This window comes from Equus przewalskii, chromosome 26 (assembly GCF_037783145.1).
Source record: "Equus przewalskii isolate Varuska chromosome 26, EquPr2, whole genome shotgun sequence".
NCBI classification, from domain to species: Eukaryota; Metazoa; Chordata; class Mammalia; order Perissodactyla; family Equidae; genus Equus; species Equus przewalskii.
The window spans coordinates 37450368-37572134 of NC_091856.1; the positions used below are offsets into that span (position 1 = coordinate 37450368).

Sequence of the window (121767 nt, forward strand, 5' to 3'; positions counted from 1 at the left end):
CCTGTGGTGGACCCGCGCTCAGATGATTACTTTTATGTGTCAATTTGGCTGAGCCATGTGGCCAAACCTGCGGGTGTTTCTGGATAAGGTTAACATTTGAATGAGTGGCCTGAGGGAGGCAGATTCTCTCTCCCCGATGTCGCTGGGCCTCATCCAAACAGTCGAAGGCCTGAACAGGACAGAAAGGCTGAGAAGAAGGGACGTCCTCCTGCCTGACCCCTTGGGCTGGAACATCAGTTTTTTCCTGCCTTTGGGCTTCTGAAACGTCAGCTCTTCCTGGGTCTCAAGCCTGCTGACTTTCAGACGAGAGCTTGCAGCATCGGCTCTCCTGCGTCTCAGCCGTTCAGACTCAGACTGGAGCTGGACCATCGGCCCTCCTGGGTCTGCAGCTTGCTCACCACAAGGGATTTGGGGCTTCTCAGCCTCCGTAATCATGTCAGCCAATTCCTTACAGTAAGTCTCTTTATATCTATATCTATATCTATATCTGTATCTGTATCTCTATATATCTCCTATTGGTTCTGTTTCTCTGGAGAACCCAGCCTAGTACACATATAATGGACTATTATCAGCCATAGAAAAAGAAGGAAGCCCTGATACGCACTAGAGCACAGACGAACCTTGAAAACATCATGCTGAGTGGCCGGCCGGTGACCCAGTGGTTGAGTTCGCGCGCTCCGCTTCAGCGGCCCGAGGTTTTGCCGGTTTGCATCCTGGGCACGGACATGGCACGACTCATCAGGCCATGCTGAGGCGGCGTCCCACATAGCAGAACCAGAGCACAACCAGAGGCACTCACAACTAGGACATACATATGTACTGGGGGCTTTGGGGAGAAGAAAAAAAAAAAAGACTGGCAACAGATGTTAGCTCAGGGCCAATCTTTAAAAAAGAAAGAAAGAAAGAAAGAAAGAAAGAAAACATCACGCTGAGTGAAAGAAGGCAGACTCAAAAGGCCACATAATGCATGACGGCATTCGTATGAAACATCCAGAATAGGTAAAATATCCAAATAGGTAAAAATAGAGACAGAAAGCAGATTCGTGGTTCCCTGGGCTGGGGTGGGGGAATGGGAAGGGACTGCTTACTGGGCCCGGGGTTATACTTTGGAATGAGGAAATGTTTCAGAACTCGATAGAGGTGGTGGTTGCACAGCGTTTTGAATGTACTAAATGCCACTGAATTGTTCGCTTCAAAATGGTTAATTTTATGTCCTGTGAATTTTACCTCAATAAATTATTTTTTAAAAAGAAAGAACTGCTAGCAGTGTTTGAACTTCCAAGAAGGTCATTTGGGTTGTGGGATTCCTGCAGACACAGCAGGATGGGCGTCGGGGGACCCTTGGGGCTTAAGGAGAACCTCTCTGCTTCCCAAAGACTTTGGAGCCCCCGGCAGCCAGGAGGAAGCCGGCAGAGGAGAATCACGCCGTCTCTGAGCCTCAGCCTTCTCGAGTTTGGACTGGGCATGCAGGGAACCCGGTCCTGCACATGTCCTGGCAGGTGGGGACCTGGGGGAAGGCCAGCCCAGTGCCACAGAGGGCTGGCCAGTGCCACACGGTGTGGGGAGCCCCTGGGCAGACAGGCTCTGCCCTCCCTCCCAGTCCCTTCCTCAGGTGCTCAATCCTGGCATGGCCCCCGGGCTCTGAAGCACTGGCAGAGATTCCCTGGGCCCCAGAGGCGCCTGCCACAGGCTGAAAAGACACCTGAGACCCTCCCATTCTTCCCACTGGGGCCCAAACCTGCTCCCGCCACCCCAGCTCTGGAGCCGCGACTGCTGACCAGCCTCTCCCTCTAACTCCTGGACGCACAAGCTGTTGGCCTGTTCCGCCAGCCGCCACCCTCAGAAGGACCCCCCCACCCGGCCACCAGTGACCTCCCAGGGAGGACACAGGCTCTGCCCAGGGCTAAGCTCAGCCAAGACACCCCTGACTTGGGGGTCTGTTATGGGCTGAGTATGTCCCCCTCCGCCCCCAATTCTTATGTTGAAACCCTAGCTCCCAGGACCTCAGAACGTGGCTGTAATTGGAGACGGGGTCTTTAAAAAGGTGACTAAGGTAAAATGAGGTCGTTAGGGGCCCTGATCCCATCCAACTGGTGAGCTTATGAGAAGAGGAGATGAGGACACAGACACGCACAGGACGATCGTGTGACGACACAGGGAGAAGGCGGCGTCTGCAAGCCCAGGAGAGAGGCCTCAGGAGGAAGGAGCCCTGGGATGCCTGGATCTCCAGCCTCCAGGAGGTGAGCACACTAATCTCTGTTAAGCCGCCTGTCTGTGGTACCTCGTTAAGGCAGCCCCGGTAGACTAACGCAAGGTCCCAGGTCGTCCCTCTCGGGTGCCAAATGCATGTTCCAGGGGCCACATCCCCAGCAGCACCAGCCGGCTGACCCAGGCATCTGCCCTGGTTTCCTCTCCCTCCTCCGGGTGTCGCACCCCAGGGGGCTGATGGTTTGCAAACACACGCAGCCTGGACCAGAGCTGCCCGCCCGCCCTGCTCAGGCGTGCTTCCTTCACGCCACTCAGGGCGGGGGTGGAGCGGCTTTTCTCGATTCCTCGAGGAGGATTTAGAGCTGCGTCATCCAACAGAAATATAATGCAATTTTGAATATTTCAGTAGTCATATTACAAAAGTAAAAAGAAACAGGCGATGTTTATTTTAATAATGCACCTTAGTTGATCCAATGTGTCCAAAATGTGACCGTCTGCACATGTAATTGACATACACAGTTAACGAGACGTGTTACATTCCTCTTTTGTATGATGTCTTTGAAACCCAGCGCGTGTTTCAGGCTTACAGCGTGCCTCAGTTTGGACCCGCCGCAGTTCTGGCGCTCAGCTGCCACACGGAGCTCGTGCCTAGCACACTGGACGGTGCAAATTTAATCCATTGAAGTGGCCTCCGGGTGCCTCTCAGCACCACAGGAAAACACGAGGCACGTCCTCGGTGTGGTGTCTTACTCCACATTGTTCCAGAGTGAGCCCCAAATGCGGCTCTGCACCCTCTAGTCGGAGCAGAGAGGGGACTCAGAAGCCAGGAGGGCAGCATCTGCGCTCACAGGTTAAACAGACTGGCAGAGCTTGTGACGCCCACAGAGAGACCAGCAGAGCCTCGGGGCCTCAGCGCTCCCCCGCCGGCCGCCAGCAGCTTGCTGCTCCCTTCCCCGAGAACGGCTCACATCCAAACGATGTCAGCCATCCGAGACTGCTTAGTGGTAGAGCCGATCTTCATTCCCTGTGGCTCTCCATCTCATCGTGGATCGATGACAAATCGTTTGTGGGCCAGCCCAATCCAGAAACCACAGCCAGGAGCCCTGATGGAGAGGACAGCGCTGTCAGCACAGACAGACCATGGGGAGCTTCGTAGGGTCACTTCTTATGGTGAATGCCCCACCACAGGGGTCCCTGGTATAACGCCAGGGGATTATTCTGTAAAAGTATTTCAACGGGAAACCTAAACACTGTGGTTCAGCTCGATCTCAGCACAAACGGAGACTAGAAGCACGGCGTCCTGAGGGGTGTTTGGTGGGAAGTTGGCGGGCTTGGGAAGCCCTGGGGCAGAGGCTCCTTTACTGTGGGATTCTCAGGCCTTTGAGATGATCGTGTCCACCCTGGGTCTCTAAGAGGGGATGTGGGCAGCGGTTCCCAAACGGGCTCACCTTCATTGCAGATTAAGGCACACGTCAGTTGAACACAGGTTGGGAGACGCTGCTCCATGCATCTCCAACTTGAAGATGGTTCACAGGCGTGCCACCTGTCTGCCCCGCTGTGCTTCCCGATTTGTATTGTCCCGGGTTCTCACCTTCCCTGTGGCAGCCGTTGGACCATAGGCAGGGACTTGGCGTCTCTGAGCCTCAATGTTCTCAAGGGTAAAGTGGGAACCGCTCCGAGCCAACCTCCTGGGTTTGTGGTGGGGCCCCGAAAAGTCGCCAACGCAGAGCTCCTCGTGCACAGTAAGGGCTCAGAGACGCCACAGCCGCTGTCACCATTACAAAATCTAGACCTGCGTTCTCTGCACTCCGCCTGCGTCCCCATGTGGGCTCACTCAAGCCACGCAGCAGCCACATTCAGTGGGTGCTGTCACCATCCCCGTTCAGGTCAGAGAAACCCCGGGCTCAGAGAGGCGACAGTCTGTGCTACAAAAGCGTTATTCATGCATAATACAACCGGTGCTGTGCGTGAAGGGCCTCTGAATTAGAGTTTCAACATTTTTCACACAATCTTGGACGGATTTGTGGCCTGTTCCTGGACCACACAGCTTGGAACTGGTTACCAATATTTATTATCAATCTATCATTTTTTATAGATGCGCGCTATTTACTACTGCTCTCCGTGTATTTTCAGGGGGGTTGCATTGCATTTTGTGGAAAGTGTCCCCAGCCATGGGTAAACATTGCCCAACACTGTAGCTCTTGCTGACTATTTAGCATGTCTTCATTTAAAAAAAACGAGCCTTAGAAAAGCATGTGGCCTTAAGTAAGTTACTTATTCTCTACCAACCATTTCCTTATCTGTAAAATGAAACGAACAAAAGCACGCTGACCTGGAGCGACCTGCTCCCTGCCACACCCAGCTGAGGACCTCACCACTTCCCAGTGCCCCAGTGGGTGCAGGATGATGCCGAATGTAGATCCTCTTTCTTTTTTTTTCTTTTGAGGAAGTTTAGCCCTGAGCTAACCGCTGCCAATCCTCCTCTTTTTGCTGAGGAAGACTGGCCCTGAGCTCACATCCGTGCCCATCTCCCTCTACTTTATATGTGAGACGCCTACGACAGCATGGCTTGCCAAGCAGTGCCATGTCTGCACCTGGGATCCCAACCAGCGGACCCTGGGCCACTGAAGCGGAACGTGCGCACTTAACCGCTGCGCCACCGGGCCGGCCCCTAGATCCTCTTTCTTACAAAGCAACACTTACCAGCCCCCATAGCTGTGAGGATCAAATCGCTGAGCACAGAGTTTGAAAAATGCATGTTCTCTGTTGTTGCACTTACGGAGGAGTACCTGCTGGGTCCAGTAAACCCCACCCCCCGGGAGTCCAGAGAGGAAGAATCCTCTGGAGAGGGCGGCAGTCTGGGGGTGATGCGGAGAGCCAGAAACTTTCCTCTGGCTGCACTGGGGCTAGATCCTGAGTGAACTTGGGGTGTCCCTGATGCCAGCGCCCTGGAGCCCAGAGCTCCCGTGGTCCTGGGAGGAGCTGCCAGCAGGGCCTTGGCCTGTGGACTTGGAGGTGGCTCTCTGCCTCCCCCTGCTGGCAGCACCCCCTTTGGCAAGCCAGTGGTCCCCATAAGGACTTCCACCAGGCCAGGTGAGGCTCCATGGTTTATACCTGCACCTCACCTAATGCTCACGGTCACCCACTGTGACAGTGTTATCATCCCATTCCACAGATAGGGAAGCTGAGGCTCAAAGAGGTAAGTGACTTCCTCAAGTTCACCCAATCGAGCCAGGGCCGTGTGATGCCTGGGTCCACGTTCTCATAACCATTTGAGGGGTCACTTCCCCTCGGGGGACAGGGATGGCCTGTAGAGCCTACGTTGCTCAGCCCTGTCACTTCTTAGACAAGGACCCTGATGCTCAGGGAGGGACTTGCCGAGGTCGCTTTCCCAGGAGTGAATGCTATAGCCAGCCTGGCACTTGGCAAACTGCAGATGCCAGAGTTCTTCCCGGCTCCACCCAAGGCCCTTTCTTCTCCCCAATCCACAGTCCCCTAGGCCTCCAAGCCCACAGCTGTAACTTAAGTCACCACTGATGCTCAGGACCCTCGCCCCGCTGTCCTCTTTGTTCCTTGGCTGATGCGTGGAGCACCCGTGCTGTGCCAGGGCTGTGACGCAGCCGGCAGGAAGGGAGCTGGGTTCTGCCCTCAGGGTCATCGGGGGATCAGCTCTCCCCCGTCTGGGCTCAGCCCTGCCACTCCCCTAGGGGCCCAAGGCCACCTCTTGGGCTCCTGTCTCTCGCTGGTACCTTGCCAGAGAGCCTGAGGGAGGCTAAACTCCCAGCCGAAAGCCCCTGAAAGCTTACCTCGCTTCCAGAAGTCGGGTGCAAATCCCCTGGCAGGGCCTCAGAGCCCCACGCACGGCACGCTCTCCAGCCCCCACACCACTGCCCGCCTTCTGGGCTCCTGCCCCTTGCCACAGCAGAAGCTTCTGTTTGCTTCAGCCACAAATGCTCCTTCTCCTCCATGCCTGCCTCTGCCCCCTCCCCAGCAGGTGGGATCTAGGCCTTGCCAGGTGCTCTCATGGTGCCCCCCACCGGCACTGGGCACATGAGCAGCTGTGAGGTGTGCATGCTCCCCAAGCGTAGAGGCAGGCCAATCTGTCCCATGGCCACAGCCTCAGCTCCCAGAAATGCCTGGCACAGAGCGGGGCTCAGCAAATGTCTGTGTACAGGGCTGTTTATCCCGCACCCCGCTACAGCTCAGGGGGCACAACACAGTTTTTCCTGTGGCTCCCATTCTCTGTGGCCCCGGGCTGGCGTGGAATCAGCGTCTTCCTCGGCTTTCTACTTAGTCCCCATCGCTTACTCGTTGCCTTATATGCTTAGCACTTGGCTCAAAGATTAAAAAAAGAAGTTCTCGGAAACCTGCAGGTGTCGGACGTGTTTCGAGACGCTGCAGATGAGACACAGTGTCATGCTCATGCTAATGATGACACTGATGGTGGTGACATTATCAAGTCTGGCTGGTCAGGGCTTGGCCTGCATGTGGATTTCCTCCTGCAAGACCCCCAGGGGTCCAGGATGGCCCTGACAGTACTGGTGTCACACCCCTGGTCTGCACCTTCATGGAGGCGCCTCCTTCTCCTCCCACTTGGCCTGGCCACAGACCGCCCGCCAACCTGGAAGCATGCCCACAGCTGCCCCCATGTCACAGAGGCCTGATGCACAGATGCCGCAGGACAAGCTCTGACCCACAGCTGTCTCCACCTCCGGATCTGCTTTCTCCTGAAGGAACTGACTCCCGCCCCTTCCTCTCCAACCATTCAGTCCTCCTCAGCCTTCATTGCCTCCTCCTCCAAAAGCCCTCCCTGCCAGCTCTTTCTCCCTCTGAGGCCCTATCACACTTTTCGCCTGGACCAGCCTACAAGCCCTATCTCAAGGAGGCCACCCCTTCCTCTCTCCAGGCCAAGCTGGGCAGGTCCCCCTCCTGTGCTCCCGGCCTCAGCGCCCAGGACTGAGAGTGGGTGTCTGGGGCTGAGCAGAGCACCTGGGATGGCACAGGCCTGTCCCACCAATGTCCACAAACTACCCCTAATGTGGCTCCTTTATGCCAGGGGGTGGGGGGAGATGAGGGGCAGAGGCTCATGGCCTTGGGCCATCTGAACTTCACCTTCGCTGAGACTGCGGCCCCACCTGCAAGGGCTCCTTTGAGGACTGCCTGGCTGGTCGGTGGTCAGGAGAGAGCCACTCCACAGTCTAGGAGGCTCTAAGCCCCAGGCTGGGGATGCTGAGTGGGGGGTCCCTGACCTCCTCCCACAATGTGCTCGCTGTCTAGAGGAGCACTCTCCAAAGGAAATATAATGGCAACCACATATGGAACTTTAAACTTCCTAGCAACATTAAAAAAAAAAACAGCTGAAATAAATTTTAATAGAATATTTTATTTAACCCAGTATATCCAAAGGATTATCATTTCAGCATGCAATAAGTTATCAACGAGCTATTTTATATTCTCGCACTCTGGCACACACCCCGCCCTCAGAGCCCACTTCGGCTCGGACCAGCCGCCTGTCACGTGCTCAGGGGCAGCCTCCTTGGGCGGCACAGGCTAGCGGGAGAGGCCGACTGTCAAGCTATTGAAAACAATATGACAAATGCAGTAATGATGAAAAGGACAGCCAGGTTGTCTGACACAGCCGCTGCCCATTGTCCCAACAAGTGCGCAGCCCTGTGTCCTGCGTGCTCTGGATAACGTGACCACAGCTCCGGTTATGGAGCTTTGTGTGAGGAGCTACAACTTTGCGCCCAGGAAAGAGTGGCTGATTCTAACCCACCCAGGGGGGCTTCAGGGAGGCGGTGACGTTTGTCTCCAGCCCCCAAATATGAGTTGGAGGAGGGATCAGGAGAGAGGGGAGAGGAGTGGACATTGCGGGAGAAGGGAAGGAAGCCTAATTAAGAACGATGATGACTGTGGAGGCAGTGCACCTCCTAGGCAGAAGCCCCTGCATATTCTGCAGCCACAGTCACCCTATATCCCAGTTTGCCCCAGACAGTCCCAGTTCATGCCTGTTGTCCTGGCATATGTATCAGCAGCACCCCCTTTCAGTGCCCAAATTGTCCAAATGCTCACCCTGCTTGAAGCCCAGGTTGACGAGGACCTGAGGCTCAGGTAAGCGAAGGAGACTGACAAAGGGCACACATCTAGGTGGTGGGCTGGGCCTTAAAGCAGAGCATCTGCGACTCAGCCCTGGCCTCCACCACCCAGAGGCTTGAAGGCTCGGCTGTGGGCCCAGGAACACTCTCCTCCACACCAGGCTACAAACAGTCGAGGACCTGAGAGGGTCTCCACTCAGAGACCTAGCAGGAGGGAGCAAGAGAGAGGAAGAAAGACCCAAGGCCCTCGTAGGTCAGCTTTGGTGATCACAGTTTTCCTTAAAGTCACCCTGTAGGAGTCAACACTCTGCCGCCTCTCTAACATCCCTGTCCCCCGGGCCCAGAGGCCTTGCATTTGCCCAGGGCAGGTTGCTTTCTGCAGTTTATGGTGTGTACAGGTTAGAGCCAGCCAGGGCTGGCCACAGGGCTCCTCAGGACACCAGAGGGACAAGCCCAGGCTCCAGCTCTTGGAACTCAACATAAAATGCAGGGGAGGAAGCCCTAAACCTGGGAGAGTCCGCGCTTTCGCCTCTGCTTTTCCTCTCTTGGGAGGGTTAACAACATCTCTCCTGTGCAGTGGTTTGTTGGGACAAAGCGAGCGTGGAGCACTGTTACCACCAGGAAGAAGTGGATCAAGGGCAGTGGGGCCCAGGGCTGACTTCTACCACGTGTTGCCTAACTCTATGTTGAAACAGATTGGGAGCTCAATGTCTGCAGCGCAAATGTTAGCTTAGCAGACTTGCCACGTCAGATGGGCTGAAACTCTCCCCACCCCCACCCGGGGCTCTGACAGCGTGGCTGCTCCCTCGCCAGCGTCACAGCAAACAAATAGCTGGACCACACTCCTTCCTTCTTTCCGGGTCTCTGGGTCCCACCAGTGACCAGGTGCCCTTCCACCCCTGGCAGGCCTCAACTGCTACAGCAGTAACTCAGCTGCTGCTGGGGGCTTCGTTGCCGGGTGGTGCAATTGGACAGCACACTTGCCACCCTTCCTGCCCTCTGGAAGGAGCTGGGATAAGTGGGGCAGTCTGCTCTTCCGCATCCTTGCCAGGCAGGTGTGCAGGTGAGTGGGCAGGGCCTGGTTGGCTGCATCCTCACCTGCTGAGCCTCCCTCTTCTCACTGGGATAATGAGGATACAAATGGCAGCACCCTTTTTCCCTAAGATCCTCCATGGGAGGCCTCAGATGGTGCAGACGGTGCCTGCTGGGCAGGCGCTGGGCGGAGGCAGCAGCCGCGGGGAGGAGCAAGAGGCTGAGGTCCAGCAGCCCAGCCTTTCACTCGGTACCTCGCGGGTCGCGCTCACTCAACACGAACAGCCGCCACTCACAACGGCTGGGGAGCACTGAATAGAGCCACTGGCCTCGGTCCACGGGGCTCAGCGGTTTAGGGGACACGACCGGGCACAGAGGGGCTGCTCTCACTGGGAGAAGAGTCTGGGGCCTCCAGGGGGATCAGGGCCGACAAGAGAGGCCGGGGACGGAGTGTGTGCATGGGCAGGCGCGGAGGGGCCGGCACGGCCCGGAGGAGAGGGGCTGGGCGGGCAAGGCTGGGGGCCGGGGCCGGAGGCGTCCGTCGCTCCAGGGCTCTGCGGAACGGACGGGCACTGCTTCCCGACCGCCAGGTGCGGACGGAAACGACGTTACGGGGCAGAGCCGGAGCCGGGAGCCGCTGGCAGCCGTAACCAGGAGATCGGAGGGCCGCCGCGAGGCGCGCACGCGCACTCCGTGGCGGCGGGCGCATGCGCGGTCGCCTCCCGCCCGTCTCCCAGCCTCCTCGTGAACCCAACGGCAGAATGGGAGGAGCGCGCCTGCGCCGGGGCGTCGCTCAGGTTCTCGGCCCAGCCGAGTGGCCATTCTCGATGTGTGCACCTGCTGGTTCTTCTCTTGGGGTCTGATTGAGGAATTCTGGCTCTTCTCACGTCCTGGAACAAGAAAAGACTGGGAGAAAGAGCCCGCGTAAGCGAGGCGACGTCTCAGGGCGGCCCCCGCGCGCCTGGCCTGGCAGGTGGGCGAGGGGCGGGGCCAAGGGATGGGCGGTGAAGGATGGACGCAGGCCAGGGGCTGGACCAAGATGGGCGGGACGAAGGGATGGGGCGGTGAGGGACTGGACGTCGGCTGGGGGCCCGGCCAAGGGGCGGGGACATGGGGGCGGGACGAAGGGATGGACGATGCAGGACAGGACGCCGGGGGCGGGGCTAATGCACGGGGCGGGGCGAAGGGATGCGGCGCGGAACTACTGGACGCGGGCCGGGGGCGGGGGCGGGGGGCGGAGCCAAGGATGAGGCGGCGAATGACTGGACGCGGGAGGGGGCGGGGGCGGGGGGCGGAGCCAAGGATGAGGCGGCGAATGACTGGACGCGGGAGGGGGCGGGGCCAAAGGCGGATGAGGGGATGGGTCGGGAAGGACCGGACGCGGGCCAGGGGCGGGGCGTACGATAACAGCTGTGGGGGTGGGGCTTGTGGGCGGGGCCAACGGGCGTGGCGCGCGCTGACGTCGCGACCGGACACGTCGGCGGCGTGGCGGCTGCGGCGACCGGAGCCGGATGTGCCAAGATGGCTGCTGCGGCTGCCGGGTGTGCTCTCGTCGCGGCCGCCGGGCCGGCTTCTACCCGCGGCGCCTGAGGGGTCGGCGCCGGGGGTCGCGGAGCAGCCGCGCGGGGGCCTTGGCCGCCCCGCGGCGCGCCGGTGAGGGCCGGGGTCGGGCGAAGGGAGGCGACCGGGCCAGGCCCAGCCCCGAGCGACCAGCGCGTCTCCGGGGTGCCGTCGGGGGTCGGGCGGGGGCGCCGGGGCCGGACGTGGGCCTGCGGGGCCGGGGCGCCAGGGAGCGTCCCGCCTGCTGCCCTCCGCCCGTTTGCTGCCCCGCCGTCAGGCTGACGTGGACCCACCTGTGTGGTCGGCTCCGCGGCGTTGACACTTACCTTGGCCGAGGCTGCCCCGGTGCGGGGTTGTGCGGGCATGGCTGGAGGATAGGCCGGACCTGCTGCTTTTCAAAGAGTAGAAACATGAGATTTCTTTGGCAGTTTAGCACGTCCTTTGCGTCGAAGGGTCTGAGGCTGTTTAGTCCTCGTTGGTTGCAAGGTTCCTGCTGAGCCGGGCTGGCGATGAGACGGATTGACGTTTGAACCGAGGAGCAGCCCTGTTGCTGTCTGTCGGTGATTTCGCGGCAAGGTGACCAAGATGTTGCCGCGGAGGTCGAGCGCTTGTGTTTCATATCAAGGGTTAGAGGAATGTGTGAACCAGCTTGCCCTTTTTGTGGTCAAAGTATAACAAATCGAGCGTCTGGGCACATCGTAGCCATTTGAAATCAGTTTTTGCTGCTTCTCCTAAAAACACTTAAATGGCTTGGAAATTGGGCGTGTGTTGCTTCTTAAGATTTTGTTCAAATGCAGGTGTTAACCAGAGAGGTATTTCCCATCCCCAGATATGGCAAGAAGCTAAGTCACAGACAGTTGTTTCTAGAGTGATGCTTTTGCAGGTTTTGGCACAGCCAGCCTCCCTGCAGTTTGTTTTCTCTGCCTTTTCTTAGGGTTCTGGGTGCTGTTATCTTACAAAGATAAGGCCAGAGGCAAAATAGAGCTTCCTTCTTGTTCCTTGTGACTCATTCACCCTTTATACCAGTTACTGCAGTAAGTCTCAGAGTTGTACTGAAAGTTTTCTTTAGGGTAGTAAGGTTTAGTGTGATTCTTTCTTGCTTCTGTAAACATCTTTCCTGAGTGTCCTTTTGGATCTTTGTCATTTTTAGCAGTGTTTAGACCCCCCTTCTTTTTCAAAAACATCTAAATGTTTTCGATTCTGTACTTAGAAAAGTTGGAGTTTCTTGTGTCTTGTGTCAGATGTCCCGAAGTCTGACAGGGATGTCGCTCTAGCAGTCGCCGTGAGGGAGACTGTAGGCAGAGGGTAGACTCACGGGTGCTTCTTGGCACTCCTGTTGGTTTACACACTCACAGCTTGAGGCAGTGGCTCTGGGAGGAGAGGAGTGTGCTTTAAGTGTCTTAGTTCAATAGCCCGGACTTTACGTGGAAAATAGGTTGTGCTTAAGTATTTCACATCGACACAGGGCAGTTTAGTTGAAGAGCTAGGTTTATGAATAACGCATCTATAAGAGGATCAGCTGGTCTCTGTGAAACACTCTACCTTTTTTAAAGTTAGATGACTTGAGGCTACAGAGTGACTTCCTGGATAGAATAAAATTTGCTGTAGGAGATAAATGATACATGGTTGCATTGTTTTTCTACTGGTGAATAGAGAAAAAAGATCAAAAGAATAATGTTCATGTCACAAGATTGTTCCAAATGAAATTGGTGTATTGCTGAAAAGCTCTCATTTGTGAGGAGTGGGGAGTAGGGGATGTTGCTTTGTAGGAAAGTGATAGTGTTTGCTTATAAAATGGCTCTTAGTCTAGTCGTTGGGAAAATAATTTTAAGAAAGCTTCTTCAGGGAAAACATCCAAGTATAAACATGAAATTTAGATTGTGATAAGATTTCCTTAAACAGTGGTAGGGATTAGGGCATCCCATAATCCACTGTGAGTAGAATTGCATAAGATTAAACCCAGGGGCTGGCCCAGTAGCCCCGGGTTCACCGGTTTGGATCCCAGGTGCGGACATGGCACCGCTTGGCAATCCATGCTGTGGTAGGCATCCCACATAAAGTAGAGGAAGATGGGCACAGATGTTAGCTCAGGGCCAGGCTTCCTCAGCAAAAAGAGGAGGATTGGCAGCAGATGTTAGCTCAGGGCTAATCTTCCTCAAAAAAAAAAATAAATAAAAGATTAAACCGAGAAAGACCTTAGAAATCATCATATTGATTCTCTTATTTTGTAGATGAAGAAACTGGGTCACAGAAAGAGAAGTGGTGTGCCCGAGCCACTCAGCTGGGATCCCAGTCTTGCTCTCACAGTAGCACCTGATGGATAGATCCTCTAGGCCTGTGCTCTCTATTTTTTCTTTTGAAGCTGCTTAGAATGGTTGAGGGTCTTCTGCTTAAGCCTTACAAGGAGGAAGTCATGTGCTGGAAGGTGTCACAGGTGCCTGTTTCACAAAGAGGAGGGCTCTGCTTGTTCTTGCCCTTAGTCCATATAAAGCAGAACTGTAAATGTGCTTTGTTTTAAAACGCTAGTTTAGAACCAAGTGAAGTCTCTGATGCTGTTCCTAATATAATCCATTAAATTTGAGTGTGTTTCCAAGTGCTTGTCAGAAAGGGTTCCCTGTTGGCCTAGGACAGAGCATGTGTGGGCAGTAATGGTAGCAGATTAATAGATCATAGGACTAGTTTTCAGGTAGGGACAGGAACTTTCATTTGGAAATAGCTTTACTTAAAAGAACATTCATAAGTATTTTCTTTCGTCAATATCAGAAAGACTTTCAAGGACGGAAACGTTGTACAGCTGCGGAAATGTGGAGTAAACTCCGGAGTCCTCCTACCATGGCTCCCTTTGCTGTTTACTCTCCTCTGGGATTGGTTGACTTCACCTGTTTTTTTGTGAGGGTGGTGCTGGGGAGAAGGGCTGTACATAGAAAGGACTTGGGAAAGAGGTAGGACTTGGATTTTTGTCTTAAAAGTACGGGTTAACTGTTCAAGGTTACACTTAATGTATTTTACAGAAAAAAGCAAATATCAACAAAAACGCTATAAAGAGGATTTTTGCTGCTTTGTTTTTTATGAAAGGTTTGTTGGCACTCTACCTATTGTTGAAAATTTTTGAATCAAATCAGTTGGTCAGTTTTAAAGCTGCTTTAATTTTCCACCGGCTTTTCATTCCAGGCGTAGTTGTTACAGCTCCACCAGTCGGAGGCAACTTGTTTTGCTAGTGGTGTTAACCAGTCATAGTGCAAAAAATGAGACATTTTAGATTACTATATTTCAGATATTTATTCTGCAGCTTGTGTTACTCTGTACTTTATAATGCTCTTTCATTAAAGAAAGCGGAAGAGCAAATTTTAAACTCGTTTTCCTTTTGAGCTTTAGAATTAGCCTGTGTGAGAAGCAGGATACACAGTCTTCTCATAGAGGAGTTGGCTCCTTCTGGATCTGGTGATCATTTCCAGAAAAATGTCAAGGAACTACGTAGCTCGTAGTAAATCAGACAGGTACTTAGGTTCTGCTTCATTCCTGCCAGGCTGGTGAGGCAGCGGGCATTCTGGGTGGGTCCTTAGCTGCGTCACATAACTGAATCTCAGAGAAGGGTAGTGACTTGTCTGAAGTCACACAGCCGGCTCAGGGCACAGCCAGCTTCTGCGCTCCCGTCCACTGTTCTGGCTGCGTGCGCTCCCTCCCAGAGCTCCCTGGGACAGGAGCCCCTCCAGGACGGCAGCTCTCCAGGGGCGCGGGGTGGGGGAGGGTGAATCAGCCCTTGGGACTTGAAATGTTTTCAGTGACATGAAGTTGTTTTCAGTCTTTTTCTTTTTTCTTAGTTTTCATGATTGTAGCCAGGACTTTGAATATATGGATTTTATGCTAATTTTTTCTTTTTCTTTTTCAGTTCAAATTAAAGAAAACCTATATCCTGCTTCTTTCTGTAAGCAGCATCTAATTGTGCAAGAGATCAGACATGCAGCCGCCACCCCAAGCAGTCCCGGCAGGTGTGGTTGGGCCACCTCCAGCTGGGAGTCCTCAGAGCATGTTCTGGTCTAACAGCCCATATAGGAGACAGACAAACAGTAATGCACCAGTGGCTCCGATAACTTGCCCGTTGCAGCCGGTAACAGATCCGTTTGCTTTTAGTAGACAGGCACTCCAGAACACGCCGCTGGGCAGTTCGTCCAAAGGCAGCCCGCCTGTTTTGCAAGGCCTCACCCCGCCGGTGTTTCTTCAGCGCCCCGGTCTGCCTGTGCCTCACACACATGCTGGGGATAGCTCTCAAGGACCCTGTGAGCCTCTGCCACGACCTCTGTCACAGCCCATGGCAGATGCCAGTCCGTTTTCCAGTGTGTTGACCCCTTCACCACTGCCTGGGCCTGAGATGAACAGGAGTGCTGAGGTCGCTCCCAGCTCAGAACCTGAAGTTCAGGCTCCGCCATATCCTCCTCAGTACATTCCAGGAGCGGGTCCTGACAATTCTCATGGGGGCCATCTGCATGGGAATGTGCCTGGGCCCGACAGACCCCTGAGTAGGCAGAACCTGCACGACAGTGCTGTGGCACCAGCAGCGTCCCCTTTCTTCCCTCAGCCTCGTCAGCAAATGCCAGGGCACTGGGGGCCAGTGCAGGGAGGCCCACAACCCTCAGGTCGACATTATTGGCCCTGCCCAGAAGGACCTGTTCCGAACACAGTGTCCCGTTCCTCCAATGTCTCCCACCTCTCTGCTCCGTCCAACACTCATCAGGGTCCTGGCCACGAACAACACAACCCACCGGTGTCTTTCCCAGGACCCATGGCCACTGATGGAAGAAATGAGGCGGCTCACCTGCAAGGTGGAAACCACTCAGCCAATAACTTTGATCCTGAAGATGCATTCAGGCAGAATTCCAGAGTTGGGAATACTCAGGCAAGCCAAGAGTTCAAGCTGAATGCAGGAGTGAATAAAGAGCAATTGCCAGATCCTGCTCTTGTTAATCCACTTGCTCAGGGAAACAGCCCAGAAAGCCATTCGCACTACGTGCCGGGGGCCAGGACCAGCTGGGCCCTGCCAGAAGGAGATTCGGGAGCGCTCTCCATGTTTTTCCAAGGGAGAGAGACAGAAAATGAAGAGAACCTCTCATCTGAAGAAGCAGGCGCTGCCGGTCAGTCTAACTTTGATGGTTTCTCCCCCGGCCCTGGACTTGGCCATCCTCCTGCGCACGTGGGAGCAGGTGGCATTTATCAGGCCTTTCTTAAAGGTTCCAGCAGTGAGACTGCGCAGCAGGGAGGAGACATGCAGCCCTGTTTTTCTCAATCTATAAGCGTCCAACAGGATAAACAGACCACTAAAAACGCTGCCCCGGATGCGTGGGCTGACACAGCAGCTGCGGGGGCTCCTGATGCCAGCAGCTCACAGTGCGAGAATGTTGAGAACTTAGAATTCATTCAGAATCAAGAAGTTCTGCCCAGTGAGCCCCTAAGTTTAGACCCTTCCTTCTCGAGTGATCAGCTCAGATATGGGCCCCTTCCCGGGCCAGCTGTCCCCAGGCTCAGTGTTGTGGGCCATGCTGGAGGCGGGGGCACAAATCTTGAGGCCCCAGATGCGACACTGCACCCCATGCGATCTGATAGCGTGTCATCCAGTTACAGCAGCAAGAGCCACAGGAGTCTTTCAAGCGCAGCCAGGCCCCAAGACTTGGTGGGCACCTTCATTCAGCAAGAAGTTGGAAAACCTGAAGATGAGGCTTCAGGGAGTTTTTTTAAGCAAATTGATTCTTCTCCTGTAGGAGGTGAGACAGAAGAGACCACCGTGAGCCAGAATTACCATAGCAGCCTGTCCCAGCCCTTGACCCCAAGCCCCCCAAAACCTACGGGAATGTTTCAGACAAGTGCAAATAGTTCTTTTGAACCAGTGAAATCCCACTTAGTTGGAGTAAAACCAGTTGAGGCAGATCGTGCCAATGTGGTGGGTGAAGTGAGGGGGACCCATGCCCACCAGAAGAAGCGCAGACCGGCCACTGCGCCACCTGATGCCTCCCCTGGCAACCTGGAGCAGCCGCCGGACAACATGGAGACCCTCTTCACGCCCCAGGTCTGCCCTCTGCCTCTTACCACACCTATGGAAGCCTGTCCTGGGCTTTCACATGCTGGGGGGCCGCTGTTGGAAACTGTGCTGCCAACACCTGAGAAAAGACCCCCGACCAGGGCTCAGGGAGCCATGAAGTGTGAGAGCCCAGCAACGACTTTGTGGGCACAGAACGAGCTGCCAGATTTTGGAGGCAACGTCCTTCTAGCCCCAGCTGCCCCTGCACTTCACATGCCTGGGAAACCTCAGACGTCCGAAGTTATTCAGCCTCCAGATGAGGGGGTATCCGGTCAGCAGTCTCTGCAGTGCAGGGACAGCATTGGTGCTTTGGAGAATCTCGAGAATCCTCCCAAAATGGGAGAAGAGGAGGCCCTTCCGTCACAGGCAGGTTCTGGTTATGCCAGTCTGTTGTCCTCGCCGCCCACAGAACCGTTGCAGAGTCAACCAGTCTTGATCGCCCAGCCTGATCAAAGCTATAATTTGGCTCAGCCCATTGATTTCTCTGTGTCCTTATCGAATCCTAATGAGAAGACTCAGTCCTGGAGAGATGCTTTGGTGGGGGATAAATCCACGATAAGCAGCTGGGCTGTCGGGGGTGATTCTGGAGAAAATGCTCCTTTGTCTGGACCTCCAAGCGGCTCTCTCATCTGCTCACCTCTGCCTAACAATCTTGCCCAAAGTAATTTTCCACAAGTTTCTGGTACTTCTGAAATGGTTTCTAATCAGCCTGCTAATTTGCTGGTTCAACCACCATCTCATCCAGCTCCGAAGAACTTGCTTCCAGAAAGTCCAAAGATTCATTCTGCAGAGAAGGTCTTTCCTGAGTTGGTGAATAGCCCGGCTGGCAGCACAGGTGTGATGTTAGTGCCACCTGCAAACAGCACCTTGGTGCCTAACAGTACTAGGGTACAGCACTCTACTCATCAGGAAGAAACTTCGGGAGCCTTGGACTTTACATTAAATAGGACTTTGGAAAATCCTGCAAGAATGTACAGCCCATCCCATTCTGATGGCCCAGCCTCTTGTCAGCAAACCATCACCAATCATCCCAGACCCCCTGGGCCTGAGGTGCATAGCCCAGACCATTTCTACCAACAGGTGACGAAAGATGCTCAGGACCCGCATGGCCTAGATAGAGCCCAGCAGGAGCCAGTGCCTCCTCCCCTGCAAGGGCCCAAAGCAACATTTCCAGAACCTTCAAACCCAGAAAGTCCACCAGTGCAAGGACAGCCCCACAATTCAGCCCAGCCACCTGCAAGTCCAGCTCCAGCTGACACGGGTCAGCAGCTGCTACCTCGGCCCCCTCGGTCCTCCAGCGCATCAGTTGTGTCCACTAACTCAAGCCAGGCAGCCGTACGGTCAGACCAGCAGTGGCTGCAGCCGCTGCCTCCAGACTTAGCGTCCTACTACTATTACAGACCCCTGTATGACGGCTACCAGTCCCAGTACCCCTCGCTGTACCTACCGGATCCTGGCTCAGCCCCCCTCTATTACCAGGTAGGCTCGAGCTCTCAGACTGTTGAGCCCTTTGACCCCTGCTTTCTTTCCTGTTGTGCTCCTTGGCAGGGTTTTGTTGGTCAGTTCAGAAGTAACCTGTGGTCTGCCTCCGTGCAGAACATCAGTTGCATGCACGGTTTCGTGAGCAAAGTGCTCCTGGTCGCAGAGCTTGCTTTGCCAAGCCCAGCCCGTCTCACACTACGCAATAGTGCGTTGATTTGCATACAATGTCTGCTTAATTTTTGTTTAACACAGCATCCCGCAACTTATGTGACGGAAGAGCCCTTCGTATCCGCGCCCCCGTTGGCTCTCTGCAGAACCATAGTTCTGAGTTGCACACTTTGGGAAACTGGGATAGCTTCTTGAAGCTTCTGTTTGGTTTTGACATCAAAAACCTAGCTAAGAAGCAACAGGAAAACTGTAGTCTTTTAAATCCCTCTTTGGGAATAAAAATATTTAAGGAAAAAAGTTAGGTTTGGAATGTAATCCAAATGAAATAGCTCAGAGGGTGAACTCCGTGAGCTCCTGTCAGGTGCGTGGTGCTACAGCAGCAGAGGGGCCCTGCTGTGCAACACAGAAGATGCTTTCCTGCCTCTTCACAGGGATGCAAGCTCATGAGTGGGGTTTAATTAGGTCTGTTTAATCCTGCATTAGTTTCAAAAAGTGTGATCCAAGTGGACACACTTGATTATTACCTGCTTTTCATCACCTCTACCCAGGGTCGCCTGAGGTTGCCCGAGGTAGAAGGATTGTGGGCTGGGGAGTTTGGACACTGCTGTCTTAGAGCAGGCAGCGACTGGTGGCCGCACTCTTGTCAGAAGAGGCTGGAGGAGTGGGCGTGTGAGGGGCTGGGCTGGGCAGCTGCCGCTGACGATGAGAGGCCTGTGCCCTGTGTGGGCTTTGAGCATCTTTGTATTTGTGCACAGTTATACATCTAACCATTGAGTCTGCGAATTCTAGATTCCACAAGGAGCTCGTGGACTTTTATTTCCACAGAAGGAAGTTAAGCTCTGCCGAGAGCCCAGGGAGGGCTGGCAGAGCACGTGGGGGCCCATGTGCCTGCTTGGGGTACTTTGTGCAGCGCTACTTCTGTGTCCCCAGAGTTCCAGCCGGGACCCTGACATCACTTCTTTGGGTTCCCACGTCCTCCTCCCTTTTCTTTCTATCGCCACAGTCTCCAGTAGCAGTCAACAATAAGGCCATTCTACATGAGTTCTTGCCTTCTGCCAGGTGACGGCAGAGAGTCAGGCTCTTAGACCCAAAGGACTGATTCTGGCTTGTGCCTGAATCACCTCATCACTGCTTCAGGTCTTCACGTGGCCATTCCTTAGAGACAGGGCTGTGGCGCTTCCTTGGTTTGTAACGAGGCTAAAAGCCCCATGAGGATAAAGTGTGATCCTCTTTTGGAGGCTGCCTGTAGTTTCAGGACCCATTCAAATGGAACCTGGTCCTTTGGCTCACATGAGCTGGGTCTGAAACAGGACACAAGCTTGGTGAGTCATGGCATTTGATACCTCGGGAAGCAGAAGCCTAATGGAGCCCTTGGGGAGTCACCACGGCCCTTTGGGGGTTGCCTGCTGACATGCTGGCTGTCTCATGAGCAGGGCCAGGGCAGTCCGCCTTAGGAAGCTCCTGCAGCCTGCTGTGGCTGTGGGTTTCATCTTAGAGGTTTTCTGTTGTTTTGCATGGAGGAAGCCCCGTGTCCAGTGCTCCGTGGAGAGCCATCAATCTGTCCTGTTTCGAGCTGTGCTAGTTGCTTGAGGACTTGGCTCTTTATTGGTTTCTAATATTGCACAAACCCTTCCTCCAACAGGACATCTACAGCCTCTGTGAGCCCAGATACAGGCCCTATGACAGTACAGCATCTGCCTACACCGAAAACTACCGCTACCCTGAGCCTGAGCGGCCCAGCTCCCGGGCAAGCCACTGCTCGGACCGGCCGTCTGCCAGGTGAGTGGTGTTTGTGCTGGCTGTGGAAGTAACTTAGTGATTTGAAAAAGGCTGTATTTGTAGAGTTATACAAACCTATTTCATACGTGTTTATGTTTGGGCAGTGTGGACAGATTGCAGGGTGCATCTTTAAGTTGAACTAATAAGCACACTGCCATGCAGTCAGGGTCACACTGTCAGCTAGCATTTGGTCAGGCCAGACCCTGTGCAGGGTCACCAGGAAGCTAGCACTGCCCTCATGCGGGGTTCCTCCCCGGACCAGGCGATTGTCCCATTGCCGAGGCATGCATGCAGCTCCGGTGGTTTGCTTACAGAATGTTCGGGGTCCTTAGACTGCGGCAGCTTTTAACCTGTGCAGACTCTTCCCTACTACTGGTCACAGAGATCTCTTGATTCCTAGGCCACAATGCAGAGCCAGCCCATTTGCCTGAAACCCATGTTCTTTCCCCAACACTGTCTCCTGTGCTGGAAGGCCCACAGACGTCTCTGACCTTCTTCTCTCTTACACTGACCAAGCATGTCTCAGTTGTGCGATTACAGATGAGTAATTTTGAAAGAGCCCTGGCGCCCTGCCTTCAGCCGAGTAAGAGTTTAAGCAGGTCAGAGTCCTCCCTCTCAGAGGCGTTCGTAGAGTTGGAACACAGCGGAGTTGGGTGGGGGGGGGGCGGTACTCATAGAGCCTATTAGCTTGTTCTGCTTTGCCTCCTTCTGAAGCCTTTACCTGCAGCTGCTCGTGTCAAATTGGAGGAGTACCTGTCTCAGGTGTAGGTTTTGCTACAAGGGTGTATAGCTTCTTATCCTCATGATGGAGAAAGTCTGATCCCTGGTGAAGACTCGTACGCGCACTGCCTTTCAAAATTGTGAGCTCCTTATGCTGGTTCTTGGAGTCTTTGATAGCTTGTCTGGAGACAGGCTCCGTCTCTGAGCTTTTGCTCGTTCAGCCGGCTTCTGTACATTGCTCCAGGGACGCACTGACTTGCGCGTGGCCCAACATTCTAGATGCTTTATGTGAGAAAGTTCCCAGGGTTTTAGCTTCTGTGTATCATTGTATCACCTGGGAAGTGAGGTTTAAAGTTAAAATAAGCATTCTGATTCAGTGAAAGCAGCGGGCAGCTGTTTTCTGGAACCCTGAGAGGCAAGGGAGAGCAAGGAGGGTGGGGCCAGGGCACACTGTGCTGTTCCGGTTTCTCTCTGCTGGCCCACCTGCAGAGTAGCATGGCAGGAGCCCACAGGTGGCTCCGTGTTGTTGAGGAGGCGCCCAGCCAGAGGCTAGGACGGCTTACAGAGCAGTGGTTCTCTCGCCCTGTCTGCAGGGTTTCCATCCTCTCAGTGTCTCACCACTTGTTTGTGACAGCGCTAGAGAGTAACCTGTCCTCTTTCTTGCCTTGCTTTGGCTGGGGGCTGTATGTGCATCTGTCCATGCGTGTGTGTGTGTGTGTGTGTGTGTGTGTGTCAGTCGTGTTTCACACAGGTGTTTAGCATTAGCTTGTCTCTTGGGCACGATGTGATCACATCCCTGTGGGAAGTGTGCGAGGTAAGAACACATCTTTTGTTTTTGTGGCTGTATCTTTCCTGATGGGTGAATGAGGTTGGCGAGGAGGTGGCATGTTCTCGGTTTTGCACTGTGTCGGACTGTTCTCTCCAGCCCACCGATGGTGCATGCAGGCGCTGTCGCTCTGTGCGGATGGTGCTGTCCAAGTTGCTTCCGTCCAAGGCCCTCGGGCCCAGCAGGTGTTGTTCCTGAGCAGTGGGGGTCGGTGCTGACCCTGAGGGCCAGGTGCTCCTCGCAGGCAGCAGCCGCCCGGCAATCGCAGGAGCTGCGCCAGCCAAGCCCCCAGGCTTGGCGGGGGGAGACACTCCTGAAGGGGCATGAGAAAAGTCACATTTTAAAAATCAAATACTGTCTAAAACTTGCAATTAGAAAACAAAAATGCCATTGAGCCCTTCCAAGAATCTTACTGCCCCTGAAGTTCTGATACCTAATCGTCTCGTGAAGTTCCGCTTTGCTGTGGTGAGGGTCGGAGGCATGGCTTGCTCTGTGAAGCCAGCCTTGATCAGGCTCAAGTTTCGAGTCCCACACTGGTCAGCGCTAAGGCACACAAGGGGCTGAGCCAGCCCAGGTGAACACATTTATCCTCTCAGAGGACACACGGGGTGTCTGTGTGGAGGGTGTTGAAGTCAGCCTTAGGTTGGTTTTGCTGATTTGGTGCTTTTCGGTTCTGCTAATCATGACATCAAAAACTTGGGAGCCTACCTTGGCATTGGCTTTTATAGGATATAGCACTGACACAGGAAAGGGTCAGTTCTTCTATGCTGAACAGCACTTAAATCATTATTTTAAGAGAGAAGTTTTCATTAGCTGTGAGGTAGGCAATCCTATAATTTCATCATTACTGTTTCCGATCTTCTTTTAAAGATTTTATTTTGTTTATTGTTTTTTCCTTCTTTTCCCCAAAGCTCCCCAGTACATAGTTGTATATTTTAGTTGTGTGTCCTTCTAGTTGTGGCAAATGGGACGCTGCCTCAGCATGGCCTAACAAGTGGTGCTAGGTCTGCGCCCAGGATCTGAACCAGCAAAACCCTGGTCGCCCAAGCGGAGCACACGAACTTAACCACTCAGCCATGGGGCGGGTCCCTGGATCTTCTGATTAGAATTTTTTTACAACCAAAGTACTCTGGCAAATGCCTGTCGCTCTGGGTACAGTGGGTGTTCACCAATACCTCGTCACTCTTAAAGAAATAGGCGATTTGTTTTGTAACGGCATTATATTTTTTTCAGGCAAGTGTATCCTCAAGGCTACTATAATTCCAGAAGTGGATGGAGCAGTCAGAGTGATTGCTATGCAGATTATTACTCCAGCCAGTACGATTATGGAGGTATGGTCAGGAGGTTTCAGCGGTCAGTCAGTAGCAGAAACGTGTCCGTCCACATTGCTATGTAGCCAGGTGCAAAGCAGCGCTCGGTGGGAACTCCTTAGGGAACTTTCTCTTTTGTTGGTCTCTTTATGCTTTTATCCAAGAGCCGAAGTCATTGAAAATAATCTGCATCTGGAAGTAATTGTATTGCTATTTTTCAGTAAGACATCATAGCTTAATTAGAGGATTAATGTCTGTATCAAACTAGCAGTTTTCTTTGATTTTTCTAGCAAAGCATAATTATCAGTAGTTGTACGGCAGCCTTATCCATGTGTGAGTCTTTAAATTGATTAAAATAAATAAAATGAAAACCAGCTCCTCAGTTGCACTTCCCACATCTGAGGCGCACAGAGGCCACCTGTGGCTGGCGGCTCCCCTAGGGGACAGCACAGACATGGGACAGTTCTCATCGCTCCTCCAGGCGCTGCCACGTCCATTTTGACGCTGCCTCTCAGGCAGTGTGTGAGTTTCAGTGGCGTGTCCCCTAGCGGCCCTGCCAGTCACTCCTGCCTGGCCGCGTTCTGTGCGCTCCTGCAGTGGAGGCTCCCGGCCCACAGCCCCTTGGCTATCCGACGCAGCTGCCCCACCTTCCGCTTCCTAAAGGCGTCTTTCCCGCCTTTTGTATTTGTGCTGCTTTAAACATAAGTTCTGCACACACTTGCCAAAACCAGTACAGCCGATTTACGTATAATGTTACTGTGCTTTTTAAAGTAATCTTTTAGTTTTGAGAGTATCTCTTAACACTTTCACATTAGAGAAAAGACAGATAAGTGAAATGTGTAGTCATGGGATTAACTATTAAAAAGTAGTAACTATGAGCAAGAATTTAATGAAGATGTCTTCCAGCAGTTTTTTTTTTCTTCTTAATCACGTGTATTGAGAGACAAACAGCCATTGGCCAGTAGGTATTAGACATATAGGCAAGACGCAGCCAGGGGTCCCCGTTATTGCCCAGTTAACACTCCCGGGGCTCCTGCTGTCTTTTGGGAGGACAGTGTGGTTCCTCCAGGAGCCTTGAAGCATTCTTCGGTCCCGGGGTGGCATGACTTCTCCAGTGAAGGCCAGAGGAGCGTCTCCTTTTGCATTTCATAAAAACCCATTCATCCCTCGCTTGCAGATCCAGGTCGCTGGGATCGGTACCATGGTTCTAGATTCAGGGATCCCCGCTCCTACGACCGGAGATATTGGTATGATGCCGAATACGATCCATATAGGAAAGAAAGTTATGCTTACGGCGACAGGTTGGTACAGTACACTGTGATAGGGAGGGTTGGTCGTAAATCCGAGCTGTACTCTTGCATTTCTGCCTTCATGTCCTGTAATTTACCCAAGAGCTACGGTTGTGTTTGGGTTCCTGACGAGCAGTGACGTTACGGTCACTGTCTGAAAGAGGCCCATGGCATTTCTCGCTTTGGGCCATTGGAGGAGAACCAGCCTCGGAAGGAGCTCCTGGGGTTAGTTCATTCTTGTCCTGTGGTGTCCGTGAGAGGCTTGACCGCGCTTGGGATGAACTTGCAGCGGGTTTCTCTAAACCCTCAGGCAGGAATCTGAACCTGGGCTTGGAATATGGCAGCTCCGCTCAAGGCTGGACTTGGACTACTGTTTTTTGGATTGAGACTCGGGAGGCATGATGGGAGGGTGACAGGGGATGGGAGGTGATGCCATGGTGGGGGCTTGATCAGGTAGAGCAAGTGAATGTCTGCCCTCCCAGATGCCCCTTTCTTTGCCTCTGCCCCATTGCTTCCTCCAGGCCTGAGAAATACGATGACCGCTGGAGGTACGACCCTCGCTTCACTGGGAGTTTTGACGATGACCCTGAGCCCCCCAGGGACCCTTACGGGGAAGAAGTGGACAGGCGCAGTGTTCACAGCGAGCACTCGGCACAGAGCCTGCGCAGCGCAGCCAGCGTGCAGAGCCGCCGCAGCAGCTTCAGCTCCCACTCGCATCAGGTGAGCTAGCGGGCGGGCCGGCGAGAATCTGCCAGCAGTGCAGTTCTGTTTGGAACCCAGTTATCCTCCCCTTGGAGCTCTGGCAGCGTGCCTGAAGTCTTCCCTGTCTGCTTTGTGTTTTCTAAGAGTCAGGTATACAGAAGTCACAATCTGACGGCCGGTTCCTATGAGGCGCCGCCTCCACCAGGCTCCTTCCATGGCGATTATGCCTACGGCACCTATGGCAGCAATTTCAACAGTGCCCAGGGCTTCCCAGAGTACGGCTACCCCACTGACGCTGGCTGGCCCACCGTGGAACAAGGTGCGTGTAGTCAAGGCCCTGTGCGCTCATAGGTGCAGAGGCACGCCAAGTCACACCACGGGGGTGGCTTCAGAAGCCTGTGATAAGAAAGGGAGTGAGTTATGACTATGATAGGAATTGGTGGTAGCCTAGCATGGTCTTCCCTGCAGAATAAGGACTGCTGTGTCACGTCATGTCCATCCTTTGAATGACAGAGCTTGTCACCATGGGCTCATGGTGTCCTTTGGGCTGCAGTTCGACTCACAGGCCTGAGAGCTGCCCTGCTGCTCTGTTATGTCCATTTCGGTGTGACTCTGAGTACAGGCTCACTGCCAAGGTCTTGGGTGGGGCCTCATTATATCCCCAGTGCCGACCACACGGGTAAGCAGTTTTTGGAGGAAACTTCTAATTCCCCTCGAAAAACTTCTGTCCATAGGCTTGTCATATGTTCCACATTCTCAATTCTCTTCTAAAACATTTGATCAAATACTGTTTCTTGGAAAACGGTGAAGATATGTGTCAAGTTCTTATAACTGGACTTTCTTAAAGTATTATTGCAACTAAAAATCTGACTTTGTTTTTGACTTGAGGTGTTTTACTCCTCGTCACTTTCCTTGGTGCTCTGTGGTACTCACAGTCAGAAGCTGGGTTTGTAAAGGAAAGCAAGGAGCACAAGCCTCTGAAACAGGGCGCTGAGCACCCAGGAGGCGCGCACGCTGCTTCCGTGTAAAGAGGGCTTCGTGGTGGTGTCTTACAGTAGATTTTCATTTTAGAAGAGGTGGTTCTCATTTTTAATGATTTAAACATTTTTCTGACATATGCTTAAGCTCTGCTTTTTAATAGGATATTTAACAATTATTAACTTGGAGTCGGAAGTCAGTTTATCATGATAAATCTAATCTGTGATTCTAGCCACATGGGCTGGAAATCTAAGCTGTGGATCTAGTTCAGAAGTAGGAAGAAATGACACTGATTCCTTCTTTTTCTCTTTATTTAAATGTAGCTCCATCAAGACCAACTTCTCCTGAGAAATTCTCAGTGCCTCATGTCTGTGCCAGGTTTGGACCTGGGGGTCAGCTCCTTAAAGTGATTCCAAATCTGCCTTCGGAGGGACAGCCCGCATTGGTTGAAATTCACAGTATGGAGGTAATTCGGCAGGTGGAAATCCCGTGTCGCAGTTCAGGTTACCCCAGACGCTGTGCTTCACAGCTGGTGCTCTTCAAATTGTGCATTGTTGTCTCTGAAAACAATGGCCTTGGGAAAGGTTTATTCCCGTGAATCTTCAATTTATAGGCTTTTTTGTTCTGTTTGGTTGTCTCTCTTTCCTCCCAAAAGTCAGCATTTAAGCATCTGCTTTGGCTGTTGTGTTAGACTTGGTTTTGTTGTATATTCATTTTCTATCCTTATGTGCATTTCTGATTTTGGGAGGAGGACCCTGTTCATGTTCATTTTACTGGTGATTTTGGATAATGGGTAGAGGTGCTTCCTGATCCTGTGGCAGGTGCTGCTGATATGCTGGATGCTGGTGGGGACACCCCATTCTACAGCCCCGGCAGGCCTCTCTGGTCACAGATTTTAGGGCCCTGCTTCAGAGTTTGGGAGGAGAAATGGATCCCACTGCTTAAAATAAAGTTTGACAATCACTGTTGTAAACCACACATGCCCAGGCCTGGTGATGGAGCCTTGGCCTCCCTGCATGGAGGGCAGGCATCCTCAGCAACAGCGTCTATAACTCAGTCTGAGTGTAGCCAGAGACGTGGGTCAGGCAATGGTCTGTGCCTGCCCCGTGAGCTGCTCTCTCGTCCCCTCCTGTTCTCACGCAGACCCTGCTGCAGCACTCGCCGGAGCAGGAGGAGCTGCGGTCCTTCCCCGGGCCCCTCGCCAGGTACGTCCCCCCGAGCGTCTGCAGCGCCTGTCTGCTGGCAGTTGCTGAGCTTGGCCTCGTAGATGCAGTTGTTGCTGTTCACTGAGTGTGTGTTCTTTTTTCAGAGATGACACCCATAAAGTGGATGTTATTAATTTTGCACAGAACAAAGCCACAAAATGTTTGCAGAACGAAAGTTTAATTGACAAAGAGTCTGCAAGTCTTCTTTGGAATTTTATTGTTCTGTTATGCAGACAGAATGGGGTACGTTTCTTTTTTACTTTTAGAATTACTTTTCTGTTTGGCCTTTAGTCTTGGGAATCTTCGGGCCCCCAAAGGAGCTGGGCAGGATTCCTGTCCCAGGCTGTTCGTGGGGAGTGGTGCTGCCATCTGGGGGCTCACTCAGGAAGAGCACCTGAGCAGTGATTTGGGGAAGTGGGAGACTGAAGGATGTGTGGTTAGGGCTGAGGGGAGGTTGGAGCCCACCGTTGTTGGCCTGTCCTGTTGTCTGTGGTCTGTCCGTCTTGCTGCTGGTCTCGTTGGGAGTGGTGGTTTGTGCCCGTGGTGGTTTAATGTGCTCATCTGGGGAGGCCTGTTTGGATCCTCACCTGAGCAGGACCAGGACCATCTTATTACTCCTCTGGGAAATTCTATTCCTGGTAAAGTCTTTCATTCTCCTTCCTCTCCTTGCCGACCCTCACAGACCGTGGTGGGAACAGACATTGCGGAACTTTTGTTGCGAGACCACAGAACAGTGTGGCTTCCTGGGAAGTCACCCAATGAGGCCAACCTGATTGATTTTACTAACGAGGTCCTGGAGCAGGAAGAGGAGTCTGGGGAGGCTCAGCTCTCCTTTCTCACTGACAGTCAGGCAGCCACCACCAACACTCTTGAAAAAGAGACTGAGAGGTTCAGAGAGCTGCTGCTCTATGGCCGTAAGAAGGTAAGCAGGCCTGGAATCCATGCGATCCACAGGCGTGTCCTGGTGTCCCCCGCTGGTGGCTTAGGTGCCAGGACATGGCCATGGCAGAGGGACAGAGTCCTGCTCCCAGGAGCGTCAGCATCTTGACTGTAATGTGGTGCTGTGGGTCTTGTTCCGTGAAGAATGTCTGCCACCTTGTATGTCATCTCTCTGAAGGTGTTAATACTGATTTTCTTCTAAATATTGCTAGTGTCAAAGACTCGCATGTTCCACCTTTCAGTCATTCGACTGATAACTCATTTATTGAGCTCAGGCTATGCCCCTGCTGTGTGTAAGTTGTCTCAGGGATGAACATGTGCACACGACAGAAGTTAAACCTGTTCTCACACAGTTAGGCATAAGCTTACAGTCTGTTAAATGAGGTGGGTGCTGGGTGGGAGCTGTGCCGAGCATGAGCTGGTCAGAGACAGCTGCAGGTCAGAGGCGGGGCTGGGTGTTGGCAGGATGGGTGGAGAGAGCACCTCTGAAGCCACACACAGGTATCGGCACCGACAGTTCCAAAGAGTGGAAGTTCGCTCTAGCTGTGCAGATGGAGGGGGAGGTCAGAGTGACTGGGCTGAGACGGTGCACGCACGGGAGGGGTGCGCCACATGCCTTGAGCACGTCCCACGCGTGTGTGGCTCTGATGGCAGAGTTCTGAGAGGCCCAGAGTTCTTGGTACTTCTTTGTCGTGAACTAAGAAAGCTCATATTTGATAAATAAATGATCTTAATGTGGATATTTTAGAACTGATTGAAATTATATGATCTCTTAGATTTGATGAACATATTTACCCCATTGTAGCATTTTTGCTTCCATTCAGAAGTTTTCTCGATTATACCCCAGGTTATTTTGGATAAAGGGGAGGCTGCATTAATAAAGGCTCTCTCCATGTTGAGAAGATGCATATGGAGGCCTCATGTACCGTCTGAAACTGGGGAGTTAACGTTGGTGTGGCATTTCTCCCAGTGGAAAAGATGGTTTGGGGATGGCAGTGGTGCTCCATTGCCCTGTTTCTCATTGGTGTGCTTGTTCTTTCTGCTGCAAATACGTAACAAAAGCAGTGTACATATGCACAGACCTACTACCACAGGGACTTTGCAACTAGGAAAAATAAATGAAAAATGGACTTTTCTTTCATTTCTGAATGGTGAACAGTGTGCTTGGAGGCCTTCGATTCCTTTGCTTTTTATCTGCAGTTGAGTCCTTTTTTCTTCCTGACAGTGTGTAGCGACACACAGTCCCTTGCTTTTGTTTGCTTCCGTCACGGAGCTCCTCTGGTAATTCAGGCACCCACTAAAATGCTTTGCAGGATGCTTTAGAGTCTGCGATGAAAAATGGCTTATGGGGTCATGCTCTCTTACTTGCAAGTAAGATGGACGGCCGGACGCACGCGAGAGTCATGACCAGGTAAGGAATCTTACTGTGTGGACTGTTTCTGGGCGTGTCCTGCTGGTCTAATTGGGGAGGCTTCTTGGCTCTGGAAGCGCACAGTTGTCTGTAGTTCTTTCCAGAGAGAGCTGGGCCGTCTGTGCTGTGCTGCTGTCAGGCACGGGTGCGGGCTTACTCAGCCCTCTTCCTTGGGGTGTATTGCTGAGGGATTTTAAAAGATTTTTATTAACTGCTTGGCTTTTAATTCTATAAAATCTTAGTACATTCCTCAGTCATCCTTTACAGCTTTTCTTTAAGATTGAGATGGTGTGCTTGGCCTAGGTTGAGCATCGCCAGTCATTGAAGGGGTTGACGTGAGACCAGGCTTGTATTTGAACCTGCCAGTTAGACCTCTCTCTTTTCACATCTGCCTAGGTTCGCCAACAGCCTTCCCATCAATGACCCACTGCAGACGGTCTACCAGCTGATGTCGGGCCGCATGCCTGCCGCGTCCACGGTCAGTGTGGGGGCTCTCAGCCCGCGCTCCTGTGGCGCGACCTTGTGCAGAGCTTGCTCCCGTGAAGGATTTCATCACAGCAGAGAGACCTGAGTGTCTTTCTTGCTCTTGCTTTTTCATGATGCTCATTGAGCTCAACCATTACAAAATTAAAATGACAGTCTTCCAAGGATAAAGGTTTGTTTTGTTTTGCTTTTTTCTGATTTTAGTGTTGTGGAGATGAGAAGTGGGGAGATTGGAGGCCACATCTTGCTATGGTTTTGTCCAACTTGAACAACAATATGGATGTGGAATCCAGGACGATGGCCACGATGGGTGACACTTTAGGTAGGTCAGGTGCAGACATGGAAGTTGTACTGTTGTGCAGCGGAGCACAGAGGCCTTGATTGCGCAAGCAATCTTCAGGGGGGATTAAGGGCCAGAAGATTTTCCATTCGTCGGGCATGTCTCTGGTGTCTCTGTCGGCATTCTTTGATTTCTGGAAGGACTCCCGTGAACTAAGACTTGGCCTACTTTGTGTCTCTTCAGCTTCAAAAGGCCTCTTAGATGCTGCACACTTTTGCTACCTCATGGCCCAAGTTGGATTTGGGGTTTATACAAAGAAAACCACAAAACTTGTCTTAATTGGATCAAACCACAGGTGAGGAATCGAGTAAATGTGGTGGTAGCTGTTTTCCTTTAGAAAGGACACGTCCCCTCCTTTAGCCAACCCCGAAATGGCACATGCGGAGCCAGAAGCAGTGGCCTCGTGTCTTCATCACATGGCCTGACACACTTCTGGGTCACTCGCATGATGATTAAAATAGCTCATTTCCTCAACAGCTTGCCGTTTTCAAAGTTTGCGACCAATGAGGCTATTCAGAGGACAGAAGCCTATGAGTATGCTCAGTCCCTCGGGGCACAGACCTGCCCCCTGCCCAGTTTCCAGGTCAGTGGGGGCCGTGCTCATGTTACCGTGTGGGTAACCAGTCTTTGGTGGTCGAGGGTTTGCATTCTTACACAGAAGGTGATGCAGCGTCTTTGGAAGTGTCGGTGAGGCTCCAGAGCCAAGCCCTGCTGGACTGGGGACTCGTGTTTGGGTTCTTACTGTTTTACAAATTGAAAGCTTTGAGTATTTGGTTTCCAGTACTTCTTTATCAGCTGTTTGAGTGTTATGGGAGCATTTGTCTGACCCAGGAGTGCGTGTGTGTGAAGCATCTGTGGAAGGGAGTGCTAGCAGGGTGGTCACTGGACAGTCTGCGGCTCCCTGGGAGCGGCTGTCCCGAGTGCTGCTGAGTTGGGCGCTCTAGTACCGAGCCTGCTGGCTCTTCTGAGGGTGTTGAGGAGAAAAGGTGAGTTTCTTAGAAGCTTGGTGGGTTACTTTGATTTGAAACATCTCCGGGAATGAGGACTAGTACTCTTGTGGGCACGCCTGGGGGAGACACAAGGAGATACATGAAACATCCAGAATAGTCCTCAGCTTGTAGGGTGATGTTAGAAAGTTGGGGAATACCCACAGGATGGCTAAGCTTTGTTTGTTCATTTTAGGTGTTTAAGTTCATCTATTCTTGCCGCCTGGCTGAAATGGGGCTTGCTACCCAAGCCTTTCATTACTGTGAAGTGATTGCTAAGAGCATCCTGATGCAACCCCACAAATACTCCCCGGTGCTGATTAGCCAGCTGGTCCAGGTAACGTCTTCTCGCACGTCTTTCCTGCACACTGGGCTGTGGGGAAGATGTGGCAGTCAGGATTGCTCGACCTGGCAGTGAGCTGTGGTCGTTGGGTGCTCATGTCTGTAGGACTGACTTTTGGAGCGAATTAAGATCATTGAATGTTCTCAGACAGGTGTTTGGTGTTCTGCATCTTAGCATAGGGATCCTTCAGGTTCCTCGTGCCAGTCCGCAAACTTAGCAGTAAGCCTCAAAGTCGGAAGGACCCCCGTCTCCAGGAAGTTCGTGTCTCAAGGCAGCGAGTCTAGCAGTTAACAGCGTAAGCCAGCCGCCTGGGTTTGGGTCCTGGCTGCACCACTGCAAGCCTCAGTTTCTTGCTTAATAAAACGGAGACAGTGTGACTGGCCTCTCAGAGCTTTGTGAAGTGTAGACAAGACAGGGATGGACAGTGCCCAGCACATGGTGACCCCCAGCACCAAAGTGGCTGCATCAGTATGTGCCCCACCCGCCGGGGGCTTCGTTTTTGAAAATGTGCCTTTGTGATACCTAAAAAAGTTTTTTATTCTGGGAATTTTTAGACATCTACAAAAATAGAATAATTAATGAATCCTTGTCCTCATTCCACAGCTTCAGCAGTTATTAATACAAGGCCAAACTTGTTTCCTCTATTCCCACCCACTGTCCCCCTCCATCCCCCCACCCCACCCCCACCCCCGATCAGAGTATGTCTATTTCTAGGTCAGTTCAGCATTTTGGTCAGTAAAGTCAAGTCTCTGTAATGAGATGGTAGTAGCAGGCAGGCTCAGTTCCAGGTCAGCTAGGGACTGTTGGCCTCTGTGCAGACGGGTCTGCTGTAGTGAACTCCAGTGTCCCATGTCCTTTTTCTGATCATCAGCAGCACATATATATGTTTATTTAAGGGCGTGTCACATAGGCACACTTCAGAAAAACTTTTGTAGTTAATTAAAACTGTATCTCCAGTTTAATACTGAAGATACATTTGTTCCAGATTAGAATAGATTTTGAAAAGACTGTTTTGCTTGCCATCCCCAGTAGTAAGAGCCCTTTATTTTTCATGTGTTTCTAGGTTGCTTCCCGGTTACGACTCTTCGATCCCCAGCTGAAGGAGAAGCCGGAGGAGGAGTCCTTTATGGAGCCCGCCTGGCTGGTCCAGCTGCAGTGTGCAGAGAAGCAGCTCAAGGTGCGGCGTTTGCTTTCAGTCGAGGGACTTGGCGGAGCCATCCGATGAGGTGGCTTGTGCCCTGTTGTTTCCACTCTGAAGGAGTTAGGTGTCAGCAGTACAGTTTTAGAGGTGCGAATGTTTGTCAGAACGCCCTTGTTTCCTGGGAAAGGCAAGGCTCTCCTGAAGCACAGAGAGAGGGAGCGGGCGGTGGGGTGAGTGCCAGAACGCGCTCCATGGTGTCCGACTGTCGGAAGCACCTGAGGTATTTCTCCCCTAGGAGGGTACTGCGGTGTGGACTCAGGACGGAGCCTTCCCCCAGCGCTGTCCCAGCACACCGAGCTCCGAGGCGGGGCAGTATGACGGCCCAGGACTCGCTCAGCCGGCCGGCCTGGGCACTGACAACCCACTGCTGGTGCCGCCTGTGCCCAGTGCTGACCACTTGGGCCAGGGTGTGCGGCTGCTGCCATCAGGTGAGCCCTCCGCCACTGGAGAAGCAGTGGCCCACGTACCTCTTTCCCCCGAACGTGGAACATTCCTGTTCTGCCAGGAGAATCAAGGGGATGTTTTACACCATCACCTCGGTCTTCTTCTTTCTCTCTGTGCTTAGTTCCTTGATAAGCCCATCGGGTCTCATGGCTTTAAACATCCATAGGAGTAGGTGGGTGGCCTTTGACCCCCAGACATGGAGGAAGGTGGAGGAGAGGACTCAGTGAACCCAGGGCTCTGTGCCAGGCGGCTGCTGCCGGGCTGTGTTGGAGTCATGCTATGGGTTTGAGCCCATGCTCCATGTTACATTTAACGACGCTTCCCCTCGGTCCTAAGAAGTGGATTTTCTGCTTCTCCTCAAACCAGTGATGTCCCAGCATCCTCAGCACTTGCTCTTTGATGCTTGGCTCTCCTGCCCCTCAATAAAAGAAATGAGGCTCTGCAAAATAACGTGTGCTAAATCGTTCAGCAACACCAGTCAGCTTCTTCGTGTGACTAGAGGTAGCCTCAGTAACCTTAGATTCTCTTCGCTGTCTCCATGCAGCTCCACCGACGCTCCCCGATGGCCAGCTGGCCATCCCTGCCAGGGTGCCAATGTTCCCGGTGCCGCCGCCCCCAGGCCCTGTTGAGCGGGGGTCTGGCTCTAGTCCCCCAGGATCTGCACTTGGCTTTCCAGAGCCTTCTGGGCCTGATCCTGCAGCTCTGTACCCAGGGCCTGGCCTGCCACCTGGTGTACCATCTCTCCAGGAGAGTGAGCCCCTGCTGAAGGAGGCCAGGAGCCAGGACCCAGGTGGGTCTGCTGAGATGCTGTCCTGAGAGCAGGGCTAAATTGGGTTTGGTGTGGAAGGAGGTCATTGGTGAAAGCGACTTAAGTTGTTTGAACTTGAAACAAGTTACATAATGGATACCAAAGATTCTAGAAGTTCTAGGCTGAATGGGTTAATTGAATATCAGTACTAGTTTCTTTTGAGACTTGGCTTTTTGTTAGGATGTGAAGTGTAAGTGGATGTCCAGGGCTATAGGCCTCTGTGTGAAAGTCCGATTTGGTGGTCCTTGTCCCTAATCTCTGCCTGACTGTCTTTATCTCCTTGGACAAGGCAGAATGTAGGCGTGGCTTTAGAGAAGAAACTATCTCCACGTATTCGGGAACGTTTTCGACCTTGGTTACTGCAGACGGCCCCGGGGAGGGTGTGCGCGGTGAGGAGCTGCGCGTCCCGCGTCCCCTTGTGGGGGCATCGCGCCAGTGTCTCTCTTCCTTTGGTCGTGTGCTCAGTGGCACTGTGGTCATGGTAGTCTTGTTTCCTTCGGCAGGAGTGACGCCACAAGAGGCACCCCCTAGAAACTCACTTTCGGAGCTAAGAGAAGAGGATTTTGGTGGAAAATTTGCTAATCCGGTACTCTGACACTTTTTTTTAAGCCTTTTATTTTCCATAAGCTTCATTGGATAGGTACCCAAACTCGATGTCCTTCAGTTGTAAGTAGAAAGATAATAGTGAAAGTTATGAGATTATCTTGTAAATTGTTTCTTAAAGAGAAAGCACTTCCAGAATAGCTTGAATCCTTAAAATATGGAGTTGGTAAAAAGCATTAATATGGAAAAAGATAACTTAATAGTGTAAAATAGTTACTTTAAGGAGAAGAAATGCCCACCTATAACGAAACTGCCTTGTTAATTTTAGCTTTTCTAAAATGGAGAACTTCCTGATTTCTGCATCTCTTTTTGTATAGTAGAATCCCTAAAATTGTCACTGGTTTTCTTGAAATCAAGATTCCTTTCATCAGACATGTTTGGTATAAAGACCACCTCTGTTTGCTCTGATCAACCGTGAGGGACAAACGTCTTTATACAAGCTGCATTCGGGAACCTTCTTTACAGATACCCAGCTTTTTATGGATGTCCCACTAGTAGGCAATTGCTATAGTTTCAACTTTCATTATGTGTTCTAACGTTAAAATATTCTGTCCCTGGAAAACTGAAAATGAGAGTTTGTATTGAAAACAGTGTCTTAACCCAGGGATAAATATTTCTTTTCTTTTCTTTTCTTTTTTGAGGAAGATCAGCCCTGAGCTAGCATATGCTACCAATCCTCCTTTTTTTGCTGAGGAAAACTGGCCCTGAGCTAACATCCGTGCCCATCTTCCTCTACTTTATATGTGGGACGCCTACCACAGCATGGCTTGCTAAGTGGTGCCATGTCTGCATATCCAGGATCTGAACCGGCGAACCCTGGGCCGCTGAAGTGGAATGTGTGCACTTAACCACTGCGCCACCGGGCCGGCCCAGGGATAAATATTTCTAAAGACAATTCTGTCTTTTAAAATTCCCACCCCCTTCTCTAACCAGTCTTATCCTCAGAGCATTTATGTATTCCGTTTCTTCCAGCCCAGTCATTCCCGTTGAACCCCAGAATCTGCATTTTGAACACTATCTGGTCCCTTGATAAAGCTGCTGATTAACTTCAGGCTGGCTTTCCTTCAGTCGGGCCAGGGGAGCCAGGGCTAATTGCCCCAAGCCCTCCTCCCTTCTCTCTCATCGTTGTAGTAATTTGTCCTCAGTGCTGTTTGAAGGGCTCCTGGGGAGCTGCCCCAGGTGAGCCTGCTCCTGTGTTGCCTTGGGACAGGGCTCATCCAGGATGTCGCAGGACTCTGAGATCCCCCCAGTGTGGGAGTGTGCCAGCTCGGGTGCTCTGCAGCCTCCTCCGCCTCTGACGTCCACTCCTGAAATGAAGAGACCTGTACAAACAGCTAGAAAAGAGGCCAAGGAGCCTAAGAAGGTACCACACAGCCCATGTCTGGCTGGGTGCGGGGTGGGGCGCTCAGCTCCCACAGAAAACTTTCCTCACACACTGGCAGCAAGAAAAGGCATTCGTTTCTTTCTTAATTAAGCAAAACATTTTTTGACATATAAAGAGCATGCAGTAAAGCGTGTAATGTGTAGACCAGCTTGAGGGTCGTTTCTGTGTCTATGTCCACGTGTCACCACCACCCAGAGCAGAATTAGAACAGTTCCAGGCTCCCAGAGGGACCTGTGCATCCATGACCCGGCAGCACCCAGCCCCAGAAGAAGACCTGTCTTCTGATTTCTGTCACCTTCGATTAGTCTTGGCTGCTCTTGAACTTTACGTAAAGGAAGCTCACTCTTGCTTACCACGTGTAGTAACATCTGTGGATGCGCGTGCCACGGTTCTTCATCCTTCCCCCAGTAGTGGACATGTGGGCTTGTTTCCGTTTGGGGTTATTATGAGTACAGCCACGTGAGCGGCCTTGTGTCTTTGTGACAGAGGCCCCTCTTCCTCTTGTTCCTCTTGGGTGGATGCTTAGGACACAGGACGGATGGCTGACGTCCAGCTTTAGGATGTACTGCCAGACAGTTTTCTTGAGTGGTTGTACCCAGTGGCCCTTCCAGCAGCTGAGCCAGTGAGGTCCAGTTGTTCCACATCGCCTGCGGTCCAGTCCTTGTCCCATGTGCATTGGATTGCCGGTCCTGTTCATTTTGGCCCTTATGCTGGGGTCCACAATACTTTGCTGTGGTTATTTGCCTTTCCCTGATGGGTGATGATGCGGGGCACCTTTTCACACCCAAGTGCACCTCTCTGTCGTCTTCTGTGTCGTGCTGGCTCAGGTCTCCTCCCGTGTTGAATTGGGTTGTTAGTAATTTGCAGGCCACCTTTTTGTATTGTGGAGACCAGTATCTATGAGATGGACGTATTGCAAATATCTTCTCCCAATCTGTGGATTGCCCTTTTACTCTCTTAATGGTATCTTATGAAGAAAATGGTTCTTAATTTTAAGAGTTCAGCTTATCAAATTTTTCTTTAATGGCTAGGATTTTAAGTAAACATAAATTTAATGCAAAATGTGTGCTAATCATGAGATAAGCTGTGGCCCTTCCAGCAAGTCGTGAGCACACAAGTTCCTGCAGCCTGCCACTGCAGCTTCGTCTCCTCCGCTGTGGGAGTCAGAGACGGGGTGCAGACGGTGTATGTGTATGGAGCTGCTGCTGCTGCTTTTTTTTTCTGTTTTTTTTAGTAGACGTGAAGTACGGCATATGTGAAGAGTAAAGTAAATTTCCCTAATGCCTAGATTCTCCCGCGTGGGGACACAGAGGGACTTGTTTTGAGAGGGTCCCACGCTGACTTATCCAGCCTGCCTGCCATGCCTCAGATGGAGAGAATGTCAGAGACTGTTCATTTGTTGGTATTTAGACATGAAAAGCTCCAAAAGGCACTTTATTGTTCTGATTTTTTTAAATTGTGGTAAAATATACGTAACAATTTACTATTTTAACCATTTTTTGAGTGTACAGTTCTGTGGCGTTAGGTACATTCATGATGCTGTGCAGCCATCACCTCCATTTGTGTCCAGGACTTTCATCTTCCCAAACTGAAGCTCTGTCCCCATTAAACACCGCCCCCCCCCAGCCCCAGCACCACCGTCCCACCTCCTGTCTCTGGGGGTTGACTCCTCTCGGCCCTCATGGAAACGGAGTTCTACAGGATTGTCCTGTGTCGGGCCCGTCCCACCTCCTGTCTCTGGGGTTGACTCCTCTCGGCCCTCATGGAAACGGAGTTCTACAGGATTGTCCTGTGTCGGGCTCATTTCACTCAGCCTGATGTCTTCAAGGTGGTTCTGATGGTTTTTCTATTCAGAGTAGTGAATCCTGGTTCTCTCGTTGGCTACCTGGAAAAAAAAGGACAGAAGCTTATTTGCCAGACGACAAGAACAAGTCGGTGAGTGTCGTAAAATGTGGCGCTTGAGTAATCAGTAGGTATTTTTGTGATGTACCATTGGTGTTGTTTGCGGAGTGTATTTCAGCTTCAGAATAAACCCGAGTAGATGTCTTCTGAAGTTGTAAAGTATCATAAGTCATCAGACTCTAATTCTGTTCAGCTTTATCCACTGCCTTTTTTCTTTCCTTTTCACAATTGTGGCAGATTGTCTGGGATGAAAAGAAGAACCGATGGGTGGATATAAATGAGCCCGAAGAAGAGGTAAGTTGGACTTTTAGGTATTTGTATGACTAGAAGGAAGGTTCCTACAATAGAAGCCCCAGTCTGTGGAGCGCCCCTGGGGGCCTTGGGCCCTGAGCAGACTTCCAATGGCCTTTCCCCTGCAGAAGAAGCCTCCGCCCCCGCCTCCAGCCGCGCTTCCCAGGGCTCCGCAAGCTGCCCCTCCTGGTCCTGGAGGGCCCCCCAGAGCCTCGGTGAACATGTTCTCTAGAAAAGCAGGTAACAGAGTCCAGCCAGAGATTAAAGTTTGTTCGGGTAATGTATTTGTCCTACAGATCCACCAGAGTTTAGTGGCCATAGTGTGTATATGAGACGGTAGTTTGTCACCTTCAGAAGGGAATGCTGGTTTAATGCAGATAAATCCATGGGGGAAGACGCCAGCTCTTTAGAGCATTGAAACATTCCTCAGCAGACCGTTCTTACTGAGCAGAGCAGAGTCTGCTGAATCAGAAATGCAGCACTGTAGCATCATGGTGTGAAATGAGAACCCTCACACCAGGGCAGAGACCAAGCAAATGTGGTCTGTGGAGAGGCTCCCTCTTCACACCTGTTCCGACACAAGGAAGGTGGAGCTCGCTGGGAGCCGGGTCATGCGGTATGCCAACCTGAGTTTGCTTCCTCTCCCCATCCCAGCTGGCAGCAGAGCGCGCTACGTGGACGTGTTAAACCCAGGGGGGCCCCAGCGGAGTGAACCGGCTCTTGCTCCTGCAGATTTTTTTGCTCCACTCGCCCCGCTGCCGATTCCAGCTCACTTGTTCAGCCCAAACTCAGGTAGGCGATGCAGGAGCAGCACAGCTGTTAGCCCTTGGCCTCTTAACCTTTGGCCCTCTTTCTGAGAGCCTCTGGCCTTCATCTCCCTTTGAGAAGAATGGCCCAGCCAGTGTGCAGAGAGCCTGAGGCTCGTCATGCTTGTTGATGGGCTCATCCCCTTTTCCCCGGGAGCGCACAGTGTGAAGCTCTTCCTCTTGGACCTCTGTCACTGACCCCCCGGAGATGTTTTGGACAGAACCATGGCTCCCACACTGTCTCCTTCACAGATGCAGAGGAAGCACCGCCTACAGAGGGGGCCGGCAGGGAAGGGTGGGTCCCAGCAGTGGGGCCGGCCGATCCAGAGCCTGCCTCGGAACCCAAGGTGAGCAGGGGCAGTGGGACATGGCGCTCGGGGAGGATTTGCCTCCCGCCCAAGAAAGTCGGCCCTGACCTTCTGCGATTCGGTATCCATTGTGTACACAGAACCCTCCGTTTCGGTCGGAAAGCTCTTTCCTATAAAATATCCTCCAGGGAGGGGCTGGCCCTGTGGCCAAGTGGTTAAGTTTGCGCACTCCGCTGCAGGCGGCCCAGTGTTTCGTTGGTTTGAATCCCGGGTGCGGACATGGCACTGCTCATCAAGCCACACTGAGGCAGCGTCCCACATGGCACAGCTAGAAGGACCCACAACAAAGAATATACAACTATGTACTGGGGGGCTTTGGGGAGGAAAAAAAAAGGAAAAAAAAATAAAAGCAAAAAGTTTAAAAAAAAAAAATATCCTCCAGGGAGTTGCAAACTAAACCACATAGATGTTATATAATAATCTTGTTTTACTGAAATCGTAGTAGTAAGGAAACTTTTTTTTTAACGTTTAAAACATACATGTGCAATATAATCATCTAGAGGCTGGTCTCTCACGTTGGGTAGACCTGGATTTCAGCGCCAGCTCCCCGTTAGTTAGCTGTTTAAGGAAGTCACTTAGCTTTCATATGCCCCGGTTTCTTGCACTGTGAAATGGGATAACAGTTACACTAGGCCCCAAGGCCATTGAGGGGCACACAGTAGGTGTTCAGCAAAGAGGAGCTGTTCTTGCTGGGACCTGTCAGACGCACGACTGTGCCCTGCAGGCGCACGCAGAGTGTTTTCCTCCTGTGACTTCTCAGAAGGGGCACCTAGGCGTGGAGCAGAATGGTCTGCCCGCTGGCCAGCCCCACTCCCTGGTGCCCTGTCCTGTGTGGATGGTTCCCAGGCGCCGGAGCTTGGCAGCTGCTGCATTTCTTCTTTTCCTGGCAGGCACTGAGTTCTGCGGCCTCGCTCCCTGGCACTGAACCCCCGCGCTCGCACCTGGACGGCTCCCAGGGCGGAGAGGTAAGGGCGCCCAGATAAGCGCGTCTGCCTGAAATCTAGGCTGAGGAAGTGAGTTTTTATTGTCCAGGTGGCCTTTTCCTTTAAAAATGAATGTTAATGAGTAGGAAAAGGCAGTATAGAAACTTTTTAGAACTTGAAAAGTGTTGTATACCTTAAAAAAAAAAATCACACGTGTTTCAGCAAAATTGTCTGGAGCTCCAAGCAGAGCACGCAGTTAGGGTTCTTGTTCCTGTCACGCTCCCTTGGCATGGCCATCCCAGTGTGGGCTTCTCAGGCGTCAGGAGGGCAGGCTGGCCTAGGCCAAGGGCTGCACAGACCGCCCCCCCCCCCCAAATCATGGTTGTTTCTTAATAAAAACAGTTCATTAAAATAGGAATTTTAAGCTAACTCTGGCTCCTTTCCCATTTGAATTGTATTGATTCTGATGGCCTCATAAAGCTCTTTGGAATTAAACCGACAGCTTGGAGCAGCGACGCGCATGTCGATTTTTTACTTGTCTGTATCTTGTGTGTGTTCTTGCTGTTTTGTAGCTTTCGCGCTGTAGCTCAATGAGCTCATTATCGCGTGAAGTCAGCCAGCATTTTAATCAGGTACCTGTGGCTGGCAGTTCTCACTGAGCCTAGAGTTGAACTGGGTCACCTTTGTTTTTCCTTTAAGCTCGCTGCACTGGTTGTCATTGTGCATGTGTCACTAACATCACCCACTGTCTCACCCAGCCATCCTACGACGAAGGATGCAGTGTTCCTTTCTTTACACATCCCTACAGGGTGTTGTTAGATAGCTGGGTACACGGACAACTGAAGTGACCCCAAAATGCTCGTAGTGAACGGGTGAGCTTTGTAACTGTGCTCTTTCTGAATGGGGTTTTTCAAACGCCTGGCCTTGGGCGGAGCCTCACCATGTCTGTGAGTGTGTTTCAGGAGCTCAGGCTCAGGATGCTCTCATTTGGAAGGGAGAATCGCTTTTTTCTGAGCAACCATGAGAAAGTTTATTCTGGGCCAGGCCAAGCGTACCAGTGGCCACTGTCTTGTGGCCAGTCCGGATGGGGAATAAAGGAATACTTCATCCTGTGTGTGTGTCGTGGAACGAGCTTCTCCCGCCAGCTCAGCACAAGGGCTCCGTCCGCCTATATGTGCCTGTTGAACACTGGATTTGTGCTGGACACTTGGGTCTGAAGTAGTCAGAAATGCCTACTAACCACCACGCCTGGTGCAGTGCCGCGTCCTGGCACTGGGCACGCCTCGTTTTTGCATGTTCTGGTTTCTAAAGTGTTTCACTCTGCATGTTGCTTGGATTTCTGTCGTTTTTCTGTGACCCATTAAATAATTAAATCCAGTGTTGCAAGAAGTATCTTCGACCTGCTTCTGTGGCTTATTTAAAAGTATTATAAAACCTTACCCAGCATTAGTGTCTCTATCTGCAAATGAAACAAACCGCTGTGTGATGTTGTGTTGTTAAGATGGACTCTCTGTGCTTCTCAGGCTCCCGGTGATGCCCCCCCTGTTGGGGGTCCCTCCGGAGGAGCAGTGCCCTTCTACAACCCTGCTCAGTTTGCACAAGTAAGTGTCCTCGCTGTCTCCTTGGAGGGCGGGAAGCGGAAGAAGGCCTTTCCCCCAGCCCGTGACCCTCACACGCCTGCTGACCCCTTCTCCCGTCTCCGCCACTGCCCTTAGTGGAGATGCTCGCCGCAGGGTCCTGCGGCTTCCTGCTGACACGCCTTGGTGTGGGTCTAACTCCCTCCACCGTGTGGCCTTGGCTGCCCTTCACCTGGGAGCTCGTGTCCTTCAGTCTTCAGTCAGGGAATGTTGTGGAATGTCTCCTTTTATTTCTTTCCCTCTGCCTTCTCTCTTCTCCCTCCCAGGCTCTTGCCTGTTGGGCAGAGACTGGCTGCCCGTGGTGGGGGAGCCAAGTGGGGTAGAGGTCTATGGGGTCGGCACTCAGGATGTGATGCCTCCCCTGCGCCCGGGCCGTCCTGACGCAGCCTCGCCCTCGCTGCCTGCTGCGCCCACCTCCTCTGCCGCGCCCTGCCCTCGTCCCCCTGCTGCCCTCTGCTTCCTGGCTGCTGCAGCTGAGGCTGTTTCTCAGCGCCCCCCCCAAGGACTGGTGCGCCCCAAGTTAGCACCTGGCCAGCCACCTGCCTTCCTGCCTCGAGATTGGTTGCTGTCTTCTTGCCCCCGTTCCTGTACCTGTAGTTCCGGCCCTGACAGCAGCCCCCCGACTTCCATGTCAGTTGGGATTTGCGGGGGAACGAGAGTGAGGGCCAGCGTTCTGTCCACTGCCTCCCTGGGCGCTGCTTCCCTGTGTCCTCCCTGGAGTCCTGAGACACTCCACCGTGGGTTGGCCTCACATCTCACCACCGCGACAACACTGCAGACGCCTTTCCAGGGAGCGCCAAGATGTGATCCTGACTTGGCCACTTGTCATGGGCTTGCACAAACACAACAAGCAAACCCTGCCTGGTTGCTGAGATCAGCGGTCTGTTCTGGCCTATTCCCTAGACCCCCCGTTACGTCTTGCCCACCTGGGGGCGGGCGTGCGAAAGTCAGTGCTGTCTCCTCATGTCGTTCCAGGCCCCCGCCACCTTGGGAAGCTCCAGGACAGGGAGGATTGGCCAGAGGAAACACCCAGCACTGAGCTAGAATAGTCCCTGTTCTGGAGTAGCATTTGAACCCTGAAATTATCCTCCACCAAGAACTCGGGCTGACTGCCTGCGACCTCCGCCTGTTCCCGGACAGACACTGCAGTGACTCAAAGCGGCTCTCCTTGGCGTCGCCCTCCTCATCTCCTGTCTTTAGAAAGTACCGCCATAGTTAGTTCCACAGGTCCTGTAAGATGCTGACGAAGAGAGGCAGTCCTTTACCTGACAGCCTCACTGCCGACCCAGCGCTCTTAGTCATCTGAGAATGTCACACTGGGTGAAATGGGAAGCGTCTCTGCCGCAGGAGGAACCTTGCTCTTCAGTACCCAGGGTGTCTCTCAGAACCTCGCAGTGAATCACTGGTCCCCTGGTTCCTTAGGATGCTGGAAGGCAAGAGTGACCTTTGACTCAGGAGAGGGAGGCATGAGCACCTGCCATCCAGCCAAAGGCAGTCAGCCCCCTGCTCCCGCCGTGTCTGAACCAGGAGAACGGCTGGCGGGTCGTAGGTTCTTCAGCATCTTAGAGGACACATGGAGTTAATTTAGCACCAATCCCTTAGGTTCCGCGAGAGGCCCTGGGTGCTGAAGTGCATTTCTCTCCTGTAGCAATGACGTTTCCAGCTTCACTGAATTGTCTGTGGCCTGATTAGGACCATGAGGAGTTTCATGCCACCAAAGGGACTGGCTTTGCACATCCGTGAGGGACGGCTCCACTGCTGGGAAAGGGCTGCGACAGAGCTCGTGTTCTGAGTGTGACTGATCCAGAGTCCTCGCCAGTGTTCACCTGGGGCTGTGACTCATTTGATTCAGATGCTTTTACTGTGCACACGGCCTGGTTGGCCGCGTTGTCCAGGACACTGTATGGGTTGCCACGCTCTTTGTAAAGTGGCCAATACTGTACTTTGCCATGAGAGGTTTTCCTAGGGCAATCCGGTTGACTTGCTTTCTCTCACCTGGTTGACATCATTTAAGGAGCTGGTAACATCTTGAAGAAAGTGGCTTAAAATAATTCCTTGACAGAAGCTCTGGACTGTGATATCTCTGCCCGTGAGTTGTTTCCGCAGTGGGATCGTCAGTAGCTCATTCGTTGACTCAGCCGTACGAAACCGCGGAGGGAGACCTCCCCTTCCGGACTCCAAGCTTTAAGGCTTCCTCGACTGTTCTTAAAACCGTTCACATTCTTGTTAAGTCTAAAGAGACCGAAGAAAAGATTTCAATGTTTATTAAAATCATTAGGAAACATTTCTGTAGGTTCTGCTGGGGGTGCATAGTCTGCCTGGCCCTTTAAATCTAAGTGTAGGGATCGTGTAAATGTGGGGTTAGCCCAGGTCCTTCCCATTTTCCTGGTTCACCTGAGCACCTAAGAAAGACCCACAGACGTTTTCCAAAATGTTTCACAGACTTGGTGACCGGATCCATTTGTTCCTGTCACTTTGAGAAAGGCCAGCCTTGCTGACGGGCAGTCTCCTGTGCCCCGTGGTCAGCTCCGTGTGCTTCCTTGGACCCGAAACCCTCCCACCGCCCTCGGCTTCCTCTGGTTCAGCCCTGCCCTTTGTTCTCTGTCAACTGCCAGCCACTTTTGATCCAAGAAGCTTCCTCTGAGGCGGGAGCTGCTATTTTTTCCTAAATGCAAATTGTTACACTGCAAATTGTTAAATAAAATATTTTGCGCTCTCAAGCACTTTCTCCTGTTGTCCCTTTTGTTTCCTGGAAGCGAGTGTGGCCCCCGGCCAGGCACCCTCAGGAGCCCCACCTCACCTGCACTTTGTTCTTCAGCGTTCAGTATTTTACTTGCCCGATGCTCCTGTAGCTAACCCGTCTCCAGCCAGCGTGCTGCCTCCTGATGCTGCCGTCTCTCCAGCCTCTCACCTGCGGGGAAGAAAGGGTACGGGGTGGTCATGCATTCTTTTTTCTTTTAATTATTGAGGTCACAGTGGCCTGTGACGCTGATTTCAGGTGCACATCATTAGCTGTCAGTCTGTGTAGAGTGCGTCTCGCTCACCACCAGCAGTCTGCTTTCCGTGTCACCCCACCCGTGCCCTTTCCCCCTTTTGCCACCCCCCCACCTGTGGGCTCATCCTCCACACAGGAGTGGGACCTTCTGGCGTTTGTCTCTGGCCTACCTGGCCTAGCTTGTGTGACCTGACACCTGACGCCCCCTGGCCACTTGTGTAGCTTCCCCAGGGTCTGCCAGACTGGCTGTGGGCTCTCGGGGAGGAGCGGCTCCTCCCGTGCCGGCGGCGCGTGGGGTCCCGGTGAAAACCCACCCTGACAGCGATAAGCAATGCGGTCACAGGATACGTGCTCCCTGGGGAACTCGGCAGCAAATAATATGCGGGAGTGGGGAGGGGGACGGACTGGTGTCTGAGGATGCCATTGACCGGAAGGGGCCAGAGGCGAATCGACCGGGCGGGCCGCTCACCTGGGGCTGCAGGGGCGGGGCGGGGCGGGGCGGCCCTGGGTCCTTCCACAGGGAAGGACGCTGCAGGCGGGTCAGCGGCACGAGGGCCACCTGGCGCCCCCGGACGGCGCCCTCCGTGCCCGCGTTGCCCGGCCGGGTCCTCCGGCCGCCAGGGGCCGCTGCGGGCGCCGCGTCCGGGCCGCCCTGCCCGCCGGTTGCCGGGGAGCCGCCGCCGAGGCCCGCGGGCCGGGAGCGGGCGGCGCCGAGAGGTGCGGGCGCGGGGGTTCTGGGCGCGGGGGACCCCTGGGCGGGGGCGCGTGGGGCGGCGCGGAGTGACCCCGGGGTGCGGGGCCAGGCGAGTTCAGAGCGCGGGGACCCCGGCGCGGGTTCGGGGATCCTGGGCGGGGTCCGGCGCGGGGTGACACCGGAGCGCGGAGAGCGGTGGCTTCGGGGCGCGAGGGTCGTGGGCGGGTCCGGCGCGGGGTGACCCGAGGGCGCGGGTGTCCTTGGCGAGTCCGGCGCGGGGTGACCCCGGGGCGCAGGTCTCGCTCCCCCCGCACCCCCCGCGGCTGCGCGACGGTCGTTGCCCTCGGGAGCCCGCGGCCGGCCGTGCTGGACCCCCAGGTCTTGAGTGGGGGCCTTGGCAGCCGGGGCCGCAGAGCTGCTCAGGGTCGCCCGCTCGCGGGGCGGGGTCTGCGGGTGGCGATGGCGGTGGGCCCGCCGGTGAGCCAAGGGCTGCCCGTCGGCGGAGGGAGAGGCAGGCAGGACCCCATCTATGGTCCACCTGTGAACTGGCCTCCACTGGCCTTCGCCCTGGGGGTGAAATTCTCACTTGGTCATGCTCTGAGCACCCCACGTGAGGGGCAGGCCCCCATCAGCATGGTGGCTTCCCATCTTAAGACGTTCTACCTTTCACCCACCTCCCAGGAGGAAGCAGCAGGCCAAAATGTCTAAACGCTTGTTTTTGCTGGACTGCTCCTGGCCTGTCCACTCTGCCGCCCTGCACCATAGCTGTCCACTAGGAACATTAAATTGGCAACAGGGCCACGATCACGGAAGGCTAATAGCACGGTTTTCCTTTAGGTACCTGTGGGGGACCGCAGGACTTCACAGCCTCCAGCCATGCAGCAACTGGCCCTCCCCCTACTGGACCACCCCAGGCCTGAAGGGGAGCTGCTGCTGGTTCTCTCCCCCGTGCCCTGCCCTGCGACCTCTGACCACACATCCCTGATACTGGGCGTTGCCGCCAGCCCAGAGAGGAGCCGTCCGCTGGGTTGGCGAGGCTGCCATCGTCCATGAGGGCTGGGCCCTGGATTATGCCATCCAAGCCAGCGTGCCTGGGGCACTCAGAGGCAGCACCCGAGCAGCCCACCGCCCATGGGCATCTGCACCCTGAAGGCAAAATGCTCAAGGGGCAGCTTCCAGGCACAGACAAAGACCTCACCCCCTGCCCAGAGTCCCTGCCCACCGACAGCTGTCAGGGCCCAGAGAAGAGTCCAGTGCTCCCTCTGAACATTCCAGCAAAAGTCAGCAATGAGGACCCGCAAGCTAAGGCAAATCCCTTTACCCCAAAGCCGCCGACGAGGCCCAGGCTGGAGCGAGCGCTGTCCCTGGATGAGAAGGGCTGGAGGAGACGGCGTTTCCGAACCAGCCAAGAGGACCTAGCCTCCCGGAATGGGGCCAGCCCCTCCAGGGGCTCCTCGCAGGACGAGGCCCCTGGTCCCCCCGCCCCCAGTGGCCCCCCGCCCTGCCTGAGCACCTCCTTGCAGGAAATCCCCACGTCCCGCAGGCCCCCAGGCAGCCCCCTCCCTGTGGGGTAACTGTCTTTCTGGAATGATCAGCACTTCCCTGGACCTCCTGCACCGGGACGGCGCCGCAGCCGGGAGCACCCCCAGGCTGGCCGGCGTGCTTCCCCCACGGCCAGTGCCCGCCATGGAGCAGACCGTGGTCTCCCACTCCCTGCGGACAGCGAACAAGGTGGACGAGGACCACGCCGACTACAAGCTCCGCCTGCAGACCAGGCTGTTCCGGGCCCACAGCAGCCTGGGCCCCGGCCGGCCCCCGAGCCCCCTGGCCTGCGACAACTGTTCCCTTCGCTCGGCCAAATCCTCCTTCAGCCTCCTGGCGCCCATCCGCACCAAGGACGTCCGGAGCAGGTAGGGCACCCGGGGTGGGTGCCACCCGGGCCTCTGTTTCAGCGTCGTAAAGCAAGCTGCGCACGAGGCACGTGAAGGTGTTCTCCTAAAGCCCTGTGAGGTGCATGAGCGTGGAGACTAGAGCAGGTCTTCCCTCACTAGCCCCATCCCCCAGCTCCTTCCGGAACTTTCCTTCACATCTCAGCACTGTGCCTGGCCCGGTGCCTGTGATGTAGGTGGTTCTGATCCCTGATACCTACACACTGTGCTGGGGCACGCTCTTCCTTGCTCTTTCTTGCTGCATCTTGGACAGCCTTCTTTGTCGGTGTCTGCCCTGTGGTCTGTCGGGCTGCAGGATTCTAAGATGCGCTATTGAGCCAGGCTGTTACTCAACCTCTTTGCGAAGGACGAGTATCAGGGGGACCTCAGTGGGCGGCGGCTGGAGTGCAGCAGCGAGCAGCCGTGCCGTGCTCCGTGCATGTGCACGCCGGGCACCTTTCCAGGACGGATAGCTAGAAGTGAAATTGCTCGACTGAGGGCGCAGGCTCTCGGTGACTACGGTGAGCCACACTGAGGGGAGGGTCCCTGGGGTCCACTCACTGGTGGGAGGGGGACACCGGGCAGGGCCTGATCTGCTGCACTTTGCTTCCAGGAGTGTCCCGTGACTTCTCGTGCCTTCTGGGACTCAGTTTGCTGAGCGCCCCATCGATCGGCCTTGCTCTTGGCCCCCACAACCCCCTGGACAAGGGGGGCTCGCATTGCGCCAATGCCTGGTTTCCGGGCTTTATGAGGCTTTAATAATTAATCCACATTGATTTTTTTATGGCTTGAAAAGAAGCTGAGTGCTGCCCCTGATGTCAGTCCTCTGCTCACGACTCCCGAACACATGCCCCTCCCTCCCCAGGCCAGAGCCGTGAATCTGCCAGACTGGGGTCCCAGCGCATTCAAAGCCGTGACCTCTTCTCCAGGCCTGGCCTTCTCCCCAGAGCTCGGTCCCAGGCCCCTGTGTGTGCCCAGGCTGTAAGTCAGAAAGTGTTCCTCCACCCTCCTCTCCTTCCCTCCCACAGTCCCGTCCATCCGGCCCGGCTGAGATGACAGCTCCCGTGCCTCCTGCTTCTCCCCACCCTGCCCCTACCGTGCTGGCCAGACCTCCACTCCCCACCAGGGCTGGGTCTGTTTTTCGACACATAGGGCCGAGGCCCTGAGTTGGGCCCACACCGCCCACTTCCCGATGTGGCATCCAAGGCCCTGGCTGGAGCCCTGGCCCCCCTTCTGTCACCAGCCTCTACTCTCGTTGCTGCCCCTGTCTGCCACCCCTCCGATCAGGCCGAGGCCAGCTCCAACCCCGCAGACGTGGCGCTGGGGGAGGGCAAGTGTGAGATGGTCACTGTGTCAGTGTCCTGGGGCTGCTGTGACCACTTACCACGCACTGGGCAGCTTAAAAGGACAGAAATTTACTCTCTTACTGTTCTGGAGGTCAGAGTCTCAAATCCAGCTGCAGGCAGAGTGGGGCCCCCGTCGGAGGCTGAGGGTGAGATCCTTCCTGCCTCTCCCAGCTTCTGGTGGCTCCAGGCTCCTCAGCCTGTGGCACCTCCCTCCAGTCTCTCCTCCGTCTCCATACTCCTTCTCCTGTGTGTGTGTGTCCTTTCTTCTTCTTAGAAGGACACGAGTCACTGGACGTGGGGCCCACCCAGCAGGATCTCATCTCGAGATCCTTAACTATTCCATCTGCAAAGACCCCCTTTCCAAATAAGGTCACATTCGCAGGTTCTGGGGTGAGGAGGCGGACGGAAGGTGGCCCTTCCCTCCCTCGGCCCAGGTGAGCCCAGCAGTGGAAGCCGGGCAGGTGGTCCCCCCAACACTGCAGGGAGGGCCCCGCCCCCCACACTCCCTCCTGCTCCCTCCATCAGAGGCAGGGGGCAGGGGGGTTGTTTATAGGACAGAACGGTTCCTTTGTTAAAATAATTCATTGTGAGTTTCTTGGGAAGGGCGGGATCTCTGAATGCATTTGAAGTATTATTACACTGTTTAAATTAAGCACAGTTTCTGTGGACTTGCCTACTATATAGAGTGAGAAGCACATCTCCGAATCAGATCCCCCGTTCATTATTTTCAGACGAGAAGCCAGCGCTGGGCTGGTGGGCTTCCCACCCCCAGTTCTGCCTGAAGTCTCCATTCCAGACCCTCCTAGTGTTTGAGAACAGGGGGTGGGCACACTTACTCTGTAAAGGACTGGGTAGTAAATATTTCCATTTCGTGAGCCATATGGTCTCAAAAAGAAAAAAAAAGCAGCCACAGACCACACATACACCAGCAGCCGTGGCTGTGTGTCAATAACACTTTATTTAGGGACACTGAAATTTGAAGTCTGTATTTTCCTGTTTCATGAAATACTGTTTTTTCCCAGCCATTTAAAAGTGTAAAAACGACTCCTTGCTCGTGGGCTGTATGCAGACGAGCCGGGCCGGATGTGGCTCCGTCAAGGCCGCGGGCCCTGGCCTGGGAGGGGCGGGTGCTTTGGGAGATGCGAGGGGCACATGGGCTTTGCTTCCCAGACACTGGGAGGCAGGAACTCGGCCCGAGCTGCCTGCGGGTGTTTGTTGAGCACGCTGGGCCTGTTAGGATTCTCAGCAGGGCGGGGCGAGCTCCGGGAGGTTCCTCCCTCCCGCCCTGATTTAGTTCACGTCCTACGAAGCTTGGCGAGCGTTTAAGAATTTCTCATGCAGGTTGCTAAGAACTGGATTCTGGCTTTCTGTCCGTCACCTGTGGAGCCATGCTCCTAAGTTGACCCTCGAATATTGGTTCCTCTTTGCAAGACTAAGGAATAAGATTTCCTTAGCAAATTGGAATGAAAAGCATAAGAAGTTTGAAAAATACTCCGGGTTTCTGTTACCTGATGTCACGTTGACTCCCAGCGTTCCCCCCGAGAACTCCAGCCAGCAGTCCTGGAGTGAAATCAGCGTAAGCCCACAGTGACGGAGCGAGAACCCTGGCATCTGCAGGTGACAAGTTCCCCTTTCTCCGGAAGGCGAAGGCAGGAGGTAACTGATGTGCCAGACAGCTTGGAGGGGTGCGTTCGTGGAGAGATGCCCCCCGACAACGGTGGGAGTGACCCTGGGGCAGAGGCCCGAATTGCTCGGTCACACCAGGTTGTTCAGCCCCAGGGGAGAGCCCTCCACCTGCGCTGCCCCAAGCCCACCCTCTCAGCAGCCAGCTGACCCCATCGTCCCACACCACAGCCCCCGTCGCCGGGCCTCGTCACATCCCAGAACCCGCTTGGCCTCCGTGGAAGCAGCGAGGGGCCTTGGAAGAACCTGCTGCGTCCGTGAAACCAGAAAGCGCATCCTGTGAAGAGCAGCTGTTTACGATTCCTCGTGGCAGCTGCATTCCCACGCGGCTGCTCGGGTGACGGCTGAGAGGAGGGCCGTGCTAGGGGACTGATCAGGCTGATGCCGTCTGAGCCCACCAGCCCATCTTGATGTCACTGGGGAGGAACACGACACACGGAGCTTGTCGGGGCAGATCTGCCTGGAAATGGCAGCAGAATCTAATCAGCCTCCGGACATTGTGACCACCCAGGAGACGGTGGAGTCCGCACTGTGGGACCTGACAGGACTGATGGCCAGTGTCCCCAGCAGACGGATGGCACGGGAGAAACAGGCCCGTCATAGGACTAAGACCTAAGAGACAAAGCAGCCAAACACAGGGTGTGGCCGCCGTCTGGGTCCTGACCTCGAGCTGGGTTGGAAGAAGGGTCTGGAAGGAGGGCTCCCGGATGCAGGAGGACTGCGGACAGTGCAGCTGGAGACAGTGGAGCCGAGCACAGTGCAAGCAGCAGAGGGACAGTCACGGGGAGCACACACAGTGCCACCTCCCCAGCTGGCGCCCTGAGCACCAGCGGAGGCAGGCGCCATCGAGGGAGGCTGAGGGGGGTGGGGCTTTGGGGAGGGGGGCTGCCACCGCGACAGCAGCGCACGGGCCACCTGCCGAGACACAGCTCACAGATGTCTTCTTGAGGGAGGGTCTGGTGGGACGGGGTGCGTCAGCTAAGAACAGGTTTTTTTGGTTTAAAACAGCTGAAGAAAATCAATTCAGGGGCAGCCCCGTGGCCAAGGGGTTAAGTTCGCGTGCTCCACTTTGGCGGCCCAGGGTTTGGCTGGTTTGGATCCTGGGCGTGGACATGGCACCGCTCATCAAGCCACGCTGAGGCGGCATCCCACATAACACAACTAGAAGGACCCACAACTAAAAAGTATACAACTATATACTGGGGGGATTTGGGGAGAAAAAAAAAGATTGGCAACAGTTGTTAGCTCAGGTGCCAATCTTTAAAAAAAAATCAAAGCAGTGCTAACGTCTCATCGTATGTGAAAACTGCGCGAGACTCCGATTCCGATTCCGGCGTCTGTAGAGAAAGTTTGGTCGGCGCGCAGCCGAGCCCTGTCCTTCCCAATCGGCAGCAGCTGCTCTCAGCGGAGTTGAGTGGCTGAGACAGAGCGATGGCCCAAAAAGCTGAAATACTATCTGGCTCCTTACAGAAGAGTTTGCTGACCCCTGTGGCAGAGGAAACCAGTGTTGAGGGGGACCCTCTGGGCGGGCAGAGGCTCTATTGTCTTCTGTTAGGGCCTTTGCAACACTGTTTGACATTTTTAACTATTTGCATGCGTTACTCTATTAAAATCATAAAATGGACGGAAACCGTGGGGTGCCATGGAGATGGGTGTATGCTGTGCTGCTCTTACGACCTCCCAATCCTGGACTGCGAGAGGAAGGCCAAGGCCCCGCCTGAGAAGGACCACGTGTCCTCCCCCAAGTCGACTAGTAGTCAGGAAGCCCACCTTGACCTCCACAGCCCTGCCAGGGGCTTGCCCCTAAGAGGTTCCACCAAGCCCAAAATGTCACCTTCGCGTCCCTTCTCAGGAGGCGATTGAGGAAAGTCGAATGTGTCCTGTCATTTCTAGAACTGTGATCTTGGTGGGTTTTCTGGGAGAGCAGGTGGCCCACAGTGCTGTGCTCCATGAGGACCGACAGGGTCTTTAAGAGACTTGTTGCTGGGGGGGGGCTGAGGCCGGCAGCTGTGCCCGCGGAGGTGTGTCCCTGCCGCGGTCCCCTCCCTGGACCCATCCGCTCCACCCCCCGAGTTCAGCCCGCCCCTCTCTCTGCAGGAGCTACCTGGAGGGGAGCCTCCTGGCAAGCGGGGCCCTGATGGGGGCCGACGAGCTGGCCCGCTACTTCCCGGATCGGAACATGGCCCTCTACGTGGCCACCTGGAACATGCAGGGCCAGAAGGTAAGCAGGCCACCCCACTCCCACTCAGGATGAGGCTAGGGTTCTTTCTAGACTCTCTCCCAGGGCCTCTGAACCGTGTGGTCTGCCCGCCCCCTCGCCAACTCCCCTGTCACCCGGAGAGAAGCCTCACCCGTGACACCCCTGCCTCACCCACCTCTCCACTGCCCAATGGCTATAATGTGTTCTTTTCACGTACACGCTTTATTTATTTATTTTTAAATTTTTCTTGAGTTAATGATAGGTTACAATCTTGTGAAATTTCAATTGTACATTATTGTTTGTCAGTCGTGTTATAGGTGCACCACTTCACCCTTTATGCCCACCCCCACCCTCCCTTTCCCCTGGTAGCCACTAATCTGCTCTCTTTGTCTACATGTTCAAATTCCTCATATGAGTGGAGTCATACAGAGATTGTCCTTTTCTGTCTGGCTTATTTCACTTAACATAATTCCCTCAAGGTCCATCCATGTTGTTGCAAATGGGAAGGTTTTGTTCTTTTTTATGGCTGAGTAGTATTCCATTGTATATATGTACCACATCTTCTTTATCTAATCATCTGTTGATGGGCACTTAGGTTGCTTCCATGTCTTGCCTATTGTAAATAATGCTGCAATAAACATTGGGGTGCATGGGACGTTTGGAATTACTCACTTCAAGCTCTTTGGATAGATACCCAGTAGTGGGATGGCTGGGTCATAAGGTATTTCTGTTTTTAATTTTTTGAGGAATCTCCATACTGTTTTCCATAGTGGCTGCACCAGTTTGCATTCCCACCAGCACTGTATGAGTGTTCCTTTTTCTCCACAACCTCTCCAACATTTGTTGCTATTAGTTTTAGATATTTTTGTCATTCTAACGGGTGTAAGGTGATATCTTAGTGTAGTTTTGATTTGCATTTCCCTGATGATCAGCGATGATGAGCATCTTTTCATGTGCCTATTGGCCATCAGTATATCTTCTTTGGAGAAATGTCTGTTCATGTCTCCAGCCCATTTTTTGATCGGGTTGTTTGATTTTTTGTTGTTGAGTTGTGTGAGTTCTTTATATATTATGGATATACACGCTTTATTTTTTAGAGCACTTTTAGGTTCACAGCAAATTTGAGAGGAAGATAGAGATTTCCCATCAACCCCTCCCCCAGCCCGCGGCAGCCTCCCCACGGCAGCGCCCACCTCAGGGCCCGGTTGCCACAGCCAATGCCCCTGCACTGACTCGTCCTCACCCAGAGCCTGTAGTTGACCTTGGGGTCACTCTTGGTGTACATTCTGTGGGTCCTGACAATCGCGTGTCAACCTTAAAAATAAAACAGCCAGTTATCTTACCAACAAAAGGCATTTCTTCGGGAATTACTGAAGAATTGCAATTTGGGACCTGCAATTCTATGCTGCCATGCTATGGCGGACCACAGGGAAGTCCAGCCGTCGAAGGAGAGGAACGTTACTTTGTAGAGAAACAGGAGGAAGTTGGGAGGGGCTGTTTTGCACAAAGTCCACTGGAGAAAAGCAAGAGTTCAGGGTGGTGATGGCTTCTCACGGGCTGAGCTGCTGGGGTCCTAGATTTCTGTCTGGGACGCGATGGACATTGCCTCCTGTGTTGACGGCTCCTGGAACTGGCCTGGACGGGCTGCACGGGAGCGCCCCCTTCGGGCCTCCTGACTCCATTTGAAATGAGGTTTCCCTTTATTAGTTGTCACACGTGTGAGGACACATCCACCGTTGTGCACCAGAGTAGCGTTCGGTCCGCTGTGGCGTCATCAGACAGGCACAGAGTGGCATTATCCATGTCTGTTTCACACTGTGCGTCTCCCGCAACACACGGGGGCCCCCACCCTCGCGTTCCCCTGAACCCGCCTGGAGCCCACCTGAGAGCTGGGCGCTCAGGAAAGCTTTGCTGATGAGATGAGAGTGGAAGCCTCCGGCCCTCTGACCGCCGGTCAACCCACAGCTGGACAGATGGGGGGTTGCATGCTGACTTCTGGGCGTTTGCTTCTGGGGATGTCCCCATCAGCTTTCTCTCCAGCTCACCCCCGTGTCTCCCTGGGACTCCCCTCACACAGTGGGGTCTGTGCTCAGGTTAGCGGGCTCTGGTCCCCCTGCATGTGGGGTGCTCTGATTTCTGGGCGCCAGACGTGGACTTTTCTAGACTGTGGGGGACCCTAATGCCTGGTGGAGTGAGGGAGATGACTGCTGCCACAAGTGGGGTCTCGGGCCGTATCCCAGGTGCCACCTGTTGCATGCATGTGCCAGGGTGGTGGTTTGTTTTTTTTTTTTTTTTTTGAGGAAGATTAGCCCTGAGCTAACTGCTGCCAGTCCTCCTCTTTTTGCTGAGGAAGACTGGCCCTGAGCTGACATCCGTGCCCATCTTCCTCTCCTTTACATGTGGGATGCCTACCACAGCATGGCTTGCCAAGCGGCGCCATGTCTACACCTGGGGTCTGAACCGGTGAGCTCTGGGCCGCCAAGAAGCGCAATGTGCGCACTCAACTGCTGCACCACGGGGCCGGCCCCCTAGGGTGTTTAATGATGAGAGGATGGAAGGACCCCCGCTTCATGGGGCTGAGTCCCAGGCTGCTGTTCAGGGGGACGGGTGCTGGGGAGAAAATAAGGCAGGGCTGCCATTGGGATGAGGTTTGGCCGATGTGACTGGCAGCCTGAGGAAACAGCGCCCAGAACGAGAGGGGAGTGACTTTCTCTGAGTTGAAGGAGAAGGCAGGTGCCCAGGCTGGTGGCTCCGCCATCTTCAGGGAGCCACCCTGCCCGTCCACAGGGCGTGGCCCTCGTCCAGGGCCCAGAGGGCCAGAGCCGGGCAGCAGGCGGCGTCACGGGCAGCAGGGTGGGGGCGTGAAGACGGGTGAGGGGCTCACCTCCAGGACCCCGCCGCGCCCCAGCCGGGCCGGGGGCTGCAGCGAGGGCGGGAGTGCAGGGGGAGGGGGTGTCTCTGCCCCTATTTGCATGTGGGGGATGCACACTTAGGGCTGCGGTGGCTGCAACTGAGCCAACAGCAGCGTGCACAGGGGTCACATGGCGAGGGAAGGGGTGCGGACGTGGCCTCGGTGCTGACAGGCTGGGGGTGGAGAGGTGGCCTGCCCAGACCTGGGGCTCCCTCAGACACGTCCCGTCTGCAGCCTCGGTTCCCCTCCTTCAGGAGAGGCCAAGGGGTCCCCAGGCCGGGGGAGCCACGCGTGCTGGGCCCTTGCGGTCCTTGCTATGCGCTGCTTTTCCGCAGGAGCTGCCCCCAAACCTGGACGAGCTCCTGCTGCCCGTTGAGGCCGACTACGCCCAGGACCTGTACGTCGTCGGGGTCCAGGAGGGCTGCTCCGACAGGTAGGGCCCCCTCGCCGCCCCACGCCTCCCCGGCCTGCCATCCCTCCTGGGTCCTTGGAGCAGCGGCACCGAGGTGGCCTCTGGGGCTGACGCTGCTGTGGCCCGAGACCCCGTTGTAACACGGCCGAGACAAGGGCCTGGGCAAGCCTGGGCTGAGCACGGGAGTCACTTTTTCTCAAGTGGTGACTCAGAGGATTTAAAATAAACAAGATTCACCTTCTTGTAACGAAATCACTGACCTAAGAGCATACAAAGGCAGCGAAGAGCAGCTCACCACTCAGTCCTCTCCAGGCTCCAAGCCCGACCCCCAAGCGGTGTCACTGACCCACCCTGGGGTCCATGGGGGCTGCTGCTTACCTGCCCTAGGTCTGGCAGCACGCCCTGCATGGTTGTTGTGAGTTCACCTGGTGAGGGGGGCTCCAGGTGGCACACGCGTGTCCCCCCTCCCCTCGCTGCAGCAGGAGACCTGGCTGGAGCGGAGGTGCCTGGACCCTTGGGGACACCAGGGGACAGGGCTCTGCTCCCCGCAGGCCCTGGCCTCCGGGTGAGGTGGCCTCATTCCTGCCTGGCCTGGGATTTCCCCCTGGCCTCTGCCCAGGTGGGCCAGGGCCTCTTGCTCAGGGTCGGGGCCCGGCTCTGTGTCACTGGAGTGTTTTCAAGGCGGTGGGTGACCCAGGCCCGTGCCCATCTCTGGGTCTGTTCCAGGAGGCCAGGCCTCGCAGGCCCAACAGGCCCAGTGACTCCTGGTGTTGCCCCTCCACCCTTCTTCCTGCAAGACGAGGGGGCCGGATCAGGGGGTTCCCTCCCGGTGGCTCCTCGAGGGGCTCTCTGGGCTGCGGGTTCTGGGCGGCAGAGGTGGGAGGCGCTGGCCCCCTTCCCAGGCGACGTCCGCTTGCTCCCTCAGGCGGGAGTGGGAGACTCGCCTGCAGGAGACGCTGGGCCCGCACTACGTCATGCTGTACTCAGCGGCCCATGGCGCACTCTACATGTCCGTGCTCATCCGCCGGGACCTCATCTGGTTCTGCTCAGGTAGCACCCGCTGCCCCTGCCCTCCAGGCACCAAGCCCCTGTCACCACAGCCCTGGGGATGTGGACACATGTGCAGTGGACGCTGGCGGCGCGCCGCTCTGGCAGCCTTGGGGCCTGGGGCGTGGTGGGCCCCACAGTGTCCTGGCCACAGTGTCTTGGCCAGTCAGCCCTGCTTCGTTCCCACAGAGGTGGAGAGCTCCACGGTGACCACGCGCATCGTGTCCCAGATCAAAACTAAGGGGGCCCTGGGCGTCAGCTTCACCTTTTTCGGCACCTCCTTCCTCTTCATCACGTCCCACTTCACCTGTAAGTCACGCGCCCCGAGTCCCAAGCGCTGCCTGGGGATGCACTTCCCCCGCGTCTGTCAAGAGGTAACGGCCTTAAGAGGCAGTCCCAACAGCAGAGAGGGCCGGGTCCCTCAGTGGCCCCGGGCCTGTGAGGAGCCCCTGACACTGGTGACGGTGGCTTCCGTCCTGCCGGGCTCCATTCTGAGTGCCAAAAGCAGATCTGTCAAGGAAGGCATCAGCGCCTACGCAGCAGATAACCCGGTGGGGCGGGTCATTGCGTAGATGCTGAGTGATTCCAGCCTGCTGCAGGGGTGGCCGGGGGTGTCCTTACCGGGGACTGACCACGCAGACGTCCAGCCTGTGTTCGGAAACCTGCCTCTCGAGGGGCCCCACCCGCTCTGTTCTTGCAGCTGGAGACGGGAAGGTCAGCGAGAGGCTGGTGGACTACACCAAAACCATCCAGGGCCTCGCGCTGCCCAAGAACGTGCCGGACACCAGCCCCTACCGCTCCGACTCAGGTGAGCCCACAGAGGGCACCGAGCAAGGCTCCCTGCCGCTAGGGTGGCAGCTTCTGCCTTGGTCTTCGGTTGTTTACTGGAGACAAACTCTTTAGAGCTTTTGAGAGCCAAGGTCAGAAAAGTCTGGGAGGTCACTGGCCGACCAAAATAAGTCCTCTCTGGAAAGAGGCTCGGCGCCTGCTTCTCACAAGGCATGCCTGCATTGGCCCACTTAGCGGCTGGGCAGACCCTGTCTGCGAAGCTGAGTAGCTTCCACGCGGAGCGTGGTGTCTAGGGCCTGGGGTCTGTCCTCGCCCCCAAGCCTCCTTCCTCCTGTGTGGCCTCCTGCCCCCTGGCTGTGCTGGGAGGAGCCAGGGAAAGTCAGAGGTGCATGCGTGCGAAGCGTGTCCGCTCGCAGTGAGCATGAGGGCGCCTGTTGGCGGCTGAGACCATCCATGAAGCTCCGGGATTGTCTGTCACTGTTTAAATGAAAAAGAAAACCATGAACTCGAATGTCAACCCAGAAAGCTTTGCAGCACGTGCCCCCCACAGCCCTGAGCCCCCAGGTGGCCAGCTGGGGCTGCGACCCGCCTCCCTGGGGAGTCCTTGCCCGCCGTGGCTCTGGGGGTGGGGGTGCAGACCAAGTCCTGTCCCTAAGGCAAGGCGAGCATGGGGAGGGCTGGGCTCACCGTGCTTCCTGGCTTCTGGCCCAGCGGACGTCACCACCCGGTTTGATGGGGTCTTCTGGTTTGGAGACTTCAACTTCCGCCTGAGCGGGGGGCGCATGGCCGTGGAGACCATCCTGAAGCAGGACCTGGGGGTGAACGTGCCAGCCCTGCTGCAGCACGACCAACTTACTCGGGAGATGAAGAAAGGTGAGGCCTGGGAAGAGGCATGGGCCATGGGGAGGACGCGTGGACCACCGAGGAGGAGTGTGGACCACCTGAGGAGGAGGCATGGACCACCGGGGGGGAGCAAGGACCACAGGGAGGAGGGGTGGACCATGGGGAGGAGGCATGGACCACAGGGAGGAGGGGTAGACCTCGGGGAGAGGGCGTGGCCCATGGCTCCATGCCAGCTAGTCTGAGGCCATGCCTGTGCCTGCCCCAGGGTCCATCTTCAAGGGCTTCCAGGAGCCAGACATCCACTTTCTCCCATCGTACAAGTTTGACATCGGGAAGGACTCCTACGACACCAGCTCCAAGCAGAGGACGCCCTCCTACACGGTGCGTGTGCTCCTGTGGTGGGGCCGGCTCTGCAGCTGGCTGTGGGCAAGCCACTGGAGACGGGGTGCAGGGTTGGCATCTGGTGTCCCCATCTGCTCCCGCAGGGCTGGGCATCCCCCAGCACGCCTAGCCCCGTCCAGTGCCCAGACGCCTCCAATACAGTGGGCTCCCGCAGGTGTGGCATTGGCAGGCGGCCTCTGCCTCAGAGCAGCCGGGCTGGGAGGCAGGCGGGCCGAGCTGTGCAGCAGCACCGCACCATCGGTCCCCAGCCTGTGGGTCACTTCCTGCAGGACCGGGTCATGTACAGGAGCCGCCACAAGGACGACATCTGTCCGGTCAAGTATTCCTGCTGTCCTGGGATCAGGACGTCTGACCACCGCCCCGTGTACGGCCTGTTCCGGGTGAAAGTGAGGCCAGGGAGGGACAAGTCAGTATCCTCGTCGCACGTCCTCCCTCTCGGGCTCTGGGCTGGGGCAGCAAGCACTCCGGGCAGGGTTGGGTGACAACTTTGGACCTGAGTGCATGCCGTCGTCTCGTTACGTCCTGACACCCCCAGATAGGGTCAGGGTTCCGGCAACCCCACACGGGCAGCGCTGGCATTGGTTGATCTGGAGTAGTTGTTATGAGAGCAATGTGCCCAAGGGTGGGGACCTTGCCTGGCCCCTGTGCCTGTGAGGCTGCCTGGACCCCTCTGGAACAGCAAGGCGGCGGCGTGGGCTACCGTACAGCCAACCCAGGCACAGGAGCAGGAGCAGGCCCGCTCAAGGCTGGTTCCTGTCCCTTCCTGTCATGACGCAGGGCCTGGCACGGGCTTGAGAGGGGGTTTCGGCGCCTCACAGTGTCTCCCCTCACTCAGGGCCACGCCTGTGGTGTGGGGGGTGCAGCCTGAGGGACTGAGGCCCAGCACTTCTTGGGGGCCATGTGCTTACAGGAAACAGCCGACTCCAGGTGTCTAGTGGTCAGGGGCGCCCTCCTGATGGTTCTTTCCCCCACAGCATCCCGCTGGCTGCTGGCAAGTTTGACCGAGAACTGTACTTAATAGGAATTAAAAGACGGATTTCCAAAGAGATTCAGAGGCAGCAAGTGCTGAAGAACCAGCACTCCAGCACCGTCTGTACCGTTTCTTGAGGAAGCTTGCCGAGGGAGGGCTTGTCACCCACGGTGTGGGAGGTCTGACCCCAAACCCTGGAAGACAGAAGAGGTTGCAGTTCGGGCATCTGGCCCTCCTTGGGGTGCAGGTGAGCCGCTGCGGGCTGGCCTTCCTCCTTACCAGGACCCCAGCAGGAGGCTGCAGGCTGGAGAGAGCACCGGCCCTGAGGGCCTGGTGTCCGTCCCTGCTTGCTCACCGCAGCCCGACTCACGCCCCTCAGGGCAGGCCAGCACCCGCCACACCTCCGGGCACTCTCGGTGGCACACGTCAAGTCAGGGCTGCCCGGAGCCAGTGTTTGCTGCCAGTCCCGTGTGTCAATCTGCATCCTCCCAGCAGCCCTCCTCATCTGAGCTCTGGTGGCCCAGCACTGGGGGAGGCTGCTCGGGGGCGGGTGACCCTGGGCCTCAGGTCCCAGGGACGCACACTAGGACCAGGCTGAGGCTGAGTCAGTCAAAGCCGACAGGAGGCCAAAGCCAGCCGACCTCCCACGAGGGAGCGTGGTGCCCGATGCTGGGCTGGGACCAGGAGGGCCCCGGCCAGCGTTCCAGGGCCGCATCCTGGTCTCAGGTCTGGGCTCCCAACTCCGGCCACCACCTCTCTCCTGTCCTGTTTTGGTAACTTCAGACCATTTGCTCCGTAACATCAGCCACGAGTGGCGTTGATGTAAGTGGTGCGTTTCCTGGCCTGAGAAGCTGTTAGAATGTCAGCACCTTGCCAACCTAGGCCGGTGCCCACTAACCACATCCTGGATCTTTTCTTAAACGGTTTAGGGCCCATTATTGCTCTGAGTCTTATCCCATCTCTTGAAAAAGACAAAGGCTTTGAATGTGGGGAAATCCAGGGGCATTCAACCTAGCATTTTAAATTATTTATTTTTCCATATTTATATTTTTAAATAAATGTATATATTGAATCTTAAACTCTTCCTGGCCAAAGATTGAGTCCTAGAAAGAAACAGCCTGCATGCACACCCTGTTCATACAACGCTCTTACAAGAAAAGGCAGGAAGTTTGCTCCTGCGTCCATCCACCGCCCCTGGGGACCTGTGAGCCACAAAGGGGCCTCCGGGAGAAGTGAAACTTCAGACCTGAGTGAATCGTGATGAAATGATAAGTCAAGTCAAAGAATGGTGTGTCAGACTTTTATTAGCAGCTGCTTCCAAAATATGGAATTTAAGTTTTAAAGCAATACACACCCAACCTTTTGATTCAAGTGGCAGAAATTCCAGAATGAGAAGGCACAGCCAATCCCATCTAATTTCAGGAAACTATTCAGATTGTCTGTATGTATGAAATTTTGCTCAAATGAACATGCCGTCGAGTTGCAAGTCAATTAACTGAAAATCTCTGTTAGAAAGATTTTTGTGATGAGGCTTGAAATGAGTAAGATTTTTCCTTCCAGGCATTTTCTCTGACCCAAACCATGGAAAAGAGATTTCAGTGAGACCCCGGGGTCTGTTAGTTTGGCCCGAGACCAAGCTCCCCGTCTCTGGGGAATCACATCCGTCCAAGAGGATCGTGGGTCTGAAGTTCAGCGAATGCCTTCAAACCAGCCTTCAGGGTTAGGTGAATGGACCGTCACTTGGGAAGTCAGTTTAAAATGCAAGTTAACGCAGATGAAATTGGCCAGTCTGGACAAGCAGCTTCATAAAGATTTGTGAACGTGACCCGGCGTGAGGGTGGTTTTTAAATTTGGCTCTCGTCATTCTCAGACACGCATCCCTCCTGTCACTCCTCCAGCAAGTGCCTGCCGGGGCCTCCAGAGACCAGCTCTGCACAGCCCAGGGGCATGGGGGCTGTGGCCCAGCCAGCCCGTCCAGGGAGATGTCGACAAAGATGACAAAGCAGATGGGGGAAGATGGGTTGGGGGCTGAAAGGGTGCCAGGGAAGGCCCCGAGAGCGACCTCTGGGTAAAGGGGCAGGAGGGAGGGAGAGGTCTGGGGGCGGGTATCGAGAGAGGGATGGAGGAGGGGGCAAGGGAGGCGGAAATAAAGAAAATAAAGGGAAATAAAGAAATAATAAAGAAAACTTATGTTAATGCCAGCTTCCAAAACAGACACCTGTCTGGTTAGTAGCAGTTTCTAGAATGTTCCTAAAGCTGCTGGGTGGTCAGAAGTTCAACTCCAGGTCTGCATGAGCTTTGAAGGCCAAGGTGAGGTTCACCCCCTCATCTCATGAGCTACGTCCCCACCTTAATGCACATTTGCTGTGCAGCCAAACTTCTGACCTGTCTACCGCCAGGTCCCTTTCCCAGTGTGGTCACCACAGGAAACATGACACCTGGCAATGCACTGCTGGACCACCTGCCATTTGCCTCCGGCCCACCTCCCTTGCTCCGCCCCCAGTGGACTGGGCTGTAAGGGGTGTGCGGAGAGCGGTGCAGGGCCCGGGACAAATGCAGTCGCTGAGGCTGGAACACATGTTGCAGAGGCAGATGACAAGAGGCCCTGGCAAAATAAAGGCATTAAATAGCAGGAGTAATTTCAATATTTACTTGACTCCTTAACCATCCCTCCCTCTTCCATCTGTACTGCAGAGGCTGGGCTCTTAAAAGAGGACCGGGGGCCACTCTCTGCTCTGACAGAACCGTGCAGCCCAATTTTGTGCAAGCCACTGACTGCTGTGTGGCAGGTAGCTACCCTCTGAACTGGGGCAGCATGGGAACTACTCGACGCAGCACTGCAGGTTCTCAGGCCCCAGGCCCTCCCACAGGGAACCCCAGGGTTCTATGGGTGTCTAACTTCGAGAACCATGAAGCTAAGCTATGTTTCCAGTCATCTGACCTTGTGGTTCTCCTGAAACATCTACACACGCCTGAGGACTCCACAGCTCTTTATTCTTCTCATCTCTTAAGATGTTTCCAGGCTTTGCTGTTAGCACCCACCATCAGCTCTAAGAAACCAGCCCCGCCCCCACGCATTCTGATACCTCAGAAATCAGAATGTGTCTCCATTCCAGGGCAAGAGGCCTCACAACACTGGGTCAAACTGGACGACTCTCAGGGAGAAGGGGCCTGCTCGCCTGCCTGGAGCCATCTCTGTGTAGGAGGGCTGTGGTGGAGACAGCCCTCAACAAGGCTCCCGCAGGCGAGCGGGAGGGACACACTGCTGTGTGACCGCCACAGTGATGCAGAAGGCCCGGGTGCTGGCTGCGCTCCTGAAACCGACACGAGCTCTCGCCTCCCCCGGGACCCACCAAGGGGTTTGGTGACCATCTTGGGAAGCAGGTGAGCCTGGGTGGCACAAGCCTTCCAGGAAGCTGGGCAGGGCTGACCGGCCCACCGGCCTCTGTGATGAGACCACTAGCCTCAGGGGACCCGCGGTGACCCCACCTGCTGAAACTCACGAGAGTGTGACTGCCGCCCTGGTGTTACTACAGCCAGCTGCTCTGAGCTGTCTGCACTCCACCTGGGTCCTGGCTGGGCTGAAAGTAAATCTTTATCCCACTAACTGGCAAATCCAGCCCTGAAGGAACAGGAACTGAGCCGTGCTCTGATGACATGGCATTTGTTCACGTGTAAGAGAAGAGTCCCATAGTTTGCACCCTTTATGAATTTATGTGACTAAATTCACATCCAAAAAAACAGTATAAAATGTGCTCTGGGTACGGCTCTCAGCCGCGTCAGCCCTGGAGGGCCTCTAGCGGAAGAGCCGGTACGTCCGGGGCAGCCGCCCGTCTTTGCTCGACAGCGCCGCCTGGACGTGCTCGTACGTCGGCAGGTCCGTCAAATCGCCCAGCGCAGCCACGGCAGGCTTCCTGCGGAGCATCTGAGAAGCAACTCTCTTGATGTCTTCTGGCTTCACGTTGCCTGGCACGGAGAACAAACAGACTTCAGGGGACCGCCTGACGCCCACACTGATTCCGTCTGTCTCCATGTGACGGCTGTGGTCGCTAAACGGACCAAGTGCGGGGTCACCAATCTGGCATCACCCCCCACCTGTGGGGGAGGGGTGCTGAGGACTCCAGAGCGTCCACCTGCAGCCGTGTGTGGACTGCACAGCGAGTCAGGGTGACAGGGCAGAAGTGAGTTTTTCTCAGTAAACAAGGACTGCCAATGGTTTAAAAGTACTTTCAAATGCAGAAGGATGCACCACCCCAGAAGAGTTAATATGGTTAACAAAGAAAGAGCTTCCATCTCGTGAGTTAACCAGACGCTGGGTCTCAGGGCTGCATGGACAGAAGGACCAGGTGAGAACGAGGGGCCGAGGGGCTGCACGTGCTGTCCGGCCTGTAGAGGAGGGAGCCCAGGAGCCGCGGGATGTGTGAGAAGACGCCAACAGGAGGGTTACTTTGCTACAGAAGACGAGGCCTTAGGGAGACTGGTACTGTCACACTCGAGGGTCTCAGGGGGTTCCCAAAAGGAGGACAATGGCCCGTGCATGCGTGGAGCAAGCATGGTCCCTGGCAGGACTCCAGGCCCAAGAGATGTGGGCCTTTGAGAATCTGATGAAGCTCAGATAAACCTGTCCTGCAGAGTCACAAGCAAGTAAAATTTCGTGTGTAACTGGAGAAGGTTCAAGGACCCCCTGAAGGTCACTCATGGAAGGCCACAGAAATCTGCAGCTGAGACGCCTGCCAGGGCGCCACAAAGGCAACAGCATCTGAGCTGCCGCCTCTCCACGTGCAGAACAGCAGCGCGCCGAGCACTGTCCACCCATTGTCCTGCTGAACCCGCTTTAGAACCCAGAGCGGAAGTGGAAGGCCCTTTTACAAGGGGGACATGAAAAGTTGGGGTCCCACAAATAAGGAACACAGCTAACGAGTGGCAGGGCTGGGAAGTGAGCCTGGTAAGGGCCGAGGACGCAGGTGTGGAGCCAGCGCACAGGAGACCTGAGCCTGTCTTCTGGGAGGGAGAAGCCTCGTCTGAGCTGAGCTCTCGGCCCCAGCCCCGTATGGAGCGCGGTACTCACGGATGAGCGCGCACAGCTCCTGGGGCAGCTTTCTGGAACAGGTCGCCAGCACCTGCCTCCCGACGTCCTCAAAGATCACAGGCCTGGACTCCAGGTTCATCATGAGCATGGACATCAGCTGCGTCTTGGCTCGCTCCAGCTCCACCTGGGGATCAAGAACCAGGCCCCGGGGCGGATCCACAGCGGGCTCACACACCGCCACCCAGTCACTCACAGACGACTCAGCCAGCAGAGCAGCTGACGGGAGGCGTTCTGGCCACACCTTACCAGAGGCTGAAATCAAGCAAGACGGCCCTGCCCAGAGCAACCCTGCCCTGCTCCCTGCCGCCACCTCTGGGTCAGGTGGGAACCAGGTCCTGGGGCCTTCGCTACATTTCAAATAAGACCGTGTGCTTCCCGGGAGTTCTTGTGTACTGTTTAAAAAGTCTGCCATGCAGCATGAGAAGGGTAAAGTGCCAGACACCCTAACTCCAAGACCCCAAAGCTGGCCACACATCAAAATCACGAGGAAAAAAATTCAACACCCAGACCCCAGGTGCAGGGCCAAGAAACTGTGTTCCCCACGCTCCCTGAAAAGTTCTGAGGGGACCCACTCAACCCACCAACTCTGTCGCCTGAGCCCCTCATGAGGTACTAAGTTTAAAAATTGCTGCCCAGGGGGCTGGCCCTGTGGCCAAGTGGTTAAGTTCGCACGCTCCGTTTCGGTGGCCCAGGCTTTCACTGGTTCGGATCATGGGCGCGGACATGGCACTGCTCATCAGGCCACGCTGAGGCGGCGTCCCACATGCCACAACCAGAGGGATCTACAACTAGAATATACAACTATGTACTGGGGAGCTTTGGGGAGAAAAAGGAAAAATAAAGTCTTTAAAAATTGGTGCCCAGCGAACCGCGTCCACCAAGTCCAGACCGGAATGCTGGACTCGAGCACGGACGTCAGCTGCGTCTTGGAATGAGGGCACAGGAGGGAGCTCGCAAGAAACAAACAAATCTGGGAGCCGCAGAGTTTGAAGCTATATTGGCTGTTGAGATTCTGTATCATTTTTTAAGTAAAATAGTTCCTAATTTAAGACAGGTCTTTAACTTTTTTTTGCAATTTCAGGCAAATACTTAAAATTTATCTCAAATTGATTTCACATTAGTGGAAAGGACTGTTTTCCTCACAGGACACTAACAGAACCACAGCGCTAATTTTTAAATGCATTTTTATTTTCGGAGTAATACTTCTTTTTCTGATTAAAGAAAGAAAGTGTGATTATTGCAGACAACAGGGAACGTGCAGCAAAGAGGATCTGAAGTGAGGCTCACGCTCCAGCACCTGGAGGCATATGGCTCACAGGCTGGGCTTCCACCTGGGGCTTTCTCTGGATGCATGCACACTCACGTGCGCACACTTCTATATACAGCGCGTGCAGAAAATAGACTTATTTGTACCAGCTCTGGCCTAGAAGGTAACAAGGTTTCTAAACATCTAAGGTATCAAAAAACTAAGCTAAAAAAAACCAAGAAAACAGAGACTTAGGTTAAAATGGGAAACAGAGGCAGGGAAAAGGCAGGAGCACGCCGGAGCGGCCCCTGCAGCACAGCGCTGCCCTAACCCGCGCCGTCCCATCTCAGGGCTGAGGGTGCACAGGACGCTCTGCGGCCGTCCTCTCAGGGAGCTGCAAACGGACACGAGTGGCCACAGGACGCACGGACCAGGCCGACGCAGACCGAGGGCCGGGGAGCACGGCACATGGTTCTCCGGAAGAACCCAGGAGGAGGGGCTCCCCGCTCTGGCTGGGATACTGGTGTCGGGGGCACCTGCTGTCCACACCATTGTGGGGACGCTGGGAAGCGGCTCCCTGCCCTACTTACCTCATCCACGGTTCCAGCCATCAGGATGAATTCCTTCGTGATGATTTCCACCATCTCCCGAACCTGGAGAAGAGAGCACGGAGACAAAGCGTAACGTGAGCCCAGCCGCCTGTGCCTCCAGCTCACGCAGTGAAACGCCCTGCCCTCAAAGAGCAGCTTCCTGCTCTGAGCCCTGGCCTGCGGCCCTGCCTCACCTGTCTGGGGTCGGCACTGGCGTGAATGCACAGGAGGCCCGTGTCCTCGTAGCTGTGGTGGTAGGAGGTTGCGTTGTACATCCAGTGGTGCCTGTGGGGAACACAGAGAAAGGGACACCCGGAAGGTGGCGTCACAGTCCAAAAGCATCCTCGGGGACAGCCAGGTGAGAAGCATCCAGCCCACCTGTTGAGCACGTTGAGGTAGAGCCTGGTAAACATGCCCTTGCCGGGCCCGCCGGCCGAGAAGGAGCCGCCACCTCCCATCATCATGTTCAGCACGGCGAAGGGGATGAAGTCTCCCTCCTGCGAGAGACGGGAGGGCAGACTCAGCCGGGAGAGGAGTCTCTCGGCCCAGCACGGCTCTGGCCCAGCCGGGACTTACCAGGAAGGAGCAGCTCTCCAACCCTATCATGATGTGCGTGAGCTCGGGGAACGGGGCAGGGCCCAGGCTGACGTTGGACATATCTCTCTCTAGCTGTAACCAAGAAGAACGATCGAGTGTACCCACGTGAAAAACCACCAGACCTCGCAAACTTCTCAGGTCATGTCATCTTTTTTTTTTTTTTTGAGGAAGATTAGCCCTGAGCTAAATCTGCTGCCAATCCTCCTGTTTTTGCCGAGGAAGACTGGCCCTGAGCTAACATCCGTGCCCATCTCCCTCTACTTTATGTGGGACGCCCGCCACAGCGTGGCTTGACAAGTGGTGCCATGTCCACACCCGGGATCCGAACCGGTGAACCCAACTGCTGAAGCAGAACGTATGAACTTGACCGCTGCGCCACTAGCTGGCCCCAGGTCAGGTCATCTTAAAAACGGTTCTACAGAAATCATACACAAACTCCGCCAGAGGCAGGAACTACCATTAACCCTCCACCAAAGCTAAACTCAGTCCTAGCCAGCTCTCAGCTCAGACACGGAACACGCGTCATGCTGCGACTAGGGCGTGCCTTAGGGTGAAGCCGCGGATGCATCAACGCTAATGCCGCAGACCGTGGGTAAGAACATGCCCAAAACACAAGTCAGAGAAGGCGGCTGTCACGCAAGGTCACAGATCTCTCCCGCACGGCTTTACCTTGACGATCCCCCCAGTGTACTGTGCTACGGATCTATCCACGTCCACGGCCTTCCCACTTCCCCAGGCCGGGCGGGTTCCCAGGAGGTACTTTCTGGCGCATTCCACCAGGTGGCTGTGCTCCACCCCCACCGCAGCCAGCACCATGCGGTCTGGTGTGTAGTAGTTTCTCAGGTAGGAATGAAGTACTTCTCGATCAATCTTGGCGACATTTTCTGTGGGGCAGAAACGGTGGAGGCCCACTGTGTTCCCCCTGTAAGCAGCCTAACAAAGGAAGCAGAAAGAAGCATGAGTGACAAAGGGACATAAGTCTCCTCAAGCGAGCTGGGCCCACCGTGCCCCGCCAGGCTCAGGAGAAGCCCGCCAGCAGCTTATTTTAGCTGTGGTTTGGTGGCAGCAGCTTTGTTTATGAAAATAATAAAATCTACCTCTCCAGTATGAAAAACCATAAAATTATAAAACAAAAGGCTCGTTATAAAAATAGAGTGGTAAAGATCCTGTTACTGTAAGAACTAAAAACTTAAAAGCTTGCTGCAAAAATAGCAGATTCAGAAATTAGACATGTTCTGTCAACACCCGTAACCTGTGAGGGTGACATCAGGCAGGCAAACGACCCCTCCCTACCGCCCCGGGTCAGCAGGGCCACCACTGTGGATGTGGGGCATCTGCGAGTTTTCTACTTTACCTCGTGAATCATCTCTGTGAGAAGCGGTTCTGGGTCAGGGCGCATATTGAGGTCCTCCAGCTCAAACTGGACAGCCATTCGAGTCATCTCAAGTTCTTCATCTGCAAAGAACCCAAAGACAAGGCTCAGACCGCATGGGCGAGGACGGGGACCACACCAAGCCTGAGTCGCCGGGCAGGCCAAGTGTGGCCGGTCGGTGGATGTCGGCAGCTCCTCGGCCTTCGTCTGGGGCAGCCCTGGGCATGCTTGGTGAGGAAGGGGGAGAGCGCTGTGCGGGCAGGGGCCTGGAGGGCTCGGGCCTCATCCACTCTGCCACGAAGCAGCCACCTGCACCTGCTCTGAGCCTCGGCTCCCTCCCGTAAGAAGCACTCAGGTCCCTGACCTGTCTGTCCCAGCATGTTGCTATGAGGATAGAATGACACTGCATGGGAAGTTGCTTGGAAAGCAGATGCACAGACCAATGGCAGGTATGCCATTTCATCAGCAAGCTGGAACAGGTACCAGAAAGATCTCAACCTGGAACTGCAGCTTGGAATGCCAAGGCCAGGCTGCTACGACACAGAGCTGGGTTAGACCCACCAGAACAGTCAGCGTGGCCCTCTCTGCCAGCCGCTCCTGCCAGGGAGCTCACAGTCCTGCCACTTGCAAGGCCGAGAAAGGGACTGGAGAAAGGATGTGGAGAGTTTTAGTAGCATGTCAGTCATGGTGTTTAAAGACAGTCTGAGATGCCTTTCTGCAATGCAAGACCCAATTTCACTAAAAGCATAAAAGGGTACAGGGAGACGTGTCAAACTGTAAGCATCAAGGACTTTTCCAACCGTCTGCATTATTTCCAAAGAAATCACGCTAACTGTCACTGTAGGGGAGCCCAAGGGCTCCACTAGTACAGGGCTGTCCCCAGGGGTAGTGCTTCAGCACACCTCCCACGATCCCAGCCCCTCAAGCAGCCCAATGCTCACCTGTTAGCCTGGGGTGCAGGACCACGTCAGCTAGCAAGCCAACCACCGTGTCCAGGCCTTTAGAATCAGCAGACACAGCATACATGGTGGTGTCTCTGGAAGAAACCGGACACAATGCCGGGCACTGAGGACACAACAGGTGGACGCCGGTGGGGATTTTCATCATCCTGTGCCGAGGATCAGCACACACTCGGTGCCTTTCCTTTTTCCCATCTAACAGTGTAAAGTCCCAGCAGGCAGGAACCACAGCTGCAAGGAGGCTGAGCACTGGGGTGGAAGACTCGCCCAATCAAAGTGGGAGAGAGCCACTTCTGAGAGGGTTCACAAGCACTGGCTCCCTCCATAGTGAACCGCTTCCTCCTGTGCCTTCTGAGCGTCTGCTGTACAAGCTGGGACCGTGCCTGGCTTAGATGGCTGGGGGACAGAGACTGTAGCATGAGCTCATGGCACGAGGCACTGAGATCAGACGTGCACACCAAGTCAGCCAGGGAAGGCACAGCGTGACGACCACAGACCATGAGATGGAGCAGTCAGACAGGACACCGTGCAGAACAGACACAACTGCCATGCAGACAAGACTGAGCCCCCAGGGGGACAGGGCCACCAGTGCCTTCGCAGAGGCACATGGCAGAGCAATAGGAACAAAAGCCTGAGCTGATCGTTGGTGGGCTATGCTGGGGTCAGGACACCAGCCTACCAGACCAGAAGGAGTTCCCTGGGGAGATGGAGGAAGAGACTTGAGGCAAAAACAAGGAGGATCTAACACAAGGCAATGAGTGTGGACTGCATTCACAGGCAGCTGGGAGCTGGAGGTTTCTGAATAGACCATTTTTGAAAATATGAATATACTACCTTCCTCCTAACTCTAATTCTTGGCATTTAAGCTATCTTTTACGTGTAATTTTTTTAGCATTCACGGTTAAATAATCAACTGCTTAAAAAAGTGTGATCTTTGTCCTCCCTCCCCCTATTGCCCTGAACAGAGCTTTGTGGCTGCGCCCCACACCAGGCAGACAACCACCACCTGCCCTTGTCCACAGCACCCCATGCCATCTGCACTCCAGTTGTACACTGGACTCCTCCCCGTCTCCAAATGGACCACCGCCTCTTCCAGGCTGAGCCTTGAACATGCCACTCCCAGCTGCCTCCTCCCTTCACTTTCCTGGCAAACTTGGTCAAGAACCAGCCTCAAAGTCAAGTTGCCTGTCATTCCTCTCCTGACCCCAGACCACGCTCCCACTACCCTTGGTTCCTGGCTCTTGTATCCATTACCTGTGGTGCAGCCCTCTGCCCGATCTGTGAGCATCTTGGGGACAGGGCCTGCTCTGCAGCCCAGTGCCCAGTCAGCAGCCTGGCTCAAATGACAGGGTAAGCAGCCTTCCGGGAACTTCGAGGCCTAGGAAGCATGCTCCTCTGTGTGAGTGTTGCCACCTGTGTGTTCTGGCGCTCCAATTCTCCACCCAACTCTCTCCCAGGCCCGGGCTCACTTCTCACCATGAACCTCCACAGCCTCTCCGCTGGGAGGGGCTCACTGGGACTCTGACCAAGGACCAGAACGACAGTGCTACGTGGACGCACAGGAAGCCTACATGAAAAAGCCGCGTACCTCGAGGTCTGGCAGTCACAAATACCTCCATGCTTTTCCAGGGTGAGCAAGATTTCATCCTTGCTGCCAAATCGGTCAGTAGACTAGCAAAGAAAAATAAGAAAATCTAAATAAGTAATCTAAAACTACCCCTGAAACACAATTTTTAAGAAGAAAATTTAGTTTTGCTTTCAAAACACATGAAATCAAATTATCTTTTATCAGTATTAACTTGGCAACTTAATCATCTATTAAAATAACCACTCTGAAATAGCAAAACTCAATAGATTATTCCTAAGTATAGTCTCAAAAATCACAAATTGGACACTGACCGAAAATGCCAATTTTTCCAAAAAGTGAGCAATTCCACTAAGATATTTTGCTTCATATCTTGATCCTGAATTAATAAGAACTGGCAATAAAAAGAAAAATCGACAGATTAAATCAGATGTTCAAAAGGGGAATTTAATCAAGAGAAACTTTTTAAAATCACGACAACGACTAAACAGCCAGATTTAACTGTACGAAGGTGATGGGTCCGTTCGGTACCTTGCTTACGATGACGGTTTCACAGCTACGTACGTATGCCAACATTTACGGAATAGTATGTGTTATATTTGTGCTGGACAATTTTTAGAATTACAGAAAGGTAGAAAAAGGAAAAAAACCCACTGTCCATATTCTGAGTTCTGAATTTTCAGATTTTACGCTATGCTTTTTCACTCAGGATTCAATTCATAAGTGACGTACTAACTACAACTGGCAGTGAACCGAGGCACGTGCGTGTGTGACAGCAACGGGACGGCCCACAACACTACCCACGGCACTTACTTCCTACCGTGCAAAACTGTCCAAACTTATTTTGGGACGCCACGCGAAGCCCATTATCCAGTGTGGTAATTTTGGTTTCAAACTTTTCCTGTCCATCGACTGTAGCAAACACGGGCGTGGGGACTCCGGGTAAGGGCGAAGAGAGGGGGATGCTGGGATAGGCACCGCCACTACTGAACTGTCTGCAGGCAGGGGCTCCGAACCTGAAGGAGAGGAAGCGGCCCAGTTACAACAGACTGGGAACAGTGGCACCCGCAGTGACCACTCAGGCGCAGTCGTGTTCTGTCTGCATTAAAAGTCAACACTGGGGCTGGCCCGGCAGCATAGTGGTTAAGTTTGTGTGCTCTGCTTCAGCGGCCCAGGGTTCGCAGGTTCAGATCCGTGGCGTGGACCTAGCACCGCTCGTCAAGCCATGCTGTGGGGGCATCCCACATGAAACAGAGGAAGACTGGCACAGAAGGTGGTTCAGGGCCCGTCTTCCTCACCCCCCCTAAAAGTCAACATCTCCCCCTCTGACAGTGTTTCCTCCTCCACAAAGCCCTAGTGCACAGCTGCATATTCTACTGGTAGGGCTTCCTAGTTCTTCCGCGTGAGCTGCGGCCACAGCATAGCTACTGCCAGATGGGTGGTGTGGCTCTGAGCCTAGGGAACAGAACCCTGGCCACTGAAGCGGAGCATGCGTAACTTTAACCACTAGACCATCACAGCTGACTCAACATCTCTCCTTCTAAAGGATTTGTTTCTACACGCCTCGAGAAGCACAGAGGAGCGATCAAGAGCACCACTGCTGGGTACAAATCCTGCTCAGCCCAGGGACGTGCAGCCAGCTGGTTCAGTTCTTTGGGCCTTAACTGCACCTCTGTAAACAGGCAGGAATAACAGCCCTCGCTCTGAGCGGGGCTGGGGGCTAAGGCAGCCCCTACAGACAGCACCGAGCACAGCCCTGCCCTTCAACAGCCACCCTGCAGTCTACAAAGCAGCCACACCCCTGATCTGGCCCGGAGGGCACTGCACGTTTGGTGTCCAATGCCCTCTCCAAATTCATCTCCTAACCCCGTTCCCCTTGCCCACTGCGGGTTCCCGTCAGTGGCCTGCTCCCACTCCTGGAACACACTCGGCTCTTCATCCCCAAAGTTTCTGTCTCACTGTTCCAGCCTGCCCTGCTCTCATCCTTCACCTCTTGACTTAAGTGTCCCCTCCTCAGAGAGGCTACCCTCCTCCTTCTCCCTGAAGTTAGTCTCTCCTGTCACGTTCTACCACCGAACGCTGCCCTTTACTCCACAGCAACCACACGATCGCTGATACTTTGTGCTCGCTGCCGTCTGTGTCCACTGCCTGGGGGCAGCAACGGCGTCTCTGTTCCCGCCGCGTCCCTGCGCCTGACGCAGCGCTTGTAATACAAAGAGCGGTCAACAGCTACCTGTTGCTGAGCGCTGCGCCACTGTGGGAAAAGCCAGACACCAAGAGGCGAGGGGACAGCGCAGGGCAGTCAAGGGCACGGCTTTGGCGCCGGCAGAGTCCTGGCTCTGGGCTCTAAAGGCGCGGCCTCCTAAGGGGCAGCGGCAGGAAGGAGCCGAGGCGGGAAGACACGTGGCCTCGGACGAGCCCCGTGGGCCCGGGAGGACAGGGCGGGAGAGAGCCCGGCAACTGAGGAGAGAAGAAGCGGACGGGCCTCGAGGCCCGGGGCGCCAGGCGGGCAGGCGCCCCCGTCGCCCCCGGGGACCAGGCCGGGTCCCACAGCCCGACCCCCCGGTGCCGCCGTCCAGGCGTGGACAAAGCAAGGGCAGAGCTCCCGAGAGACGCGGGTCACGCCGGCCCCCGGCCCGCCCTCGCTCACCTCAGCCGCGCGCCGCCCCAGGAGCCCGGGCCCCTCAGCAGCCGCGTTGCCGCCAGCACCACGGCCGCCATCTTGGGTCCCCGCCCACCACTTCTGTCGTCATTTCCGGGCGCCCCCCCGGCGCCCCGCCCCCCAGACCGGCGTGCGGGCGCGCACTTCCGGCGCCCGGAGCGGAAGCCGAGACGAAGGGCTCGCAGCGGCGGCCGAGTGGCGGGCGATCGGGTGGGCTACTCAGGCCGCGGCCGGGGCGGAGCCGGGGCCATGGGGCCGCCGCTGGCGGGCTAGGGAGGGCGGGCGCCGCCGGGCCCGCGGCGATGGCGGGTTACGCGCGCCGCCCTGGGGTCCCCCCGCTGTCCCGGGCCCGGAGCCTCGTCATTCCGGACGGTGAGCGGCGGCGGCCGGCCGGGCGGGGCGGGGCGGGGCGGGCCGGACGGGCAGGGCAGGGCCGGGTCCCGCGGCCGGGCGGCCGGGCCGAGGTCCAGGCGAGGCGGCCCGGCGCGCGGTGAGTCGCCCCTGTCTATTACAGCTCCAGCGTTCTCTGAGCGCCGGTCCTGTCTCCCCCAGCTAGACTGTGAGCGCCCCCGTGGCAGGGACCCGGACTCCCACTTCTTCGGCATTCGGCCGACGTTTATGTGCTATGTACCCAGTCCGGTGCTAGCTTCCGTGGGAGACACAGGTGAGAGACAAGCCGCAGGGACCCGGGTGCCGGCACCACCTGTAGGTACCTCTTCTGTGGCCTTAACTCACCCCTTGACCCGGCGGTGAGCGCCGGGCGCCAATGTGTGCTGGGCACTGGGAAGACAGAGGTGGAGAGCGTCCCGCCCGCTAGGAGCTCACAGTCTGGTCTTAGGGAGACTCTCACCCCGAAAGACAGTTCCAGTATAGGATGATAGGTGCCGGAATAGAGGTATGCCCAGTGGGAGCACAGGAAACCTCCTCCTTCCAGGTGGTGGGGAGGAGGGCAAGGGAGCCTTCATTCAGTAGGCAGTGACTGGAAACAGCTGGAGCAATCCTCCGGTCACTGCAGCTGGGCAGGGCCAGCTTTGGTTCATCCTCATTCTCCCGGATCAGCTGCATCCAGGGTGTGCAGCGAGTGGTTAGCTGTCTGTGTCAGGGTCTGAGAGGCTCACGGCAACCCATGAGGGCATTCGGGTATCACAAGGCAGAGGAGGACGAGCACTGCCCCCCTGGGCATCCAGATCCCTGGGAGCTTTTTCGGAGTGAGAGATACCAGGGCCCTTGGAAGTCAGACCATTTCCAGGGGCAGGAGCCAGGGCTTGTGTTCTAGAAGTTCCAAGGCTATGAGAACCAACGCAATAGAGACCCCATGTCGGAAAACCTCTTGGCCATGAAGGCTTCCCGTGATCAGGGTGAGGTGACAATGTCTCTTCACAGATTTTGGCTATGGAAAGGGGAAGTGTACTAAGCAAGGTCCATCGGGAGCCCAGGAGACACATTTTGGAGGTAGAGTAGTTCAGTAATCTTTTTTTTTTCTTTCTGTCCTACACTCAGTGCCGGGCGCATGCCTGGTGGTGGGGCTGTCAGTTTGACAGCATATAACTGGTGTACCTGGAGCCTGAAAGAGCAGGTGGGGGTAGAATCCCACGGACTCGATCTTGACCCTGGGGGAGAAGGAAGAAGAGCACAAAGACCAGAGAACCTGAGACGTGAGGGACAGCAGAGAAGCAGGAAGTCACACCTGAGGGGTCTGAGGGGACAGCAGGAGCTGGGAGTACAGGAGCCAACTTTACACGAGGTTGGCTCCTGGGCTCAGCTCCCTGGGGGGCCGCAAGGGTGACAGTGTGGCCCGTTAGGTACTGGGAGAGCAAGAAGGAAGTGAGAAAGAGAAGGGAGTGGTGGACGGGCGCGTGGGGAAGAGGGTGGAGGGAGAGCAGTGATTCTCGACCTGGCTGCACTTCTGGAGCCCTGACAGCCCCCAGTGCACGCTGCGCCAGTCGGCCTGTCAGCCTGCACGGGAGCCGAGGCAGGTGGGAGTCAGCCAGATGCCCAGGTGGTCCCCATGGGCAGCAAGGTGGGGGGACCGAGGGGTGGGGAATGGGAAGGATTGTCGAGAATGCAGAAGCAGATCTGGCTTATTGGCCAGCTTTCCTGTTCACTGGTCTCTCTCAGTTCTGGTGGAACGACGAGGTGGCTTTGTCAATTTTAGACATGGTCGTGTTTTGGAAAGAGAGACGAATAGGAAAGTTCCCTTTTAACGACTTTTGCAGGACTTTTTGCATTTATCTGTTGTTATTTCAGATGATAAACTTGAAGATCTGGAAGAGGCAAATCCATTCTCCTTTAAAGAGTTTCTGAAAGCCAAGAGCCTCGGCCTGTCGAAGGAGGACACGACCGACAGCAGAATTTATGCAAAGGTAAACCCGAGAAGGAGTCAGAAAGTCCTCCAGAGCATATTTCTTCTGACTTGCAGCCTTCCTTTGGAGGAGATCGTGCGGGAGTTGTGGGGCAGTGCGAGGCAGCTGCTAATGCTAGCGGAGAAATTGTGCAGGGTTAAGAAGCTGTTTGGATCCTTCCTGGCTCTCATCTTTCCTGGTCGACAAGATGAGGCCTTTCTTTGTGTTCCAACGCTGAACATCTAGGAAGAAAGGCCTGCAGTGGCTTCTGGGTCTAAGCCTGGCCTCCTGGTGTTTTCTTTAGGAAGCCCCGAGGCACTCACTGGGACTCGACCGTGACTCCCCAACATCCCAAACGGGGGGTTATGGCCTGGAATATCAGCAGCCGTTCTTCGAAGACCCGACGGGGGCTGGCGACCTTCTCGACGAGGATGAGGATGAGGATGATGGTTGGAACGGGGCCTACCTGCCGTCTGCTGTGGAGCAGAGCCACTCCTCGAGGGTCCTTGCCAGCACGTCGCCCTGCAGCACATATGTCTCCTTTTTCTCCAACCCGTCAGAGCTGGTAGGGCCCGAGTCTCTGCCCCCGTGGACGCTTAGTGACTCCGAGTCTCGCGTCTCTCCAGCGGGGAGCCCCGGCACAGACTTTGCAGCCCACGGAGAGTCTCTGGGAGACAGGCACCTTCGGACGCTGCAGATAAGTTACGAAGCAGTAAGTGAGGGGGGCTGTGCGCCGGTTCCCTGGCAAACAGTTCATGTCTGAGCAGCGTCTCGGAGAAAACCTGGAGCCTTTGTGTCCTTGATGGCCTGGGGTTTGGGCTCCAAGGACAAGACAGTGTGTGTGCGGCACCCTGCTGCAGAGTCTCCATGTGGAGTGCTCTCCCCGGTGCTGACCGATACACTGTGGATGTAACGAATTGAAAAGCGCTGTGCGGGTTTGTAAGGAAGGGCCCGTCAGGCTGTGCTGGAGCAAAGGTGAGCCCCACGAAGAACAGGATCCACTGCAGCTGTCAGTGCAGGAACATCTCGCCAGGTGTTCTGAGTAGAGGAAATTTTTCTTAAACGTTATACTCACCTAAAAAAGAGTTAGAAGGGGTGAGTAAGACTGCAGTCTCTGACCTTAGGCCTGTAAAAAGCAGACACCTTTATTCGTGGTGGTCTCTGTGAGTGGCCTCTAGGTTGACGTGCTGGAATATCTGTTGAGAAGTTCCAGCGGCAACCGCACCAGTGCAGACCCCTTGTGAGCGAGACGCCGAGTTTCTAATGAGGATTTTCTTTCTCTGCAGCTGAAAGATGAAAATTCTAAGCTAAGAAGAAAGCTGACTGAGGTTCAGAGCTTCTCTGAAACTCAAACAGAAATGTATGTAAGCTTTGAGTTAGGATTGCAATTTAAACATCTTCAACATGCAATCAATGTTAAAGCCATCGCGAAGTAATCCGAGTTGAACTGAGTCTGGGTTTTATTGTACGTAAATCCTCAGTATCAAACACGTTTCTTGTGTTCTGTGTAAGTTTATTTTAAACATTAGACCAAAATGGAGCACACCTGACGATAGAGCAGCAGGGCCGTCCCACGGCTCCCCGGTGCCCTTGACCATGAGCCGCTCCGGATCCAGCTCTGAGGTTACCACCTCAGGTCTGTGCCTCACTGAGCTTCCTTCTGAGACAGTGGGCTCTTGTGGTTTTTATCTAATCGATCCCATTAAAATGCCTGTTAGAAGATTCTTAGGGCTAGTCACGTGAGTTATTCATAACTTGGGTTTTTTCTTTAAAAGGGTGAGGACCCTTGAGCGGAAATTAGAAGCAAAAATGATAAAAGAGGAAAGTGACTATCACGATCTGGAATCCGTGGTTCAGCAGGTGGAGCAGAATCTGGAGCTGATGACGGTGGGAGGAGTTTCCTCGTCTGAAGGAGGGGGCGGGCCAAGCTGCTGTCAGGGGTGGAGATTGTGACGTGTTGTGCGGGTCACTCTAAGGTGACCGGAGTCCTGGGCGTTGTTGTTGCCGAGCCCTGCCCTGGGGGCACAGACCGTGGGGGCACAGCTTCTGTGGATGGAGGGCCCTCACAATGGGCTGTGAGCCCCCAGAACGCGGGCCTGCCTGGGGGAGCTGGTGGGCTCCTGGGTGCGGCTGGAAAGGAGGGGCACGTCCTGCTTCCATAGCACCAGGTCAGCCATGCTTTTTTTTTTTTTTTTTTTGCTAACAGAAACGGGCTGTAAAAGCAGAAAATCACGTTATGAAACTGAAACAGGAAGTAAGCTTGCTCCAGGTAATTAGAGCAAAGGTGTTCATTGTTGTCACGTGCATGCAAATTCCAGTAACTTCCAGAAAAGACACAATAGGACCTCTGCTGGGGTTCCTCCCTCCCCCAACAGATGAAGCACCTAAAATCAGGACAGTGTGAGCTCTCCCCTTGGGCCTTAAATGAAGGAAAGAGTTCCGTCCTCCTCGTCCTGTTCTGCTTAACGAGAGACTCGCGGGTTTACTGTTTCTCTGAGATGGCATGTGCACTGCTTCTGTAGGTCGGTGCTGGGGATGGACTGAAGTCAAGGGGCCAGCCCTAGGCCTGTGCCCCTCAGGAGCCCCCAGCTAGGAGAGAGTCCCTGTTGTCACGGCCCCCACCCTCAGTTGCCTCTTCCAAGAGTGCCGTGTTTGCGTGAGTGGGACTGCCTTCTAGCTGCTCTCCTGTTCAGCCGTAAAAGTCCTTAATTGCTCACTGCCCCAGGCGCAGGTCACTAACTTCAAGCGGGAGAACGAAGCCCTGCGGTCGGGCCAGGGCGCCAGCCTGACGGTGGTGAAGCAGAACACTGAGGTGGCCTTGCAGAACCTCCACGTGGTCATGAACAACGCGCACACCTCCATAAAGTGAGTGTGGCCGGGAGCCGGGGGGCCTGGGCACCGTGAGGGCTGAGGCGCAGAGGCCCTCAGCTCTGGGGGGCCTCCCTCAGCAGGGGGTTTCTCGGGGCTCCAGTGGGGAAGTGTGCTCGACGATCCTGTTAACCCAGGGTCACAGCCGTCCTTACCTGGGAGGTGTGAATGTCTACATCAGGCAGGTCTGGGTCCCAGCTCCCTCACCTTCTGAGAAGCGAGTAACGATATTCCCCTCTTGCTCGAAGAGGCCCCTGGTTCGCGCTGGGCATGGGAGGAGCTCCTGGGGACTGGCAGTTGCTGCCTTATTAGTACTCATCATCATCTCCTGCCCCCTGGGCTGGGCTCTGCAAGGACAGCCGTGTCCAGCCACAGCATGAGCACTGGCGGGAATGACGAAGCCCGCTGTCTTTCAGTCGAGTGGGAGAGCCTCCTCAGAGTGAACCCAGGATGTTACAAACCTGGGCTTCCCCTGGAACTGCTTGGCTTTAGCGCTCTGTCACTGCTACTGAAGAGCCGTAGCTGCCCCTGACAGCCACGTTTTCATTTTAGGCAGCTGGTTTCTGGAGCTGAGACCTTGAATCTCGTTGCTGAAATCCTTAAATCTATAGACAGGATTTCTGAAATTAAAGAGGAGGAGGAGTTGTCTTGAGAACCGCGGAGACACTCCAGCTAGCAGCCTGTTTACAGCCTGAGATCACTACTTACCGGATTTTAAAATGCCACTGTGTCTTTAAATGTGCAGCCTTCGCCCGTAGTAAATGTATTTATCATGAGATACTAATTTCATGACCTGAGACAGTATTACTAGCCACCTGCCCTGAGGAGCAGCTCCCGGGCGTGCACGCTGCACCTGTGCTGTCTGTGCAGCCCCCTCTTGTGAACGAACGCCCGCTGCTGTAGAGATTAATGATCTATCGGAAGACATTTTTATAAAAGCTGGCGATTTTTTAAAGTTACTAAACATGAGAACAGCAGTTCTGTAGTAAGTCTTTTCCATTACATTCCAGAATATTAATTGTAAGATAAGTTCGATTGATCATCCTTGACTTCGTAAGTAAGTAGGGAAAAACACTAAGCAAGCCGTGTTTTCAGCGGTTGCCTTGGATGGGGACCTGTGCCTTTCTGCCACCGGTCAGCACCCCTCTGGCCCACAGTCCACTCTGGCAGCCTTCACAGGGGTGGCTCCTGTGGTTGGTGGCCTGAGCATGGACGCCCCCCACGGTGGACACCACTGTCCTCCAGCAGGGACCAAGCTCAGCACAGGCATTCCATGGCATGAAGCCATCTACACACACCTCTCCATGGGCCTGCAGCTTTGAAAACCTGCTTTTGGCTAGAGGGTTTGATACCTGCCTCAAGTGGCATTTTGTACAACGAGGCTTAGACTGGAGGGACGCAGGGTGTGGGCAGAGCCGTCCCAGGTCACCAGGTCTCCGGGTGCCTTTCCACTGCCTTCCCACGTGGGGAGGCGCAACACGCACTGTGTGCCTTTTCGGCTCTTTTCCTGTAGATGTTATTTTTTTAAATAAATTTCCTTTTTCTCTCCTGTTCACATCGACAGCTTTCTTATTTAATAAATTCGAGAATTCATGTGCTCCGTCCCCTTTTTTTCCCCTGACTAAGCCAGTTGTTTATGCTTGAGAATCATGCTGCTGCCCTGTAAGGGCAGGGCACACGTTTGTGCATGTTATAACAGGTGATTTATGCTGATAAATGCAGTGTCAGTCCCCTGGTGCGTGGGGTCAGGGGTAGCCTCAGACCACTCCTGCCGGGGCCTGACCACAGTGACCAGCGCACTGTAAACGTGTGTCATGGAGATTCTTTGAGATTGTGTGGTTGAATTTTCAAAAGACATTTAAACTGCTAGACCCTCTGATCGTAGCTACAGGTTAGCATCTTCCAGAAGTCACCATGAACACGTCCCTTAGCCTACCCCCAGCGCCATCTCATGCCCCTGCCCGTTGGTGGAAAGTGGGTTCTGGGGTCTGTTGTTGAGCAGACTTCACACGGGGCGGTCTGGTAGGAAGGTGCCCAGTGAGGTTCCTCTGAGAGTGTGCACACAACAGCCCGGGGCTGGGGGAGGATGCCTCGGGCACCGCCCTGCGCGGGGGCATAGCATTTTATGGGGATGGGGGACATGCAGGGCAGGTCCCCTCACCCACTGCCCACAGGCCAGGGTGGGCCCCAAGCAGGGCTGCCGCCCAGAGCAACCCTCTAATCGATGTTCACCTGGCCCTGCACTTGAGCCCGCTTCCACTGCAGCCGCAGCGTGGAGGTGCCTGGATGAAGCAAGGAGGGGATGGACACAGGCTGCCCGCACTGTTCTCTTTCTGTGTGTGTTCCAAGTGTTCCACAGCAAAACACTTAAAGATGCGGTTCCTTGGGACTTCCACCTGTTGAGCGACCGTGCAGCAGGTGCCGGGTATTCCAGGAGGTGCTCAGTAAGCACTGGAGGACAGGCAGCCTGGTGGGTCCACAGCCCACCTCACCTTCCCACCCCCCCCAGCCCCCCCCCGGCCTGCCAGACTGCTTCTTGGCCTCCAATCCCACCTTCTCAGCGGAGGGAGGCCCACTCACACTTTCCCAGCCGGCTCTCCCTCATCTTCTGGGCCTCGGCAGGGCATCACCCCTGGGAGGGCACCCTCCTGGACCCGGTGCTGAGAAGCCGACTGAGGGCTCCCGCCGGCCAGGTGTGGCAGGTGACCTCGTAGGTGTGTGCGGACTCTCTACCTTGTGCCCTTGGCCTTAAGGCCGACCACTTGCAGGCGCCATGAAAGCCCGCAGCCAAAACCCTACATGCCAGCATCAGGAGGACACCGGCACAGAGACATTGGAAGAGTGCGGGAGGTCACACCGCGCGGGAACCCGCTCTCCCCGCGCTGCCTGAGCCGGGCTCGCTGCCGCGGGACGGCGACCGGCCGACTCCGTGACCCGTGACCCGGCATGGGGGGGGCCTGTCGCCGATCAGGGCTGCCGGCCCGCCCAGCGCCTCAGCCGAAAGGCGCGCGGACGCGGGCAGCGCCGAGGGCGGTCGCGAGGGGGCAGTAGCCACCCGCCCGCCGCCGGAGGCCCCTCCCGCAGTGCGCCGGGCTCGTCCGCGGCCGCGGAGGCGGGACTTCCGGTGCGCGGCGACAGAGTCGCGCGGCCGCCGGAAGCGCTGGTACGGAGGCCGGGCGGGTGAGCGCGGCGGGCGGCCGGTGAGGGCGGTGAGGGCGGCGAGGGGCGGGGGCCGCCTTCGTGTGTTGAGTCGGGCCCGGGAGCCGCCGCCGGGGCTGGGCGCAGGCAGTGCTGCTGCCGGAGCGGCCGACGGCGGGGAGGGCCGTGCGTGGGCCTCTGGCTCGTCCCCGGCCAGGCTCCCCGCCGCCGGCGCGCCCACCTCGCCCCTCCTGGCGCCCTGCGCTGCGGAGCCCTGGCCGGCGCTCCGGGAGGAGCGGCTCCCGGCCCTACGACGAGGGTCCCGGCGTCGCGCTGGGCTCGGCCGCCACGGGTCCGGGTCTGCAGACGGGGTCCCCTGCCGGTCCCAGCTCTGCGCCGGCCGCTGTGCTTCTGCGCCCGGGTTTCTCCCGGTCGTGGCCTCGTCCCTGTCCTCCAGGGCCTGCTGCCCGCCCTGCTCTTTCTGCGCTTGCCTGCTCCCTCTGGCTTGGTTGTGGGAAGACCGGGACGGGCAGTTGGCCATGTTGGTGCCCGTCGGTCTCCCCCCGTGCGGTCGCAGCCTTGGAGCAGGCGGGAGGCATTCACGTGGCTTCAGCGCCGGACAGAGCAAAGAGCCGGGGTCCTGGGGCACGGGAGCCTAGGGCCTGCTTCGGGCAGGCTTCTGCCGTCCCCCCAGGCGTGTGTGACTGAAGGAGAATGGGATCCCCTGGCGCCATGTGTTTCTCTCGTGTTGTACTGTGTTTAGGAGGCAGACCGCAGTCATGGATATAGATGCTGAAAGAGAGAAAATAACGAAGGAGATCAAGGAGCTGGAAAGGATTTTGGATCCCAGCTCCTCGAGTATCAACGTGGAGGTCTCAGAATCCAGTCTGGATTCAGACTCCGACGCAGGTAAGCTCCTGCACGCCACGGTTGGAACAACGGTGCCTGCCCTGGGCTCCTGCCAGCCACAGGATGCTGCAGGGCTGCTGGGCACAAGCCCTGGTTTCTCGCCAATACTGGCCTCTGCCTCTACTCCACTGGGCAGTTTGCTACTATCCCTGCTTCATTAGCCCCTGGATCTGCTGACTGTATGTGAGTGCCCTGCCCAGCCATAGGCATCTGCAGTGGGCTGCCCTCAGGAATCGATTGGAAGGTTCCAGAGCTTAGCTTTTCAGCCACCCCCATGCCTGGCCAGTCACCATAGCTGAGACACCCCCCCCCCAACCCCGATCTCTTCCCTGGGCTTGCCCGACTGCCCTCTGTCTGAGACCCCTGCTGCCACTCTGCCTACTCCATACGTACTCCTTTGTCCTCCCTTGGGCCCTGAGTGCCCTTCACTGCAGCTCTGAGTGGAGGCCTGCCTGCAGTGGCCGAGCCGTCTGGCCCTAGGCCTGCCCATCTCGCCCCAGGCCCCAGACCCAGCTCCTCGAAGTTCCCAACCTTTCACCCAGGGCCTTTCCTTCACCTGTTACCAGGGCCTCTGTGTCTGTCCCCTCCACCCTCACCAGCTCCGTCTCCCGTGGAGTCTCCCTTGATTGTCCCAGCAGTCACCGTGCCCTAGGGGCGCTTCACATTAGGCTGCTGTCTTCTCTTTCTGGCTGACCCTGCCCTTGGTCCAGTACCCACCCTCCCAGTCAGTGAGTGTCAGCCGCAGGGTGCTGTCCCCCCCGGGCCCACATGGCCTCTGTCCCTCCCCCCTCTGCGGCTGCCCGGGAAATGGGCCGTGTGCTGCACCAGCTGATCGGTCTCCTCGGCGCCTGTGGCATCCCTTCACCAGCCACCCGTTTCCTTTGCTGGTCACCAACACGGTGTGCTTGCATTCCCACAGATTCACTGCCCGATGAGGACTCGGACACTGCTGGTCCCCTGATCTCGGTAACTACTGGCCTGAGCTGGCTGTGTTCGAGGCAGACACACCACCGTTCAGTGGGCCCAGGAGGGGGAGTACTTTGAGCTCAGCTTGGTTTTTCTGTGTTATAACAGTAAAGCGTGTTTGTTATTAAAGATGAAATGTTGTAAAGTATTAACTATCAAAATTAAAGGTGTCCCTAGAAACAATCACTGTCACTGGCTTGGTATTTGTGCCTCTTGACTGTTTTGAGCTTCTGCTAACGTGTTCATGTCACTGTGACATCTCATGTGGAAGACAGCAAGCGAGTGGCCTGGGTCCTGCCCCTTGTGGCTCACCTGTCTGTGCCTCGGTTTCCCAGTCTGTACAGTGGGGACAGTTGTAGCACAAGTCAGTTCGTATGTGTGAGTTCTCTGAACAGTGCCTGGCAAGTGATCACTCAGTTGTGCGGGTTGTTGTTAACCATGTTTTGCTTATGTTGGAATTTTATGTTATTTTGGAAAATCTTTGCAGTTTGCTTTTTCTCTTTCCCATCAGTGAGTGAGTCTAGAGTCGCCTCCTATTTTCAGTGGCTGATGGTCCCTCTGGCGTGGAGTCCCAGAGTTGCATAGTTCTTTAGCCTCAGTGCCTGCTGCTGAACATCTGGGTCGTTTCTAGTTCGTGGTTTTGTTGGCACCAAAGCAGCCATCCTCACATGTTCTCACTGTCGTCCGCCAGCGATCAAAGTCACAGGAGTCCATTATAATGTTTAGATCTTACAGAAACATTTGTTGTAGAAAGTGAAAGGCATCTCATCACGCCTCCCCCACTCAACACGTGTTCCCAGAAGTTGAGTTTTCTTGTGTTGTGAATTAGGGAGCAGGCACACACGCTGCAGGGCTCAGTGTCAGGGTGGTCCTGTGCCAGTCCACTGGCCGGACGTGGGCTTGGAGGCTCGTTGCACCGCAGGACCCTGAGGACAGGGGAGTGTGGGCCCCGTTCTTCATCCACAGTTTCCCTCTCCTAACCAGGAAGAAGACAGGGCAGGTGAGGCCAGCAACGATGAGGACGACCCCAAGGAGAAAGCCCTCCCAGAAGACCCAGAGACGTGTCTGCAGCTGAACATGGTCTACCAGGAGGTTATCCAAGAGAAGCTGGCGGAGGTCAGCCTGCTGCTGGCCCAGAACCGGGAGCAGCAGGTAGGACACGGTCTGGCCCCAAGAAGTCCCCACAGCTAGGCCCCCAGGACCAGGACTTTGGGTCTGCTCCCGGCTGCCTGGGTCCCCTTCTCAACAAGGGGAGTTTCTATTGCCTGGCCCACACCTGGGCCCTTGTGTCTGCCACAGGAAGAAGTCATGTGGGACCTGGCAGGGTCCAAAGGCCCCAAGGTGAAGGATGGCAAGAGCCTGCCCCCAAATCTGTACATAGGGCACTTCATGAAGCCCTACTTCAAGGACAGGGTCACTGGAGTGGTGAGTGGCTGGGGCCTTGCTTTCATCAGTGAGGAGAAAGTCAGGCTCCGTGGGAAAGAGCTCTCGTCCCCACAACCTGCTCTGGGTGTTGTGAATTGCTTTAGATTCTTCAGGAGAATAATATTCGATCTCCTTAAAACCCTCTCCTGGGTCCCAGGGTGGAAGTCAAGGGCTTTTTCCTGGGAATAGGGCAAGCTAACCATTTCCTTGAGAGGTGGCGCCGTGGGTGGGGCAGGTTGGCAGGATTATTGGTCCTAGGAACAGAGGTCCCGATGTTGCTAATGCAGCCCTGCTCTCCTTGTCGACCCTCATGGGCTTGCTGATCTCACCTTGTGCCAGTTAGATCATGCCCCAGAGCCCTCACAAGGCAGCAGCTCTGGGTCCAGGCGTCCAGTGCCAGGCCTCCCACAATGCCAGGCTGCTCAGTGAGGCTGAGGGGAAGGGGTCCTGAGTCCTAGCAGGGATCCCAGAGGGACGTACTGGCCCCTTCAGGTGGAAACACCTGGGTTCTGTCCACGTTGTGCATTCTCTGACAGGGGCCTCCTGCCAATGAAGACACGCGGGAGAAGGCTGCGCAGGGCATCAAGGCTTTCGAGGAGCTCCTGGTGACCAAATGTAAGAGCCCAGGTGCCCACTGAGCTCGGGTGCCATGAGGCCTTTGGCACACCCAGCCTCCCCAGGCCTGTTTTGTGGTTCTCAGGCAGGTCTCCTGCCTTGATCCCTCGAAGCCCCTGCTTTTCCCACACTAAACGGGGTCTTTGTGAGGAGGCTGTCATGAGGGGCAGGCCAGGGCCACCACCCTCACGGTTCCCCCTCCAGTCTCTCCTGCCTGGTCCCTGAGCACGCAGCTCTGGAGGCCCTGCTGCAAGCTTGCGCCAGCCCCAGGTGGGGTCATGCTCCCTGGATAGAGGGCCCAGCGCCTGTGACCCGGCTCCCTTGCAGGCTCACTGCTCAGCCCGCATCCTGGGGCATCAGACAGCACAGCCAGCTCCTTGCTGCGGGCCTGGATGGATGATTGGCCCTCCGTGTTGTGGTGTGGGAGCCAGAGCTGATGCTGTGCGAGGGGTGTGGAGAGGATTGCGCTGGACAGCATGCATCCTGGGGAAGGTGCTCATGTGAGCGCTCCTCGTGTCTTCATTTCTCTTCAGGGAAAAGCTGGGAGAAGACCTTGCTGCGGAAGTCAGTGGTGAGCGACCGCCTGCAGCGCTTGCTTCAGCCCAAGTTACTGAAGTGAGTCTGAAAACAGCGAGCGAGTTTGGGATGGGCGGAGGCTCAGTTTAGGCTGTGCCTCTTCTCTTCGGGACCCCCTGCTCACAGCAGGAGAGGCACTGATCCCTGAACTTTCCCCACAAGGAGGCAGCCGAGCTTCGAGGTCAGGTGTGTGAGAGCTGGGTCAGCTGAGTGGCTGTGTTTAGTTGTGAGGCTTGGGCTTTCTCTCTGCCTGGGTCCTGGTTTCCACCTGTGACAATGGGGACCGTTCATGAGACTTTAATGTGTGTGCCGATGGGGTGACATCACATGACCAAGTCATGGCACCTGTGGCCAGACCAGGGGGTCCCAGGGTCACCTGCTGCCTCACAGCTTGATGTGCAGGTCAGGATTAGCTGCAGGGATAGCTGGGTCCCTCCTCAGGCTGTGGAAGCATTGGATTTCCTCCTCCCTGGCCTGTTCCAGGAGCAGTTATTTACTGTAGCTGGCGATGACAGCCTTAAGAAATAGCCTCTGGCCTTGATGCCGGGCAGGAAGGTCAGGACATCTGCGGAACACTGCTGAGTATGCCAGGCGCAGGGCTGGGAGCTGGGACACCGGGCTCCAAAGTGTGTGTGCAGCTGGTAATTATTCCCATCTGCATCAGCAAACACACTGCTGTACTAGCTGCTCGTGTGACCATGGTGACAGCTGAGAGAGGGGATGCTGCTCCTTTGTCTGTGGGCGAGGAAGCCAAGGCAGCTTGGAAAGACCAAGTAACCCGTCTGCAAGAGGCAGGGTGGGGATTCAAAGCAAGCTCCGCATGCGTGCTCCCCACCACTGTGCTGTGCTTTGTGGAGTAGCCAGCCCTGTGGGGTGCCCGCCCAGATCCACAAGAGGGCTGAGCCAGCCCCAGAGTCCCTCGGAGAGTGGCCATTGCCGCCGGTGACCCTGGCACCTCTGCCCTGCCTTGCAGGCTCGAGTACCTGCAGCAGAAGCAGAGCAGGGTCACGAGTGAGGCCGAGAGGCAGGTCCTGGAGACGCAGAGCAGGGAGGCGGAGAGCGAGGTCCAGGCTATCAAGTGAGCCGGGTCCTGCCGGGGAGGGTGTGGTCCTGGGTGAGCCAAGGGGCCTGGCGTGACCGCTGTGCCCTTGTCCCTCTCCAGCCAGCTCCCAGAGGAGGCCTTGCTGGGGAGCAGGCTGGACAGCCACGACTGGGAGAAGATTTCCAACGTTAATGTAAGCCACGGGGAGCACTATCCTGGTAGCCAGGGGCATGGGTTGGAATTGGCAAGGTCAGCTTCAGACTGTTTGAGGCCACGTCCTCTGTGGCCACCAGACCTGCCGTGACCCCATCTGGTCAAGTGTGTGTCTGGCAGCGAGGAGTGGCTTCACAGGGCCCTCCCTGCTGGTGCAAGGCGCCTCTTCTGTGATGGGCAGTTGCAAAGGCTTCAGGCTTTGCATTTGGAGCCAAATCTATGTTTTTGTCTGCATAAGCCTAGCAGAGGTCCCACTCACGTCTCCCCGTGTACACGCTGCTGGCCGTCCACACGGCGGCCTCCGCAGGCTGGGGTTCTCTGTTCTGTTGGTGCAGTTTGAAGGAGGCCGCAGTGCGGAGGAGATCCGCAAGTTCTGGCAGAACTCTGAGCACCCGAGCATCAACAAGCAGGAATGGAGTGGACAGGAAGTCGACCAGCTGAAGGCCATCGCAGCCAAGCATGGCCACCTGGAGTGGCAGAAGATCGCCGAGGAGCTGGGGGTAAGGACCTGGTGGGAGCCTCTGAGCCCCCCAGGGCAGTGTGGTTCTGTGGCTGGGAGGCCAGGCTGGGTTTGTGGTCTCCATGGGCTGCACGTCATACCACGGCCTGCTGGTCCCTCAGAACCTTCGAATTTCTTCGTCTTGCTGCTTTTGATGGTGTGGCCCTCGGGGAGGGTAAGCCCTGCACGCCTCCCTGGGCTGAGTCTTCAGGAGCTTTGCGCTCCTCAGTGCCTGTTGCCTCATCAGACCCCTCCCTCGCCCGTCCTCCATCTCTCTCTCTCGATCACTCAAGAGGAGTTTGTCTTGCTGTTTGAGAAGAACTCTTGTCCTCGTTCCTTTTGGGTTCTCCTCTTGATTTTCTCATTTCCTCAGGTGAGGCCTGAGTTCTTCACTTGGCCACTGTCTTTAGTAATGAAGGGATTTAAGGCCCGCTTTTCTAGGAACAGTTTGGCGTGAATGTGCTTTTTATAGATTTCTAGAGTGGCAGTAGTTTCAGTTTTCATTGCCCCTTTGGATCTTAGTTTGTGTAGGAATATACTTTCTCATTTTTAAATAGTCGGGTTTCTCAGAACGGTTTTTCTTCTTTAGTTTGAATTTTATTGGCTCCTGACCTGGAAATGTGATCTGTAAAATTCCCATTTTTTAATTTGTCACTTTTATGGGTAAGCATGTGATTGCAGCAAACCAAACTAAACTTACCAAAACAAGTTAAAAACAGAAGTGTGTTCTTTCCTCTGAGGATCTAGGGTTCCACGTAAGCTTATTAAATTGACTTTGCCCATCGTATTATTGAATCTTGCTCTCTAGAGCTGTTAGTTCTGAAAGAGCTGTGTTGATGTAGCTTGGATAAAACCTGGCATAGGAGGCCGGCCCGGTGGCATAGCAGTTAAGTTCGTGCGCTCCACTTTGGCAGCCCCTGGTTTGCAGTTTCTGATCCCGGGTGTGGACCTATGCCACGCTGTGGCAGGTGTCCCACATATAAAAATAGAGGAAGATGGGCGTGGATGTTAGCTCAGGGCCAATCTTCCTCAAAAAAAAAACCAAAAACAACCTGGCATAATAACATTAAAAGGTCATTTTCTCCTCGCATCTCTAATAGTTTTTTTTATATCTTTAGCTGCTATGTGATTTGGTACACATAACTTTATGCTTTCATTTATTTAGTAAATTATGCTTTTCTTTTTTTGAGGAAGGTCAGCCCTGAGCTAACATCTGCTGCCAATCCTCTTCTTTTTGCTGAGGAAGACTGGCCCTGAGCTAACATCTGTGCCATCTTCCTCTACTTTATATGTGGGATGCCTACCACAGCATGGCATGCCAAGCAGTGCCATGTCCGCACCCGGGATCCGAACCAGTGAACCCTGGGCCGCCAAAGTGGAACGTGTGAACTTAACTGCTGTGCCACTGGGCTGGCTCCATAAATTATGCTTTTTAAAAAGTCATTTTATATCTTTATTTCCTTGTTAGGTTTTTTTTAAGACTTTATTTTTTTAGAGCAGTTTTAGGTTCGCAGCAAAATTGAGAGGAAAGTACAGAGATTTCCTATATGCCCCTTGCCCCGACATATACACAGCTTCCCCCATTATCAACGTGACTTAACAGAATGGTGCGTTGACCAAGGATGGACCTACATTGACACATCATGATCACCTGAAGTCCATAGTTTACATTAGGGTTCGTTCTTGGGGTTGTACATGCTGTGGGTTTGGACTAATATATAATGACACGTCTACACATCATGATATCATCAAAACGGTTGCACGGACCTAAAAATCCTCTGTCCTCCATCTGTTCACCCCTCCCTACCCCATCCCTGACAACCGCTGACCTTTTTATTGTCTCTCTAGTTTTGCCTTTTCCAGAATGCCCTATAGTTGGAATCGTACAGTAGGCAGTCTCTTCAGAGCGGCTTCTTTCACTTGGTCATATGCATTTAAGGTTCTCCCGTATCTTTCGTGTCTCGATAACTCATTTCTTTTTAGCACTGGGTAATGCTCTCTGTCTGGATGGACCGCAGTTTATCTGCTCGCCCACTGAAGGACATCTTGGTTGCTTCCAAGTTTTGACAATTATGAATACAGCTGCTGTAAACATCCGTGGACAGGCTTTTGGGTGGATGGGAGTTTTCACCTCCTTTGGGGAAATACCAAGGAGCGTGATTGCTGGATCGTATAGTCAGAATAGGTTTAGTTTTGTGAGAAACCACCAGACTGTCTCCCAGAGTAACCGTGTGACTTTGCGTCCCCACCAGCAGTGAGTGAGCATTCCTGGCTGCACTTCTGCACTGACATTTGGTGCTGTCAGGGTTCCAGATTTTGGCCTTTCTAGTAGGCATGTGGTGATATCTCATTTTAATACACATTTCCCTGATGACATGTGTTCTGCTCAGATGCTTATTTGCCATTCGTATATCTTTTTTGGTGAGATGTCCATTAAGGTCTTTAGTCCAATTTTTAATCAGATTGTTTTCTTATTGTTGAGTTTTAAGAGTTCTTTGTATATTTTGGGTAACAGTTCTTTATCAGATATGTCTTTTGTAAATATTTTCTCCCAGTCTGTGGCTCGTCTCATTCTCTTGATGTTGTCTTTTGCAGAGCAAAAGTTTTTAATTTTAGCGAAGTTCAGCTTATCCATTATTTCTTTCATGGGTTGTGCTCTTGGTTTTGTATCTGGAAAGACATCACCACACCCCAAGCTCATGGCTGAGCAGATCCACACATCCGACCACACCTGTTCTCTGTAACCCAAGAGTGTGCTTTAGATAAACAGAGCGTTCCAATACCATCGGTCAGCTCTTGGAAAACCCCTTGCCCGTAAGGAAATGAATGAGGGGACAGAGTGGGGCCACAGTGTCTACTGTGTAGACTGAGGGTCTATTTGCTGAGCTGAAACATGAATGAGAGCTGGGAGACAGTCTCTCTGGAACTCCCTCCATGGGTGTCGCCTGAGACATGGATGCCACTCCCAGGACGGTCCCAGCACCCTCCTTCAGACGTGCCCCTCTCAGCTGCCACCCGATGTAGGCTCCAGAGAGACCAACTTAGAGCTGCTGAATCTGCGACAGTGCTGGCAGCCACATTTAAGAGTCCTGTGCTGTGTATGGTGGCCCTTCTCCTACACTGTGCCGAGAGGGAAGTTTCCGTCGAGTATGTGAGTTTGCAGTTTAGTCTTAGTGTCATGTCAGTGAAGTATTCTTGTGAATTTTTCTGAATGTGTTTCCTCTCTGTAAACATCTGAGCTGGTCTCTCATGGTCCTCTTCAGCGAGTCCCGGGGATGCTCTCCACCATCCCCACAGGGGGCCAGCCGGAGTGAGGCGAGCACTGGTTCACAGAAGTGCGTTACCGCCTGGCGCTTAGGGCCCAGCTGTGCCTGGACGTCCCTCTGTGCATGGTGAGCACCCAGTGACACCCACTTTGCTTTGCTTTGGGCCTTGGGAAGACCAGCCGCAGCGCCTTCCAGTGCCTGCAGAAGTACCAGCAGCACAACAAGGCCCTGAAGCGCAAGGAGTGGACGGAGCAGGAGGACCGCATGCTCACCCAGCTCGTCCAGGAGATGCGCGTCGGCAGCCACATCCCCTACCGGAGAAGTGAGTCTGTGCCTGCTGTGCCCTGCCGCTCCTGGGTCCCAGGCCACTGGGCTTCCAGGAACGTCCTGTGCCCTTGGCCTGAGTCCCCTCATATGTGAAAGTGAAGGTTTGCGGGGACAATTCACCAAATGTAGTTGAGAGGCTGGAGGAAGAAGTAAGGGGTCACGTAGTCCCAGGTGTCCCACGGTTCACTTCTTGGTAGTTAGAGTGGCTCCTTTCTGGGGGCCCCGGGCATGCAGCGCCCACACGGCTCCTCTGCCCCCAGTTGTCTACTACATGGAGGGGAGAGACTCCATGCAGCTCATCTATCGGTGGACCAAGAGCTTGGATCCCAGCCTGAAAAAGGGGTTCTGGGCCCCAGAGGAAGATGCGGTAAGTTTGCAGGACCTGAGGAGAACCATCCTCTGGGACGTTAACCTGGACGCCTTGATTGGCCCCGAGTCCCGGACGTCCCCTTCTTAAACAGACTGAATTGAGGGTGGGAAGGCGGCGACTGTGCCCACAGAGACATCATCTGCTTGTCCCTTCCTGCAGAAGTTGCTTCAAGCAGTTGCCAAATACGGGGAGCAGGATTGGTTTAAAATTCGGGAAGAGGTGCCAGGTAGGAGCGATGCCCAGTGCCGAGATCGGTGAGTTGGGCAGTGCTGGGCGAGGGAGGGCCTTGCTGGGGTCGCTTCCGTGTAGGCCATGGGGCGGGCTAGGAGACCGTGGCCCAGGGTGATCGGCTGGTACAGGAGGATGTGGCCAGGGGCCCTTGAGGCACTAGGGTTGGCCCAGGCACGGAGCAGGACAGCTATGTTTTTTCAAATCAGACTTTTATACGGACTCAACTTGACATGCCCCGCTTGGCCGTTTCCATGAGTCCTGGTGTCTGAATTCCTCTCCCGGGTCACGGCCTGGCAGGCAGCTTCAGCTCTCTCCTTCTCCAGCCTGCCTGCTCTGTTTTTAAGCAGCTTTATTAAGATATAATTTATGTACCACACAATTCATTCCTCCAAAGTGTGTAGTTCTCTGATTTTAGTGTATTCATTGAGTTGTGCAGCCATCCCACAATTAATTTTAGAACATTTTGATCACCCCACAAAGAAACCCTATCCCCCCAGAAAAAAACAAACATCTCAATTCAGAAACGGGCAAAGGACTTGAACAGATGTTTCTCCAAAGAAGATATACAGAGTGCCAGTAAGCGCATGAAAAGATGCTCAACATCATTAGTCATTACAGAAGTGCGAGTCAAAACTACCATGAGGTACCGCTTCACACGCAGTAGAAAACTTACTTTTTTTTAAATGGAAAATAACAGGTGTTGGCGAGGATGTGGCAAAATTGGAGCCCTTGTGCACCTTTGGTGGGAATGTAAGATGGGGCAGCTGCTGCGGAAAACAGTATGGGGGTCCCTCAAAATTTTAAACATAGAACTGCCATATGACCCAGCATTTCCACTCCATCCCCAAAGGAGTTGAAAGCAGGGGCTCCAGCAGATGCTTGCACACTTGTGTTCATACCAGCACTATTCATCACAACCAGAAGGTGAGATAGCCCAAGTGTCCATCGACAGATGGTGGACAAAGGGCAAGTCTAAAGTCGTTTGGACGATAGGATGCTATTTGGCCTTAAAGAGTGAAATTCTGATGGGTACTACAACATGGATGAACCTTGGATGTTTGTGTACACAAATGAACATCTGTGTACAAGTTTCCATGTGGGTGGGTGTATTCATTTCTCTGGAATTGTAAGGTCACATGGCGACTGTGTTTAGTCTTTTGAGGATCAGCCAGATGTTGTCCACCACACCGCACCATTTACCTCCCCCACAGTGTAGGAGGCACCGGTCTCCACGTCCTTGCCGACACATGTTATCTGCTTCTGGCCCTCCTGGTGGGCGTCCAGCGTCTCATTGAGGTTTCGGTTTGCATTTCCTGACGGCTAATGATGTTGAGCATCTTTGCTTGTGCTGATTGGCCGTTGGCACATCTCTAGAGAAATGTCTCCTTGTGTCCTTTGCCCACTTTTACAGTTGAGTGATTTGTATCTGTGTTAACGACCTGTGAGACTTCTTTGTATATTCCAGACATGCGTTGGTCTCCCCCAATCTGTGGGTTGTCCTTACACTTTGTTGGTGGCGACCTTCTGAGGCACAAAAGTTTTCCATTTTGATGCAGTCCATTTGTCTGTGTTTTTCTTTTGTTGCCTGTGCCTTTGGCGTCCCGTCTCGGACACGATTGCAGAGGCTGGGAAGCAGTGGGAGGCCGGCTCGTCATCCACAGTGTCCCTTTGTTTTCATGTCACTCTCAGATATCTCCGAAGGCTGCATTTCAGCTTGAAGAAGGGGCGATGGAATTCAAAGGAAGAGGAAAAGTTAATGGAATTAATAGAAAAGTACGGTGTGGGTGAGTTCTCGTCGAGGCCTTGGCTCTCCTCGGGTTCCTGGTGGCCTTGAGCTCCGCGGGGCTCAGCTTGCTGGACCCCAGGCTGCCTCCCTGGTCATCCACTCTCCTGCGCTGTTTCTCGTCGTCTCAGCAGATGGCGGTGACTTTTCCATTTCACAAAGTAACTCATGTTCGTTCTAGAAAATGTAGACGTGGAGATGTACGAAAGGCGGAGAGTGACGTAACTACTCTCGTCTGCCACAGAGGTCTGCTGGGGCCGGGGTGCCGTCTGCGCCTGCTCCATGCAGGCTGCTTCTCCGGGGCGAGGGGGCTTTTTCTTTATTTTAATGGCTGAGATTCTTTTCTTTTTTTCACATTGGCACCTGAGCTAACAACTGTTGCCAAGCTTTTTTTTTTTTCTGTTTTATTTTCTCCCCAAATCCCCCCAGTACATAGTTGTATATTTTAGTTGTGAGTCCTTTTAGTTGTGGCATGTGGGACGCTGCCTCAACATGGCCTGAGGAGCAGTGCCATTCCTGTGCCCAGGATCCGAACCACCGACACCCTGGGCCACCGAAACGGAGTGCGCGAACTCTACCACTCGGCCGCGGGGCCGGCCCCAGAGGCAGCTTTTTAAAACTGAATACCTTTTTAAATTTAACTTAATTGAGCTGGCTTGTTTTTTTACTTTACAACGTATCGTTATGCTCTCTGTTAGGAATATTTCTCTGTGTCTACACAGTCTGTGTTCTGTCATTTTCTTTTTTTTTTTTAAAGATTTTATTTTTTCCTTTTTCTCCCCAAAGCCCCCCGGTACGTAGTTGTATATTCTTCGTTGTGGGTCCTTCTAGTTGTGGCATGTGGGACGTTGCCTCAGCGTGGTTTGATGAGCAGTGCCATGTCCGCGCCCAGGATTCGAACCAACGAAACACTGGTCCGCCTGCAGCGGAACGCGCGAACTTAAGCACTCGGCCACAGGGCCAGCCCCATGTGTTCTGTCATTTTCCATAACCACATCCTAGTTCCCTAAGCTCTGGATAGTATAGTAGAGAGGTTGTTCACCAGCTTCCTGTTGATGGACGTTTGTTCCTCAGTTTTTGCTGCAGGCCTGAAATGAGCTGAGGCTTCAATAGCTAAATCTTTGCTTATATTTGTAATGCCTCCTTAAAAAAATTCTGGATGTGGCGTTGCCAGGTTCAAAGGTAGGCAAAATCTTAGGCTTCTGTCGCGTGGTCAGACTGCCCTATGAGAGCCGCATGCCGGCTCCCCTCCTAGCAGCACTGTCTGGAAGAAAACAGTAAATAAATTGAAGTTCTGGTTTAGAAGCAGGTATGCAAGGGCTATTTCTACATAAATGTGGATGATTTTTCTCTCGTGGTTGTACATTTGCTAGAACTTTCCTAAGAGGCTAATAATCCATTGAGAATCTGATGCCCATCTTCTTGGGCTCCTCACATGTGGGAAGCAGCCTGAGGGCGGCCAGCAAACCCCGTTCTGGTGGACACGATGCAAGTGCATCTTAGAGAAGAGCGCTTCTTCCAAGCTGGTAAACCGGTGTCTTCAGAACTATTGGTATGAAGCAACTTCCATGTTGTTTTGCTTTTGTAGGTCACTGGGCAAAAATAGCTTCTGAACTACCCCATCGGTCAGGCTCCCAGTGTCTAAGCAAGTGGAAAGTCATGGTCAGGGTGAGGCTTTACCCACGGCCATCACCAGGCCCCTCGCCTGGGTTAGCATCACTGCTGGGCAGGCTGGGGGAGCGTGGGCGTGGGGAGAGGGGAAGGGAAGTCTGGTTTCTGGCCCTGGCATCGCTTCTTCCAAGAGGCCAAGGGCAGAGAGACCCAGTCTGGTCGGCAGCTGCCCTTGCCTCACAGCAATGGGGAAGGCCTGCTCAGCACAGCACATCCAAGCCCCCTCCAGCCCCTGCGCACATGCCTGCTTGAGGCCCCTCCCCAAAGGGCCAGCCCGCCTGCCTGTCATCCCTCCGCAGTGAGCCTGGTAGCCGAGGCCTCCAAGCAGCCCTTCCTTCCACAGAAGAAGCAGAGTCGGGGGAGGAGGCGGCGGCGGCCCCCTCGCAGCGTGCGGTGGAGTTCCAGCAGCGAGGACAGCAGCAGTGGGGACAGGAGCAGGCGGGGCAGCAGCAGCAGCAGCAGCAGCAGCAGCAGCAGCGAAAGCAGCGAGGACTCAGAGCCAGGGCCAGAGGAAGCCCAGGAGGGTGGCCAGGCACTGCCCTCGGCACAGCACGCTGTGCCGGACATGGACTTGTGGGTTCCTGCCAGGCAGAGCACCAGCGAGCTGTGGGGAAGGGGGGCAGGGGGCTGGCCAGGATGCTCCGCTGCTTCCCCCAGCCCTCCCAAGGGCTCCAGCGCCGCCCAGGGTGGTCACCGGGAAGCTTGCACCACAGAGGAGGCGGGCCAGGCGCAGGCCCCCACCAGGGCGCATAGCACCAGCCTGACAGGCAGCGAGTACACCCGCTCAGTGGACACTCACCCCGAGAGCTCAGAGGGGCCGGCAGACGAGGTAGGCCACAGGCCCCAGTGCACGCCCAGATTTGGGCTGGGGAGGTTGTGCTCTCCTGCTCGAGAGTTACTGAGGCTGGCTCTCAGGGACAGTGGGCTGGCCTCATCTCATGCCAGCAGTGTTCCCGTGTGGGAGCAACCCCCCCCCCCACCCCGCCACCCCTGCTCCCTGGGGTGTTCACTTCTGGCCCGTTTCAGGGGACTTGAGCTCGGGGCAGCAGCCTTCTTCGTTGAGGCCAGCACCCTCCACTGCCCCCAACTCATTTGCTTTACAAACCACACTGGAGCATTGCTGGGGGGCACTTTAACTTGGACCCATTTCTGAACCATTTCACCCCTGAGCTGGGGGGAGGGGTGGGGGCAGCGAGGAGGAGCTGTTTGCTCACGGCTTGCACAGGTCAAGGAGGTCCCTGGGGGGCCCACTGTGCACCTGCTCAGGTCCACCTTAGCTACACACGTGTGTGCCTGTCCCAGTTGGTCTTGGGGGTGTTGGACCTGGGCATAGGCACAGTTCTGGCCACGTCCAGAGTAGCAGTCTGGATTGAAAAGGCTGGTCCATCCTGGGAGAGATGGGAAGTTCTCCTCTGTGACAGCCGAGGGGACAGTGGACTGCCCAGACAGCCAGCAGAGCACACACGCACAGCTCCTGTGCTGCACTGGGTGTGTGACTGCAGGCTCCTGAGCTCGAAGTCAGAGGCTGCTGCCGTCGAATTTATCTCAGGCATTTTGGTGCCATGACTCAGGGAGCTGGCTGGGGGAAGTATGGACCCTCTGTCAGTCCTGGGTGCAGCCAAACCAGGCAGGCGTCTCAGAGCCAGGCCTTAGGGACCTGCCACCCTCCTCTCGGGGAAGTCCTGCCTGAGGCCACCACACCTCAGAGAGCGTTTCCCACCAAGCTGGGGTGCAGCTGTGGTACACTTTGAGGTCTGGGCAAGAAGGTGGGGGTGCTGCCCTGACAGCATGCCTCATGCCAGGGCTCCTGGCCTGTCCACCCTCATGGGGTCTTTTTGTCAGAGTGGGAAGCGTCTGCTGAAGGTGCCCTTGGAGACTGTGCTGCAGGTGCTGAAGACCAACACGGCCACCCGGTGCCGGACCCTGGTAAGGCTGCTGCAGCCACATGCGACACCCACGCACACTCACCGCCTCGATGACCCCAGCCCCCGTCCCCTTCACCCCCATCCCCCACTCCCTCTCTGGTACCCAGCAGCTCCAGAGCTGAGCCTGGCCAGGAGGCCCAGGTGCCTTTCTCCCTCCACAGAAGGAGAAGCTGAGGCAGCCGCACCTGCTGTGCTCACCCCTGGGGGAATGCCCCAGTGGCAGTGGCGTGTCCGGGCCCCGTGTGCGGCAGCTGTGGCACGGTTCTGCCAGGAGCAGGCAGCGGCGCCGAGGACCCGCCCTGCAGAGGAGACTTCTTGAGCGCCAGCTTCTGATGGCTGTGAGCTCGTGGGTGGGCGACGTTGTCTTGCCTTGCACTTCCCGGAGGCCCACCGTGGTGCAAACTCAAGGTGCTGCTTCTAGGGCACCTCCTCTAGGGCCCAGGGGCAGGGGAGAGGGCAGACAATGAGGAGCGACCTACAGACATTGGCGGTCTGCCCTGCCCTGTCAGGGAGGGGTGGAAGTGGGAGGGCTTCTTTGGGGCCCCCTGTCTGGTGCCAGTCTCGGGGCCCGAGGGGAGAGGGGCGTTGGTAGCTGGAGCCACTTTGCACGTGTGCCCTGTCCCCACAGCCGACCGCATCAGGAAGCAGCTGCAGGAGGCCCACCTGGCGAGCACCCCAGCGTTCACCCTCTTTCTTCAGGTAGGCCACTCCGTGCGGTCTTCTTCTCTTGGGCTTTGTTTTTTCGGTGAAGTTTTGAAGTTTGCAGTGGATTCACTTCTTAAAGGCCAGCTTTCTAAAAAACGGTCTTTCCATGGCGTGCGACTTTTCGCAGCAGGTTGTTGTGGAAGGGACAGGGCGCTGGGAGCCCCAGTGTGTAAATGGAAGCTGAGTGAGCAGAGAAGCCTGGAGCACACTGGGAGCACTATACAGGTGTCCTCAAATGTCTGAGTCAGAGGGCAGGGAAGGCAGCCACACCCGGGACAGCCCCGAGGACCCGCATCCAGGCTCGGGCTGGGGCGAAGTGCTGCTCACGGCCTCGAGGGGCTGTGCCGGGCTCCAGCCAGTTCCTCTGAGGCTTTGGGTCTGCTCCGGGAGAGCAGCTGTGGTCAGGGCTGGCCCAGGTCCCACTGCAGACACCTTCATCATCTGATCCTTTGGGGTGGTAGGCCTCCTGTCACACGTCATGTGTATGTCACACATGTCCCTCAGCTGTTCCAGATTGACACTGCCGGATGCATGGAGGTCGTTCGAGAGAGGAAGGCTCAGCCACCCACCCTGCTCCAGGCTGGCACTCGGGACCCGCTGACGCGGCCTCTGCAGGTGAGACGTGAGGGTGAGCCCCAGGTGTGCACTTGCCTGGCTCCTGCTCTTCCCTCCCACCCCCAGAGGTGGGAGTGCTGAGGGCAGATGACGTTTGTCCAGCCTGGGGGCAAGGTGACACCAGCTCTTTTGAGAGACGAGAGGCGTTCCCGGTCCCCATGGCAGCTGAGGTCCACCCCTGAGAGCAGCCCCTGTGCGCTCCTGGCCCCTGGCTAGGAGGCAGCCCCCTCCTCCCAGCAGCCCTGAGGGGCTTCACAAGTCCAAGGGGTGCAGGGCCAGCACCAGCACTCCGGCCCACCTGGCCCCCTGGTACCCCGCATGTGCTTCTTCTCCCACCCCACCCCTGGGCAGAGGCCACACGGCCCTTGGGTACCTGCTGCTCTGGGCACGGGCCTGCTGGGGTGAGGCACCTGATGCGAGGCGCCAGGCCCTCAGGATCTGTCAGTGAGAGGCCGTGTCCCTGAGCCCAGCCACTGCTGGAGCAAACAACAAAATGGTGTCATAGTCTGAGGACCACATCTGGCCCTGTGGAGGGCAGCCAGGCCATGGAGCCCCTGTGCCCTCCTGCTTGACCAGCTAGGCCCTCACCTCTCCCTGCAAACCCCATACAGCCCTGAGCCCCCCGAGACAGGGTTTCCCGAGGGGGCCTCTGGATGGGGCTGTGTCAGGAGAGAGGCAGGCTCTGGCACTGGGGGCCTTGTCCCCACTGCAGGCAAGAGGCGAGTGACAGTCTTGCTGGGGGTGGAAAGGTGGGTGTGGGTCCCTGGGGACCCCTCTGAGGTGCCAGCCCTCCCCTCCCTTCTTTTTCAGGTGCTCTCAAGCGCCCGGAACACCCCAGGTATTGCGTGTCCATCTCTTCCTCTGGCCTAGCTGTTTCTGTATAGTGGGAAAAGAGCCACACCTGTCACGGGCTTTGAATTGTGGGCTCCAAGCAGTGTCTGTGGCTCCTGGTGACGACGGGTCTTTTTGGAATACCATGGCAGGGACAGGAGCCTGGCTGGCGTGAGCTGGTGGGGCAGCCCCTTGGGCTCCCACCGCCTCGCACAAAAGGTCAGCCCTCAGGCTTGGCCAGCACAGACCCAGAAGGCAGGGGGCCTCTCCCCACACCAGCAGGATTGGGCTAGGGTCTGGGATCCTAAGAGGATGCAAGGAGTGGAGGGCAGTGGGTGCCCAGCAGTCCTTGATCTGAGGATGTTCAGGTTGTAGCACTGAGATGCGAGGCAGGCTCAGGCTGGGCTTCCGCATGGTTCTGGTCCTCGACAGGCCTGGCCGCCTGCTGCCCTGGCTGTGGCCGGCCACTGTGTGGGGAGGTCTGTGAACATGCAGCCAGAGTGACAGGCCCTCTTGGCCTGGAGGTCAGGCTCCTGCTTCCACACTCCAGCAGCTGTCGGGGGCCAGTCACCTGAGCTCATCAGCATGTGTTCTTGCAGGCTGCCTCTTCCAGAAAGCACCAGTTCGAGAAGTTGCCAAGAAGAGCACCATCCACAGAGAGAGAGAGGGGCTGCAGGCCCCCCGCAACGAGTCCACACCACAGGCACCCCCACCAGCACCCTGCGGCCCCCGGCCCAAGCCCAAGACGGTGTCCGAGCTGCTTCGGGAGAAGCGGCTGCGGGAGGCCCGAGCCAGGACAGCCGCCAAGGGCCCTGTGGTCGTCCCGCCCCCGCTGCTGGGCTCTTCGCCTGTGACCCTCCAGCTCCGTCTACCACTGGTCCCCCAAGGCCCCCCAGCCTCAGGTCCAGCCGTCTCAAATGCAGCTCTCTGTGGGCCTGGGGCCCCTGCAACAGCCAGTGCAAGTACTCCAGGCTCCTGGGCCTCAGCCAAGGACGAGAGACCCTACACCCTGCAGGCCTTGGCCCTGGCTGTGAAGGCCCCAGCTGCCCCTGTTGCTTCCAGGGCCCCAGTTCTGGGCCCTGGCCAGGTCCCTGGGGGCTGCCCTCTGAGCAGTTTCGGACAGTCTCAGGCACCTGCCACGTCCCGGAAGCAGGGCCTGCCCGAGGCACCACCCTTTCTCCCTGCAGCTCCCAGCCCTACTCAGCTGCCCATCCAGCCCCTCAGCCTGATGCCAGCTCTGGGCACGTGCAGGACTGGGCCACACGTGGCAGTCAGCAGCCCTCTGCCCGTCACCTGGGTGATCACAGCCCAAGGCCTCCTCCCTGTGCCTATGCCAGCGGTAGTGGGCCTTCCCCAGCCAACAGGGACCCCTGACCCCAAAGGGCTGTCAGTGACTCTGCCACCCTCCGTGACTGAGACTCAGGCGGGCCAGGGCCCCAGGCTCCCTGGGTTGAGCCACCCTTGGCAGCCCCCAGCCAACAGGGACACAGAGTCAGACCCTCCATCCAAGTTAGACTTCTCCACCTTTCCCACATCGCTCCGATCCCAAAGCCCTGCAGAAGTGGACAGCAACGTGGCCCATGCTCCTGGGGGCCTCTCCTCCCCTGAAGAGGCCCAAGTGGCCGGAGAGACAACTGCACCCAGGACATCCTCCCAGGCCACACTCCGGGCTGACCACCCTGAAGCAGAGCCTCCCCAATCCAGCCAGCTGCCTTCACAAGGTGGCACTGGCCCAGGGGGGACACCAGGGCCTCCCTCAGAACCAGGGGAGCCCCGGGGGCCTCTGGGCCTGGAGAGGCTGCCCGCATCCCAGCCTGGGCCTGAGAAGGGCGCCCTGGGCCTGGAGAGGCTGCCCGCATCCCAGCCTGGGCCTGAGAAGGGCGCCCTGGGCCTGGAGAGACTGCCCGCATCCCAGCCTGGGCCTGAGAAGGGCGCCCTGGGCCTGGAGAGACTGCCCGCATCCCAGCCTGGGCCTGAGAAGGGTGCCTTGGGCCTGAGTCTCCTCTCTCAGGAGAGTGAGGCAGCCGTGCGCGAGTGGCTGCGGGGGCAGCGAGGGGTGTGTGTGCCCGCCCTGGGGAGAAGGCTGGCCTATCAGCCCCCAACCCTGTGCAGCCTGCGGACACTGTCTGGCCTCCTGCTCCAGAAGAAGGCCTTGGAACGCAGAGCCGCCTCCCTTGTTCCTGGTGGGGTGGCCGGAGCCCTGCATGCCTCGCGGGGGCTGGTGCACAGGCGGCTCCAGGACAGCCCGGCCTACCTGCTGCTGAAGGCGCGCTTCTTGGCGGCCTTCACCCTCCCCGCACTGTTGGCCACCCTACCCCCCGATGGCGTCCCCACCACCCTGTCGACCACCACGAGGGCCGACTCTGAGAGTGAGAATGACAGCCTAGGGGAGCTGGAGCTCGCTGATGGTGGCAGGCAGCTGGGCTCCTCAGTCAGCAGTCCCCAGGCCGAACCAGCGGCCACAGCCTCTGTTGAGGTAGGTGGCCACGGGTGTGGAGCCCCCAGCTGCTTCCCTGCAGCCCCCGTGGCGCCCTTGCCCCTTTGGGCGTGTGGCCCGCTGGAGCAGCAGGAGTGGGGACTGGGGGTGGCAGCAGGTGGAAGTTGTGGCCAGGAGAGCTGGCTGGCTGGTGTCTGAGGAGGAAGAAGCTGGCTCCAAGCCAGCCCCATGGAGTGTCAGTTCTGTTTGCACAAGTCACCTCTCCTTTCAGCTAGTGTAGACAACAGGAGAGGAAGGAGCCTTGTGGCCAACGGGAGCCCCTCAGCCCCTCCCAGTGCTGTCACCCAGCCCCGCCTGCGGCCTTGTCTGAGGGAGAGGCCCATCTCAGGCTCTGTGCCCCTCCACCTCCAGACACGCACACGCACACACGCTCCTGTGGCAGGCCTTCAGCTCAGCAGAGGGTGGCCCTGCGTTCACACCTCCACTTCTGTGAACACCAAGACCCTTCCTGGGTGTCAGCTGTTGCACCCTTCACATCAGGAGAGTTTTCCAAGCTACAGAGGCAAAAGCATTTTCCTTATTTCCCGAGAAGAACCTGATGTAAACACATGCAGGAAGGTGTGGCCAGCTGCACCCAGGGTGCCCCCAGCAAGGCCACCTCTGTCCCTGTCGCCTGGGGCCAAGCAGCAGAGCTGGGCCGCCTCAGATGTTTTGTGCCTAATCAGGAGGTTGTTGAGGTCCCTTGCAGGTGGTGTCTGGGGAGTACATGGCCCAGAGAACCCCCACAGAAGCAATCCCTGCACCTCCCCACCTAGGGTGGCCATGGCTGCTGGACTGGTAGAATCAGGACTGCAGGGAGCTGGTGGTGGTGGCTGGTGGCTATGCCACCCTCCCTGCGGGTTCTGTCCAGCTGGGCTGCTGGAAATGTCCATCTCCCTTCCCAGGGGCATTGCCCCAGTGGAAACGCTGCTGGACCCCAGATATTGAGGGTAAGAGGCTCCCTCCCCCATGGAGTGTGCAGCCTCTGCAGTGCTGCCCTCCCGCGCTCAGTCACTGCCCTGCTGGCCCAGCTGGGGGAACCCTGACACAGGAGGCTGGCTCAAGGGTTGCTCAGAGGGGCTTGGAGCCACCAAGTGAAGGAGGGGTCAGCAGAAAGCCAGAGCCCATGTGTGGCCCCAGGAAGGACAGTGACCCTCCCATTCTTTGCCTGTCACAACTGTGTGTGGCAGTGTCACCAGGCCCAGCCTGGAGTGGTCCTCACTGCCGGAGCCCCAGCTGCTCTAGACCTGCTCCGCCTCAGCAAGGACGGGTCTGAGGAGCTGCCCCGCCCTGGTGTTGGGGACATGGCGTCCGCAGGGTCCCTCTGCCTGCTCGCTGCTCCTCACTGCCACCTCGTCCCCTGCCCATCCTGGCTAGAGGGTCACTCTTGTCCCGTGTCTGGATTCTCTTGCAGGGAACTGCAGACTCTGACAAGGGCTGTGCCCCCTGCTGCCTGGATAGTCTTGACGACCTCGATGTGCTCAGAACCCGGCATGCCCGGCACGCCCGGAAGCGGAGGAGGCTGGTGTGAGCAGCAGGGTGAGTGGGCGAGGCAGGGGCACCAGGAAGACATGGGGCCTTGTTCTCAGCTCTGCAGTGAGCACGCAGGAGCCAGGCCACCTCTGCCTAGGAGCCTGCTCCCTTCCATGTTCAGGCCAGGCACCCCCAGGGCCATGAATGGCATGGCCCTGCCCTCAGGAGCTCATGTCAGGTGTGATGGTGCTCGGCAGCCTGGGGTGTGAGCATCCCTGGGCCTCGCAGGGTGGCCCAGGGTCATGGAGGCCCTCCTCCTCACTCTGCCCCTTGCCCACTGGGCTCCACAACCCAGCCTCTGCACTTCCTTCCTGCTGGCCCACATGTGCTGCGGGGCCTTTGCACTGCTGTCCCCTCTGTCTGGCACTCTTCTCCCTCAGTCTGCAAGGCTCATTCTTCCATTTGGGTCTCTGCTCAGTGTTCAGCTCATCAGAGATGCCCTCCCTGATGGCTCTCCTAAGGTGGCACCACTGTCTCAATGTCCATCTCTCCTCCCTGATGTCTGACGCGATCTGTCCGTTGTCTTCCCCATGAACACATAAGGGCACCCTGGGCGTTGTGCTGCTGGGTCCCCAGTGCCCAGACAGTAGGCACCAAGTAGGCCCCCGGCACGAATTGATGAGTTCATGAAGCTGAGACCCAAGTCGGGGAGGACGTCCAGAGGCCCAGCCGGCTCTGAGCACGGTGTGGGCTGTGCCGTGAGAGGGTCTGGGTCCTAGAGTGGGTGAGGGAACAGGGGACCCTGGAGAGGTGGGACCACAGAGGGGATGTCGGGGTGGTCCCATTTGCAGCCCACCTCAGGCTCTAACTGCCCTCACCTCAGGCCCGCTCCATGGACCACAGCTGCAGGGGCAGGTGGCAGCAGGACCTCGCTATGCCCCACCCTCCCCCACAAGGCAGTGCTGCCTTGGTTCCTGTCCCTCTTCAGCGCTATCTGTGCCATCTGGCTGGGGTCAGGGCACCCCACCACCAGGGTATTCTTGTTTTCCAGGACTGCCCGGAGCCCAGACACCCATGGCTCCTGCTGACAGGAAGTGGGACCCACGCCGGGCCCTGGCAAACCTGCCAGCGACCCCTCAGGAGGAAGCAGCGGGAAGTCGGGGGAGGCTCTGCCATGTGTGACCGCGGCATCACAGGGGCTCGCTGGTGCCCAAGTGCAGACCGAAATACCTGAAGAAATAAAGTAAACGTCCTGTTTTTTAATTAAACAGTAGGCTGTGGTCTTGTCCTGGGATGCTGGGTGCTATGCAGAGGGCTCGGGGGCGTGGGGGCGGGGCAGAGAAGTGGAGGTTTGCCCTGCTCACGGGAAGCTGTGGCTCTGGCCTTCGGGCCGAGGGTCCCTTCTGAGCAGAAGGCAGCTCAGCACCCGCCCAGGCGGCTGCCAGCCCTCTTGGGACCACCGCAGGGCCGAGGGTGGGTCCACTTCCTCTGCCGTCCAGACCACACAGGCCGACCCAGGCGAGTACCTGGAACCAGCACTGCCTGGGGGCCCCGCACAGCAGCGCGGGCCGGTGCTGCCTGCCTCTGTGTGGGTGCTTCTTTGGCATGAAACCAAGCCCCAGCACCCTCTGTGTCCCTCTGTCCTAGGGAAACAGCCTGGGGTCGGTTTGTAGCTGTCGCGGCACTTGGTTCCCGGAGCTTCGTTCTCGTTGCTTGCTGCTTCACTTGGTTTCACCTATTTATTATGGAAAGTTCTCAACGTACAGAAATAGAACAAGTGTGCCCAGCATGTGTCCTGGCCCCCGGCCTCAGGGCAGTCACCGATGTCACCTGTCTCCCTCACCCCCACCCAGACGTCCCATGTCACACCTGCCACAGGCTGACCCAGTCTCTCGTATGTGTATTTTTGTTTTTTACTTTGCGCCCGGTATTCTGTTAACTAATTCGTAGTTTTCCCTGTGACTTCCTCTGACCAATGGGTTATTTGGTGCTGTTGGTGATGTGGAGTGGGTTCCGCTTCTGAGACCCTGCGGCAGCAGAGGGAACCCTGCCTGGTCTTTTGGCGCCATCCTCTACTTCTGCCTTCTCAGACAAGCGCCACTGCTAGTCACAGGGTTTCTATGGCCTTTTTTTTGGAAGTGAGTGGCCAGGTCCTTCCTCCTGGTCTGTCTAGTCTGGAAGCTCCGCTGACACCTGTCCACCGTGGCGACCCTGCTGGTAATGAGTTATTTGAGCCGTTTGTTATTTAGTGTCCAAGTAGTAAGGGATTTTCCAGATACCCTTTTGTTACTGATTTATAGCTTAGCTCTGATGTGGCCCAAGAACACGACATTTTTTTTTTTTTAGATTTTTTTTTTTTCCTTTTTTTCCCCAAACCCCCCAGTCCATAGTTGTATATTCTTCATTGTGGGTCCTTTTAGTTGTGGCATGTGGGACGCGGCCTCAGAGTGGTTTGATGAGCAGTGCCATGTCCGTGCCCAGGATTTGAACCAACGAGACACTGGGCCGCCTGCAGCAGAGAGCACAAACTTAACCACTTGGCCACAGGGCCAGCCCCCCGACATTTTTGTTTTTATTTTTTTTTATTTTCATTTTTTAAAGATTTTATTTTTCCTTTTTTCTCCCCAAAGCCCCCTAGGTACATAGTTGTGTATTTTTAGTTGTGTGGGTCCTTCTAGTTGTGGCATGTGGGACGCCGCCTCACCATGGCCTGATGAGCAGTGCCATGTCCATGCCCAGGATTCGAACCGGTAGGACCCTGGGCCACCAAACCAGAGCATGCAAACTCAACCACTTGGCCACGGGGCTGGCCCCTTTATTTTAAGATTGACACCTGAGCTAACGTCTGTTGCCAATCTTTTTTTCCTTCTTCTCCCCAAAACCCCGCAGTACATAGCTGTATATTCTGGTCGTGAGTGCCTCTGGTGGTGCTCTGTGGGAAGCCGCCTCAGCGTGGCCTGATGAATGGTGCCATGTCCAACCAGCAAAACCCTGGGCCACTGAAGCAGAGCACCCAAACTTAACCTCTCGGCCATGGGCTGGCCCCCTATTATTTAATTCTGAAACACACACCACGAGGAAGACACCTCAATTAGCCTTGTTTTACCAAGTGAGAAAGCCTTGGGTCGTCGAGGGCCCCGCAGCGGCTGGCCCATCCCGTGAGAGCAAAGCTGCAGCCTGGGCGCCTCCCTGCTCGCCCAGCCCAGGGCATGAGCCCCCAGAACACAGTCCCCCAGGGTCCAGGGGACTGCCCACTGCTGGAGGGTGACGTTGGGCCTCTGTCCTCCCGGAGCCTGCAGGAGAGCCAGGCTGCCGCACTGCCACCAGGACTCGCCCCGCCTGGCAGTGCCTGGACTCCTGAGGTTTCAGCTGAACAGGGGACCACCATGGACCAGGGGGCAGAGGAAGGCCCAGGATCGAGCCCGCCAGGAAGGGAGCTGGTTTGGGCAAGAGGCAGCTGCCTCAGAGGGTGGAGCGGAGTGCCAACAGGCCACGCCCACCTGCCCAGCCAGCTGCAACCCCTTTCCGTAGCCGTGGCCTCACCCACTAGGGTAGGCGGCAACTCAGCTCAACTGGTACGGCTACACCGGTGAGGTGGGGGCCGTGGGTTCCCCGACCTCGGCAGGGTGAGGCCACAGAGTCCACAGAAGACTGATGCTGTGGCCAAGGGCCAGAGTCTCATCCTGCAGTCAACCGCCCTTCTGACACTGGCTTGTGGGGCCTCAGGGAGTGACCTCGGAGTCCTGGGAGCCTGCTGTCACTGTCCCATGTGTCCTGGTGGAGAGGGCTGCAGAGTGGGGATGCTCCCAGGAAGGGACGACGGTGTGCTAGCTGCAGCATGGGCTGATGGCCATGTGGGGCAAGTGTGGCCAGCGCCCATGGCCTCTTGCAGGTGGCAGCAGGCTCCCCAGCCCCATGCCCTCTTTGGACACCACACTGCAGCCGTTGGGTGTCCCAGCCAAAGCAGACTAGACAGTGGATTGGTGTCACCCAGCCCCCGGTGGGCCCTTACTCGCACTTTCACTGTGCAGGGTGCCAGGGCTGGGCCTCCAGGGCAGGCCCAGGACCCCGGCTGCTGGGCAGGCTGGGAGGGCTCCAAGCAGCTTTCCTCTGAGAGCAGCCAACTTCCACTTCCCTCTGCCCCGCCTCCCAGGCCACCCTGGCTGGGCGAATCAGAAGGCAGCCACCAGGGACTGTCCCCCTCCGGGAGGACCAGCCAGGCCTCTGCGGAGTTACCCAGAACCATCAGGAAGTGCACAGGCTTTCCTCCCGGCCTCCACCCTCCCTCCAGCAGCAACTCCTGTGGCTCATTGAATCGGGGTGGCCCAGGCTGGCCAGCGTCCAGCTGCACAGGTGCCCCCTCGAGCGCTGAGGTAGGCTGGTCTGGGGCCCTTTCTGTAAGGTGACTAGGAAGGTGCTGTGGCTCTCTGCTGGGGCAGGGAGCAGGGTCCTGGAGCAGATACCCCAGGAGGGCACCAAGTGGCCTCAACTCTTCTGCCCTGTCCCCCTTCATGGCCACCGGGACCTGCTGGTTCATCTCAGGGGAATTAGCAGCAGGGCATCAGATGTGGGACCCGTGGATTTTAGGCTAGAAAGGTGGGAACAGGCTGAAAGTTCCCAGGACCATCCACCAGGTTGCTGGTGTCTTTATTCCACGCCTGTCTGTCGCTGGGCTGGACGGGATGGCCAAGCACAGCGGGAAGCTGGAGGAACTCCTCCAAGGCCAGGCCTGCTGCCACCCACGCCTCTAGGACCCTGTTCTCATTCCTGTGGGCTGGAAACGGCGTTTCCCACATGGCTAAAGGCTGGCTGAAGTGGCCAGCTCAGGGTCTGTCCCCACTGCCCAGAGGAGGCATGACCACCTGGCTTGGCCAGGCCCTGGAGAGAGCAGTTCCCACACGCTGGTAGAAGGGAGCAGCAGTGGGTGGTCCCAACATAGATGGTCCCCTCATCAGAGGGCCAGAAGGTGGCTTGACCGTCCAGGGACAGGGGAGAGGAGCCGGAGATGGCGGGTTCCCAGGACCTGAGCGCCTGGAGAAGGTGCCCAAGCAGCATTCCAGGTCAGCTGTGGGCGACACAGCCAGCCCCTCCCCGTGTTCCCGGGCCCTGGCCCTCCTGTGGGCAGTCAGTCACCCTTCTTGAAGGCACTGTGCCGCTGAGCCTGACTCGAACCCTGCCAGCCCCGGGCAGCTGCTGGGTGGCTATTGCATCACCAGGCGGCCGCGGAAGGAGAGGAGGGGCTGGGGCTGGACGTGAGCGGGTGCTAAGCCGGGGAATGAGGAAGCCCTACGCAGCTCAGCCTGGTGCTGCGCAGGTGGGAGGGCCGCTTGCCGACACGCTTCTTGCCCCAGCCTGGGCACTGGCCAGCCGGAGACTGCAGACTCCCTCCCCACACCCGCCAGGGAGGTCGTGCCAGTGGGCAGCAGCAACATAAACGTCTCCTGCTGCCCCGTCACCTCCAAGGGTGAGAGGCACATCTCTGCCAGCCCCACAATACTTTAGGGGTGTCCGGGGGGCAGAGACCAGAGGAGGGCCATGGTGCAGGGGGTGTTCCAGCGTCTCCACACCTTCCCCCATGCTTATCGGGGTGACTTGGGAGAAAGAAAGCCCAGGGTAGCCGGAGGGGCTGGAGCAGGGCCCAAGTGAGGCCAAGGACGGCTGTCCGCCAGCAGATGGGCTACCTCCCCTTCTTGGTTGCCGAGACAAGAGGGCAGGGGTGAGGCTGCACACCTCTCCCAAACACCCCTCGCCTGAGTTCCTGGCCCGGCACTGTGGTGGCAGGCCTGCGTCCCGGCTTGGCTGACGGCTCAGCCAGTGGTGTCCTGCCCAGCTGCCCTCCCCGACTCCAGCCGCCCCAGTGCCATGTCGGACTATGAGAACGAGGACGAGTGCTGGAGCACCCTGGAGGGCTTCCGGGTGAAGCTCATCTCGGTCATCGACCCCTCGCGCATCACGCCCTACCTGAGGCAGTGCAAGGTCCTGAACCCTGACGACGAGGAGCAGGTGCTCAGCGACCCCAACCTGGTCATCCGCAAGCGCAAAGTGGGTCAGTGCTGCCCCCACCGCACCCTCCAGCTGGCCAGGAGCCCGCCCAGAAGTGGCTGTGGGCTCTGTCCCCTACCCTTGTCCCCAGCAGGCCAAGCCCCTGTGCCCCTGCCTTGGAGTACACCCCAACCCCAACTGTGGGCATGTGAATGGAACCCCCAGCACCCCTGAACCCCTCCCCGTCTGCCTGGGGCCATGGCGCCTCCATGCACAGCTGAGCGCCCTGGGAGAGCCAAGGGGTGGCAGGCAGCACTTGGACCCAGGCCCAGGACCCAGCCCGCGGGGGCTGTCCGTGTCCCAGACCCATTTGGCTATGGCCTGACCTGGCAGGAGCCGCATGGCCTTACCCCTCCACCCAGAGCACCTCTGCGTGTCCCGGGACGCCAATGCCAGGTCCCAGCCAGGCCTCTCTGGGTGGCAGGCGTGCTCCTGGACATCCTGCAACGGACTGGCCACAAGGGCTACGTGGCCTTCCTCGAGAGCCTGGAGCTCTACTACCCGCAGCTGTACAAGAAGGTCACGGGCAAGGAGCCCACCCGCGTCTTCTCCATGATCATTGGTGAGGAGGGGACACCAGGCATGGGGGTGGGGGATGTGGGGGCACAGCGTCAGGATGGAAGAGTGGGGGTCAGTATGGGGGGGGGCATGGCGGCGGTGCAGCAGGCCCTTCCTCTCTGGGCTCCTGATGGGTAAGTTGGGATGAAGGAAAACACGTGAGCCGTGCGTGGGCAGGGAGCCAGCACGCATGAGCCATGTGTGGGCAGGGAGCCTGCATGGGGGCAGGGCTTGTTGTCACTCCCCTCCCACCTTCTTCTCCTAACACTTGTGATGGGAGCAGAGGCCAGAGGAAAGGGGGACCCGGCCTCTGGAGGGGCAGCAAGTGGGAGGTGCAGGTGAGCAGGCCAACTCACAGGTCAGAGCCCCTCCTGCCCAGAAGACCATCCCATCTGGCAAAGCCCCTTGCCCTGTCCCCCGGCCACAGCCGGCGGCCCTGAGAGGATGGGGCCTGCTGCTCCTGGCAGTGGCAAGGGGAGGCTCTCCTGGCCTGGAGTCGTGTCCTCTCGCCTCTCAATCAAGATGATAAAATTAGACAAAGGGGGGCAGGTGCCTGGCCCCTTGGCTGTCCCCTGTCCTGGGGTGGTGACTGGGACAGGGACCAGGGAGGTGAGTCAGCATCTCAGTCCATTACCTCAAAGAGGAGCAGCAGCAACTTGGAACTGACCCCTCAGCTGGGCTCCACGTCCCCTGGAGCCACAAGTTGCTGCTCCTCAGGTCCAGGGCCCTGAGAGGCGACAGGGTGGGGTGGCCGTGGGGGACAGGGGGACGGTCTGACCATGGCCCGGTGTGCAGACGCGTCTGGGGAGTCGGGCCTGACACAGCTGCTGATGAGCGAGGTGATGAAGCTGCAGAAGAAGGTGCAGGACCTGACGGCGCTGCTGAGCTCCAAGGACGACTTCATCAAGGAGCTGCGGGTGAAGGACAGCCTGCTGCGCAAGCACCAGGAGCGTGTGCAGAGGCTCAAGGAGGAGTGCGAGGCTGGCAGCCGGGAGCTCAAGCGCTGCAAGGACGAGAACTACGACCTGGCCCTGCGCCTGGCCCGCCAGAGCGAGGAGAAGGGCGCCGCGCTCATGCGCAACCGAGACCTGCAGCTGGAGGTGCCCTCCCGCTCCATGGGGCTCGGGGGTGGGTCCTGCAGGGGTGTCCTGGCCGAGTTGCGTGGCCCCGAGACTCCGTCCTGCAGAGAGGGCCTGGTGGGTGCTGTAGGCGGGGCAGTGGGTCAAGGCAGGCAGCTGACAGGCTCATCCCGCAGATCGACCGGCTCAAGCACAGCCTCATGAAGGCGGAGGATGACTGCAAGGTGGAGCGCAAGCACACACTGAAGCTCAGGCACGCCATGGAGCAGCGGCCCAGCCAGGAGCTGCTGTGGGAGCTGCAGCAGGAGAAGGCCCTCCTGCAGGCCCGGGTGCAGGAGCTGGAGGCCTCTGTCCAGGTGGGGCCGGCCGGCGGGGCAGGTGGGCCTCCCCCAGCCAGGCCGCTGCCCTGCCACCCTCTCCCTTTTGCTGCCCGCAGGAGGGGAAGCCAGACAGGGGCAGCCCCTACATCCAGGTGCTGGAGGAAGATTGGAGGCAGGCGCTTCGGGACCACCAGGAGCAGGCCAGCACCATCTTCTCCCTGCGCAAGGACCTGCGCCAGGCTGAGGCCCTGCGCGCCCGGGTATGCAGCTGGGGCAGGCTGACGCCAGGTCTGGGGCCAAGCTGGCTGGGTGGGCTGAGGACTGCCCTGTGCCCACACAGTGCCGGGGACCTGGGGGGTGCTCGGCTCTCAGCTCAACATCCCTACCGCGCCCCGTCCTGGCAGCGTAGGGCTGGCTCCCTCACCCAACTCCTGCCCTTGCTCCCCCGGGATGGTCAGGGCCAGCCTTCGGTCTGGAAGCTCAGGGCTTGCAGAGACCTAGGGGCTCGGACAGCCTCCCCCTCGTCCCAGCTGGGCCTGACTGGGGGCCAGTCCGGGGGCCGCGGGTGGTGGGGCTAGCTGCCGTCTCCCGCAGTGCATGGAGGAGAAGGAGATGTTTGAGCTTCAGTGCCTGGCCCTGCGGAAGGACTCCAAGATGTACAAGGACCGCATCGAGGCCATCCTGCAGCAGATGGAGGAGGTCGCCATCGAGCGGGACCAGGTAGGCCTCACCACCCGCACGCCAGCAAAGAACCCCTGCCCCAGGTGAGGGTGTAGGAGGGGCCGTCCTCACACCCGTGTGGGCCGCCAGCGGAGCCCCTCAAGGGACAGTTGTCAGAGCGGTTTTTAAGTGACAGAAGCACTATGTACTCATTTAAAAATGTGAACAGTAACAAAGTTGACCCCCCCTCTCTCCTGCCTCCACCATAGCCTGCTGCCAGGAGAACCACACTCCACCTTCCGCGGGAACTTCCGGACATTTCTCAATATACACATATATTTTGTTTTTGTTTTAGAAAAATGGAAGCTTTCTGTTTTGTCTTGTAAATAGCTTTTTTAACTTAAAAACCCGAGGGTGCCCTGGTGGGCTGCGTCCTCATGAAGGGGAGGCAGCATCCCGCATGGGGCTGCATCCGCCTCACTGTTTCCCAGCACGTCGCTGGAGTCCCTTCTAACCCATCACGGTTGGTGCATCAGCCACATCCTGCAGGGTAATTAGCGACCTATCAGGAGCCTTAAAACAGAGATTCCTTTTAACCCAGCAGTTCCACTTCCGGAAACCTCTTCAGGGGAACAACAGTAACGCAGAGAAAGCCAGGGGCGTGGGCGCCAATCTCGGGCTGAGGACCATAGGGAGGCCTGGAGAAGCACCTGTGAGCAGGGCAGGCAGAGCAGTGTGGAGCCTTAGTCAGCAAGGCAGGCCCAGGTGGCCCTGGAGGCTGCAGCGGGGGAGCGGGGAACAGCTGGAGTGCTAGGATTTCTCATGTTGGTCCTGAGCCGGAGGCAGGGACAGGCCTGGCTGTTTGGGGCCGCTGGTCTAGCTTCCTGGGTTGTTTTAGAGACAGCAGCCGGCTGCTTGCATGTCTGACAGCCGCTGCCTCCCAGGCCGGTCACCGTAGGTAACAGGCTAGCCTCCTGGCTGGCTGCGGCAGGGTGCAGGTCCGAGTCCTGTCCTTACTCGTGGCCTGGCCGTGTGTGTTCAGTCTCTCACATCTCTCTGTCCCCAGGGGGCGGGCATGAGAAGCAGCCGTGCATTCGTTTTATTTTATTTTTATTTTATTTTTTTTTTTGAGGAAGATTAGCCCTGAGCTAACATCTGTGCCCATCTTCTACTTTATATGTGGGATGCCTACCACAGCATGGCTTGCCAAGTGGTGCCATGTCTGTACCTAGGATCTGAACCGGCGAACCCTGGGCAGCCAAAGCAGAACATGCGCACTTAACCACTGCGCCACCAGGCCAGCCCCATCATTTTAAATAATATTACACAGCCGTCAACAGTCGTGTTCTTGATGTCAAGCCACACCCCATATTTATAAAACCCACATGTGGGGGTGTAAGCATGTGCTGAGTGTCCACACGGGGGTGGAAGAAAGGACACCGGGTCAGTAGGGATGACTCTGAGGGTCAATTGGGGACATCCTCGTTTTCTTCATATTCTCCGAACTATCTACACTTCCCATCATGAGTGTTAAATGTTCACAGTCCCCCAAACATTTATGCCCCTGGAGAGGAAAGAGGAAGAGGCCAGCGCTGGCCGGCTGGTTGCTGGAAGTCCTGCTGGGACTGTTGCTAGAAGTCGGGTGGGCCGTCCTGAGAAGTGAGAGCCTGAAGGGAGAAATGAAAGTGCTGGGGTGCGCTCTGCAGGGATCCCCACTGAGGGCCGCCCAGGTGCCCGGCCACGCCTGCCCTGCGCTGTCCCCACAGGCCATCACGACGCGGGAGGAGCTGCACACGCAGCACGCCCGGAGCCTGCAGGAGAAGGACGGGCTGCGGAAGCGGGTGCGGGAGCTGGGCGAGAAGGCCGACGAGCTGCAGCTGCAGCTGTTCCAGTGCGAGGGCCAGCTGCTGGCCGCGGAGGGCAGGCTCAAGCAGCAGCAGCTGGAGATGCTCGTCCTGGTGGGCCTCCCTGGGGGCTGGGGACCTCTGTGGTGTCAATCGGTCAGAGCCACGGCCCTGCTGCTGTGGGATGTGAGGGTGTGGCCACTCGGGAGCAGGTGTGTCCCGAGACCCCAAAGCCCAGAGGAGGGGCCACGGATAGCCCCAGTCTTGGCCTGGTTCGGCCACAGCTCTGCTGGTGGCCCTGGCAGGTCCCCAGACCCTCTTAAGCCCCTCCCTCCTCTGAAAGGCTGGCTCCTCCTCACGGACCCCTCCTGGTGGGGGGCGCAGAGTGTGGCAGAATCAGCCTGGCAGGTGCTCTGGGTGTGCTGAATGGGAATGAGGGGGCTTCTGGGCAGGGACCACGACCAGCCGTGGTCTGGAGAGGGGCCTCCCTGGAGGACCCGGCACCGTGGCCCCCCATGCCCCGCCCCACCCCATGCCTGGGGGCAGCTTGGTTGCCCCACAGCCTGTTGACCAACTCCTCTTCTGTGACCACAGAGCTCCGACCTAGAGGACAGCTCACCCAGGAACTCCCAGGAGGTGAGTGTGCCCCCTGGGGTGGGCACAGGGCTGGCCTCACCCAGAGGGCCCAGCTGCAGCATCTGTTAGACCATAACCCCACACATGTCCCTTGAAAGTGCCAGAAGCTCGGCCACCTGCTGCCGGCTCTGGTGAGCTGGTAGCTGGGCCGTCCCTCCTCTTCCCAACGCTCCGCCAGACAGAGGAGAGGGCAGCTGGCGCAGCCGAGGCCTCCGGGTGCTCAGGGCAAGACACACCCTGGTGGCGGGAGCCTTCTTGTCAGGCCTCTGGCCGGGTTGGGCAGCAGAGTTTCCCGTGAATCTCCAGCCACAGATGCGCAGCAGGGGTGGGCGCACAGCTGGTTCGGTCCCATCCCAGGAGGGGTGGTGAGCTAACCGGTGCCCTCGCTCTCTTTGGAAGCTCTCGCTGCCCCGGGATCTGGAGGAGGACGCCCAGCTCTCGGACAAAGGTGAGGAGGGGAGCGGCCTGTCACGGAGGAATCTGGCCGGGCCTCCTTGTCGCCCCACGCTGGTACTAGTGCTGACCCTTGGCGCACACAGCCGTGTGGCTCGTGCCTGGTGATGTGTGCCCCAGCCCTGTGCCACTGACCCGCACAACCCCACTTTACAGAGGGGGATACTGAGGCTCAGAGTGATAAGAAACCCCCCAAAGTCCCCCTAGTGAGCAAGTGAAAGCTCCACTTGAACCCAGGGCCCAAGAGTGCAGGGTCAGTGACCCAGCTCTGACCTTGAGAACACGTCCCCTCATCAGAAACCACCCTGGGCCCCAGGAACGCAGAGTTGAGGCATTCTGCCCTCCCCAAGCTTCCTCGGGGGTAGACAGCAGGGAGCAGGGAGCAGGGGAAGAGGCAGTCGGCCAATGCCCAGGTGTGCCAGGCTAGGGAGTGCGAGCACAATGGGAAGGAGGCACAGCTTCAGGGGCACGGGGCGCGCAGGCTTCGCGTGGCAGGACAAGACCCCTCTGCCTGCCTGGGGATGGGGCTGGGGTGGGCAGGGCGGCCAGGAGATGACCCCAAGGGGGCGACAAGGGTCAGGGGCTGCTCTGAAGGCAGGCGTCAGGCAGGAAGTCCTGAAGACCCTCTGCTGGGCGTGGGGGGCCCACCGCAGAGGCTGCGTGGGAAGCCAGACAGACTTCCTCAGAGTCAGACCTGACCCAAGCTTCTAAAGGGGGGCAAAAGAGGAAGCAGAGGCAGCAGATGGAGAAATCCAGAGACTCCAGGCTGCTGAGCACCCCGACGGTCAGGTTAGCAGAGCCCCCCGAGGGTCAGGTTAGCATGGCTGCAGTGGCCCCGCAGGAGCCGGGTAGGCTTCAGGGCCGGAGGCCGAGGAGAAGGGAAGGCATCAGCTTCAGGAAGAGCCCTGGGCCTGGCCTCTCCCGCCACAATGTCCATAGTCCCCCTCATGGACAGTTTAGGGGAGCCAGCCCATCAGAGCACCTCTGCCCAAGGGTCCCGCGCCCTGGGCCCGTCCAGGCCCTGACAAATTCTGAGGGGGCCCAGCAGTCTGGAATGTTCTGCTCCCAACTGCTGGAGCGCCCCAGCCCCCACCTAGGAGAGGCCGAGCTGTGTGCTCAGGAGGGGAGGTTGATGGTGGGAGCAAAGGGACCTGCTGCCTGCCCCAGAGGGCCTCCCCTGGGAGCGAGGAGTGGGAAGTGACGTCCCTGAGCCCTAGTCCCCTTGTCTATACAACGTAGGGTCCAAGTGAGGACCTGGGAGATGGTGCAGGACTGGCCTGGCAAGGTCAGGGGTGAAGAGGTGAGTGGGTCGGCCACCAGGTGCTGAGCGTGGTCCCCACAGCTGGGCAAGACCCACAGGCACAACTCTCCTTTCCAGGTGGCCCGGCAGACCGGGAGAGCCCAGAGGAGCCCTTTGCAGCCCTGCAAAAGGAGCGGCTTTCACTGACCCCCAAGGTAAGGCTGCCCTGGGGTGCCCTGATCACAGGGAGACTGACTCCTACACCTGGATGCCTGGGGGGTGATCACAAGGGTCTTGACCCACCGGCTCTTGAGGAGCAGTGTTTGGAAGACCAAGGTGAGCCCCTCCCTTCCTGGACAAAGCAGCCGGCAAAGGCCCTGCAAGGGCAGGGGGTGAGGCAGCCATGGAAGCCTGTCTTGCTGTCCACTGCTTGGGAGTCCCGACTGCAAAGGGGCGGCCTCAGCGCTGTAGTAGCAGGAACTTTGGCCGGGAGCCCAGTCCCAGGCGTCCTGGGCCTGTCTTGTCATCCGGAAGGCGGGACCCAACCGCTCCCCTCGGTGCACGCAGGACGCCGATGGCGAGCTCGTCTGCGTGCTGAGCTGAGCCGGGGCGGTGGGCTCCCGGCCTGACCCCCCCGTTTGCAGCCCCAGGGGTGGGGGTGGGCTCTCCCGCCCTGGCCGGAGCCTGAGCCTCGCCCTCCCCAGGACGCGGGCAGGAGCGGCGGAGAGCCCCCGGAGAAGGAGCGGCGGCGCCTCAAGGAGAGCTTCGAGAACTACCGCAGGTGGGCAGCAGGCGGCGGGCAGCCCGGGCAGATGCGGGGCCCGGTGGGGAGAGGCCGGCCGGGAGGGGATGAGGGGTCACAGCCCCCCAAACCCGCGGACACCCGCACACACCGCGGCGTCGGCGTCTCCGCAGGAAGCGCGCGCTCAGGAAGATGCAGCACGGCTGGAGACAGGGGGAGGTGGACTGGGAGAACACCACGGGCAGCGACAACACGGACACCGAGGGCTCCTAGCCGGCCCGTGGGGGCGCGCCGCCCCGCCCCGCCCCGTACTCTGCCCGGCGCGCTCTATCCCTCTGTACTGCAGCCCTCGCCGCGTGTTAGCAATACAGCTCTGTAATAAACGACCGCGGTCGGTCCCGGCACCGCCGCCTCCGACGGCCTCCTCCAGCGCGCTCCTTCCATCCCCGCCCGCAGCCCCAGCGCACCGCCCGCACCGCCCGCCGCCAGGGGCAGCAGAGCGCGGCCGGCCCGCCGGCGCCGGAAGCCGAGGAGAGCCGCTTCCGCCGCGTGCCCGCGTCCAAGATGGCGGCGCCGCGGCCTCGGCGGCGGGGGCGGGGCGAGGGGCGGGGCGAGGGGCGGGGCGGCAGGCGCCGGCGGGCGGGATGCTGCGGGCGGCGCTGCGCCTCGTGCCGACGCTGTGGAGCCACGCGCGGCCCCGGGGGCCGGACCTGAGGCGGCTGTGGGGGCGCGGGGCCCGCCCGGAGGCCGCGGGGAGAAGACGGGCCTGGGGCTGGGACTGGCGGCGCTGGAGCTCCGATCCGGGGCCCGGGGCGGCGCACTACCAGCTCGTCTACACCTGCAAGGTGGGCGCGCGGCGCGGGCGAGGCCGGGCCCGCCCCTGGCGCTGGACGGCGCTGCGGGCGGAGGCGGCCTGTTCGCGGGGCGGGGCTACCCGCAGGGGGCGGGGCTTTCCAGGAGATGGGTGGTGCTATCTCCTAGGAGGCGGGGCTACACCAGGAGGCGGGTTCTTCCGGGAGAGGGGCAGGGGGTATCCCCGGGAGCGGGGGCTATTTCCAGGAAGCGGGACCTTCTGGCAGAGGGGTGGGGCTATTTCCCCGGGGTGGGGCCTGCCGTCAGGGGGTGGAGCTATTCCCTGGGGGGGGGGCCTTCCCTGGAGAGGGGTGGGGCTATTTCATCTGGGGCGGGGCCTGCTGGAAGGGGTGGGTCTATTCCCTTGGGGGCGGGGCCTTCCCCTGAGAGGGGTGGGGCTGTTTCCTCAGGGGCGGGGCTATGTTTGGGGGCGGGGCCTTCGCGGAGCGGGATGGAGCTGTTTCCTGGCGGGCAGGGCTATCTCCAGGAGGTGGGGCTCTCCCTCAGGGGCAGACTCTTCCAGGCGAGGGGCAGGAGAGGCTCTTGGGGAGGGGTGGCTTATCCCTCAGGGGACAGGCTCTTCAGGGAGAGGGCTGGCCCTGTCCTCGGGTGGAGCTAGTCCTCAGAGTGGGCGGGGCTTTCCAGGGGGCGGGGCCGGGCCAGGTGCTCCGCCTCACCTGCGGGGCTTCTCTGCCAGGTCTGTGGGACTCGGTCCTCCAAGCGCATCTCCAAGTTAGCCTATCACCAGGGTGTGGTCATTGTGACCTGCCCTGGCTGCCAGAACCACCACATCATCGCCGACAACCTGGGCTGGTTCTCCGATCTGGATGGGAAGAGGTGAGGCCACTTGGGTGGGGTCGGGCATGGGGGCCTGTGTGGCAGGGCTGGCCTGGTGGTTCTTGGGTCAGAGGCCTCATGCAGCCTCCCTTGGGCACCCTTCCTGATGAGGTTTGCAGAATCCATCCCTCCACCTTTAACAGTACAGGAGGGCATTCACATTTCGATTTCAGATACACCACAGATAACTTCTTGGTGTAAGGATGCCCAAGCATGTTTTTATCTGCCAAGTCCTCTGCCCTTTGGCCCTGCTCCACTGCCTGACCTCCACCCTCACTGACATCCTTCAGGGCAGGCAGCCCCGATACATATCAGGGCCTTGGGCCTCCCCTAAAGTGAGGGGATCAGACCAGATTGACTTTTTTTTTTTTTTTTAAAGATTTTATTTTTCCTTTTTCTCCCCAAAGCCCCCCTGGTACATAGTTGTATGTTTTAGTTATGGGTCCTTCTAGTTGTGGCATGTGGGATGCTGCCTCAGTGTGGCTTGATGAGCGGCACCATGTCCATGCCCAGGATCAGAACCAGCAAAACCCCAGGCTGCCGAAGCGGAGCATGAACTTAACCACTCGGCCATGGGCTGGACCCCACATTGACTCTTAAAGCAATGACTCCCTCTCATCTTATGGGTCCTTCCTTCACCCTACAAGGATTTCTCCAGTGCCTGCTACAGGGCAGGGATCCCAGTGTGTCACTTTCTCGTCCTCTGCTGATGCCTGGTTGACCATACCAGCCTTCGGGATGGGGTGACCCTGGGCCTTCAGGGTCAGCCTCACCCTCATGGAGAGCAGAGCAGGGTGGTGGTCAGGAGCCTCCTGGCTGGGTGGCCCTGGGCAGCTCCCTGAGAGTTCTCCCTGAGAGTGGGACGGTCATAGCAGCTGCCTCTGGGAGCTGTGGAGAAGGTTCCACAGGGTCAGCATGAAGTGGCCCTGATGCCACGCCAGTGCAGTGACCCATGCTCTTGACTCCAGTCTGGCCTTGGGATGCTCTCGAGGGACCAAGGTGCAAGACAGGCTTGGGGCCCGGAGTGTCACGGTGCCTCCCTCTCTCTCAGGAATATTGAAGAAATCCTGGCTGCCAGAGGGGAGAAGGTTTGCCGAGTGGCCAGTGAGGGGGCCCTGGAGCTGGTGTTAGAGGCTGCAGGGGCCCCCAAATCCACTGCTGCTCCAGAAGGGGATGAGGACCAGGATGCCACCCACTCTGGCAAGACAGAGCCCAGCTGACCCCACCTTCTGCCTTTGAGAAGGATGCTTCAGCCGTGGGCCTCTCTGTACTTGGCCTGTTTTCTATCAATAAACAGACATTGCTTGCAGGTGCTGGGGTCTGGAGCTCCTGTTGTCGCTCGTTCCGGAGTCAGAATAACTCACAGGAACTCCCTCCAGGGGCTGCTGGCTGGGGCCTTCTGCAGCTGCAGGACCCCCGCCCACCACTGTCACCCTGCACAGAGGAATCACCCTTGTACTTGCGTGATGCAGGCCATGTCTAAGTGGGAAGGGGCTGGACGTGGAGTCTGAGCCCCTCCTGGCTGTGACTTTGTGGTCTGGGGCAGGTCACTTTGCCTCTCTGAGCCTCTGCCTTCCCATCTGCAGATGAAGATGCTCACGGTGTCACCCTGTCAGGTGTACAGG

At 56.5% G+C, this 121767-nt stretch overlaps 7 protein-coding genes across 31 annotated transcripts; 6 read left to right on the forward strand and 1 right to left on the reverse strand.

The window, feature by feature from the left end:
• The first annotated feature begins 9073 nt into the window (after window positions 1–9073).
• On the forward strand, window positions 9074–45013 carry SEC16A (SEC16 homolog A, endoplasmic reticulum export factor). Of its 7 annotated transcripts, none has more exons than XM_070595315.1 (31): window positions 9074–9366; window positions 14785–18444; window positions 20258–20394; window positions 23174–23271; window positions 24428–24551; window positions 25061–25259; window positions 25386–25560; window positions 26543–26685; window positions 27363–27424; window positions 27529–27667; window positions 28107–28346; window positions 29677–29774; window positions 30171–30252; window positions 30462–30579; window positions 30781–30892; window positions 31075–31180; window positions 31780–31920; window positions 32990–33103; window positions 33363–33555; window positions 34116–34361; window positions 34883–34965; window positions 36193–36345; window positions 38221–38301; window positions 38506–38562; window positions 38688–38799; window positions 39214–39351; window positions 39618–39712; window positions 40624–40698; window positions 41229–41288; window positions 42180–42257; window positions 43269–45013. In XM_070595315.1, the coding sequence occupies exons 2-31, from the start codon at window positions 14854–14856 to the stop codon at window positions 43335–43337; spliced, it is 7119 nt and encodes a 2372-aa protein (XP_070451416.1). In that variant the 5' UTR covers window positions 9074–9366; window positions 14785–14853; the 3' UTR covers window positions 43338–45013. The 7 variants fall into 7 exon arrangements, with proteins under 7 accessions (XP_070451416.1, XP_070451412.1, XP_070451419.1 ...); XM_070595311.1 differs by lacking the exon at window positions 9074–9366 and adding an exon at window positions 10123–10259; XM_070595313.1 differs by lacking the exon at window positions 9074–9366 and adding an exon at window positions 10169–10308.
• Window positions 45014–46884: 1871 nt separating this feature from the next.
• INPP5E (inositol polyphosphate-5-phosphatase E) lies at window positions 46885–62338 on the forward strand. Its single transcript, XM_008541382.2, is given in 11 exon segments — window positions 46885–47522; window positions 47524–47892; window positions 53037–53160; window positions 56386–56483; window positions 57388–57512; window positions 57699–57818; window positions 58210–58317; window positions 59010–59171; window positions 59407–59522; window positions 59813–59949; window positions 60518–62338. Coding segments are annotated over 11 exon segments (1983 nt in total). The 5' UTR covers window positions 46885–47031; the 3' UTR covers window positions 60651–62338.
• PMPCA (peptidase, mitochondrial processing subunit alpha) lies at window positions 61800–74724 on the reverse strand. The gene is made up of 13 exons (XM_070595327.1): window positions 74602–74724; window positions 72765–72967; window positions 72266–72345; window positions 71955–72037; window positions 70349–70443; window positions 69390–69490; window positions 68705–68968; window positions 68015–68107; window positions 67817–67935; window positions 67633–67723; window positions 67439–67501; window positions 65582–65726; window positions 61800–64479 (listed from the first exon to the last, which is right to left on the reverse strand). Exons 1-13 carry the CDS (start codon window positions 74670–74672, stop codon window positions 64310–64312), a joined length of 1578 nt encoding a protein of 525 aa, XP_070451428.1. The 5' UTR covers window positions 74673–74724; the 3' UTR covers window positions 61800–64309.
• Window positions 74699–81416, forward strand: ENTR1 (endosome associated trafficking regulator 1). Of its 12 annotated transcripts, none has more exons than XM_070595338.1 (10): window positions 74699–74823; window positions 75166–75277; window positions 75997–76065; window positions 76861–76976; window positions 77260–77667; window positions 78242–78315; window positions 78731–78842; window positions 79162–79224; window positions 79681–79820; window positions 80376–81416. In XM_070595338.1, the coding sequence occupies exons 2-10, from the start codon at window positions 75232–75234 to the stop codon at window positions 80473–80475; spliced, it is 1128 nt and encodes a 375-aa protein (XP_070451439.1). In that variant the 5' UTR covers window positions 74699–74823; window positions 75166–75231; the 3' UTR covers window positions 80476–81416. The 12 variants fall into 12 exon arrangements, with proteins under 12 accessions (XP_070451439.1, XP_070451438.1, XP_070451435.1 ...); XM_070595337.1 differs by having other exon boundaries at window positions 74706–74823; window positions 75128–75277; XM_070595334.1 differs by having other exon boundaries at window positions 74759–74823; window positions 75170–75277.
• A 1463-nt stretch (window positions 81417–82879) lies between these two features.
• Window positions 82880–106147, forward strand: SNAPC4 (small nuclear RNA activating complex polypeptide 4). Of its 6 annotated transcripts, none has more exons than XM_070595319.1 (24): window positions 82880–82986; window positions 83725–83870; window positions 84790–84836; window positions 85821–85988; window positions 86136–86261; window positions 86798–86876; window positions 87410–87491; window positions 88426–88530; window positions 88615–88687; window positions 89043–89207; window positions 92647–92794; window positions 93060–93166; window positions 93329–93423; window positions 95090–95184; window positions 96772–96851; window positions 97198–97683; window positions 98697–98780; window positions 98941–99187; window positions 99408–99478; window positions 99989–100099; window positions 100910–100937; window positions 101530–103406; window positions 104821–104945; window positions 105931–106147. In XM_070595319.1, the coding sequence occupies exons 2-23, from the start codon at window positions 83741–83743 to the stop codon at window positions 104935–104937; spliced, it is 4521 nt and encodes a 1506-aa protein (XP_070451420.1). In that variant the 5' UTR covers window positions 82880–82986; window positions 83725–83740; the 3' UTR covers window positions 104938–104945; window positions 105931–106147. The 6 variants fall into 6 exon arrangements, with proteins under 6 accessions (XP_070451420.1, XP_070451425.1, XP_070451423.1 ...); XM_070595324.1 differs by having other exon boundaries at window positions 82915–83003; XM_070595320.1 differs by having other exon boundaries at window positions 82986–83023.
• A 2938-nt stretch (window positions 106148–109085) lies between these two features.
• On the forward strand, window positions 109086–118870 carry CARD9 (caspase recruitment domain family member 9). Of its 3 annotated transcripts, none has more exons than XM_070596527.1 (13): window positions 109086–109252; window positions 110661–110925; window positions 111346–111483; window positions 112275–112579; window positions 112735–112914; window positions 112995–113138; window positions 113473–113598; window positions 115305–115496; window positions 115977–116018; window positions 116418–116466; window positions 117850–117926; window positions 118416–118492; window positions 118627–118870. In XM_070596527.1, exons 2-13 carry the CDS (start codon window positions 110742–110744, stop codon window positions 118724–118726), a joined length of 1614 nt encoding a protein of 537 aa, XP_070452628.1. In that variant the 5' UTR covers window positions 109086–109252; window positions 110661–110741; the 3' UTR covers window positions 118727–118870. The 3 variants fall into 3 exon arrangements, with proteins under 3 accessions (XP_070452628.1, XP_070452625.1, XP_070452627.1); XM_070596524.1 differs by having other exon boundaries at window positions 109108–109252; window positions 110710–110925; XM_070596526.1 differs by lacking the exon at window positions 109086–109252 and adding an exon at window positions 110172–110343.
• A 6-nt stretch (window positions 118871–118876) lies between these two features.
• DNLZ (DNL-type zinc finger) lies at window positions 118877–121451 on the forward strand. The gene is made up of 3 exons (XM_070596528.1): window positions 118877–119298; window positions 120003–120142; window positions 121194–121451. The coding sequence occupies exons 1-3, from the start codon at window positions 119098–119100 to the stop codon at window positions 121360–121362; spliced, it is 510 nt and encodes a 169-aa protein (XP_070452629.1). The 5' UTR covers window positions 118877–119097; the 3' UTR covers window positions 121363–121451.
• The last annotated feature ends 316 nt before the right edge of the window (window positions 121452–121767 follow it).

Coding starts and splice junctions, on each gene's coding strand:
- CARD9 (XM_070596527.1), top strand. CDS start 110,742: ATGTCGGACTATGAGAACGAGGACGAGTGCTGGAGCACCCTGGAGGGC. Junction 111,484..112,274: donor CGTCTTCTCCATGATCATTG/GTGAGGAGGGGA, acceptor CCCGGTGTGCAG/ACGCGTCTGGGGAGTCGGGC. Junction 116,467..117,849: donor CGCCCAGCTCTCGGACAAAG/GTGAGGAGGGGA, acceptor TCTCCTTTCCAG/GTGGCCCGGCAGACCGGGAG.
- PMPCA (XM_070595327.1), bottom strand. CDS start 74,672: ATGGCGGCCGTGGTGCTGGCGGCAACGCGGCTGCTGAGGGGCCCGGGC. Junction 67,724..67,816: donor TACCTCAACGTGCTCAACAG/GTGGGCTGGATG, acceptor TGTTCCCCACAG/GCACCACTGGATGTACAACG. Junction 67,502..67,632: donor CCAGTGCCGACCCCAGACAG/GTGAGGCAGGGC, acceptor TCTCTTCTCCAG/GTTCGGGAGATGGTGGAAAT.
- ENTR1 (XM_070595328.1), top strand. CDS start 74,916: ATGGCGGGTTACGCGCGCCGCCCTGGGGTCCCCCCGCTGTCCCGGGCC. Junction 74,986..75,127: donor GAGCCTCGTCATTCCGGACG/GTGAGCGGCGGC, acceptor TGTCTATTACAG/CTCCAGCGTTCTCTGAGCGC. Junction 79,821..80,375: donor AACGCGCACACCTCCATAAA/GTGAGTGTGGCC, acceptor TTTTCATTTTAG/GCAGCTGGTTTCTGGAGCTG.
- SEC16A (XM_070595315.1), top strand. CDS start 14,854: ATGCAGCCGCCACCCCAAGCAGTCCCGGCAGGTGTGGTTGGGCCACCT. Junction 27,425..27,528: donor TTCCCCGGGCCCCTCGCCAG/GTACGTCCCCCC, acceptor TTCTTTTTTCAG/AGATGACACCCATAAAGTGG. Junction 38,800..39,213: donor CATGTTCTCTAGAAAAGCAG/GTAACAGAGTCC, acceptor TCCCCATCCCAG/CTGGCAGCAGAGCGCGCTAC.
- DNLZ (XM_070596528.1), top strand. CDS start 119,098: ATGCTGCGGGCGGCGCTGCGCCTCGTGCCGACGCTGTGGAGCCACGCG. Junction 119,299..120,002: donor AGCTCGTCTACACCTGCAAG/GTGGGCGCGCGG, acceptor CTTCTCTGCCAG/GTCTGTGGGACTCGGTCCTC. Junction 120,143..121,193: donor TCCGATCTGGATGGGAAGAG/GTGAGGCCACTT, acceptor CCTCTCTCTCAG/GAATATTGAAGAAATCCTGG.
- SNAPC4 (XM_070595319.1), top strand. CDS start 83,741: ATGGATATAGATGCTGAAAGAGAGAAAATAACGAAGGAGATCAAGGAG. Junction 93,167..93,328: donor GGGCCCCAGAGGAAGATGCG/GTAAGTTTGCAG, acceptor CCCTTCCTGCAG/AAGTTGCTTCAAGCAGTTGC. Junction 100,100..100,909: donor CGCTGACGCGGCCTCTGCAG/GTGAGACGTGAG, acceptor CTTCTTTTTCAG/GTGCTCTCAAGCGCCCGGAA.